This window comes from Antedon bifida, chromosome 3, assembly GCF_963402885.1.
Source record: "Antedon bifida chromosome 3, ecAntBifi1.1, whole genome shotgun sequence".
NCBI classification, from domain to species: Eukaryota; Metazoa; Echinodermata; class Crinoidea; order Comatulida; family Antedonidae; genus Antedon; species Antedon bifida.
The window spans coordinates 8,885,818-9,029,996 of record NC_136228.1 but is presented as its reverse complement, the minus strand read 5'-3'; the positions used below and the strand labels follow the sequence as shown (position 1 = coordinate 9,029,996).

Sequence of the window (144,179 nt, the reverse complement as noted above, 5' to 3'; positions counted from 1 at the left end):
ATACATTGTCTGAGTTCCAGACGGAGTTTTGACTTAATATTAGTAAAATGATAAATATTTTGGCACATATGGCGTTTCATACGTATACTACTTGAGCTTGTATTTCAGACAAACATCGAAAAGTCTCGAAATAACTACAGACTTAGGGCAAGTCTAACGTATACAGTACTACTGTATTATATACGTTAGTCCACGGGTAATGCTGCAGACTTACCATTTTCATCATCCAGTTTAACTGGCACTCTTACCATGATACATTGGTGACGCCCATGTTAAGTATTTTTATATTGTATTCAAACAGCATATTATTGTTGTAAATAAATATTGAAATGTGTAGTGAAATGTGCACGTGTCTTTGTCATGATTTTGATGATGTACTGTAAATTAGAGATCCTAATACACGGAAACAAACGAATCGCTACTCTTAAAAGAGTACAGGACAGTCATACATCTTTTAGATCAGTTGTTGTGACGTAATTAATAGTTATCATCAATCACTATATAACATACAAACGTTTTCAAGCTTATTCAAGAGTAAAATAAAGTTGCAGATTTGAAAAATAATATCCTTCGTAATTAACACAATTGTATAACATTTGACGGGTCATTTCTGTTCTACTTGTATCAAATAATGACTGTAATAGGCATAACAAGGACTATCGATTATGTTGAAACTTGACCTGTCAGACTCAGATCTATAGAAATTGATTGTCCTACCTTTAGCTCACATTAAAAAGAATCCTTTTTTTCAGTAAAATATCTCCAGTAATCTTCACCCTCCACAGCAGCGGTCGATAGATAGCTGTGTAAATACAACAATAATATATATATGATCTTACAGATATGTTGTAGAAAACTTCAAAAAAGACTTCATAGATATGTCTCTTTTCAGTATAATCCTAAATATCGAGAGATTTAATTGTGACACTGATCTCTATCTTGAGCCTCGGCGGTGATATAACCGTCTGAACGGATATAACAAACATCAAAGATTGAATTGATAACCTTTCAGTTTAGGTATGAAATGCGGGCACATTTCCGTATACACTAATGCAGCAGTCGTTGCTTAAACTCATTTCACCCGTGAATGGTTAATGTATCGTTGCACCATCGTGATATCGATTGGAATCGGCCGAGCGGGATGAGTAGCTTTATACTCGCAATGGTGGTCGATTCGACGGTAATTTGTGATAAATTGTCTCACTATAGCTAGCGTCAACATTTTGTAATACGAAGGTCGTGGGCAACAAATGAAATAAACGGTAACCTGTTTCAATAAATGTTTCATTAATAATGTATGTAGTTAATTATGAACTAATGTTAAAGCAATTGACTGGTATAGTATAACACGACAGGCCTATTGCGTTTACCTATTGCCATAATAATATTATATTAAACAGTATTTGTTACTTACATAATGATATCGTATGACGTAATTATGTAACTCATGATTCAGCTTAAACTTAAATTTCACCCTGAATGATCTTTAAAACTGAGATACACATTAGACTGACATACAAGCCTTGCTTCACAGACAAATTTGAAACTAATAATAAGGCAAAATAGCAATACAAATACTGCATCAATTTTCAAGCAGCGGTAATTAAATGACCTTAAAGAAATAAAACACATTTTAATCGTTCGTCTGCGGCGTCAAAGCTATTAATATTATACAAAATTAAGCATTGAAAGCATCTCCTGGACAGTTTTGTCTACGTGTAATAACATCAACAGAGTCGAGGCAAACGTAAATATACCTTTTAAAGTCACACTATATTGTATAAAGAACGGAAGAAAATTGACTTCGTCCTCGAAGGTTTTCTCTTCCACAGAAATGATAGGAAAGGGATCTATATTCGACTCCCATAATCTCACATACACGTTTACGCTGAAGTTTCAGTGTTCATTTTTTAAACCATTATAATACGATGGTCATGTGCTGTATGAATGGCCAAATAAACGAAACGAATACTACTAGTACTAAACTATTGGGGAAACAAAAACAAAGTAGGTACCGTATACAGAAACACTGAATCAAATAAAAATTTATAGGTAGGCCTATTGTATAGTAGCACGTGTAATCTCTCATCTAAATAATAATAGTTTCTATAACTATCACGTGTTAAAGACACGCCACACTGTCACATCTGCATACAACACCCAGTGTTTACAGAATACCGCACTGTAGTACTAATTTGAAGGAAAAGTTTTACAAACATTGAGGGCTCACTTTCTTGACCCTTGGATCCTTCAGAAACAAAACTATGGAATTGTTTTTGACATCTAACCATTTGATCGACATTTAAAAAGCATTTTACTGACAAGTACAATGAAATGCTTAAGGCACTTTTGATCATGTGAATTTGTCGTCATGGCTAACAAAACACAAATTCTTCTTATCCCCCTCCCCCTCCTCCTGAATATTTTTGGTTGATATTAACAATTTATCAGATGGTCAATGACTAGATTACTTGGACGTGATTGAGATTGGAAGCTCAAAAAATAACATTTATTCAATAATGGTAAGATAAATAAGTTGAGAATTCGATGCAAGGGCATCGTTTTATACTCGTAGTGTATTCAAACCAAATGCCTATTTACTACTTTAGCGCAGGGAAATGCCCTCCTAAGTACGAACATACGAACGTCCAAGATCGTTTAGTAAGTGTCAATTAGCTATAAAATGGAAAATTTGCTTGCAAGACTCGCACCACGTGACTAGCTGTTAAATTAAACAGTCATTCTACGCATGGTCATTTTTCTGAGGTTCGCTAAGAATAAGACCAAGACTTGAAACCAGGATCTCGGGACTACAGGCAAGAATTTAAGGAGCAACTGACTTGAGTTATAGTGTATATATATCTGTGTATTGGTCGAATAAATAAATGAAATGAAATTAAAGAATTGTCTATTGACACTTATATGGCAAGTTGTGTAAATGAAACGTTTTTGTGGTGTTGAATGTGGTAGCAGTTCACAACCACGTGTCATGGTTATAAATAAAATAAGTTCCCAACGATTTCTTGACTGTGCGCATAAAATATTCATACGAAAATTAATGACATGACCTGTTTAATTCTAAATGCGCTCGATCGTTGATTTACGAGGTATTCTCTAGGACCGCGACAAACCAATTTACATTAAATAATCAAATTAAATTATCTTTTGAAGTTACCGAACAGATTACTCAATTATTTAGGGATAATTAATATGATAAACTAGAAAAATGGGCCGAAAAAATTATATATTCTAAAATAAATTTGTAACGCTACCTGTCAATGCAAATATAACACATTATACAACATATCAACGCGGCATATTAGATTACTCGAGGTTAGACTGGCGATATGCTCCTTTGATTTTGAAAGGCAGATTTATGGGCTAGGAAGGTGTTTTGACGTGGCATAATGTTTGCCGATTTCAGCCTAGCTCGACAGTTAGATTGATTTAGGTTGATTAATAATATTCTGTTACAGAAATGATTCATATAGGTATTGATATTATATAGTAATGTTAGAGTAATACTTTTAACCCTGACCAGGGTAGAGCAAAATGTTTTTCCTTATTATAGTGAATGAAGAATATGATGAATAAAATATATCGGTATCCTAAGCACATTTTGTTATACAATGACACATATATCACATGTGACACATATATCACATGTGGCACATATATCACATGTGCCGTAGGCAATAAACACAATACAGGCACCACATGTGACACTGCATTACATAATTTACCTATGCTATTGGAGATACAGTACAGAGTATCGGGTGGAAATTTGTGTATAGGTAAAAGATTGAGTAGTTTGTTAGAAAATACAATCGCATTTATTTACATTTTCCTTTACAAATTATCTTTACATTCCGGATGTAATGGATAAATGGTGCATTTCACTTTCAGATTCTCATTACCATTCTACACAAATCTTTTCGTAAGAAAAATGTAGTATGCATAAATCAACTGACTGTTTTTAAAGACAATTAACACAAACACACTTATTTTGTTAACAGAATGTTAACACATGCGAAACGCACATACAGCTTAAATGTCACTAAGGATAATGACAGAAATACAATTGATGACACTCTCGGGATATTAATAATAATATTTGACTTTTATAATCAACCATAATAACAACTAGGCCTTAACATACCTACCTAGAAGTTATAGCTTTTATAGCTTAATCTTTGTTTCCACTAGGACGCGCGTAACGTATGTGCGCGCGATGCAAGTAAACAATCAAAAGCAGGTTGGATTAACGATATGCCTACGTTGGTCTTAAGCATGATTTACAAAAAAAAAAGCATTTGAACCGAGCTGTAAATCAAAATTACAGTTTATAAACATATTCATATATTCTGTTTTCTAATTATGCAAATTGCTGTAGCTTTTTCCTATGAAAAATAAAGAAAGAAGCACCGATAGAGCGCCCTCTATATCGTCACACAAATTTGGTTCAGACACAATTACTATACAGTTACAACATCGTTATTAAACCATCCATCATACGTAATGCTACGATTTCAATTTTTAACATAATAGCAACATATCAACCATTTATAAGCCAGTGTTCTGTGATTGGGTCAAATTAATGAAGCATACACGGCAGTGCATAATTGCTCTAGGCCCATTAGTGTTGGCGACGCTTGAAGTACTTTTTAGTCAAGTTAACAAACTGAGACCTAAATCAATTCCTCTGTGCATGTAATACAACCAAGAATTGCATTAAATATAATAATTTTGATATAACTGATTACCTGTAGGTGATGAAAGGTAAGGCACTTATTCTGATTAATTATCATTCGTATTATTAATGTTGATCATTAAATAATAATTATAGCACGGTGATATATCAATCAAATAATTCAAGACAGTCAGAGAGATTACTAATAATACACTACCCATGTACTCATAATAGTTTGTGATGGCGCTAGTTACACTCCGTTATGCGTGACTAAGCAATAGACTGACGTCATAAACGGCATAAATACTTTGCTACTTGAGGTTCATTGCGGGTACGGGAGTCCAGTGTACACTATGATGTTGCAACAAGCCAGACGTGTTGTAAATAAAGTACAAATGAATTTAGCTAATTGTAGTTATTCTGTACTTGTCGTCAAATGCTTATAACCCACATAACATGGTGGGGAACCCTGGTTTATTATTATTTTATTGCCGAGGAAATAACACGATGGCGAAGATCCCAACGACACTAAATTACTTTTCTTTTATAAAAAAACATGAAAACCACCGACATAACAACAGCCTTTTGCAAATGTATGAGTTGGAAATTGGAAATTATGGGTTGTAATCAGTGACCATCTGACCGATCGAGTAGTTCGTTCGTTGTCCCATGACGAGAGATAATATTCATCATGATACGACACTCAGGCATACGCCATATCTCCCAGCGGTGCCTATCTCCTCTCTGGGCTGGCGGCTGGATGGCCGTCGTTGGTTCCCCTTGAACCGACGCCCGTGTTGGTGTCCAAACACCCTCCAAACCATGCTCCTAAAGGAGTTGATATGGTTACCGGTTTGGTCGCCGGTGAGTGAGCCTCGAACCCTTGCCGATGTTATAACTACATAATTACGGTTCTACTCTCTTAACCGCTCGGCCACTCACTCACACAAGTAGTAAGCCAACTTAAATAATTACTTATTTCAAAATAAAATACTAAATAGCGAACTTGTATGAAAATAGTTAAAATGTCATGTTAACATCATAAACAAACAATAAAGATATATTAATAGCATCTCATACATGCCTCTCGTCACCTTTATTTTTAAGCACTTTATTATACTGTTAACAGAGTTTAATTTGATAAACAAATCCCGGAAATGTTTCCAAATTAATAGTATACCTGTACTTTTTAATTACCATATTGAAACATAAATCTTATGACTATACCTAATTAATTAACAAGTGAAAAGTACAACATACACTAAGTGACGTCATACGTATGGAATATAATAGTCACTATATGTGATTTGTAATAGATACAGATTTGTTTGGATAACGTTTGGAATCAATCGCTTTTATTTATTTTATTTATAACTATGTTTTATTGGGGTTAACATTGTCATTGTTGTAAAAAGTGAACCCACTATTAAATAAGGAGAGATTTTCGGGAAAAAATGTCCACTTAAAGGCCAGGTGCGGGCAAACAATTTCTATTGATCATACATTCCAACAATTATCGATCTATAGTTTCCTCTATGTTTCATAATTTTTGAGATTTTATTTGTGTTACACGAGCTTGTTGAAAATAAGCACTTTCTTATCAGTGGGGGGATAGTTCAAATTACACAGTAAAATCTCTATTCTTTTATATACACATTTTGTAAATAGAGAGGCATTTTAAAAAGCTATGAAAAATAAACGGTGTGGTAAAAAATGTTGTCAGATGAGTAAATATAGGTAATACAACTTGAATATTACATTTCTGATATTTTTATTCAACTTCAGATTTTTATTTTCATGCTATAGCAAAAATTATCCACCGTTTATCCACTATCTTTTCTCACCATCTAGACATGTTATTATATTAGGTTAACTACCTAACTACTGAAAAAAAGTCTTCCTGGTTTTTATGGAAGAATTTTGCTAAATTTTGTATTTGACCATATTATGGGAAATTCATGTTTTTTCGTCTTGATTTCTGTTACAGATATTTGATTTATGTACAATTAACCAAGTACTATATTTGAAATTCATGCCTGTACCTGAGCTTTAAAACGTATTGTTCTTCTTCTTCAGCAAAGTGTCTACTTAATGAGAGTTCATTTTGGATTGGGGTGTCAAAATGAAGGAAAAGGATTAAAACATGGACACTCTACTGATGAACAATTTGGGAAACGGTAATTTTCAACTAATACATTCCATTATTATTAGAATTGTCCCAAGTCTGTAGTTATTGTCTTTTTTATGTTAGTCCACCATATTTGTGTCTTCTCAACTTACGAGTATATGTATGAAACGTCATATGTGCCAAAATAGTTATTTTTTTACTAATATTAAGTCAAAACTCCACCTAGAACCTAGACTACATTATTATATTCATTAAACGGACATTTAAAACTAATGTATTGTGCCCAAATATGGTAGTGGTATGCCCAAATGTGGTAGTGATATGATATCATCATGTCCATATATGGGCACATCATATTTTTGATAAAGTTTGATAGTGTAGACAAGGCTTTAGCATATAAACAGACTAAAAATAACCTTAGTAAACTATAGTGATTATTGATTAACAGTGTTAGTTAAGTAAATCCGTCAGTTTAGCGATTACCACGGAAATATAGGATTTTTAATCAGTTTAAATGCATACAAGCGAAATATATGCAAAACCACAATGTTTGTAAAAAAAAATTCAAGTCGAATACATTTTCTTCTTATTTAAACTGACAGTTTAAAGTAAATTGCCCTAAAGTATATAAAAAAGCATTTCGTATATCAAGGTTGTTATCAGGCTGATCGTAATTAGTTATAGATTGATATTACCATCAATTCACTGTGCGTTTCATATATTAATTAATCAAGATGAATCGACGATTATGGAATGATAGTTTAGTGTATATATTCTTCTAATCTGTAATTTTAATCAATGCTATGGAAGAATATAACCGCAGACTCAACATGTTCGTAAAAACTTTATAACGATCCTAAACGTTATATTTACATACAAATATGAAGAATCAATTTAATTTACAAATTTACATCACAATACATTGCTTGTGATTGTTCAAGTTAAGCTTGGTTCCCACTAGGACGCAACGAAAGGACGTAAATGCAACGCAAGCGTGTTGACCAATGAGAAGTGACAGGTCGAATAATCCATCGCGTGTGATTAGTCAAATCACTTACGTTGCGTTACGTCCTTGCGTTGCTTCGCTAGTGGGAACCAAACTTTACGTTGCGTTACGTCCTTGCGTTGCTTCGCTAGTGGGAACCAAACTTTACGTTGCGCTTACGTCCTTGCGTTGTGTCCTAGTGGGAACCCAGCTTTACCGGGGTTCAAGAACAAGTTGAGTCTCGGGTCTTTTCAGGACTTGGCGTCTCCTATCCTGTATAATTGCAATTGTATCGAGTTAAACAACTGCAAATACACTTATATTGTTCATTTCACTGTCAAATGTGCATTGACACTCGAAACAATAACCAATTAGCTTGATAGTACAGGTGTACATTAACGCATCGGCTGAGACGAGTATTCTGGCTGTTAATACAAAATACAGAATTTATTCCAATTGCGCAAACGGATCAATTCGAATGTTGTAACTAATATAAAAAAAGCTTTTGCATCTGTTACCATGGTGGTGCGGATTTTATCTTCATATTAATTATAATTATTTCAATGACACTAAGTTTATGTTCTGTGAAATTAACGCGATGACGTCACTGAGGATTATGTTTTGGTTGAGCATTATTATGGCTTTGGTTTGTGATAACTATACTATAGTACATTATAATTATGACAATTTTCTTTTTATATTTGAAGATTAGTTTTGTCCGTGAAACATCTTTACATCAAATTACAAACACATTCTTGTTCTTAGGGCGTGGCTCGATTCTTTATCAATAGTTCAGATTAAATCATACAAAAATCAATAAAAAAACAACACACTTCAATTTTGTTTAATTTGATATAAATATATATAAATTCCTATTTATACACATTAGGTATAGATAAAAATATATATAAATTCCTATTTATACACATTAGGCATAGAACATTAATTCTAAACCGCCCGGTGATATACTGAAATTAATTCAGTCGCCCCAACCGAGATTCCTTTTCATAAGTAGATCCTGTCTTTTTATACAGAAAAACGAAGATGTTACGCAAGCCTTATTCATTTTTATGCTAAAAAGTTGCATATAGATTATGTGATTAGAAGTTTAAAATTAAAATATTCGCGGAAAATTAATTAATGTAATGCAATTTTGCTGTTATGAATAAACATAATACTGTATAGCCAAATCCCACTCTTCGTCTTCTCATAATTCCACTCTAGTATTGTAATTGGCCTACGCAGTATAGTGACATTGTTTTAATAAAAAAAAACACACAAACGTTAACAATTATTTGCATTACAAGACTATATAAGAAATTGATTGATACGGAGCGGTTGAGCTTTTATGCTATTAGTATCATTATTTATTATGTGTTTGTGTTTGTTATATTTTATATAATAATAATAATCTAAATTACTAATGTAGATGTGATATTGTCATTGATCATACTCTTTAAAAACAGGCCATGTTATTTTTCTTATATATATCGACGAGCTAACTTGGCCTACGCCTGAACAGGTGGTCGACTTATTATGCCCTACATACAATTTTCATTAAAATGTCAGAGTCGTTTCATGTTATGCATTTTATTGAATGCATGTACTAAAAAAAATAAGGAATGAAAATTGGTTATTTAATATATGAACATTTTACTGCACACTGCATGATAAAATACAAATTGCTACTTACGTGAATGTTGCAAGTTTAGGCAAAATTATTTATCAGATCCATGCAAATTTCATATAATTTGATCTGATTCCAAGAAATACGATTTTTGTTTTTTATTTATTGCTTGGGAAATTCTTGCAAAGTCCAAAGTCTGTCTTTATGCGTTTGCACGAATTTCCACAATTTTGAAGTTATTCTCCTGATTATGTTTTCACATAGCTATACAAACAGATCATGCCTATTGAGTTTCAGGAATATCGATATATTGGTGACGTCACAAAGACTTATTATATTAAAATCTCGAGTTATTTGTATCTTCAATGTGCAGAAAAATGTTGTATAGCACGCCCTCTGTCGGTATGTACTTTGCCAAGTATTTTAATTAGTTTCTGATAGCTTTATTTATTTATTAAAAATAGGGTTATTTTAGGTGGAAAATAAAGTCTATCTAAACGTGAATAAACTACTTAACTAAACTAAACTTAAAGATCATCTGCGCGAAGATGTTGATAGTCGATTGTAGCCTTAATCTTGGTACTACACCGAACCAACTTACCGCCATGTGAATGTCTAGTCCTTAATTTTGGTACGAACACCGAACCAACTTACTGCTATGTGAATGTCTAGTCCTTAATCTTGGTACAAACATCGAACCGACTTACCGCCATGTAAATGTCTAGTCCTTAATCTTGGTACAAACACTGAACCAACTTACTGTTATGTGAAATTCTAGTCCTTAATCTTCGTACAAACATCGAACCAACTTACATATATGTGAATGTCTAGTCCTTAATCTTGGTAGGCCTACAACACAGAACCAACTCGCTATGTGAATGTCTAGTGTTACTGTATGTGGAGAATGGTGGTGTCTTTCAATCCCATTCATTGTTTTAATTGCTGTTTTTTCTTATGCAAATGTACGTCTCGGCCAATCATACAAGTTCTATAATATGTATAATGTTTACTTCTTCTTATTGCTATTTATTGTACATCTATTGTCATTTAATGTCGGTTTGTTATCGGAAATTGTGTCGATTAATAGTATAATCAATTTTATCATTTATGTTTCTCAAGGTCTGTCTACACTATCAAACTGTATGTGTCAAAACAATTGGACGTCCCTATATATGGACATGATGATGTCATATCACTACCATATTTGGGCATAATTATTACTACCATATTTGAGCACATCATACTTATTAGGATGACTTTCAAAGTCACACCAAGCACTTTCCAAAAACAGTATTCTTTATTCGTCATGTTCATCCGCTATTATTTGTTAAACGTAGGTTGTCATTGACAGGTTGATATAGGCTTACTAGGCAAATTGTAGTAAACAAGTTTCGCTAACAGATAGCACTTCACACAACGTGAGATTTAGTCTAAACTTGACATTTTAATTTACTTTTTTTTTTTACGTGTTTTAACCAGCAGACTTGTTTGTTAAGAGTATATATTATTTATAGAGATGTAAAAATATATCTGTATTGTAAACTATATAGCGTAGTGATAATTATCTGTCTAAGATGCATTCTTTGACATGTTTCGTCATCTCAATCCTACTTGGTGTGACTACTTTGAACAACTTGAAATTGATCTTCACACCATTCTAGCAACTCTAGTTTCTAAAAGTAGTGTGTTTTTCCAGACGTATCGATTTTAACGATTACGTATGAAAACAATTACTTATCGTATATTGTGAAATGTGTTCCATACTTTTCTATACAGCATTCATTTAAAGATGTATTGTCCCCCAAAAACATGAAAAATGAAGATTAATTAAATCAGACTTTGAATATATTATTTTGTAGTTTTAGTTAAGTTAAGTTATCACTTCCGTAGAAAAAAAAACGAAAAAAATAATGTTTTTACTTATAAAATGACAAAATAAATGGTTAAATTTAACCAAAAACCCATTGGCTGGCAGCCAATTTGACCATTTTTGCTTTAAATTACAGTTTTTTCAGGTAAATATTTTTTTTTTCGATCTAATTTTTGGTCAAAGTGGATAACTATTATGTTACATTAAAATGGCATATTCAACAAACAAATTATTATTTTTCAGGAGACAATACATCTTTAATGTATACTGTGCAGTGATCATTTTCTATGTGTTTTGTTCCTTTGTGTTCCTTGAGCACAGGAATTTGTGGAAATGAAATAAAAAAAAATGTTGAAAGAAAAAAAAAAAATGTATAAGAGTATAGTATTGTGTAAAGCTATGTGTATAATTGAATGTCCTAACAACACAAAATAACTTTGTTCTTTCAGGCGATTTTGCTGTTTTAAAACATTCAATGCAGTGATTGTTTCCCGTCTCGTATTATGTCACGTAGGCAGCACATTTGTTTGTCTATGGGTTAAACTTGGCATGATTCAAGAAATTGTTTTTCCAGGCATCATAATGTTTTAAATGATTTAAATGAACTATTCCTTAATGTAACTTCTCAATAAAAAAAACCTACAACAATTCAGAAGCTATTTGGAAACCGTTGAAAAAAAACTATGGAACGCCATTAACGAATCAGCAAGGTTTTTTTTAGATATTGTTTGATGTTGATGTGACGCAATACAATGCATGCACCAGCTGATCACTTCTATATCCTTAAGTTAATGCAATTTATACACAGTGATGTTTGTATATGTGCTGGGTATTTCTATTTGCAGTGACAAAGTGTATTGACTTTATCTTTCAATCAAGTCATCAACATTCAGAACGGAAAATAATCACGAGTAAAAGATATCAAGTCGTTCATATCGTAGACACTTGATTCTCTGATTTTCAATGATACGCGTACACACGTGGCTCGTATAAAATTACGATTGAATAGCCGGAAACGGATGATAGTTGTTGTAAGGTAAAACAATAAGTTCATATACTTAGATCTAATGTTTCGCCCTTCTGTAACAAAAAGAAAGAAATTTAAACTTGTTCAAAATTTACATCGATGCCTCGGACGCGATATTTCTTTTCGTACATAAGTTGGGGACCTCTCATGAAACGACACAATACAAACATTAATATTCATTAGTTTTCTTGCAACTAAAACATATCTATTGTTTTGCATCAGCACATTAAAGGGTCCCAAAAAGGTGACTTTCTAAGAAACTGCTGTACGTTGTATTTGTATTATTAATCTAAAGATGCAAGCAAAACATTTGAGATTCGTACTAATTCCTCTCTGAACAAAGCAAATACTGTTACTCCAATTTTGAAAATCAGAATTAAATTAGATTTAATTAACGAAAAAATATTACGAGACAGCTAAATGTATTACTTTTGTGTGTATACATTCATGCATCTTTTTGTGATCAGGAAAGTTAATGTGGGGCCACAAGTATCGGTTCTCAATCGCACAGACATTGTACTGTTGAAGGTTTTAAATTTAGACACTGAATTAATAATATTAATGTTAATGACGTGGTTACGTTATTAAATTTGACAAAATCTCACAGGTGGGAACAAAATAACAACATGGATCGAAAGGTCACTCATGCCTCTTGGCTTAGATAACAACACTGGTTGAAATAAGTTACAATAATAATTATCTATCTAATTACAGTAGACCTTTGGAACACCCCCAATCAGGGGACACTTTCCAAAGAAGAGAAAATACAGTATGCTTTACCACTTGAGTCAAGTCCTTTCAGAGAACGCCCCAATTCAGGAGACACTTTGCTTGGTACCAGAGGTGTCCTCTTAATGGGGTTCTCTGTTCTAGTCAAGGCTTTTTTAAAAGAAATTTTATGAGTTATCTGTATAAAAGTACAATTTGTTGAAATAGAATTCTTTTATATAAATATTTATTTGTATTAAACAGGACTTTGGGGGTGTGGTCAGATAGAAATCTTTCGATTTAACCACAAATCAAATGAGAAGAGGTAGTATTCACAGATGTTGTTCATATTTGCTCTACCGCTATATGTATTGTACTAGACAAAGTTCAAACTTGCAATTTGCACATGATCTATAATGATTAAGAAATTGTCTCAAACAATAGACTTATCGTAAGAAAATTGTACTTTTACGATAGGAAACCCATGGCAATTTAATCAATTGCCTTGATAAGTAAAAAGTACAGTTTCCTACACTATAATAGGCGACTGATTATAATTATTACAAGTTTAATGAATACATTAAGCCTAACAACGATTAATTAATCAAATCGACTAGTTACGAATAGGATTATGATTTACCGTTACATTAAATTTATATTCGTATTATTCAACGACTTGTTTTATTATGATGATGAGTAGCATTTCATTGAGTGATGAACTTTATAATTAGACGGTAATTACGGCTTTTATCCGATGTATTGTGATAAAAACGGTGCGTGCGTAAAGAGATGTTTTTAACTTATTATTTGATCAGGCGTTAAACCACGAAGCAGAACATTAACATGATGATAATTGACATCCAAACAAATGATAAACATAATTGTGATAGTATAATGTTAGGCCATGGACCTATATTATGTCCATTGTTAGGCCATCTAAAGATGATAATAAACCCCTTTTTAGGGGGACATCATAATTCAGGAGACATTAGAATTCAGGGGACACCCTTATTATAAGGAGACACTATTCTGTGAAACGAACGAGGGAAAACATTTCTCAACCGCTATTGAAGGAACAATGTTGGACCCGTGTTGGGTCTCAAATGTTCCTTCTTAAAAAAGGGGTTGTACTGTTTAGGCCTATTAAAATAGTACATTATTAACTGGGAAGAATGAAATTATACTCTTCCCTGGTATTAATTACCACGACAATATAAGCCCAACAATAATTATACAAAATATATAAGGCAAAAAATAATTATGAAATATTAAAATATTCTGAGCTATAAACTTACGGTAATATGCTAATTACGGTATATGCTAATTAATCACCGGCTGAGTTAATTGTAAGGTAATTGGAATCCATGATTTGTTTACGTATGTTGGATGACCATACACATTATAACATACATACATAGATTCGATAACATACTAGTGTATAAAAAAAACATGGAATAAAAACACAAAAGCCGAAAATAATACAAAATCAGAATCTTCCCTTACCTTGATTTTAAGAATCATGCAAAGAAATCAAAATGCGACATATGTGGTAGGTAACGTCTTCATATTATAATACCTAGCGAAAGGTTCCAGACGAGGAGGAGACTGCACTCAACGAGAATCAATAACATAATGATCGTCTGCAGAAATCAAAAACTTATTAGAAACACAATGCGCATGCTCAAAAAATGTCGAATCGTCGCGCATTTCAATAATCCAACTCAAACCAATGTTGTGAAGAAATGTAGCGTATTCATAATTGCAGTGTGGCAGTCTATAGTGATATACATCGACGGACGTAAGCATTCTCCTTCTTCAACAAATTCGACTTACGTAAACAAAAAATAGCCGCAGGATAGCATAGGTCTAAATTATAAATACAAGTACAACAATAAGTTCATCGGTCAAACGTTTGCCCTACTACCTCCTAAGTAATCCTGTTGGAGCAGTACCATACCAGCTGCTACATTGGGCTCAAATCTAACCTTAGCCATCAGTACAGTCTCGGTAGTCTTAAACTTTATTCCACATTTATTTCGACTGATAAATGAAATACAAAGGTAAATTTGTTCATATATAAAAAAAATTGAAAAATATAAATTTCTTCATTATGGTGGAAGTGATTGATATTCCTTTCGAAATTCGTATATTACCGAAATTGTATTCTAATATCCTAGCTAAACTAAATTTGTTAAAGAAACTTTGCATATCGAACTTGATTTAATGATTGTGACGTTTACTTTTTGGCTCCCCTAAATATTGGTAATTACTATTATAACTACATTACTGAAAACTGAAAACCCATTTGCACACAGAAGCATTTCCTGTTTAACTTTGTCAAGCGCCTTTGAACATTATTCTTATGGATACCGGCGCTATATAAGTCTGATTGATTGATTGATTATTACGTAACAACTATACGCATTATTATTCCACTTGCAAAGTATGTTTTTCTATATTTAAGATGGGCTTCTAAAAGCATTGTTGACAAATATTGAAAAACACTATTATAACTCGACCGAGAAATCTAATCTCATGTATAACGTAAACAAATCCCTCTCTAACACCAACATTCTCCAAACCCGGTACTATAAGACTTAAAATAAGGTAAGTTAAACCTGACTTCACAGCTTATCAGACTTAAGTCATTTACCTTACAAATCACATAAAGGATATATCGTATCACATTAGAGATTTAAACATATAGACTCTTGACACAGTCACTTGTATCATATCCAGACGCGTAATTAATACGGGCAAACGCAATTAACGAGCCCGACCCTCTGGCTGATGGTCGGTTTGGCAATTCGTGTCGACAGTTAAATTGCTGCAGCATTATTTAGAAGAAGCTCTAAAAAGGAAATAAAAGGCTTTTTGGCAATGAAATGAAACTCGTGTGTCAAAAAAAGATGCCACTTCTTTAGGTCATTTTATCTAAATATAATTAAGTTAATCTATATGTTTTACTGAACATAGACTGGCCATTCACCTAAGATCTTCGGGATAGTAGAAAAATAATAATATGCGCATGCGTATACGCCGTTACGTTCGTTACCGGGACTGTATTTGGTCGTTAGTCCTTCTTCTACGGTCCTGAAACAAAAGTATCGACAACTTGGATACTGTATACATGATTATTGCATTTGTTTCTCAAAGATATTTAAACAGTGAACTTACTATATACTAATTACTCACGTCGCATTCTATAATTATATTTTGCATTTATAGCCAGCTAACAATATCTTTCCATTTTCATCAAAAACATTCCACGATAATCAATGCTGCCATTATATAAAATCTCGATTGGCTTTCTGTGTTTAACATAATACATTATCATCATTGTCATCATCATTATCATCATTGTTATCATCATCATCAACAACAAATTATACCTACCTCTCTCTAAAATTAAGAATAGTTTTGGAGTTTTTTTCAATTTTCTAAATTACTATTACAGTAATAAAAAAAAAACTAGTACGGTATAAGCAAAGGTTATGATTGCTGTAGTATCCCTCTAGCTATTAGAGAATTGGCGAAACAATTGAGGAGTTTTCACTGTCAAATTGATAGCAATTCCCTTGCTTATCTATATGAGATTTTTCCACAATTTTAGCACAATCATCATTCATTACATCGCGCCTGATATACTCTCGTATACTCTCTATTGCCATAGCTTTAAACATTTTACGTGTTCTATAAATATGACCATTTTCCCAAACCGAGGAGTAATAAAAAATGACCATAATGATAAATAAAACAGTTGAATTTATCGTAAAAATACAAATGGGGTTTTCTTTTCAATGTTTTACATGACATCCAAATCGCTAAATATTTTTAGCAAAAGCTGAATTTCTCTACAAATTTCCAAATTCGGAGAGAAAACGTTTACAGAATGTTATTTAATAGATCAAGTGAGGCCTATATCCAAATTCGAAGAACACGTTTACAGAATTGTATTTTTAAGGCGTGGGCCTACTTAACAAATAAAAACAAACTAGTTTATTTGAATTGAACAGACCCAACACATCAAATGTATATGCTAAACATGACATGATATCACGAAACATTTCAAAGTAACTCTGATGTGTACCATCTTTAATTCAATTTCAATGACTCGTTCTAATGTAAAGTTGATTTGAATGTCATGGCCGGCGGTAACGTCATGACTGTATAGGAACGTGCACAACGACCATCCAATGAAAGAATCATTCAGCGTGACTTCATAGAACATATAATAAAATGAAATTGTTCACCGTTGGCAGAGATGAATACTTTTAGAGAATACAAAAGAAAGCCGCGCCATAATTGAATGTAGATTCTGTCCCTTGTGCTTTAACTGTATTTATTATCTGTCTGATTTATTATATAATGTTATATTTCAAACCTGTTAATGTTGTATTTGTATTTTCTGTCTCTGTTTTTTTTTATTTCATCTCTGTTATTAACATATTTTCTTTTGCTGATTCTTATTATTGTATCTATAATTTCTCCAATAGATCATATGCAAATACAGTGTATCGCATTTTGACGCCTGCATCACAAGCTTTAGTGAAGCATAACATTACCAGCGTAACTAGTCACATGCGATATATGTGACACTGCTTATACAGAATTGACTTATGATATCGGACAAATTACACCAACATTTTTCTTATTATATTTATTAAACTAATTCTAATATATTGTTTTGTGAGGGTTTGATTGAGACAAGTTTATTACTTCTAAACTTCTTCTAAAATATGTACTATATTTTGGTTGAATAAATATTACCAAACGAAACGAAACAGAAATTCTTTTTTAGCGCAGATGCGAGGTTTTTTTAATCATCCCTAATTCAATTTAAGTGACACTTACTGGCAATGTATTTATGATGGAAAATCACTACTTCAAAATTGATGTATCACGCATGAGTTTAATGATGGATGATTTGTATCGTATCAGAACAGTAAAACTGTAAAATATGATCACAGTTTAAGTGTCAAATCTAAGCTATAACTGCATCCAGTGTAACATACACGAGGCTTCGCCAATATGAATGAACTGGGGTGCTTAACTTTTACATTTCTTATTGTACCGTAACCAATCACTAATGTCAAACCAATTTTAAAATTAAACATTCTGTCATTTTACATTTAAACTGATTATTATTATTATAATAAAGATAATACATTTTGATGTACCAAATACAATTATTAAAATGCTCTCAGTATATAAATATGGGCATTTAAATATGTATAGATACTTCACTATTTGATATAGGCCTTTTCATTCCTGATTGTTCAAAGTAGAGCGTCTTGCAGTTCAAAAGCAACAAAACACAAGATACATTTTTACCGAAAAACTGACAGTTGATTTTAATTTTATGATCCTTAACGGACTGAGCATGTTAATTAGTTATCTTTCATTAAACAATCCTCTACCACACATTTTCTATTTTACTATTTCCATCATTCTTACCCGATTCTGCTGTATTGAAAATAGTCCAACGCATAGACTTGTTATCTAACTGACCTGCAATAGTCAGTTAGATATTATCTAGTACCAGCTGCAGAATCGGATGTACTACTGTACAGTAAAATCTATCTATTATTAACGGATCCAAAACTTTAAACCCTTTTGTTTTAAGGAAAACAATAATATAGCACTGTGTGAAATAAGGCATATTGGGAATTTTCTAAATTATGCTAAACCTTGGAACATGATCGCTCGTAAAAGGGACATAGATTATTAACAAAGTTGTAATAATTTAATAATAAATTTGAACATTCAATCTAGTCATACAGGGTTAAACATCGTGCCAAATGATTGTATACACTGTATACTTTATACAAGTTTCATAATTTGCAATGACCGACCTCAATATCTTTAATTAAACTTCCTCAATCCTATATGCTCTACAAGTTCTATATCTGTCTCAGCTAATGTCAATTCCTCATACATGTGCCATTTGAAATCATTCTTAACCATTTCTAATCTAACATTTCTGTATATTCTTTCGTTGGTAATCCAAAATTGGTTCTGTTAAACGTAGCTCAAGCACTAATTACACAACATTGGACAATTCTGTTATATGCATCAATACGAGTAAAATGTATGCAATCTGATATGTTTTATTTTATGAATAAAGAAGAGTTATTTAAAACAGTAATAGATATGTAGATAATTTTCATATTATTTGAAATTTAAACCGTAGAACCTCTGATCTACTAAAGCAAATAAAAAAGACGGATTTATGAATCCAGTAGAGCAATTTTAGAAAATATATACATCGCAATAATTGTTACACCGCTTAAAGGGTGCCCCTGGAAAATTATTAAAGTCAAAAGTTATTACCGTCATATTAATCAGATTATATGTCAAAAAGTATTAATGTTATTCCACACAATCATCATATTATCGTAAGGTATCGTGTCTACTGACAACTCTCACCCGCTTGGGGAACTGTTTAAGCCTCAACACATCACATTTTAGACATGGAACTATGCTTGCGATTATCGGATGAAACAATAGCGGATATCTATATTTGATTTTTCTTTTATTGCGCATGCCCGACGTTCTAAATGTACTGAAAGACTAATAACTAGGATTTGATTACTGTTTATTATTGGTTTAATATCATACTGTACCTTTAACATTTCCATCATTGCAAATTAATGTTTTTAAGATCACCAACTTCATTCGATGTTTGATTATAGCTTTTTAATCAGCCTCAGCATCTATGAAACGGTACTTTACCTGCGTAATGCAAATTACGAAGGAATAACCAAACGGTCATAATGTATGTTTTCTTTGACTTTATCAGATATTAAATACGTCACTGAATGTGTATGACCTCGGGTTTCTCATCTATGGATATTCCGGGTACTATCATAATTAAAGTCTGTTAAGTAATACTTGCACTTTTTATTGTATACAGAATTTAGAAAATCTCTAAAAAAAATCGAGCGAGATTTGCATTTATTAAAAAAAAAACCATGAAAAACACTGCGCGATGACAAATTAATTTCTTCTCTAAGAATTTTGGATTACAGTCAATGTAGTCTATGTTATATATAGTATAGTATATGTTTTATAGTCCCCAATGTCACTTTCTATAAACAGGCTTATTCGATAATGTTTCTGAAGACTGTGACAGGTTTTTCAAATTTCGTGAAATTCCAATTTTGATTGAGTCACATTTTTACTGCTAATTGTAATGTCGATAATCATAAACCTAGTTTAAGGTAATAGAAGTTTATCTCTGAAATAAAAAAAAAACGTAAATTAAAACATAAAATTAAATCAACTGAGAATTTGAAGAAATCTGAACGAGAGCATATAAAAACACATCTGATTTATTGTGTTTTCTATAAATTGGCTGGACAATCACTGAATTTATTATCCAGTGTTTTATGTTGTACTGTAATTTAAATGATGACAATTCGGTCAATTCGTTTTCACCAGTCCATTACGGGCGTATGATGGATCGTCGGTTAATTCAAACATGTTATTGTTACTTTTCATTTTTTTTTCGACGTAAACCACATTAGCGGTAATGTTATTGTTCACAATCTATGAAATGTATGTATTTTTTTTTGTCATCAAAGGCAGAATATGAATTGGTTAAGGCAGTGGCGCAAAGCAGTGTAGACATAAAATCGGCAGAGTACGGTGGTTAGTAGTCGGTGTTTTGACTTAATATTAGTAAAAAAATAAATATTTTGGCACATATCGCGTTTCATACGTATACTACTACTACAGTACTACAAACATCGAAAAGCCTCGAAATAACTACAGACTTGGTGCAAGTCCAGTACAAGTCTTCTCGGATAAGGACTAAAGGTTCAGTGTACGTCTGGCCCGTATGAACCCAGTGTATCTCAGCCCTGCCGTTTATGGTAGGTGCTATGTGTAGGTCGATGTGGGTCCGTGGGGGGCCTAAACAGAATTTTCTCAATTGACATGATAGATAATAATGTAAAGCAAACAATGTCCAAGCTTAAACAAACAATGATTATATGTCATCTTTTTGATTAAAATTTAGATGAAAAACATGTTAACCTTTAAAAATACAGCGTTAAAAATCAACCTAGAAAAAACACGTTATCTCTTGACAATAGTGAACACAATAAGTGATTAAGGCATAGCACTAAACGTTCTTTGTTTATTACAAATTTCTAATTTTTCTTCAAATAACTGTGCCCTAGGGGTTAATTGATGTCTTTGAAATGTTAGGTTCAAGCTAATGTCACTATCGATATGGAAAACCTGACAAGAGCCATCTTATGGATGAGACATAAACATGGAGATAGGGTACCAGGTTTGGTGCATGATTGCAAATGAAACAACTTTAGAGTACTTAACAGTATTTGTGCTCCATCCATTAGGAAAATTGCAATTTTGTACAACAAGCATGACTTTGTTGTTAAAATGTAACAGCAGTTATGTGAGAACATTTTACAATATCGGAGACAGTATTCTGTACAAATGAATATTTATGAGTGCAATGGTACAAATAATTTCAATATGAATTTGATTGATATTTGATTGATTATTGATTTTCGAACGCGATCTGTCAACAACATTACGGATGTTGACTGAACCACATACTGTAAAAATCGCACTCGCATAGACCGAAATTGCATTCGCATATACCGAAATTGCACTCGCATATACCGAAATTGCACTAGCATATCTATTGCACTCTCGATATGGTCACCGGGTTTCGTTGATTATGATTATATACATGCTTTTCAAGTAACTAAATCTATTTATAGTTCTAATCAATAGTAGATTACCATGATTTCATAAAAAAAACGATAGGAAAGAGTAATGATAATTAGTAAAATGTATTCTTGACAGTGTTAATTAAAACTTTGAACTTGATTAATTTCATAGTAATTATTCCATAGCCAACGTAAAAAAAATAGAAGCCAACAACATAGTGGCGAGAAATCATCACAAGTATGATCTGAAATGTATTTACGTTAAATACGCGGAGTTACCACCCGCATTTGTTTACTATACGGGGAAAAAATAAATCTGCTGAAACTGCCCTAAGAAATGTTACATTTTTATGACTATATTTTATATTTTGTTGTGCGGGATTTGAGGAACGATTTAGATAATTTTAAATTGCACAAGAAATTGTTTGTATATTATACAGTCATTATAATAATAATGATTAAAATTAATAATTTTATTTATTCTTAATAATAAGTAATAAGTTATTACTTGGACACACCTTTATCATCAAAGTGTGCCACTGTTGTAAAAGTGAAGTTTCCAATACATTATTACTATTAGTAGAGCAGTTAATGACATGAGCTGTGCATTTTATTACCAAAGCATGAAACTTGGCAAAAAGTTTCTTTAATGTATATAGATTCAAAATATCGGGGGGTGCCAAGTGTCCAACGTCCGGTATGGCGGCCATCTTGATTTCAAAATGGCCACCGTATATATACCGTATAACCTCTTTTTCGTGCTTCTTTTTTATTAGGACTAGGAGAAATATTTCTTCGTGTCTTGAAATCGTTCTCGTGCGTGTAACCTATCGAACTGTTAACCAGATGTCTACAGTAGCCTAGTATCCTATCTGCGTGTTTCCTTTTTGGTATGTTATTATAGAAGAAATGGTATTTCAGAACTAACCTTATTTGAAAAACATAGACAAAGAATTGTGATTCCGACTTAATGTTTTATGAGTGTTGTGTCTAAAATAGGCTACTACCGATAGAGGCACATAATAAATAATAAAACCAATTTATGGGAACCAATTGTTATAAATATTCATTAGGCCTACGTGCTTGTTCGCGATTCTTTCTATGGTGTAGGTATTGTTGTTGGTATCATTCCGTTATCGATACTTTTTTTCGAATCATTTTGGCCTAAAAACAGAATGTATCCCCTTCCGTGCTTGTTATTCTTAGTATCTAAGTTCGGTAACAATGAAGCCGTTATGCGTATACACACATTGCATGGTAAACATACATCTATCACCCTCTGTGGAAGCTCGTTTAGTTTTTGTTTATTTATTATTATTCTAGAAACATACTCACTCACCTCTACTCTTTATTCCACCAAACGTGTTAATGTTATCGATATGTGCTGTTAACTTGTGTAACAATAACCGTAGAATGAACCCCATAATTGTTAGAAAATAAAGGATATCTTACAGCTAGTAGCATAAAGCTTGGTTCTCACTAGCGACGCAACGTAACGCAACGTAACGCAACCTACGCAACGTAAGAAAATGCCCTTCCAATAATTGTGTTTGCCCCTGCCTGCGTGAAATCAAACCTGTGATTTTTGCAGCATTGTTGCGTCGTCGGTTCCCACTTGTGATTACGCAATACAGCCCTTTGCGTCGATACGTCACTGCGTTACGTTGAGTTGCGTTCAAGTGGGAACCACGCTTAACCAGGGAATTGAGTGAGATTCTCGCGCTAAAAAGTGTGTGGGGAGCTGTAAGAAAGGGTTGGAAAAATATGTCACCGATTCGCGTGTCAATCTCGACATTGGCAAACACGCACATCGGCGCGACACCATTTTCTAAAACCTTCCTTTGTTTTATATCATTCATAGCTATGCCACCTTTGTCACTCCTTTTTTCGGAAACAAATTAAGATATTTTCAACAACATTTTAACTTTCAAAAGGTATTTCTGCTTTTCTAAAATCAAGTAAATTGTTCAAATATACATTTCGTGAGGTGTACAGTGGCCTATATTATACACATTATATGTATATGTATATATAAACATTAGACATGATGTAAATTCGCTATAGTTGGCCAAACAGTTTATAATAAATAATTGACGTACGTGATTGCGATCGAAAGTTTAACTTCATTTAAATTACATGCAATTTACCGAAGTTCGGTGATTAATTATAAGGATGATTTTGATTGCGTTTGTTAATCACGGTTATGTAAGTCGCATTTATACTGATATTATATTTTCATTTGACCTACATTTCATAATGAAACCAGTACATCAGAGATTAACGCGTCACAGCACTTTTTATTTGTTTGGAGGCATACGGAACTGCTTCTCTTGGAACATACGTATTGATTTTGAAAGTTTAATGAAATCTACGATTGACCGATTAATTAACGTGACGTGACAATGACGTTATGTTCAACCAATTCCGTCGTTAAGTTACAAAGACAAAGGACAACGTCTGTGCAGCCCTATGTATGTTTTTTCTGCGGTAATGTTTAACTAGAAAGAGTGGGTAAAGCTTGGTACGTAACGCAACCTACGCAACGTAAGAAAATGCCCTTTCAATCATTGTGTTTTCCCCCGCCTGCGTGAAATCAAACCTGCGATTTTTACAGCACTGTTGCGTCGTCGGTTCCCACTTGTGATTACGCAATACATCACTTTGCGTCAATACGTCACTTCGTTGCATTCTAGTGGGAACCACGCTTTAGAGGTGGTCTGCCCCAGTTAATGCAAGTTTATTTATCTAGGATTCAGCGAGGAGAGTCAGAATCGTTCTTTTGGGACCTAATTGATCAGTGCTGCTACAGTTCAACCTCGTTGTGAAATGTAAGTTCCTTTACGTACGTATGACACGCCATATGTGCCAACATATATTTTTACCAATAAGTCGAATCGCCGTCTAGAACGAAAACACTATATGAAAATCATTTCAGTAGGCCTATTTGTAATCACAGTAAATTATTATTTATCCAATATTTCTACGAAATCGCCACACTGCCATTGTACTTATCTATCGTCGTCTAGATTAGAACCTAGACTACGGAAGCACCGGAGGCGATTAAAAAACGTTATCATTTCATACTAGGTCTATTTGTAATAACTTAGTTAGCTTCCGCTAATGTTTCTACGAAATCACCTAAATGTATTTAGCTCATAAAAACATGGTTTAAATGCACGTACATTAAATTAATGTTGTAACAATATTTTTATTTTGTAATAAATGGGCAATAGTGAAATTACAATTTCCCTATTTTCTGTTAATAGGTCCATGTGCGAAATTATACTGCATTAACTAATTGCGCGGTACTAAACCAGTCTTTAGAAATCATTTAAAATAATACTAAATATTCGTAGGTTGTTATTAATACATAAAATGTAAGATTGGTAAACATATTTGATAACTATAATGTCAAGGGCTATTGATTACCGTGTTTCTATTATATGAACTAACTTGAGAACAAGTTATAAAACACTGAAATTGTTTTGAATTTGAATTGATTAGGGAATGCTGTAAAATTTGTTATTTGAGGCTAATGGTAGGGCTAATAAAGGTCAGAATTTAAATCATACTTCTTATAAAAAAAGTTATTTTATCTTTGACTTAATTTCATCATTAATGATAATATCTGTTTCGCAAATTACTTAGTGATATGACATCATCGTGTCCATAATATATGGGCACATCACATTTTTTTTATTATTGGTAGTCCAATGGAAATAGGCCTAGTTCTCCTTGCTTAACAACTTATTACTTAAAACTAGGTTTTACAGACTATATAGCTTCGAGGCGTATGGAATTATATACCATGCCATTTGACTATTACTAGGCCGACATTACCAGCTACTGCTGTCCACTCTAAGTAAATGTTTTTACTACTGACATTAATGATCTTTCACTGTTGAATAAATCCAATCATTAAAGTAATGATGAATGATAAAAATGTATTACGTCACCTGTTTGACTTTTTCAGAATTGATGTTGATCCATCGCAATGGTAATGACTGATGTGTTAGCAGTGCAGTTTACACATGGGAATTAAATTCGGGATCACGGTTTTTCAAGTGAAAATATCCGTTCTCGCAACGACGTATGCGCAGCGTAAAGCGTGGTTCCCACTATAGACGCAACGCAAGTATGTACGCGCAACGCAGAAGAGTTGACCACTGTTCGAATAATCCATCGCTTGTGATTGGTCAAATCATTTACGTTGCGTTACGTCCTTGCGTTGCGTCTTCTCTAGTGGAAACCAAACTTAAGCAGAAGTGTGAACAAGCTTTTGATATGAACGTGTTTCTCACTTTGAATACAACCGACGTACGTACGCAAACGACAGTTGCGGTCATTGCGTCGCGACACGTCAAGTGTGCATTTTTGATCGCCTCGCAATCTATGACGGATCTGTTGTTTTAATAGAAATGACATTTTCTCAAGTGCTATGATGTAACTTTTTTAACTAATCAGAAATTGAAAGCTATAATTGATTGAAGATATGCATTCTTGGTCGTTGCTGTATAATGGGAATTTGGTTTGATTGAAGTAGATCTTAAATACATCCGATAATAATAAACAATATATTATTCTTAGAAAGTGGACAACTTTGTGAGATGATGCACGTAATAGTAACCAATTAATGGAACGTAGTCAGGACTTAAGATTATCATTGCAATGGTGGTCGATGATACAAGTTAATTACACCAGTAGCCTATTTACTCTATTTTCTAGAGAAATGTCTATACTGTCTGTATGCCTATATCCAAATTGCTTACTGATACTGCTTCATAAATACGGTTTTTTAAAAAGCAAAACCGTGTAAAACTGTTTTTTAATCCCTATTTAGGCCATATCTATTTTTCTATGTATGTAATTACGTACTTGTGTATAGTACATCACTAAGGTGTAACTCAGGGAAGAGTAAAATTTTTTTTTTTAATGTTTCAAAGGTTAAACTGGGATGCCAAAAACTCCTTGTTGACATGCGCTTAAGCTCTGTCTACATTATCACACTTTATGTGACAAACAAATGTGATGTGCCCATATGGACATGATGATGATGTAATATCACTACCATATTTTAGTTTATCACTATACCATTTGGGCACATTACACTAGTTGTCAAACTAGTATGATAGTGTACACAGAGCTTAATACGTTAAAATATTCTATAACATGAGAATTTTTTCTCTGAATTTAATAATGTACGCGCCGCATGTGCGTTTTTGCGTAAGGAAATACACTGACTCCCATGGACTCTTAAGATCAATAGTCGGCATCTAGAGGAAATAAAAGTAATTCCCTCTGAAAACATTCTAGTATTAGTATTACTAGGAAGTTCAAAGGGGTGACCCTACATCATAATCAAACAGTATGGGTCATTTTGCTTCGAACTTTCGGGTGTTAAAACCTATCGATCAATAAACCAAATGTGAAAGTTCAGAAATTATGTTTGGCTTGATGTATAACATAAACATTATTTGTAGGTCCATAAGGCATAAAAAAAACATATGAACATCTGGGTAGAAATTATCGCAATACCGAATAAACATTGTTAATGCTAACCAATCTATATTCATTTGTAAAATGATTTATACGAGAAAGGAAAGATGTCTAACGTTGTACAATTAGAAAATCTGGTTTGTTTTTTTACTGTAGACTACGAGTTATTATGGTCGAAGAGGCCAATTTACACAGACGAGCGGTAATACAAATATAGAATCTATGTCATTTCTTATGACCATTTACACAAAACGCGGAGCGGACGGGCAGTTTCCTCTCAGGATAGATACAGATTCTACGTGGGACAACCTACGCGGTTTTTAGCTTACCGTTAGTCTGTGTAAATTGTCCTTAATGAGTCATTTCCCATGCCGAACTTTACCACCTACCCGTCCCAACTAGTTCCGCTCTACTCTAACTTAAATTAAGGTTGACACTAATCGTTGGAGTTATGACGTCATGAAATTATTTTGACAGAAAAACCATGTGATATAGAAATGTTAACGGAACAATGCACTACTAAAATCGGTGTTATTGAACAGAATTATTGTCACCCAACCATACGAAGAAACCATTCTTCCGTGACATCAAAACACTGTATTAACAGATTAGTAACAAATTATTAACATTCATAAATTTAATAATAATGGCGCATCTTATCTAAATCTTGACAACAAAACAAAATGAATAACGCACCTTTTTGATAAAGAATTAAAGATAGATCTTCGACAAGCTAACTTTTGCTTATAACTCCAGTTTCATCAAAATCACAGCAAATTCTAATTATCTATAAGTTAGGCCCAGAGTAGGTTGAAACTGCAAACGAACGGTCACCTAACGGCAAAAACACCATTATATAAACATCTTTAACCTTTAGTTAAAGTCTTGTGCTATATGTGCTGTCACGTCCAACAGGAATACCAGAACCATTACAAGAAACAGGCTGCTGGTAGTTATATTAAAACACAGTATAAATCGTAGACATAGCACAGATGGAATCTACGATTTTCCGGTCAGGTGAACGAAAAAACAAATCGACTGTTTATTGTAAAAATTGAAACAGTTATTCGTAGCATGTAGCCACTGGGTCGACAGCGAAGTGCTCACCTCAGTTATTTAAAGTGAATCTATTTATATCGTAGAAAAATAATGTTGTTTTAATGTCGATAATATCTTTTTAGTCGACATGCTCCATTGAGATCTCCTCTTCCTTGTCTACACAACACATTAACTAGAAAAAGTGTTTTAAATTAACATTTCGTTTAGGGTTCTGATTTGGATCCAGTGGTGTTCACATTGGCGTGCATTGCATCCTATATTTACGTTATGGTAAATATGTAAAGATACAAAATAGACATTAACTGACTGCATCATTATAACTCTGAATTATCAAAGATTAAACTGTATAGTAATAACATAACAATTTACAATATTCTTACTGAGATAAAGTTGGTTTTATTGCGTTGTTAATATTGTGCGACTCATTTCATAAACGGTAACATCCCTTCATGTTTAAGATTGATTCCCACTTGGACGCAACGCAACCATCGCGTTATTGCGCTTACGTCATGACTTTACGTCCTGTGTGAACGCAGCTTAAACCAAAGCAATGACAATAACTTTGATTTAACTCCACAGAGCAAAACAAATTCTCGATGTTATCACTGGCACGTGTTAGTTCACCTATTATTATTATTATTTTTTTTTATTTTCTTAATAAACCTGAGGGTGTTCTTATGTATACGTCATATCCTACGTAATAATACTACACGAGTATCCCGCCAATATGTATCAAAATTAAATAAAAATGGATATAATAACGATTAGAACAATAAAACTAAAAACTAAATTGAAACATATTAAAAACAAAATAAAAGTAATTCACCTTGGAATTTGACTAGATTCAATATTTCCATTGTTTATTAACAGAATTGTATGGAAAAATATGAATCATTTACGGGTGTTTTTCGACCAGAACTAATTTACCGACCACCCGAGTCATTATACGTTATATAAATGGAAAATCCACACAATGTGAATATAATCAGTGCAGTCAATGAGCCATCAATGGCTAAACCCAGGGGCGGGGCATTAAAATATGTCGGAAAAGGCTAAAAACGCCCGAGGCCTCCAACGTTGGGGGCCATTAAAGCTTGGTTTCCACTAGGACGCAACGTAAGGACGTAGACGCAACGCAAGCGAGTTGACCAATGACAAGCGACAGTTCGAATAATCCATCGGTTGTGATTGGTCAAATCCCTTACGTTGCGTTACGTCGTTGTGTTGCGTCTCTAGTGGGAACCACGCATCAGGATTCCTTAAGCGTGGTTCCCACTAGCGACGCAACGCAACCTACGCAACGTAAATGCCCTTCCAATAATTGTGTTTGCCCCCGCCTGCGTGAAATCAAACCTGCGATGTTTGCAGCATTATTGCGTCGTCGGTTCCCACTTGTGATTACGCAATACAGCACTTTGCGTCAATAGTCGCTGCGTTGCGTCCTAGTGGGAACCACGCTTAAACCAGGAGCCTTAGGTCATTACGCCACTGAATATAATAAAGTACTCTTGGCATTAAATAAAACATATTACCTACAATTATGATATGTATACAATGTATCTTAAAATTTATACAAAATGTTCATTTAACATGAATTGCAAATTTATATAAAAATACGAGAGAGGCCTAATATACTACTTTTACACCATTGCACCATTCGATATGTCATTCATATTCTATTATGTACATGATTTACAGCATTGGGTAAGTGTACGGTTAATAATCTAATCGATGATATAAAATGAACACTTTGTGTGTACTAAACGTCTATACAAAAAAAACATTTTCCATTTATTAGAGTCAACTTTGACTAGCACCAGATGGTTATGCAGACAATAATTTCTCAATTAGAAAATAAGTCTTTTGCTTTTTCGTATCAAATTATTATATCTACACAGGCTGTACGAAATTGTAAATCTATACTGTTATTTAATGCAATCTAACTTTGCCCCCATTTTTATAATACTATTTATTTAAGTCATATTGTTTGTATATATGTCCCTTTTTAAGTCGAAAAATTAACTATAATGAGAATTTAATCTACGAGGGTAGAATAAGTCACTCAAGCCATATTAATTAATGTAGTATACCTTAACTAAGATTATGTCTTTTGAAATAAAAGCTCTATACATTTTCAAATCATTGGTTGAAATGACAAAACACAATACAGTACTTTCCACATTTCAATGTGTATTAAACTAGATATTGTTTTACTTTAATTTGTATTAAAAAGTTGGATCAGTTGTCCAATGGCTGTAATCAATAATCATACTTAAGTGAAATATTTCCTTTTAACCATTTCACTTAATTCAATTCAGTTCATAAGCCTATCTAAGAAGCGTTAATGGTCAATAGGCCCACCACTCTCTACTATACAGTTAAAAAAAACAATCACATCTAAGTGAGATCAAGTATTTCATTTAAGTCAATTTTATATCCAAGAAGTGGTATTCATTTCGATTGGAGATTTTGTTTAGATTGTTACATGTACATGTACGTTCCTAGGTGTGCTATTGGTCAATGTGCCCACCACTTTCTACTACACAGTTTAAAAAAAACAATCACACTTAAGTGAGATCAAGTATTTCATTTAAGTTAATTTATATCTAAGAAGTGGTATTCATTTTGATTGGAGATTTTGTTTAGATTTTTACATGTACATGTACGTTCCTAAGTGTGTTATTGGTCAATACGCCCACCACTTTCTACTATACAGTTTTAAAAAAACAATCGCACTTAAGTGAGATCAATTTATTTATTAAGTTAATTTATATCTAAGAAGTGGTATTCATTTCAATTGGAGATTTTGTTTATATTTGTACATGTAAATGTTTCTCTTAGCCTAAGTGAGTTAATGGTAAATACGACCACTCTATATTTCTGTATAGTTTAAAAACAATTTTGGAGTTGTCTGTTTACTATGAACCTAATCTTTAACTAGGTTAATGGTTTGTAATCGCAGGTGAAACTAAGATTACTCTTACCTGGTAATAGTTATTTTAAGGGTTAAAGAAATATGTAATACCTATATAAGGTATCGTTCAACAAATAATAAAAAAGATATTATAATTAATTCAAAAAGATTGGAAGATGGTTATAGCATATTGCATATGTCAAAGTACTACACATTCATGTAGATTGCATTGATTGATATCCATATATCTAACAGAGTATTAAAAAAAAATATTAAAACCATTTAAAAAAGCACCAATTGGAAAAACCAAGGCGAACATTAAAGCGTCGAGTTAGAATTTTAAACTAAAGACGGTATTCATTTGCAGCATGCAATATTAAGGCCTACAAAAACAACAACAGCTGCTCTAAAAATGATTTACAGTATTAATGCTCTTTACATTAAAAAAAATTAATATTGTTTTTCACTTAAAAATGTGAGTAGTTGCACTACTTTTAAGAAAAACTAAATAAGGTTACAATATAACTATTGTTGATTTCTAATTTAGCTAAGCACTTTTGTTAAGTATTTCTTTATACATTGTATAGGCTTATAAACATTTGGTTGTTAAGAAACAGCTAAACATATGGTACTAACAGCCTTCTCAGAAAAGCATTTTTACACCACACAGTGATTTCATATTGCGTAAGCTCTGTCTAAAACACAATCAAACTTTATGTGACAAAAAAATGTTATGTGCCCATATATGGACATGATGATGTCATAACACTACCATATTTCTACATATCATTACTATATTTGGGCACAGCACACTTTTTTTGTCAAACTTAGTTTGATAGTGTAGATAGAGCTTAAGAGTACTTGATTGTCTTCGCAAGATAAAACTATTTAACATCCCTGCAGAAGTGGACTAAGTAACACTCTACAAATGGTTTACAGACATTTTTGTCAGTTTTACAAACACCGATAAATACTAAAATTCAAAATGTGTTGCACGATTTTCAAATTTGCAGCATTTTTCAGCATTGTATTAAAACTTATTAAAATAAAACATTTTCATTTCATACTTTATATAGCAATAAAACAGAACACTTAGTTCACACACTAATAAATGTGTTCCAAAAATGTTACTAAGTGCTATATTTCTTTTTATAATCTTCATAAAAAATCAATGTTTACACCAAAAAAAAGGTGAACAAATTGATATACTTTTAAGAATATAACCATATATTATTTACATTTCATAAAATTTTAAAAATATGAGTTTTTATGATTGCCCCTGAAAATGCTTAACCATATTGTAAATACTGACGATCAGTCCACTTAGGCCTCCAACTACTCCAAAGAGTATCAGAAATACATCTTTAGCAAAGACTAGATTTGACATCTTCTTTCTTAACAACTTTATACTAATTAAGGCAGGAAGGATGTATGCTAGTAGGGTGCTTCCTATTGAGCCTAAAATAAAGAAAACCAATTTAATATAAGTAAATTTATGAATATATGAGAATAACTTGTGACTCGCAGCCTACTGTGTGTGTGTTTGAAACAACAACTACAAGTGCACTTTGTCAATGCAACGCAAGGACCTGAGATAGACCAGAACACTCTCTCTTCTGTGTTCTTAAAAGTGTACACAAGCCAGTTTCTGAGAAACCTTCTCTGAGAATAATTGTTAATGTCGTAATATTATGTGTTAATAAATCACCAAAGCCACATTAAGGTTTTTACAGAACTACAAAATCAAATAATGTGAGTGATGGGACACATATAATGTGATAGACAACATGGTAAAATAAACTATTTTTTTTTAGAGGAAACCAACTTGGTTGGTGAATAAAACTACTTTTACTTTTTATTCAATAGAACTGAACACCTTTACAAATGGGTCAAAGGGAACACATTTAAACTATTTTCCATGTTAGATCTCTAGCAAAATATTTGTTTAGAGTACCTAAACAAGAAACGGATACAAGTGCATACTTTATACCCCACTTACCGGTATCTATTTAGACACTAAACGAACCTTAAGGGAGAAGAATCAACAATAGCTTGATGCTTTAAGTTTTAAGTAAATAGATACCTATATCATTGTTTGAAAAAAATAAACAAAACAATTGTTGAAAATTGTCTTTTATAATTTTCTATTGTTAATAATAAAGCTTGGTTCCCACTAGCGATGCAACGTAACGCAACCTACGAATCTTTGCGTCAATACGTCACTGCGTTGTGTTCTAGTGGGAATTACGCTTCAGAGGAAAACGAATTTACACTACCCTATCTGAAAACATCAGCAACATCCTATGTCTATGTCTCACCCAATGTTGTAAAGTTTAGTAAGAATAAATGCATAATTGTTGGCCACTTTTATGTGTTTTTTCGCTTGGAATTTTCAACCAGGGTTTACCACTATATGGGGGGGGGGGGTATGAATTTCTCAATGACACTGCAACAGCAGAAAAAGCATAGAATTCATGGTAAAAAAAATAGCCAAAGCGACAGGACAATTAAACTACATTACAACATAACATCCCTATTGCTAATCTGTAATTATCAAAACTTATAATAATATAATGTTTGTTGTTTTGCAGGTTGGTACAAGAAGTTTGTTGGTGTTTAGTTGGCTTATTGTTGATTGGTTTGTTAATTTGTTGATTGGTTGTTTACAGTCTGTTGATTGGTTTGTTAATTTGTTGCTTACAGTTTTTTTGATTGGTGTGTTAATTTGTTTGTTAGTTGTTTACAGGCTGTTGATTGGTTTGTTAATTTGTTGCTTACAGTTTTTTTGATTGGTGTGTTAATTTGTTTGTTAGTTGTTTACAGGCTGTTGACTGGTTTGTTAATTTGTTTCTTTGTTTGCAGTTTGTTGATTGGTTTGTTAATCTGTTTCTTTGTTGGCTGTTTGTTGATTAATTGTTTGGTCTGTACTGTTAATGTGTTTCTTTGTTGGCTGTTTGTTGATTAAATGATTGGTGTGTACTGTTAGTTTGTTGGCGGTTTGTTGATTGGTTTGCTAAATTGCTTGCTGTTCCTCATTGGTTTGATTGGTTTGTTAGTTTGTTAGCAGCATACTTACCATTAATTGCATTAATATAAATAAACTGATCTTTGAAAATAATTGCAAACCCAGTCTGTATTAATACCATAGAAATCCTAACAACATTCCTCTTCCATGTAGCAACCTATAATAAAAAGCAAGACATATTTTAGACAAATTTCTGTTGACTGTTATTTGAAGATATTTAAAACAAGGCAATCTAACAACAGGAAGCTGAGTTCTGGAGATCAAAGTGTTTATCTGTGTCTGCGACACGATCAGTTCCACGCCCCCTAACAGACACTGTATATCGCGGAGTATATGTACATAGTACAGTACTGTTGGTATTTGTCGCAGCCAGACATAAGATCAAAGGACTGTTACGAGTTCCTATCTTGGCAAGGCGAGCTCAGTGTCCTGTTGTTAAATTTCCCTGTATAAAAACAGATGAGATTAGTAGTGGCACAGTGGATTGGTGGTTGACATTCTTGCTTATCAATTCCAAGTTTCTTGGTTCAATTCACAATTCTAGGATTTTTCTGATTGCTTATTATCTTTTGTCAATGAAGATTGTTTATGTTTATGTTGTTTTTGTTGGCAATAAAGTAAAGTAAAGAAAACATGTGTTTCAAAATCCCCTATTTTGTATTTCTTCTCTATACTGGGGGTCCTCTTCATTCAAGTACTGCTCTCCCAGGGGCCCAGTATACAGACAAACAAACGAAATTAAAAATACAAAGGCAAAACACAAAAATAAAACAAGCCACCAACCATTATTAGCAACATGTATTTGATGTTGAATGGTAGGTATAGTTAGTAATGGTACTCACTGAATCTGGAACGGTTTTTGCTACAGGTATTAAATCTGAAACATCAATATCCTCGGCTGAAAAACTGTTTGATGACAACAATGGAGCACGCTCATTATCATTTTTGATATTGACAAGTAACTTTGTTACATTAGGTCCGAATATTCTACCTAAAAAAACATGAAAAGAAAGATAACCATGTTATAATTAATAATGATTTCTTTGATTCTTTCTTCATTGAACTGGGTGACCTCATCAGTATGAGACTGTTCTCCCAGAGGACCAAGTCTAAAAACATTATCGGTACATCATAAGACAATCCCTTGCTCATTTTTATGCTTTTTTTAAATTTTGTTTTTTATACTGGGCGACCTCTTCAGTCAAAGACTGGTCTCCCAGAGGGCCCCATTTCAAATAGTGTACCAATTTCTTTATCAGCATACAGGTATGTCCATTGTATGTTTACAGGACCTACAACTTTATTTCTCATCTGAAGTGCGAGACAATGAGAGTTAGTACTACAGTACATACAATATGAAGTCTCTTACATATGTAAATGTGTGCTAATCCATGGCAACACGTGACATTTAATGCCACGCATCGTCGAGCAAGGGTGTAACAGTGGGGATGTAACACAGGGCAATATACTAATCACTAACAACTTGAATACCTTTCTATAACCATACCTTCAGTAAACAGGATATTTTCTAGAATTTCAATAATTGGATAGACCGTAAGAGGATAAGTAAACGCCACACCAATACATATTGTCACATTCGCAATGTAGGAAAACACTGTGTTTGCTGGGAGATTCTGAATAAGGATCTGTTCAACATCATCTCCATACTTCAGGTATCCGAGAACACCAAGTGAGCCTAACATTACAAACAAAAGCATCAGGGATCCGTGCAGGAAAGATGGGTATTTTGGCCGATTTTCAGCCATACTGGATTCAATTGGTATTATCTGTATTAATAAAAATAATAAAAGATTTATTATCAACTTTCATCATGCTGATTGTATAAAGAATATCATTGTGATCTTTATTTTTAGCACATACATTATACAAGGCTCCGTTTGCTTGATAGTACTACTGTATTAAATGATGTTGTGTTATTGAAATCACAATGTATTGTATAGACATGATTGAGCCTTTGATGATTTCCTTCATTGGACCACACAGTAAATATACAGTATATTTACATACTGTACACAGTGTATATATCCAGTATACATACTGTACACAGTGTATATATGCAGTACAGTATACACAGTATATATGCAGTTAGTATACTGTGTAATGCTTTATATTTTGGGCATATTTAAATAATGTTTATTCTACTGAGGCTAAATGTTGATTCATTGGATACAGATTTAACAATGGTTCTCAATCTTTGCAACAATCTTTTGCTTAGTTTGTTTATTATTTTATGGTTGAATGACTTACAGTTCCGATTCCTTCATACATACAGGAAACCGCACCAAAGAACACAGGAAAGGTTGCAAACTTAAAATATTGTACACTGTCGTCTACTGCAAAACCTAAAAAGAAAAACATTTTGGTGGAGACCATTGGCATAGTAAACCGTTTTCACAGTTGACCATGCCGATAATATTTGGTGTGGTTGCTATTATCTTGGTCGATCGCAACATAAAACACATTGTTTCCTATCAACAAGGTCAACCATGCATTTTAAATAATGTTTTCTATTGACCACGCTTCTTAATTCTGTTATCTATCGGCAGAAATATGTGCACAGTAAATCACGCCGATAGACAACTTTACATTACATGGTCAACTGTGCTGATAGAAAAAAATATATTACGCACTTTGGTTAAATTTCAACATAATTATTTTTCAATATTAATTAATTTGACTAGCATCATTTTTATTTGGTTTCAAAATAATTACTGCATTGATTACCTTGAATTAGTGACGTCAATACAACTCCATATCCTAGAAAGATACTGACGTTTGCTACGACGCTGATTGGTCCCATACTCCTCACGTTCCGTAATAACACGAACAATAAAAACAACGGCAAAGGAAATAACACTAAAATAGGGAAAGCTGGAGCTGTAGTCACTCGCGCATACGGCTGGACATCAACGATTGTATTATTTTTCTTCTGACTTAGTAGTTCATTTAAAGATGTTTCCGAAGTTTGGTTCACAAATGGAAATAAATTTGTTTGTAAAGTATTTCCTAGAAAAATCATATATGCAATGCAGAAAAAAAATTGTGTGAAAAAAAGGGCAAAGTTGACGAGATAAAGCCCCCATATTCCCAGGGATTTTCGAGCTATGTCTCCATAAGTAAGATGCCGTTCCAATCGTTCACGTAGCTTTCCAATTTTCGGTGAGGCAACATCGTGTATTCCTTGCTTTGAGACAAATTCATTGATGATTTGGTCGACCACTAAATATTTACATTTGACGATAAGTTGACAACAATGATCTGTGATGATAGTAATTACAAGTAAACCAATGAGGCCAAGCTGAAAAATGTAATGCACAACAATAGATGAGCATTATAAATACAATTCACAATTTACAGATAATGAATGTACAGTAGTACAGATATATTCAATAAGTATACAGAACATTAGAATATCATTTAAAGATGTAAAATCATGAAAATAAAGATTTATAAAATCAGAATTTAATATCCCATTTTATTCACTTCCAATTCCATAGAAAAAAAACGAGAACAAAAAAATAATGATTTTACTTATAAAACGACAAAATGAACAGTTATATTTTACCAAAAACACATTGACTTCAAGTTATATGACTATTTTTAGCATTAAATTACAGTTTTTCAGGTAAATATTTTTTTTCTTCGATCCAATTTTTAGTCAAAGTGAATAACTTTTATGTGACATTAAAATGGCATATTCAACACAAAAAAACTGTAAAAATTATTTTTAGGTGGACAATATAAAGTTTCAATTTAATATCAAAGCTCTAAATTTTGGTTTGGGCAAGTATTGCAATTTACTTATAAATGTATTTTAAAAGAAACCAGCAAAAATAATAACTGCTGTAGTAAAATAGTCATAAACAACCCTAGAAATTATAATTTTGTTCAATGAATAAGTTAATTTGACAAACTTAGAAGCTATAGGGACTATGAAATTCTTTGAAGGCATTTTTTGTTTTGTTACATATTGTGTACTATAATTTAAACAGTAGGGTACAGTATGCTTTTATATTTGAGTACGGTATGTTAATTTTTTTCTTACTGAGGAGGTTATACTCACTATAAGGCCACTTTGCAAGAAGGCAAATGCAAGGGCTAAGTAGTTTGTTCCGATGAACGCTTTAAAGACATTAGCAAAATCTACTGTAGCTTGTACTAGTCTATTGCTATAGTATAAAAGAAATACAAAATAATAATAAATAGGGTAAAATATACAAATATAAGCTTGGATGGATCTATTCTTAGTAATTAGGCCTGTGTTGTGTGTCTGTTTACAATTATTTAGTTTAGGCTAGTAGTACTGTATACGTTCCTACAGGTTTAATAGACACAACACTGTTGTTAAAATTAAAATTATAATGAATGTATGTTGTCAACATAAATTATAATATTGATTTAATAAAAAAATAAACCTTTAAATACGGACTTCTCCACTTAGTTCTTAAGTTTGGTTATATACATCATTACTCTAGGCCCTACTTACTTATACCTTATGCTGGGGATGAAAAGTAAGCATAACAGACTTAGCTTAGAGCCTTAACCTGTTCAAAAAGGCCATTCATGCCATTAACATTATGGTCTAGAGTCTAGGCCTAAAGCTCCGACCAACCCCGTCCGTCGCCGTCACGACCATATTATATAATAGCCTACCATCAGTTGGTTGATATTTGATTAGGCTTCGCTAGGCTAGGGCCTAGTTTAGTAGGAGTATCATTATAAATATTCGAATCTAGGCCTAGGCTAGCTAGGCCTAGGGCTACGTTAAATTAACTTACTTCATTCGTTTTGCAATTTTCCCTGCCATTTTGAAATATCAAGGTTATTGTGTGGCAATAGATTTGACTTTCCATTACCATCCCGTGACCTAATAACATGATCGGAAACTTCCACTGCTCTCTAAATAGGCTATATAAGTCTGCACTTATTGTTTTGTCAACAAAGAACACCTTTAACCTATGACCTCTGTGTTTTTTAAATTCTCTAGAGGGCGACAGACAATGTCCACACATGTGTGTTTTTTGCTCTAAAACAAGTAGTTTTTGCGTTTAAATAAGGTACAAATAAAATATAAAATGAAGCTTAAAACTTATTTTCGTTAAATATACAACTGGCGAAGTTTATGACCTAGCATAATAGGCGCCTAATAATACATAATACTGTATGTTTAAGTTACTGTAGCTCGCTGGCTTCAGCTGCTAGGCCAGCAGGCAAGGCAGGAGAGGAGGAGTAGATAGGAGGCTGGATAGGCTTTTTATCGTGCGTAGTGTATGTGGTGTAGTAGTAGTAGGCCTAGTTACTTACAGGCCTAGCCTAGACTGACTTTTCTCAGTATGTCGGAACCAGACCTCAGTCTAGATTCGGCCTAGCCTACACAACATTAATTAGCCTAGCAAAAGGCTATCATCAGCATGGTCGACTGTGGCTGTGCAATTAACTATAGTATTTATATCATTTATGATCATTACTTATTATTTTTTGTAATGGGTAAAACGTAATTTTGTAATAATTAATATAATAATTAATAGTAAAGTCTTATTAATAATATGTTAAATAATAATAAATATACTTCTACTGTGCCAAGAAAACTTTATGACATTTTAAAATTTTGTTTTTGGCCAAGGCTAAACCAACAGTTGCAATTAACGCTATATAAATTAAAGTTATTCTATTCTCAAAGCTTTTTTAAAATATAACTCATACAGTACTTTTTTTTATTCTAAGAATGGGGAAGAAAAATCGAAAATCTACTTCTGACAAAGTTAGAAGAGATAAGAAATCAACCGAGAAGAAGATTAATCCATTTGAAATTCGAATAAACCGACAAAAACATAATATTCTCGGGAGGAAGTCCAAACATGACAAAGGATTTCCAGGGATTTCACGTTCTAAGGCAAATAAAAAGGTAGTGTCCATAATTTGTTTAACAATTTTAAAATACTGTATCATACCATAAACAAAAAAAAGAATATCTAAAAATGTGCCCCGTACATTATCAATCGTAACTAATAGAGTAATTGCTGGCATATTGTAAAATTAAACTAATGATTGTATATTAAGTCAGTACATGTAAAAAAAAATGTGATAATGCATAGTACATTAGTCAAAGAGTATAAAAAACATTGGGTGTTGGTAAATTATTTGCAAACCTCCACTGCCCTGCAATAACCTCCTCAAAACCACTTAACATAAACTTTCCCAATTCTGGACTCTCTGAAAACTGGAAACTCTCCCAATACCAATAAAACCAATAACACTAATTCATTTTTACCATTAAATACACATTCTGAAAACCAGACATATTAGGCTAGCCTAAAGGTGCCTGGTATTGGGAGAGTTGACTATATTCATTTTATCACACAACTCAAAACTATAAAAACAATTATTAACATTTTGCATTTTTGAGTGAAAATCATTTATTTCCTAAAATATAAGAAACATTTTATGATTAGTTTATGATTTGGAAGGTGAAGATACTTAAATCTGACTGGGTGTTCACATTTAATATCAGAGTGAAAAATGTCTGAATATAATTTATTTTATATTAACTGCTTGTTATCAAGTTAATTGTCAAATTATAAGAAAATTTAATGTCATTTACTGTATTTTTTCCTTTATTTTGTCAATAGAGAAAGGAGACCTTATTAAAGGAATATTTGAACAGAAAAAAATCAAACTTATTTGTAGACAAGAGACTTGGAGAAAATGACCCAAGCATGTCTGTGGAAGATAAGATGATGCAGAGGTTTGCATTTGAAAAACAGGTAAAGTTAATTGTAATATATAGAATCTGGACCAATTTTAGCAACATTCTGTACACTTGATGAAGGTTAAATTGATCGAACAAAATAAATATAGTTATTTTTTTGTACAGTATCTAGTTCTAGTCATTGAAGTTATTGGACTTGTACCATAAAACCATGGGCTTTTTTGTGCTTCTTTTCGAGATTACTTTTGCAAACTGAAGAGGGGTTTCTTTTCAAAATGAATGCTGTAAATTTTGTGAATTGCTACTACAACTATATGATTTTTTAAATATTGAAAAACAATAAACTGTAAAATAAATATATGAGGCATGATTTTTTAGATAATTAACTGTTGCAAGATAGTTAATATATTGATATAATATGATAAACCTGTAAAAATGTTGTTTATTACAGAAATCGCATGAAAAATCTGCAGCCTATAACTTGAACGAGGAAGAAGATCTGACGCATTACGGTCAGTCGATTGCGGACATCGAAAAATTTGATGACAAAGAAGACAGTGATCACGACGATGATGGCAAATTAAATGGTCAGTTTTGTACTCCTTATTTAGTTTTGTTGTAAAATAGATGTATAATTCATTTTAAAGATGTATTGTAACCCTGAAAAAATAGTTGTTAAAAATGTTAATAATACCACATAATAGTTATTCACTTTGACCAAAAAAAATATATTATCTTGTCAAGATATCTTTCATGTTAATTTTTCATTTCTATTGAATCAAAAGGGGAGCATACACCTTTTACTTTTATCATCTTCAATGTAAATACAATTATTAAAAATCCTTTGTGTACCGTATTTCAGTATTTTATTGGTACTCACTTTAGAATCAGTGGCACACACCTTTTGGTGGTGCGTCCATACAAATAAAAACAACAAAATAATAAAAAGTAAATGATGAAAAATTAAAATGGTTTTTTTTTAAATAATTTTTTTTTTAGCTGAATATGTTGAAAGTGAACATTTTGGAGGTCTGCTTACAAAAAAGAAACCAGAAGTACAGGTACTTTGGAAAAAATACAATTTATAAACTACAGTTCCCTATTAAGTGTGGCCACCTTTGTGGCCACACAGACTGTCCCCTTAATGGAGGTTTTATTCTGTAAGCTTTTAGTGTTTCTCCTTGGTCATTACAGGGTCTACTGTATACACATTTAAATAGAATTTATTGTTATTTAATTTAAAGTTTGTCATATAGAATATTTTCTTCTATCTTCTTTTTATTTGAATTTTGTTTGTATGTTTCTATAGGGAAATAAACCAAAAACAAGAGAAGAAATATTTGATGAGATTATAGCAAAATCAAAAAAGGAAAAGGTAAGTTGTATGTGAAAAATATATTAATGGGATGCTTTTATGAACTTAGGAACTGATATTAAATTTCAAGGCTGTTTTGAAAATAAAAAAACCAAAAACACTGTTTATCTACTCTATATTTCACCCCAAATTAGCACCAACATTGTTCGGAAAACAATGTTTATTTACTCAATATTTCACCCCAAATTATCACCAAATATGTTTTTACTAGATTTAATACTATATTTTATTATACAATTTCTAGTACGATCGAAAACAGGAGAAAGAAGAAGTGACAGACATGCGGGATAAATTGGATGATGATTGGAAAGCTGTTAGTCAGTTGCTTGCAAAAGCAAAGGTATGTTCAAGAATGTTTTTCTGTTTGAATACGAAACATGCATAAAGCCTTGTCTACACTATCAAACTTTATGTGATGTGCCCATATATGGACGTGATGATGTCATATCACTACCATATTGAGCATATCACAAACTTTATGTGACAAAAAACTGTGATGTGCCCATATATGGACATGATGATGTCATATTACTACCATATTTGGGCATATTACTACCATATTTGGGCATATCACACTTTTTTTGTCAAACTAATTTGATATTTTAGACAGAGCTTAAGAAATATTCATTTTATTCATTAAAATGATTTGCGAAATTTGGACATTGGAGATAAATAACATATATTAAGGACAGCATTCACACACACAGTTTCATCGTGAATGTCCATACGTTTTAACGTGATATTCAATAAATTTGTTACTCTCTATCTTTCTGGCTGTTTTACTTTATCGTTTTGATTTAGCTATTTGCTTAATATTTTATTTCCATTGACCACCCACAGCATTGTAATTTTCCCAGTAATTTGCCTTTGGATTTATAAATAAATAAATAATCATTTAAACATGTCAGCATCTCTATATACAATATAATTTATTAATTCTTCCATAAAGTGAGAAGATATACAAACATTTTATAATTTGTATTCCTTTTTTTTTAAATTTTGGTCCTTTAGAGAAAGCAAAAAAACACAGAAGTTATGAAATCGGATGATTATGATATTGCTGTTCGAAGTCTTCTATATGACATGAAAGCCAAAGTATGTTGTTTTTGTATATTTCATATAATTACTTTATAATAAGTTAAATGTAAATCTCATATGAGGCTGGTACTTGAGTCACAGGATTTGAACCAGAGATTAAAAGATTAATAAGCAAGCTTGCAAGCCACCGAGCTAAAGTACCACCATGTCAGTTTTGACATTAACAGTAAAGTAAATCTGGTTTGTCATTTTATACGCTATTTTACATTTATAGCACACCATTTGATTGGTTTATCTTGACATGCTGTTCGGTATTGGCTCTAACTAACAGAAATGTTATATCTATAATGATGATAATGGTACTAATGCACATTCAGCTTTTTCTAAACATTTTCTCTTGCATACAAAACAAAATTTGTAGAGTGGGTTTTTTCACATTGTAGAGACAATGAGATGGTCATAATCAGTCTATAGATAATTTTTTCTCATAATTTTTTTGTATCGCTATAAGGAATACAGACTCATTAAATAGAAAAGTGAATCTTTCAACTCATGAAATATTCTCACCATTCAACTCATAATCATTCATTATTTGTATGCTATTGTATGTACTGTGCAGGCTACAGATAGATTGAAAACTCCGGAAGAACTTGCAAAAGTGGAGAAGGAAAGGTTGGAAAAGTTGGAAGAAGATCGTCAGAGGAGAATGAAAGGAATCGTTGAGGAGGATGAGCAACGGAAACGAGCATCGCATATATCAGCCGATAGTTTATCTGATGGGTAAATTTAATATTTAAAGAGCAAAATCAAATAAGAATCATAATTATAGTATAAAATGTCTTAAAATAACAAATGAAGTAATTTCTTGAGTCGAGCAAGGCAGTGGCAAACCATAGTCATACAATTAGCACAGGTCCAAGGCTCTTCTCGACCATAGTTCTGGTGGTAGAACAAGTCTTCTCAGATAGAGACTTAAAACCAGTGGTCCAGTGTACAAATCTGACTTTTGTGCACCTTAAAGAACTCTTTCGGAAGAGTAGTGGTTATCCCAATGTACTAGTCCAGTCGTTGTGTACGGACGAATTAGCGCCGTTTGGTGGCAGCACTCGCCACAAAGAGATTCTTAGACGAGAAGAAGTTTCTTGCATGTGTCATCCACACCTGTGGGCAATTCAGCTCAGTTAGGCTACAAGATTTCCCTTATATTTACATTTACTTACATTGTAACACGCCACTTTGATCAATCTAATTGTTTTAAATGATTTCATTATAGTTATGTTTGACCCTAATTAATGTCTGTCTTTTAATTTGATTTCAGCTATGACTTGTCAAGCAGTAAAAAGTCTGCTGCAATGATAAGTTACAAAGATGGAAAATTGGTGGACCCTAGTTCACGTGGACAAGGTATTACATCATAGTTACCAACCTGAGAGATTTGAAATGCATGACAGACTACACCATTTTTGTGGAGTAGTTCGGACACAAAGTATTTGGGCGAGTTTCATTAAAAATAACTTTGAAATGCGGGACCGTCCTGCATGATACGAAACTATGTTATATTATACAAAATATTGAATGTTTATGAGTTGAATGGGGTGAATATTTTCATGAGTTGAAATATTGATGGCTCCACCTTGTTAATGTTCAACAAACTATTCATTAATTTTTTTTATATCGCCTATTTTTTTATTCATTTATTCTGCTGCTTTCATGTTGAACAAAAAGCTGAATGAGTAGAGTGATGATTGGTTTCAATATATATTTCACAAACTTACTTCTTTGAGAATTATTCTATATACAATTGGTGTAACTGTGGTATGTGCTTTCAAAATGTTGAGAGCTATGACACCACAAGTGGATAATTGCTAATAAACTGTAGGCTTTGTTGGGTCGTTATAATGAAAACTATTTTGTCTTATGTCTAGGAGAAAGTGAAAGTGAAGATGATGAAGATATGGAGGAAGAGGAGAATGATGAAGATGCCACTGAAGACAATGAAGCGGATGAGGATGAAGAAGATGAAACAGATGATGACATGGAGGATTTGGAAGAAGAGGATGAATCAGAAGATGAAGAAACAAAGGCAAAGAAAGTAGAAGAGATATTACAAAAAAGGAAAGAATTAGCAAAGGTAGCGTTAACACACTGGTTTTTCTGAATTACCATCCAACAGTATCAAACACATGTTTATCAAGTTTATAAAATCTGTATATTCTCTGTGTGTCTGTATTCAGTGTGTTGGCCTGTTGGCCATGCTTTCATAATTGTCATATTGGTGTTTTTTTTCTAGCAATACATAAATATGTATGATTAGACATGGCCTTTATTGCATGTTAAAATAAGGAACTTTTGATTGTCTGAATAAGTTTATTTGGTTTTTGTTTGGATTAAATTCAGTATTAGTTACCAATAATATTAATCATAGATTTAAAATTTATAGTATGTTTAATAAATGTTTTTAAGCAACAAGAGAGGTTGTTTTGTGACATATATCAACATAAGTATCTTTTTTTATGTTTTTTTTTGTTCAGAAACGTAAAGAAGTTATTGAAAAGGCAAAAAAAGAATTGCCATTTACTTTTAAAGGTGGGTCCAGTTTCACTTTCATTCACTACTATTGTCTTTATTGTTTAATGCACTTTCTTATAAGTTACCTATAAAAACAACTGGAGAACAAACCCATAGCTGTTGTGTCTTTGACGATAATTGTCCACTACTAAAAAGTAACTTGTGTCAGTTAACTAAGTCAGTTTATCAGATGTTTTGCCCTACTCTGAGGTAATACTCAGTACATTGAAAACAGTAATTTGTGAGTTAATTCGAACCATGGCATTCATACCAGGCCATATTCAGACCACCAGCTGATGCCTAGGGTTAGATTATTCAAGCCCAGGGAAGCAGCAGGTACTGCACCAACATGATGATGAAATTTCCAGGTATCTTTGCATAAGGGAGCTAAGTTAATTGCTCAATTTATGTTTTGCCCTGCTCTGACGTAATTGTACATGGAGAACACTAAAGGCCAACGGTAAGCGGAAAACCACGTAGATTGTCCCACGTAGAATCTGTATCTATTCTGAGTGGAAACCGACTGTCCACTTGCCGTTGTGTGTAAATGGTCATTAGGAATGATATAGATTATATATTTTTATTACTGTTACCGCTAGTCTGTGTAAATTGACCTATTTGTGGAAAAATTATGTATGAATCGGCAAAACTTTTGACCAATTAACTTGTATCTTTTACTTTACTCCTCCTGAATCCATTCTTTGCATATGTTGTTTCAAGCTCCTGACAGCTATGATGAATTTGAACAAATGGTTGAAGGACACACCACACCTGATATTGATACCATTATTCAGCGTATCAGAGCCACCAACCACCCTAGTCTTGGCGAGGGTAACAAGCAAAAACTTGAACAGCTTTTCGGCCATCTGCTGGTACACTTTTGTGAAGTTGCATGTGAGGAGCAGCTTGATTTTATTCTCATAGATATTTTAACCACGTAAGAACACTTGTATTTTATGAAACTTTGCACATACTACAGTCAAATCTTACATTTTTTTGGAAAACCAAATTTAAAAATTTCCTAAGGACCAAGAAATCCATAATTTATATTCATTTTGAAAAGCAGACTTTCTGTAAACAAGATATTTTTACTTAGCACAAGGTGTTTTTTTTAAATTTCACTTAAAAAGAAAACAATTGGTAGTGCAGTGGCAGGCACAAAAAGAACAAAAATAAAGAAAATGATTAACAACTTTCTGTAAGTTGTAAAATTCTTTTTTTTTTGTCTAGACATCTGTATGAACTTGCTCAAATGTCACCTGGTAACGCTGGTAGATGCGTTCATAGTCTTATTCAAAACAGACAAGAACAATTTAAGACCACAACAGAGAGCAAGGGGCGGGTACCATACCCCCCATCAGATGTGGTTAGTATCTTCTGTTAAAAGTCTTATATATTACAATGTACAGGGATCAATGCGACTTTGTTTTGTTTTGTCTTTTTATATTGTATCTCAGAGTCACATAATTGTCTATGTATATCTTTATAACACATCTGCAACATGATGCTAGGCTGTTGTTGACTGATCATGTTTATGTAGTGTGCACTGTCTATAATTGTTGTACTCTGCTTCCAAAATTTAAGCACTGTCTTTTCGATTAGTTTAGGCCTTGGTTTCGCATCTTGTTAAAGTAGATGTGTTATAAAACAAATAATGAATGTTTTATATTCGTGCAATGAAACCAATAATTTCATGTAGTGAAAGATGAAAATTTGTTCTATTTTCTTCTATACCTCATGAATTTATTTGTACCATTGCACTCATACACATTCATTATTTTTATAATATGATAATAATAAATGGAAATGAAATGTTGCCACTGATGAATAATGTGTAATTGTATTTCAGCTATTTTGTTTCAAGTTAATATCGGTAATATTCCCGACATCGGATTTTAAGCATCCTGTTGTCACGCCAACACTTTTATTTATGGGTCACATTTTGTCAAGGTGTTCTGTTCGTGACTGTCATGATGTGGTTGTTGGATTATTTATGTGCAATTTGTTTTTACAGGTGAGATTACAAAAACATTTCTTTGAAATTGTTCATATCACTTGTGATCATCTATAATACAGTAGAACCCCTTTTAAGAAAGAGGACCCAATAAAGTGTCCCCTTTATAGTTGGCTGTGTTTTAAGTTCTGTCTACACTATCAAACTAGTTTGACAAAAAAAAGTGTGATGTGCCCAAGTATGGTAGTGATATGCTTAAATATGGTAGTAATATGACATCATTATGTCCACATTTTTTGTCACATAAAGTTTGATAGTGTAGACAGAACTTTAGAACGTGTATTGCCTCTTGTGTCCCATTAATGGGAGTGTCCCATAGGAGATGTTTTTACTGTATTATATGAATTGTGTTTATTGCTTATGACTGGGTAAATAAACTCTGAAAGAAAACCCTTTTAACGCCACTAGACATAATACTAGGGGAGAATCACCTACACAGGTGCTCAATGCACCACTGTTCTGTCTACCCTTTTCTTGCCTTTATACGTTAGTTACCAAACAAGTGTTTTAAAATTTATTTCCCTTTATTTTTGCAGTATGTTTCTCTGTCCAAGCGCTTTATTCCAGAAGTGATCAATTATTTACATGGTATTTTATTCCTTGCCAAAAAGAAAGATCCTACTAAAATATGCCGCAATGTGGTTCCACCATTCAAACCTGTCGGAAAATTCACCGACTTGCTTCTTATCGATAAAAAGGCTAGTGGTAAAAAGTAAGTTTTGTTATATCATTTTAAGGATTAACCCATTTTACGTGTATCAATTGTCGAAATAATTTAGCCAATATAATTATGTTATTAATTAGAATATATAACAATCATATCAGTATTTGGACATATTTTTATACAGTAGAGTACCTTCTTTTACCTTTTTTAGTAGGGGTTGGTCGTAGTGCCAAATATATTAATTGCCCCTTCTTTTCACAGTGAAAAAATAATTTTTAAAACATTTTTGTTGAATATGCCATTTTAATATCTCACATAATAGGATCGAAAATTAAATTAATTACCTGTAATTTAAAGCAAAAAATAATCAAATTGGCTGCCAATGTGTTTTGGTTGAATTTAATCATTTATTTTGTCATTTTATAAGTGAAAATATTCTTTTTTGTTTTTTTTTTTCTAAGGAAGTAATTTATTAAAATTTCAAAATGGCAAAATGATCTGATTTAATTAATCTTCAATTTTCATGTTTTTGGCAGACAATACATCTTTATTAGAGATATCTCTTCCTTCTATTTCATCAAAATCTTCGGTTGTAGTTTTAAGTATTTATTTAGATTAATAAAATATGCAATTTTTACAATTGAATTATTGTATTGTTCCTGAAACCTAAAAAGTTACATTAATCTACAGTATAGACAATTAAATTAATCATACATTTATAATATATTTTTGTCTTTTCTACCTAAAGATCACTAGAGCCCTTCCGTCTGTCTGACGTACTGTCTTGTGATCAACCTGATGCACTAGAAACTGATACGTTTAAAGTCAGTGCTGTCGCTCTGTGTCTAGAGTTAATCCAAAGTTTTGCAGTTCTTTACGAACATCTGGAAAGTTACCGGGAAATATTTCAGACGATAAAAGAATCATGTTGTTCACAGGATATCCCATGGGGTTTATATCCTATAGAAATTAAGGTACATTTATGTTTAATATCTGTCTTTGTATTATTTATGGACATGGACGGCAGAACATCAAAATAAATATTGAAATGCACTTTTTATTGATAAACTATCATTAGGCCTAAAAGAAGTTGTTATGTAGTCAGACTATCCCAAACAGTGACACAACGCCTTCGAGCACTCACTAGCTAAAGGGGCCCCTTGAGCTCCGGGGCCCCTGAGCAGGCCAAGAGAAAAAAACGGACTATGTCGAAAAGGGCTAAAAACACCCAAGGCTTCCAGTGTTGGGGGCCGCTTAGGGTTCTGGCCTCTGCGTTACGCTGCTGATCCCAAAATTCTATCTAGGGTTGGCTTTTTATAATTAAGCTTAAGTTTTTAGTTGGTTCAATTGAGTGAATTTTCTATAGCTTAATTTTTTAGCATGACTACATAATTATTTATGTCAAAAAACACAAATCTAAAAAAGAAATTAAAAATCTGCAACATCGCAATTTTTTTAGGCATTTACTGAACATTGTATTTTCATTTTTTGTCATGTTTTCACATTAATTATTATATTATTAATATTATCAATATAATTATCAACTTCATTATCAACATCATCTTCACTAATCGATTTTATTTATTTTATATTTGTAGGAGTTAAGAGACCAAGTGATCAATCAGCTCTCAAAACAAGATGGTCAATTAAGGCGACCTTTGACCTCAGTAGAGAAAACTATTCCAATGTTGAAAATGTTTGAACCAAAGATTGACGAAAGGTTTGTGTATCAATAGTTGATTTAAAATGTTATAGATTTTGGTATCTAGCTTTACTACCTCTCCACAATGCTAATGTGGGCTACCTTTCTCCAGTCATCATTCCATCTGATTTGAGAGTTGTTTGTTGTAATGGTTAGGGATATATATATTCAGGTATATTTATTCATAAAAAAAGTATAATACAACGGCAGCCAAAAGGCTGAAAAGTAGTATTTTACAATTTTGATAAAAAGAATATATAAAATATGTATAAATAGTAAAACTAGTTTAAAAAAAAAAAATTAACACATTAAAATTTGTCCACCGGTAAGTTAAATAGTGCCAGCCTATTCAATATTCATTGAAACATCATCATTAATGAGTCGGGCTAAGAAAGGGACTGGTGACCAAACGACATTTCGAGTCTAGGCTTACACGCAGACCTGCGGGTTCTGCTAATGTCACGATCAGGGGGAAAAATGCTTCTAAATGTATCAAACTTTATTAATCCGTTACCAAATTTCAGTAAGAGTTGGACTCTTCTGTTAACTAGCGATGGAAGGTCTGACAATTTAAGAGCAGACTCATAGGATACATAGTTCATGCCATAAATGAAAGGCATGGGCTCAAGACCAGTCCGTAATATTGCTGTATCCTCTATCCAAGATACTCTCATTGCCCTTCAGATGGAATGTAGAGCCGTTGATCCTGTGTACATACATTTAACATTGTACATGGTAAAGGTGTTGATCCACTATTTTCATGATGTGCTGATGATGGTGTGTACTGGGCCCTCTGGAAAAAAAACCTGGTATTGAATAAATCATCCAGATATAAAGAAGAAATAGAAAAATTGTTTTCATATATTTTAATAATAATTATTGATTTTCATGGCTTTATCAACAGAATGTCCATGTTTTTTAGGATACTTGACTCATAATTTGTCATTGCAATTTGTTATTTTGTAGGTACGATCCAACTCGCAAATATAATGATTCTGATAATAAAGAAATGAATGAGAAAAAGAAACTGATGAACAAACACAAAAAGGAAATGAAATCTGCTATTAGAGAAGTCAGAAAAGATGCCCAGTTCCTCTCCCGTCAAAAACTCAAAGAACAGATGGAAAGGTGAGATTATTTATATATTATTATATTATTAATATACTCGCACTGATTTTCATTTTATTTAATCATTCCATCACTGTGTAATCCATCTATTTTATTTCATTTTGTAATTATTATTTAAGAGACATTTATTAACTTCATATTTTCTTATTATTTATTGTCTTTATGAACTAATTTCGTAAAAATGATTTCGATATACCATGACCTTTTTAAATACACTAAAATGTATTTATTTAAATGTGTGTTTAATCTTTAATATCATTTTATAATGTTATATTACTTTCTTTGTTACAGAGATGCAGAACGAAAACAGAAGGTAAAAGAAATTTACCATATGCTGTCAAGTCAAGAAGGAGAGTTCAATGAAATGCAAAGAAAGAAAAACAAGTAAACATTATTGATAATTTATTTAAGGATTTAAACAAAAAGTTATTTTAAAAATTAAACGCTTGTGTGTAGATATTTAATCTTTTAAACAAACACAAGTATTCACAATTGTTGGATAAAGAAGAGGAATGAAAACAGCATCCTACGAAGTGAGCAGAAAACCACATTTTTGTGTTCTCTTGAAGATGGTCTTGCTAGCAATATTTAAAGGTTAGGTGCGGGCAAAACATTTTTATTGATTGAGAATAATTATCGATCTATAGAAAAATAAATAAACTCAACATTTCCCAAGCTTATACCAGAAATTATATGACTGCTATACCATTTTTTTTCTTCAATTAATAATTCATAATATTTGCAACACTAAAGCCAACATTTAGCTGATGTCACAGCAATGTCAGGCTATGTTTAGCAGCCTTGCTTTAATTGTGTATGGCAATGCAATGTACATATGCATCGTTCAGGCTTCATTTAATCTTGGTCACACAGGTCACATATATGTCTGCCTGTGTCTGAGTCAAAATTAGGCTGTTATCTAATAACTGTATGCTTATATAATTTGATAAAGTGAGGTTATTTTGATAACAACTGAATATTAAATCAGCAACGCCCATGCTTAATTTAATTATGTGGTTAATTAATATGTATGTACAATAATTATTATTATTATTGTATTATAGGTAGTACGATACTATTCATAGATGAATTTAAACGTTAAAGATAGAAAATAAAGGTGCCCTTTTGTAGAACATGCTTCAGTTTATGAGTTTTATGAATAGCCTACTTCCACGTTGTAGCTCTTTTGATACCGTACGCTTAGGCCTAATTATATTATTCTCTCTTCATTCTCCTCTTTTTTTATATCAATTATGTTAAGTGTTCTAATATATTGATAACTATCGTACATCATTGCTTAACAATAAGCGAAATGCCAAAGCAGCTATTATACCGCTTCTTGGGTAACTGTTCCTTTGATCTTTAGCTAGAAAATGAACAACTGATGATATATAACATTAATGATAATTGATGAACGCTTTTGATATTGGCTATAAATAAACTTGAATGTTATAGAAAAATATCAGAAAATGTCGTTTAATGTTGAAATATCGAATCTTAGTAGACTTCATTTCTTGAAGTATACCGTTTTAATTTTTTTCCAAGATATTTTGCATTATTATTAAAGTGATAACAGAATCAATTTATATAGCAAAAAGTATAATAGAATAAACAATAATTAAATTTTAAGCTTTTCCGATTACGTGATCGATGAATAAATAATTTGACCGTCTTCTACCATTAAAGTGTTAATTATAAGCTATGAAATCTTCTCTCTTCAGCAATGGAATTGGAGAGATTGATCAATGCAAAACATAAACCATGGAGGTATGTATATACCTCCATGCATAAATTATGGTTTGATAAAGAAGCTGGTATTGCAAAAAAACAATTAGAAAAAATGCTGCACGAATTACGCACAGTACAACTACATTAAAAGAATAGATAATGCTACTTCAGAATTTCTATGGAATATTTATCTAGAAAAACGTGCCTATACTAAAGCTCTAATTAAACAAAAGATAAATAAGAAAAGAGTTGATAATTCAATTACAATTGCTAATGTTATTTTATTTATTTATTTTATTTCAACAATATTTTACGAGGGTGGTCCGTCCAGCCGAAGCTGATCATTAGGGACCCTCACAAAAATAGAACATGACGAGACATAAACATGTAACAATAAAATAAAATTAAAATAAATATGATTTATAAAGAAATAAAGGTGGAGCAAGATGGGTTCAACACATAAACAGAAAGTGGTCAGTTGTTTTAAATTGTGATATTATTACAGAAAAGGTTAAAATAAATCAAACAGTAAAATAATATTGGGAAACGTTGGTAAGAAAAATGCATATGAATATTTCTGATTGCATCTCACTTAAAGATATATTGTCCCCCTGAAAAAATAATTCTTAATTTTTGTTGTTGAATATGCCATGTTAATGTCACATAAAAAAAACAATTATTTACCTGAAAAAAAAAATGTAATTGGAAGCAAAAAATAGTCATAATTGCCTGCCAGCCAATGGGTTTTTGGTTGAATTTAACCATTTATTTAAGTAACAACATTTTTTTTGGTACGAAAGTGATTAACTTTATTTAACCTATTCATAGTCTGATTTACTTAATCTTCATTTTTCATGTTTTTGGGGGACAATACATCTTTAACACGTCATGTTTATGCCTAAGGTTCTCACCTAAAATTCCTACTAATACTATTATGATAATAATACATATAATAATGAACATTCGGAATCATTTCTGCATAATATTGAATTAAATATAAATACTGTCTCTGGTGCACATGCCAAAAATAATAAGGCGCCAGGGCAAGATGAAATTACAAACGAATTTATGACCGTGTTTCTTACAAAGTTCAGTGTACGCCGTCTGTTTACACTGTGTAATAATTAGATATTATTTTGTGAGAAACATTCAATATCGGGCGTATTTCAATTGAAATAGGCCTACTTTGTTTAAAATGCTTCGCTATCACTCAATTACGGTACTAAAAAATAATTGCGTGCATTACTGTATTTAAAAACAAATCGAACAATTTAGTATTGAAATGCATAATTAATTACTGTGAAGTAGAGCTGTGTGTGGTAGCATTCTTGTAATTGCTAATCAATTAAGTAATTTGGAACTTGGTAAATGCCGATGCCTCCATTACGCAAGAGAGAATATAGATAAAAGATTTGTTTGCGTTAATTACCATCATTTTCAATAAATATGTTTTCTGCTTCCGATCGAAACTCCTAGCTTTAAAGTTTGCCCCAACTAGGTCGCAACGCAAGGACGTACGCGCAACGCCCGTGATTTGTTCAATAAAGCGTGGTTCCCACTAGCGACGCAACGCAAGGACGTAACGCAACGCAAGTGAATTGACCAATCACAAGCGATGGCTTATTCGCTTGTGATTGCTGTCTATAACTCCGTTTGTCATTGGTTAAAACGCTTGCGTTGCGTTTACGTCCTTGCGTTACGTTCTAGTGGGAACAAAGCTTTAAGCTTGGTTTCCACTAGCGACGCAACGTAACGCAACCTACGCAACGTAAGAAAATACCCTTCCAATAATTGTGTTTGCCCCCGCCTGCGTGAAATCAAACCTGCGATGTTTGCAGCATTGTTGCGTCGTCGGTTCCCACTTGTGATTACGCAATACAGCACTTCGCGTCGATACGTCGCTGCGTTACGTTGCGTTGCGTTCTAGTGGGAACCACGCTTTAGTTACCAGGGTAAGTTGGTTTAACTTTGCTGGGTTGTAACCGACATACATGGGTAAATAACTAAGAGCCCGTTCGGACGTAACAATTTACACGTGTAATGGTCGCGTGTGGTATAAATTTTGAAATAAACTAGCTGTTTCAAAAACCCACCTTAAAGCTTGGTTCCCACTAGAACGTAACGCAAGGACGTAAACGCAACGCAAGCGTTTTAACCAATGACAAGCGAAGTTATAGACAGTTAGCAATCACAAGCGAATAAGCCATCGCGTGTGATTGGTCAATTCACTTGCGTTGCGTTACGTCCTTGCGTTGCGTCGCTAGTGGGAACCACGCTTAAGAGATGGATTTTTCAATGAGCCCGTTCGGACCTAACAATGTACACGTGTTTTGGTCGCGTGTGGTGTACCTTTTATTTCCTTGCTGGGTAAAATTGTTTAGTTTACGTGTAAATTTGTAATCGTCGAACGATCACTGATTTGCCTCTCGGGAGTATTCCACAATTACTGTGTAACTGATTTTACGTCCGAACACAGCCTAAAGCGTGGTTCCCACTAGCGACGCAACGCAAGGACGTAACGCAACGCAAGTGAACTGACCAATCACAAGCGATGGCTTAAAGCTTGGTTCCCACTAGAACGTAACGCAAGGACGTAAACGCAACGCAAGCGTTTTAACCAATGACAAGCGAAGTTATAGACAGTTAGCAATCACAAGCGAATAAGCCATCGCTTGTGATTGGTCAAATCACTTGCGTTGCGTTACGTCCTTGCGTTGCGTCGCTAGTGGGAACCACGCTTTAGTCTCGTGTGAATAAAATGCTACTACTTGACCAGGCAATTCCTGGTTCACTGATTGGATTTGAACCCAAATAACCATTGCTAATCACCAGTGCCATTATCGGGCTATCAACAAAAAGGTACCAAAAATATGATCAAACGCAGTGTGGTGACTTTAATCACATCTTAAAGGAGTTATTTAGGATCGGAATTTGTTTGTATCTGTTAAAAAATACTATAACACGTTGGCGTTTCATATTTTTCAATTTACTGAGCATTAGTACTGTATTACAATAACTATTAACTAAGTACTTTACTTTTTTAATTCCTGCGTACTGCAATTTATTATAATTAGGGACGTGAAGAACTATCGTTGAAATAACTCGAATGTAGACTAATCGAATGTAAAACTCCAGCACTGTTCTTATAATAATATTCGACATTGGCGTGACATAGTATTTTTTTTCGATCGAAATATAATATCAAAATTAATCAGTCGGAATAGTTTACAACGATTGGACAAAAATCATTAATACTTAGACATTGTTCACGTGAATGCGGTACTAACCGTTATTTTGTATCGTAGAAACCTTTTTGTTATGGCGTCGTATATTTTAACCGTGTTATTTTGTACATGTAAGTATATCAATGTTGTATTTGGTATTATTAAGTCCGTAGCTTTGATAAAAAGGAAAATGAAGACAATGTAGAATTAACCTGACTACTTAATTATCTTAGTATTTTTTAAAATGTTGCCTACTATAGGCCTAAATATATATACTTTTTCAGTTTATGTATCGTTTTAAACAGAATTGCAGATAAACTACATTTTCTTTGTATTTTTACGAAGACAAATACTTTCTTGTATAGGGTCTAGAGAATACGTTGAAATAAAATTATTATTAATAGTTATGAAGTAGGCCTACAGAAACTTAGGCCTATCTATATTTGGAACCGCACCCAAATTGCATCTAATTTAATGATAAAAAATGGATGTTAAGTTTGAAGTTCATTGAAGTTTGCGTTTTATTTTGTTTTATAACCAACCGTTTTAAGGCGTAATTCCGATGATGAAAGCCTCAGTCACAACAGAGGGGTCAGTCGTAACAGAGGACTCAGTCGTAACCGGGGGAACAGTCGGAACAGAGGGGTCAGTCGTAACAGAGGACTCAGTCGTACCAGGGGGAACAGTCGGAACAGAGGGGTCAATCATAACAGAGGGGTCAGTCGTAACAGGGGGAACAGTCGGAACAGAGGGGTCAATCATAACAGAGGGGTCAGTCGTAACTGAGGAACCAAACGTGACAGACGTAACAACGGCAAGTACTGTAAGTACCGAGGCCTAGTATTTGTAGGAAGATGTAGTTTAATTTGTGTAAAGCTCGATTCCCACTTGCGAGGTAACGTAACGCAACCTACGCAACATAAGCAAATGCCCTTCCAATAATTGTGTTTACCCCCGCCTGCGTGAAATCAAACCTGCGATTTTTGAAGCACTGTTGCGTCGTCGGTTCCCATTTGTGATTACGCAATACATCACTTTGCGTCAATACGTCACTGCGTTGCGTTCTAGTGGGAACCACACTTAAGTGTTTAAGGCCAGGTACATCTCAAATTATTGCTGTCTCCGCCTGTGATCTAAAGTATAGGCCTACTGGCGTATACACATGCATTTGGACAAATGGACATACATTGTAATTGAAATGGTACCGTAACTTGTAACATTTTGAACCACCGAAGTGGTGGAGCAGTGTGGTGGGGCTTAGTTAAGAGGTCTATGTTGGATATTTACTGTACGCTTGTAAATGTTAATGGAAAGACATACCATCATGATAGTAATCCTTCGTTCTATACTTACCAATATGTATGATACTACAGGTCATGGTATATCACCATAATATAACTATTTTATATTTTGTTTATTATTTACTATTATTGTATTATTTTACTGGTTTACTGCTCTAGGATCCAACTATTACTTTTACAAAAACTTACGGATCCCAATATATTGACGAACTTTACGTCGGTGGTGTTCTTCGAGGTAAAGTTAAGGTTACATTTCCCGCTGGACACACAAGTTCTTCGTTTAGCTTGTATATATTTGCTTCAACTGAAGAGGGGGTACAATTCGGAGCAGTTACTTCACCTGTCTATACAACCAAGAGTCTTGGAATTACAAGCCGTCATTACGGCGTTTCCGACGTAAGTATTCTTTATTAATTTATTGTGTTTGTATTTTAAAGGTGGTTCCCACTAGAACGCAACGTAACGCAATCTACGCAACGTAAGAAAATGCCTTTCCAATAATTGTGTTTACCCCCGTGCCTCCTGCGTGAAATCAAACCTGCGATGTTTGCAGCACTGTTTCGTCGTCGTTCCCACTTGTGATTACAGCTTGGTTCTCACTAGCGACGCAACGTAACGCAATCTACGCTAAAGCGTGGTTCCCACTAGCGACGCAACGCAAGGACGTAACGCAACGCAAGTGAATTGACCAATCACAAGCGATGGCTTATTCGCTTGTGATTGCTAACTGTCTATAACTTCGCTTGTCATTGGTTAAAACGCTTGCGTTGCGTTTACGTCCTTGCGTTACGTTCTAGTGGGAACCAAGCTTACGTAAGAAAATGCCCTTCCACTCATTGTGTCTTCCCCCGCCTGCGTGAAATCAAACCTCCCATGTTTGCAGCATGGTGTCACGAAAGCTAAGATCACGAAAGCTAAAGCGTGGTTCTCACTAGAACGCAACGCAGCGACGTATTGACGCAAAGTGCTGTATTGCGTAATAACAAGTGGGAACCGACGACGCAATAGTGCTGCAAATATCGCAGGTTTGATTTCACGCAGGCGGGGGCAAACACAATTATTAGAAGGGCATTTTCTTACGTTGCGTAAATTGCGTTACGTTGCGTCGCTAGTGGGAACCAAGCTTTAGATCCCCTAAGACCTAAGATCACGAAACCTAAGACCCAAGACCTAAGATTACCAATAGTTCTCTTTCGCACCTGCCTTGTATTTTAACTCTAAATTTGTTGACCAACTTTATCCTGAATACCACACCTTAGAATTAGATGAAGAAGAATCAATAAAATAACAATAACTTCTTTAAATAAATTGATGATTTTACAGACTGTTTTGTCATCGGTTCCCAGTTGTGAATACGCAATACAGCACTTTGCGTCGATACGTCGCTGCGCTGCGTTCTAGTGGGAACCACGCTTTACGTTGCGTAGGCTGCGTTACGTTGCGTCGCTAGTGGGAAGAACCAACCTGAAGTTGCAAAACAAGGTTTAGGCCTAAAAAGGGAAAATCCGAATTTTAGGTCATTTGTCAATTGGGACTGATACGGTTTATACGTCGACGCATGCGTAATGAACCTGTATACGTATGTGTACAAATCAGTTTTAGTTCAAGCCATTAAAAACAAAATCATTTATATAGAAAGTCACTAAATCCTCTATACTTAACGTATTATAGGCCTAAATTCAGTATTTTGTGGTATTATTGTGTAGTAGTTAACTGATTAGTATTTATGGTATTAGTCAGTGAGCGAGTGACAAAAGGAGAGATATTTGTTTATAATGTATAGGACAACATTTAATTTATAGTTTCATTATTATTATTATTTTAATTTTGTATTCAATCGTACTTTAAGGCAGGGCGCTGCAAAACCATGGCCATAGCATTGCGCAAGTTCAAGCATCTGTCGGATAAGGACTTTAAACTGGAGGTCCGGTGTAAATCTAGTTTGCATGCCGTCCGGTGTACTGGTCTATAATTAGCCCTTATCGTCGTGGGTAGTGGAATGAGCGCCGCCGCTTGAACACGAAGAGAGTCTTTGGTATAAAGCGCATTACAAATGCATCCAATACGTTCTTATGCTTCTAAATATCTATCTGTAATTTCAGATGGGTATTTATCATATGAGTGGATCGTCAGTTGAGGTTTATGTAGATTCAAAGATTGTAGTATCGTTTGCAATGGCTACGGTAGACGATATTTCAGAGCTCAATGACGGCCAAAACTACACTTGGTACGCTTCTTACACGTATAGCGGCAATGAAATTACAGATTCTATAACTTTGACTGCAAATTTTTCTGTAATAGTAAGTTATTTTATTATAAATAAATTGTAATCGTTTTAAAGGACAACTTGACCGAGGACCATATTTTTACAACGTATTAGGGATGTACATATGATTTCAGAACAATCGCGAGATTGAGGATATCGCGATGCACCTGTGACGTCACAGCAATTTACGGCGACTGTTGTACGGCGAGCGCGTGCGGCGATATCCTATTAATCTCGCGATGGTTCTGAAATTATGAACATCCCTAACACGTTGTTAAAATATGGTCTTCGGTCAAGTTGTCCTTTGTAATTTCTACTTGTCGGTTATCGAGAGTATGTTTTTGTATTATCCCCAACGTAAAACTGAATTGTTAGATAGCAGTGCCTATGGAGGCATGATCAAGCGAGTTGTGGTATATTTTGAAGCACCTTAGTAGAATTAATCAAGTAACAAAAAAAACAATACCATTGGTTCACCTTTGCCGTTAAAACATTATTAATAGAAATTGGCCTACAAATTCTTTTCTTTTCATTAAAAATGACAACTTTCTATAATACCACCTTTCAAAGGTTACTTCAAAGTCGAGTTTGTGTTTGAGCTAACTGTTCTGAAATTGACCGTTCTTTTGTGTTTAATTAGATAGATAATGATATTAAACTAGACTTGGAACGTACAGAGGGAGATCATGTGATGCATCCCGGTGATAAAATGTCTGTTTTAGTCACCGCCACCTTTCCTCAATATTTTTTCGGAAGTTTTCAACTAAAAGTGTCAACGGAGTATGAAACTGATCCCGAGCCACGAACATTTGGATATTTCACACAAGAGCCCCAACTACAGGAAAAAAGTGGTGCAGATATGCGGGGTACACACAGTTATATTGCGTCTACGGTAAGAATGTGTGAATTAAAACGCAACCTTACAAAATATATTTTGATTTTGAATGCGCATCCCACGGATGTATGCACACAATATGCACACAGAAAACATTTTTAAATAATTCCATGTTATTGTTTAAACTTGTTGCAAGGTAAAAGTTAAAAGCTTTTATTTTTGTTTTATGGTGTTTCCATCCCAACTGAAATTCCTTATCGCAGATCCAAGGAATCCCCATCATCACATTCGTTTCGCCTATATATTTGTCTTTTCTTCTAGCGATATAAATATACTGCTTATACTCGAGATGAAGCGGATTTTTCTGGAAGCCTCGCTGAAGAACGAATGGTTAAAATAGAGTTAACTTTCATTTTGACTAACATGGAAGATATACTTGACAATACGAATTATACTATGAATGCTACATTAACACAAGATGACGAAATTCTAACAATTGGTCAACTTAGCTTCATTACGAATCTTACTACTGAGGTATGAGATATTATGTTTATTTTTCTCTTACAAGGTATAGGCCTACTCTATATATCTTACCCTGGTATACTAATAACACTGTCATAAAAGGATTTCTTTTGTTGTAAAATTCTCATTCACTTCTCTAACCCTTTGTCAACATTCCATGACCGACATTTACTGGGAAGGTTTTAAACTACATTTGAAAACCAATATCCAATATTTTACTTCAGTGATATTAACATTATGCATTTAAAGATGTATTGTCCCCCAAAAACATGACAAATAAAATTTAATAAAATCAGATTTTGAATAGGCAATTTCACAGTTTTAATCAAGTTATTCACTTCTGTAGAAAAAAAATCATCAAAAATAAATATTTCACTTATAAAAAGACAAAAGAAATGGTTAATTTCAACCAAAAACCATTGTCTTCCAGACAATTTAGGTATATTTTGCTTTAAATTACATTTTTTTGGGGGAAAACGTTTTCTTTGGTCAAAGTGAATCACTATTATGTAATATTAAAATGGAATATTTAAAAAAAAAAATTAAACAATTATTTTTTTAGGGGGACAATACATCTTTAATATAAGTAATTATTAAAGTATGTATCATGTGTCTAATTGCTATTATTATTGCCTGAAGAATAGTACAATCATGGTTTTTGTTAGCAAGGAGTGTCTTTTTTGTTATGAATATTGGGGAAACTCCGTGCATAGTTTCTTAAAACGAATCAATTCTAGTTCTTAATTAGAACAATCAATAATTGTATACAAATAATGAATGTTTATGAGCCAAAGTCTACATTTGATTCACATTGATTAAAACAAAAACATTTGGTTTTAATAATTATATTAAATATTATTAACCCTGACCCATAATTTAAATTCCTTTTTGATCTAAATTATATCTCTCCAAACATGTACAACCATCGCGAAACCAGTCATAACAATAACATTCGCGGCGAAAGTATAAAATAGGTGGCGCTGTTGTATTTAAAAAGCAATAGTATAAAAAAACGAAAAAAAGTACTATTAAAAGATCGTTTAATAGTGCGTACTATTGCACGCTATGTGACCATAATTGACAGGAATTTATTTAGGTGTTATATAGTAAGTGTTTTTGAAGAGTCAACATTGTACCATAATGGGGTAAAATCATTAATAATTTCATATATATATATTTATTTTTTCTTGTGAATATATTATGTATCGAAGGTCTATTGATATTGCCTTGGAAGGTTAGTTCAAGCATAGTTTTTTTTTAGCAAGGAGTGTAATTATTTATGGATATTTATCTGAAATAAATAATAAATAAACGAATTTATATTATATTATTTTAATTTTTCATTTGCCTTTAGGAGCCTTTTATTAATGCTACAGTAGACTTCCCGTCTGTTCTCTACTTTAACCAACCTGAAGCGATGTTAATAAATATAAAGGTTAAAGGAAAGTCAGCGCACTGGATTACAGCCTATGTTGACTTTAATGGACTAAATGACATTGTTATATGCCAGAAAAAATTTTACAATATGGGAACCTTCTGTGCAGATTCTAGATATATAGATATTGATTCAACAGCGTCGGGCGGTAAGAAGTACGACTTCGGGGCATTAATAAACTGTGGTAAGTTTTAATTTTATTTCTTCTTTATTGCTATTCAAACTTAATTTAATTCATCTCGTTTGAATTTTAAACTATGTCCCAATAATATTATAAGCCTGCAAGGAAGAAGGTGAGGTCAATCATTGGAACGCATTGCCATATGATTTGTTTAGTAAACGCAACAATAAAGTATCCCTGAACAAGTGAGTGAGTGGCCGAGCGGTTAAGACAGTGGAACCGTAATTACGCAGCCAAGGATTCGAGGCTCACTCACTCCATGGTCTATGAGTCTTCTCGGATAAGTACTATAAACCGTAGGTCCAGTGTACACATTTAGCTCGTGTGCACTTTAAAGAACCTAGTACATCTTTCGAGACGAGTAAGGGGTTACCCCGGTGTATTAGTACATCACAGCCATTGATCATAACTGGGCCCTCTGAGAGACCAGTCTTTGACCGAAGAGGTCGCCCAGTATAAATAAAATATTTCATTCATACTTCAACATCTGTGTGAGTGTTTGAAACAAAATTGAACAAGTATTGGTCAAATAAGGACTTTAATATCATTCTGGGCTATCAGGGGGAAAATTAGCCTATATTACCAAAAAGTTTAAAGTTTCAATATTTCTTTAGTGTATTGTTAATTTGCTCTTTACGGTTTAAACTGTAATACAATCAACTCTACAAACACTAACTCTCTGAAAACTGTAAAATCTTCCAATACAGACTTTTCTAGAGGTCCAAAGACTCAAACACTAATTTGTTACTATTAACAAGGCCAACAGCCATTAAGTCGCGTGCTACAATGCATAGTGATACCGGACCGACAGACAGACCGACCGACCGACCGACCGACATAGTGAACTATAGAGTCGCGTCCACGCGACTAAAAACACATTTCAAATACCAGAATTTCCAGAAAACCAGACATATTAGGTCAACCCAGTATTGCTATAATATTGGGAGATTTGACTATTGGTATTCTATCTTGTTTTAGTAGAAAATGTTTGTGTAATTCAGTAGAATTAAAGGGATAATATCTGAGCCCACTAAAGTATCCCTGAACATGTGTTAGCCGTTAGTGTTCCCCTCCCCTAAATAAGGGTGTCAACAAACAGGGATTCTTGTATAAGGCATTGATAGTTATGTGTTTTTAGATCTGAGTTTATTTTTATATTTCAGAAACTGATTCTGATGAAACGGAACTGGTTCTCTTTCTTGGACTTGCATTACAAAATAGAGTGACCAACGTAACAAACATCAACGTTAGTATACATATAAACGGAGAGCCATTAGCATCGGACCGAGTAGACAGAGAAATACTAGTCGTCAGCTTGGAAGAAGAAAATGCTTACCAATTGGAATCTGTAAGATAAGCTTGGTTTCCACTAGCGACGCAACGTAACGCAAGCTACGCAACAAAAGCAAATGCCCTTCCAATAATGGTGTGTGCTTGTTGCGCGTCAACGTTAGCGTGCCAGCGTACGTAGACTTTGACCTGGTTCACCCCGCGTACGCGTAAATAAAAAATTTAGAAAAATATATTAATAAATAAAGAAATCATATACTTAATCATCTACAGTATGTGGTTGCTAGCGCCTTCAGCACTTTTAGTGGATATGTGCGCTATATAAATTATAATTATTATTATTACTTCTATCAACAGTATGGCCCTGACATTGAAGAACCAGTCGTGTCTTCCGTGTCACCAAGCTCGATATCTGGTGATCGGAGAACTGTTCATTTCTCTCTCTCTATACCTGCATATCAAAACCGCTCATACACACTAGTTCCGGAATGGAATTCACCCGATCTTGACAGCAGTAACTTAAGAATAACATCAATAAGTAAACATAGTAACTATGGACAAAATATCCCATGTGTAGATAGGGAAATAACTGAAGGAATTCCAGGCAGAAGCGTAATGATGGGTAGAATGATCAACTCTGGTAAGTTTTTTTTTATCATTTTGTGTTTTTCTTTTCGCTTGGGGCCATTTATTTATTTTTTTAAAATTTATTTCATACTCATCCAACAGCAATTACAGGATAAGATAAACTATTCTGTAGTTTATCATGCTTATGAAGTCTCATTTGAGGCTTAGGGAGTGGAGTTGAAAGAGTCGTGAGTTACAACCCTGGCACTAGGTCAGGATTGGACCCTGGGATTGGAAGGCAAGAACGTAAACCATCAAGCTACAGCTCCACTACTACTATTTATTTATTCTGTCTTTATACTGAATGAAACTTTCAGTGCTGAAGCAATGATTTCCAAAGTGGTTCAGTAGAGAACATTAACAATATATTATTATATTACTATATTACTGCCTTTCCGCTGAAAAGTCTGCCGACATTTCCGCTTGGGCTGCTCCGTAAATCTCTTTTACCAGTTTCTTCCAGTCTGATCTTTCATTGGCTAGTTCTTTAAGTTGTTTCATGTCTTTCTTTGTTTTCAATTGTCTGGGATACATAATGTCTGTGTTATGCTTATAAAGGGTGAGTAGGTCGTTGCTGAGAGCTATTGGTAGGGTGGTTCTCGGTCTTCCTCGAAATGTTATACAAATAATTCAAAGACAACTAAAACACAATAATTTAGATTTATTCGTTCACATAGGCCTACGAATAAAAGTAAATGTAATGTAGATTTTTTTTATATAATTGACATTAATTACATTTGTTTCAAAACTGTAGGTCATATGAAAGAAAGTTAAACTGTTTCAATTAGATACTGCATAGGCCTATATAAATAAGCAATATTGTTGTAAAATCGCGTTGTAACATTTCTAATAAAAACATACAAAAGTGTTTTAGAACATTTTGCTTATCAGAATAATTCGGTTTATTAATTTGAAAAAATCAATCAATTCTATTCCTTTCGCCAATATAACTCATGCCCCATAAATGTGTCATGTATCGAACATTCTATACTATTTCACATTTATATGTTTATTTAATAGGATATGTTACCAACAATGAGAATTATAACAGAATAAGAATTAGCGTGACTGTAACGCATAATATGTGCAATCTGCATCCGTCGGGCTCAAATGCATTCTATATATACGCCCATTATTCACCCACTCAGTCTGTAAACGCTCAGTCATCTTTTACTTATGTTCCGGACCCATCACCCGAGGTAAGCTTAATTTTGTTTTGATAACCTGTATGCACATTTGTGGCGTCCATGTAGAGAACGACCGGGGACCGATTTTTGAATACGTTCAATACGTTGGGGACTAACTAAACCTAACAACCCTCTAAATAATCTATAAACAAATGTATAAATACAAATTGGACGCAACACAACGACGTTAAACGCGCCGCAAGTGGTTTGACCAATTACGACGCGTGGATCACCAAAACTGTCGCTTGTGATTGGTCAACTCACTTGCGTCTAAGCCTACCTCGTCGTGTTGCATCCAATGAAATGCAAACTTAACATGTTAACAATAATTATTATAAATTTACCTTTTCTCCTTGATATACTTGCTGATCTTACTCCATTTTTCAGATCCCCGAAATACCTACACCGGATCCATACCCTTTGGAATGTTCACCGACTCCAGACGTTTTAATGTTTTCAAACGTCACATGCCGAATCATTTTATTGTTACGGGAATCACGAACGTCTGTATCAGTCGAAGTTCGTCTTAGAGAGTCCGCTTCAGAACCTATTCTATTCCATTTTGTACAAGAAACGTTCGATGTCCATACAATTGGTGACGGTTTAGATATAAATAACACCATTTCATTTAACGTCGATCCCGATGAAGAAGGGTCTGCTAACAAAAAACTTGTTGTCGAAATTGGCCCAGTCAACAAACTTGAATGTACGTAACTTTAAAATCACGTTAACTATTGCATTGTTTATTGTATATTCATTTTTCATCCTGGATACATCTGGTCGAATGAGGACGCCCACATTATTTATGTTAACCTATATTAGTATTGCCAACTTCCGTCCAGTATCATCACGCGAAGTTAAAGTGACAACATCGTGTGTTTACTGTTAATTTTTTCCCGCATAGATCGTAATTTTGAAGATTAAACAATAATATTATTAGTCTGTCTGTTTGCTTGTTTTATAGTTACACCAACATGTCCAGAGAATTGGCTACTCGGCGGCAGCAAATGTTACGCTTACGTGGGCGAGAGCAGTGTATATTCTGATGCCGTTGGCATGTGTGAGCAATATAGCAGCACGTTGGTAATTGTTGAATCGTATGAAGAAAACGTGTTTGTTCAGTTAGTGAATGGAACTGAACAGTTAGTGAATGAAACTGAACAGTTAGTGAATGGAACTGAACAGTTAGTGAATGGAACTGACAATGTATTTTACATTGAGTTTGTAGGCCTATGGCTGGGGTTGTCTGATTCATCGGTAGAAGGAGAATGGCGTTGGATTTCCGCAAAAGATGATTCTATATATTCAAGTAAGACCATTAAAGATGTATTGTCTCCCTGAAAAAATTATTATTACAATTTTTTTGTTGAATATGCCATTTTAATGTCATATAATAGTTATCCACTTTGACCAAAAATTAGATTAAAAAAATGTGTTTAGGCCTACCTGAAAAAACTGTAATTTAAAGCAAAATGGCTTTCAGCCAATGGATTTTTTGTTGAATTTAACCATTTGTTTTGTTATTTTATAAGGGAAAACATTATTTTTTCCGTTTTTTTTCTATGGAAATGGTTAACTTTATTAAAACTACAAAATAACCTATTCAAAGTATGATTAAATTAATCTTCATCTTTAATATTAGAACGATATGTTGTTTATAATTCTTACATTGAATGCCGTGTTTCCGCAGCCATACAAACATTATCGGTTAATTTGTTAACTAATCAGATAATTATTTAAAAAATAAAATGCTCATCTGCAGACATTACCGACCAATCAAGTAGCCAATCACACCGCAAAGAATTTTCCTTCAGGTCAAAGGTTAAAATTATCGCATTTATCCGATAATTATCTGATTTGAATAAGATAATTAATTGGTAGGCCTATAACATGTTTAAATTGTTTAAATTCACTATTCCATATTACCTCCTTTTTTCTTATATTTTTTCAACATTATTAACATTCTAATAATCTTATCAAATTTAGACTGGAAATCAATTAAGACATGTGATTCTACAAAGAACTGCGCGTTTATGGATATAAATGGAACATGGATATCCAGATCCTGTGATGAAGGTTCAACTATGAATGTTGTGTGTGAACAAGGTATATGATGGTTAAAAGAACACGTGTCAACTTACTTACGTGGACCAATCAATTTTCATGAATCTTGAATTTTGTTCACAACTGGGCAATCATCATAGACCACTTTTCGAAAATCATGTTTACAATCCTGATAACGGGCCATAATTATCATAACCAAAATATATCTCGGTATCTTTATTTAAAAAAACAATGACATATAAAAAACAAAGGCAGCACATGTGCCGAATTGATGTGTTCTTTACACAAAAAAGACAATCAAAAATTCCAAAGGTTCCAATTGGTAAACCCGAATATTTAGTTGTTTACTTACTACTATTTTCTAATAATTTCATTAAGAAGAGGACAGGACTATTATAAGACACTAAAGAATACCACCTAAGAATTAGGCATATTACGTAATAACAAATTCATTTCTTATGTAGGAGCAATGCTTGCAAGCAGTGAGCGGTTTCAAATGAGCTTAAACTTCTCATTTACGCCTTATTCAATCGGAGACTTCATTGTAGAAGCTACGGTGGACCAAGACGGTATTCTTGAAAATACCGATGCAGCAGAAATCACCGTATTCCGCCCAGAAGCAGCTAGGGCTGAATTAATGCTAACCTATGACTTAGATTCTTCCCTATCATATACTGTAGAGTAAGTATAACCCTGGTATAACATTAATGTATATATATCTTTATTATTATCACACAGTCATGCAGTATTCCTTTCTTGATCGAGTGCAGTGTTACCGGTATAGCTCGATTTTCCCAAGGCCTAATAAACACCAGGTTTTAAATTAATCTTTGCTGTCGAATAAACATAACAAAGATGTAAACAAACGTTATAGTGAGGGTTCTCTTTTATGTGTGAACATAAAATATTTATATGTACAACTTTATAAATTGTAGATATCATAATACATTACTATCGTATGTATATTTTTGCTGGGAAACACTGCTCAAATTAGTATAATAATAATATTATAATAACATAAACCGTGTCTACCTATTATCTAGAAGATAATTGCAATTAACTACAACCTCTAGACCTAGACCACTGAGCGAATTGCTTGTGAGCAAAATTACTGCGAATTTGTTTTATTATAATTGTCAATATCTTTTGCAGATCTTTGATTGAAATACACTTTACTCTGAAACCAACCATGCAATCGGCTATTACGGCCGCCAACGTCTACATAATGTTTTATCTTCCGAAGTTATTTAATTATGTGTCCGCTAACTGCTCAGAAACTGTCATCCCAACAAACTATGGTGTTAAAATATTGGTGAGTTTTTTAATAGAATGCGACATTTACTGATTGGATTGCTTCATTAAACAATAAAATATCCCCTTAAATTAACGTAATATAATGGACCAACACAATGAATGAACGAATACACGAATGAATAGACGAACAAACGAATAAATGGACGAACACACGAATGAATGAAAAAACACACGAATGAATGGACGAACACGAATGAGTGAACGAACACCGAATGATGAATAGATGAACACTCGAATAAATGGACGAACACGAATGAATGGACGAACACGAATGAGTGAACGAACACTGAATGATGAATAGATGAACACTCGAATAAATGGACGAACACGAATGAATGGACGAACACGGATGAATAAACGAACACTCGATTTTTTTTCGTACACGAAACATTTGTGAAAGTACTATTGAACGACCGTTCAATATACTGCGTACTATTGCACGCCATGTGACCCACAATCGTCTAATCAAATGACAAGAATTTATTTAGGTGTTATATAATATGTATAACTTACAAAGTTGTGAGACCATACCAACTATGTATGCAACACTATTATAGCAAACAAAATTGAAGTTTGCGTTTCAGTATTTATTTATTTTTTTGCTAAAGTATACCTAATGTGAACTGTATCCACTTCTAATAATAATTATGTGAGCTGTCCTTTCCTTTTCTAGACGTCCAATATACGTCCAGGAGAAGAACCTCTTCAGTTTAAAGTAAAGTTTTCTGTTTCATCGGACGTAAGCCTATTTAAAGAGAAAAATATATGCAAAGGAACAATATTTGTCAGTACTGTTTACAACCAAACGTATTTTGAAGGAAGTGACTACGCAGAGAATCATTTATTTGAAATCAAAAATTTGATCACGATTGACGTTACTCATCCTGACTTAGGTACGTAGGTTTGATATACTGTGTGTAAGTAACAGTATTAACACACAATGCTTTTGTTTTAATGATGATGATCTGATGGACGTTAAGCCGTTGGTACCATGAATATAAAACAATCAATGTGTGTGATAAATAACATGGATGCACATTATTCGAACAGAGTGGCATGGGATAATCTTCCGGTACTGGCTACTCCAATTTTCCTCAGTTTCCAGTTACTAACGAGGAATATTTACCATTTTAGTGATGACGATGCTTTTGATGAGAATATATTAAATTATAATATCTCTTAAATATATTTTGTTTGCTAATGAATATTCATAATAAAACATTGCCTTCTAACTCGAAAAGGTTTTATAGTTTTATATATTGATTATTATACTGTATTGTCTTATTTTTAGTATAATACTGTACATTGATTTCTAACCATACAGGATTGGTTCCGCGCTGTACGTCACCTGTGGCACTTGGTATGGAAAGTGGCCGCATAAAAGACTGCCAGATTACGTCATCAGAAGCCCCAGATGAAGACGCGCCTGCGCATAATGCCAGGTTGAACATGACAAATACGGGTACTTTGTGCATCTGTTGAACTTGATTATAGATGCTATTTTATTATAATCTTTTGGCAGGGTTTTTAAACACAACTGCTGCAAAAGCCTCCCCCATACCCCCACGACCCCACCCAGCCCAATGACATATGAAAGGTCTTCAATATCCTATTGTCCTATGCAATATACAGTAGAACCCATCCGTTGGTACCAGAGACATATTACCAGAGAATCCAGAATCCAGTAACATGTCCCTTGCCGAAAGTTTTGATGTCCTGTAACTCTTTGTTATGTAAATAAGGTCCCCCCTTAATAGAAGTTTTACTGTATATAATACTTCATCTATACATTTACAGCCTGGAAAATATACCGAAAACATGAGCTGGATAACCACGATAGTTGGCTAGCGATTGATCTACTCTATAAAGCAACTATAACGAGCATAGCTACACAAGGCGGCTTGCGGGTTGGAACGTTGCATGATTTTCAGGGTTCGATTGGAAGTTTTCAGTTACTTTATGGTACAAAGAAAGGTGTCTACAAGGTGGCTTTACCCAGAATACAGGTAAATGTGATATCTACTGTAGACCTATGAGTCCGTTACCGGTACTTAGTTATCGACACGGTTAAGTTGGTTTTTATACCGACACCGATGGCGATAAATGTACCTACGTAACCAGCTTACCCATGTAAATAAATAAGCCTGAACGGATCCTATTAGCCTACGTGGTCAGTTCAGTTCAGTCTCCTAACCCTGATAGGGTTGTTGAAGCACCACTGCTGACTTTTGGACAATGCTCCTCCATCGATCTCTGTCCTCTGTAGTTCGTTGTGAGTTAACAAAGGTCAAACCTGTCCATTCATTGATGTTGTCTCCCCACCTCTTTCTCTGTCTGCGTGTCCTTCTCCCTCCTGGTAGGGTACCCTGTAGGATAATTTTTTGTCAAAAACTCTTTGTCAATGCACCCTGGTGCTTCAAACTCATAATTTACCTCCGCCAAGGATAGTCGATCGCTTGTGTCTGTTTGTCTATTTTTACTAAAGTATTGTTGAAGATTGTAATTGTTTTCTGCATTTTTAAATAATTTCTAGAGTGATCCAAACAACAAAACTTATTTTGAACATGGTATACTTGACCCGAGTATTGTAAAGCACCACAGCCTTTTACCAGCCGTCGATGCTCGGTATGTTATGTTCAAGTTAGAACGTTACTGTCTGCATCATTTTGCAAGCATGAGAGTGGAGTTGTTCGGTTGTTATTACGACAACTTCAATGATACAGGTAAATCAAAGCACCGTTGTTTTTTTCGGGGGTTTTTTCAAGCAAGAAATATTAAACGTGTAAAAATCAAGAACATCATTTTTTAATGAATACAACATATTCCAACATGTCATCTAGAAGGCCATCACAACCACTGCCGTAACGCTGATAACGATCCCTCTGCCTCTGGTGATAGATTTTAATTATGTGATCTGGAGAAAACTGCCATGGTAATTTTCCGTTCATTTCACCAAACAAGTGTGTACTTCTTCGCTATGAACACGCCATTATTAACTACCAGTAGCGGATCCAGGATTTTGAAATAGGGGGAGGAGGCAGGGCCTAAAAGTAGTGAAATGAATTGCTGAACATATTTTGATGTCCTATCTTTTGCATTACAATTTGTGAAATGTTTGGGCCCCGCATTGAATCCGCCCCTCACTACCTGCCAACGCAATAACATATTATGTGGCCGTATTTCCAGAATGCTATAGAATGACAGATGCTGTTGATTATCGAGGCTCAGTCAATATCACCGTAACTGGGAAAACGTGCCAACTTTGGACATCACAGTCACCCCATAGGCATACGAGAACTCCTAACAATTATCCTGATACGGGTTTAGGCAGTCACAACCACTGCCGTAACCCCGATAACGAACCATCCGCCTGGTGTTATACAACAGATCCGACCTCTAGGTTTGAATTATGTGATATTGGCAGCCCTGGAGAAAATTGTTACGGTATAAGTATAGTTCTTCAACGTAGCAAAATAGTCTACCTCACTAGCATGCCATTATAGTTATCACCACACAAGGCAATATTGGTCTGTTTATTTGTCTTTATGTATGTCTGCCTGATACCTGTTCTTTTACAGACGACAGTGTTTTATGTACGTTTTATATTTTGAGAGATACATAAGCTAACAGCAATACATTCACAGTGCAGTGCTTTTATGTAATGAGTAAACTCGTCTCTGTCCCGCCAAGTGGCAATGCCGTTCGTTTCGCAGGCAAAAGAATAGATGATTCGGATCTGGCGGCTTAGCATTCTATCAGATTTATGTTTTATCGCACTATAATAGTTTTAACACCACATTTGTATTGTATAATAACATAGATTTTGGTTTATATGTAGTATTTAGACTGTTGATATTATAACGTTTGCACATGATACGTACGAAGTTCTGAAAACAACAGCTTCTCAGCGCTGTGATCAATAAGCTTCGACGTACGCAAGAATATAATGTACAGTATAATACTAGAACCCTGTTAAGGGAACACAACGTGTCCCCTTGATGATTGGTTCCCACTTAAGCGCGCCGCAAGCAATTTGACCAATGATAACGCGATGGATCATCCGAACTGCCCCTTGTGATTGGTCAACACACTTGCGTTGAGCTTACGTCCTTGTTGTCGGAACCAAGCTTTATGTAGGAGTTAGCCGTAGTGCTAAAATAACTATTTCCTCTGGCTCGTTTTAGGGAAAAGTCTCCTATTAACAGGGACGTATTATAAATTGTGTCTTTATTAATGTATGCTATATTGGTGAGATCACCTTTCCATAATTAATACGATATATTTATTCATATTATTTTCAGCTTGTACTGTGTCCAATTCATTCCGGTCAGGCCTGGGTGAACAATCACGAGGATTCATGGTAGTTGATGATCAACTATTTGTTTGCGATTCTTTACCGTCTACATTAGAATACAGTGACGATGCATTCGGAAATAGACTTTATTATAACTTTACACGGTGCGTGGTTATTAACGTTTTTATTGTGGAGTGGAGTTGTGGCTTGGTGGTTATGATGCTTGGCTACCAATCCAAGGGTCCTGGGTTCAAGTCCTGTCATATGTCAGAATAATAGTGAATGAATTCATTTGTGGTTATCCTTGGCAATTTGAATAAAATCAGAATAAATAAATAAAAAATAAATTGTTAAATAACAAAATTAAAATGTAGTTTTAAACCTTCCTAGTACTATTCTGGTCAATTTTTTACCTATATTAATGACTACAAACCTACAGGTAGTGACAAAAGTTGTATAACAAACAAAAACATCGAATTCTCTCTCTCCCTCTGAAACGAAATAGGCACAATAAGTTTTAATACGAGTATCAACCCCTTATTATTCAGTGGACACTTTTATGAAAGGGAATTTTTTGGGTCTGTACCGAACGTGTCCCCTTAGTAGGGGTTCTCGAAATACAATGTATATTATTATATATTATTGTTCTTCCCGTAGAAATAATATGTTGGGATCATATTGTATGAAGAAACGATTTGACGAACAAACTTGGTCACGTAAGTATTATTTACGTCTACGTTAAAGGCACCTATAAAAACAATTGCTGAGGAAATGCGTTTGTAAGAATCTCTTATAAATAAAACTTCGTCAGGAATTACGCCGCCATTTGGATGTGTAACAGACGTTTGTTGTTTTTTGCAACACCCGGGTGTCACCAGGTTATTGTAAAGTGTGGATGGATGGTACGATTCCTTAATAGACCTAATTATCTTGATTGAAATCCGATTTAACCTTTCCACAAGATATAATATTTAAAATAAAGTGTGATGGCGCTAGTTACAAGTCGTTATGCGTGATTGATTGATTAATGGATGACGTAATGCATAAACGTCATAAATAGGGAGAAGGATTTGTAATCTGGCGTCACTGGGAGTATGGTATGCGTTATGCTATTGTAACAAGTCAGATATGTTGCAAATAAATGTAGTATACATTCTCTTTCCTGAGCTGATCGATCAATTCAGAAAACTGACCAGAATTGCACTTTTCCACTTTTGAAGGCCTGCCATCAGACGTCAGCATGCTTCTAGGTTACGATTCGGAGTCGTTCCATTTATACGGCACAAAGATCTCTGATACAATTGCCACGGCAGTGCGCAGCATTGATAATGGACGTAGCTGGCATGTGATAATGTCATGGATGTATGCCGAAATAAGGGACTCTTCTACGTTTGTATCCATAACAAACGTGCCAGTAAAGGCAGAAGATGATTTTAATTGGTTGAATCAGTCAAATATTCTTAATAATTATATCATTGGAAATATAGGAGGTGAGACGGTGTTTATTTATTATCGTATTTGTGTTTTCTAAGGTTGCATATTAGCTTAAATAATATCTTTTTTTTCTTTCTTTTTTTATTTTTATACGCATCCAACAGCGAGTGACTCGCCAATTACAGGATGGATAAACTATTTAATATTTTATCGTGCTTATAAACTAAGTCTTAGTGGAGTTGAAAGAGTCGTGAGTTATAACCCTGGCACTAGGTCAGGATTGAACCCCGGACCTTAGGATTGGAAGAAGGCAAGCACGTTAACCGCCAAGTTGCTCTACTTTGATCTGCATGTTCTACATTTACGTTTATACATAAACATATTTTTCTATTTTCACTCTATAGCATCCTATGACGGGATATATACAAATGTGAACGGCGACTGGCAAAGATTACTAAATTGGAAACAATGTTGTTTGCAATCGACTACCAACTATACACAACCATGTGTATAAGTATTTATTAGATTAACGATTATGCAGCTTTCTTGTTTTAGTTGTTTTAAGTTCAGGAGAAACAGTCTGGTTTTGAATGCGACGACGATGATGTTATCATTCAAGAATATTATCTTTACATAAGTCTTACAGTTTTGACAATTAGAAACCACTTAATACACCTCTAAAGCTTGGTTCCCACTAGCGACGCAACGTAACGCAATCTACGCAACGTAAGAAAATGCCCTTCCAATCAATGTGTTTTCCCCCGCCTGCGTGAAATCAAACCTACGATGTTTGCAGCACTATTGCGTCGTCGGGTCCCACTTGTGATTACGCAATACATCACATACGTCGCTGCGTTGCGTTCTAGTGGGAACCAAGCTTAAAGGATGGGTATGATTAAAGTTGACAGTTTATTTCATCTTTCATTCATTAATTTGGTTTTTTTTTGTCTGAAGAAGTGAATAACTATATAAACTACAAAATGGCCTATTTAAAGTTTTTATTTTTCATGTTCAAAGATACAATAAATAAATATAATAGTGTGTAAAGTTGATGATTTTTTCTGGTTTTTTTTCTCACTATGTTAATCCACGTGACTAATAAGTACAACTGTCTATGTCTGCATTATACCCATATAAGAACGATAGGTGGAAATGTTCAAAATAAATGTCCTAAAACATGTTTGGTTTCCCTTTTTAGAATAAATATGAACTTTTTGCAGTTTTCATCTGATAAAATATTAACGGTACAGTCGCTCTTAGATGTCTCATTGTACACCCCTGCTAAACATGTAGATATACAGTAAAACATCTGTATCATTTAATCTGAATTCGCCAGTTATCTCGTGTGAATTTTAAAAGGCCTATTTATTTTGCATAAAAAACTCCCTCTATTGATGGTTATGTTACACTTTTATTATAGAGGGAAGCAGAATAAAATGTTTGCTTTCTGAGAATTTATTTATTTAAAAATAATTATACAGTATCATACTGTACGACACCCATACACACTACAAAAACATTATTACTATTGCTTGTTATGCGGCTAAAATCTCATTTCCTTCTTTCAAAGGAAACTTAATTTTCAAAAAGCAATGAGGAAAAATGAGAACGTATGGTATTATCTCTTACGAGCTTATCCTCCGATGAATTTGATCAGAATAATAAAGTAGCATAATTATTAAATTAAATGCCTAAATTCGGTAATTTCATTGCATTTAGTTACCACCGTATTATTATTTGTATTTATTCATGTACCACGCCCTGTTTTAGTTGTTTGGTGGTAATGGTAACATGTTATAATAAAATTTATCTTAGGCCTAGATGACAAAATACAACACAATTAAGCGTGGTTTCCACTAGCGACGCAACGTAACGCAATCTACGCAACGTAAGAAAATGCCCTTCCAATAACTGTGTTTGCCCCCGCCTGCGTGAAATCAAACCTGCGATTTTTGCAGCACTGTTCTAGTGGGAACCACGCTTTAAGCGTGGTTCCCACTAGCGACGCAACGCAACGACGTATTGACGCAAAGTGCTGTATTGCGTAATCACAAGTGGGAACCGACGACGCAACAGTGCTGCAAACATCGCAGGTTTGATTTCACGCAGGCAGGGGCAAATACAATTATTGGAAGGGCATTTTCTTACGTTGCGTAGGTTGCGTTACGTTGCGTCGCTAGTGGGAACCAAGCTTTAGCAAGAAGTAGAATACAGTAAACCTAAAAAGTATTGTATCAAAATGCTTTGTGAATTGTAAATCATGGCAGACGGTCAATGTATTCTACTACGTTTTTCGAGGTGGAGGGCCTTTAATTCAAACATGTGTATAGTACAATAATTGGCACCAGTAACTCCCTCCTTCCTCGCGTTTCTTGAACGGAAGTGACGATTTTTTAATCAGGTGCATGACGGCTGGATCGAACCAAAGGAATACCGCGAACAGTTCAATTATTCAAAAAATACATAGCAAGGAAGGAGAGCGAAGCAACCACCTACAAAACTGGCTTTTGTAAGTAGAAAAATGCGTTATTTACACATTTTAAATCTGTTTGTGTTCATTATATTCTATTTAAAAGTCCAGACTGATTTTTAGGAATGGAAACCACAAAGTCACATGAGAAATACACGTAGCAGAATCACAATCGATTCAGATGGTTTCTTAACATGTAAACTTGCATTAAGCCCGTGTGACGTCACACATACTTTGCGTTATCACAGTTATGTAATCGTTAATGTACAGTTACATCAGGGAAGAACGAAATTCACACTCTTCCCTGGTTATAAAAGTATTTAAAATAAAAAATAAACAATTTTTAATTAAACCCGACTACCATGTGTAAATAAAACACTATACCATTGATCAGTCGACGCTGATGTATATAATTATACTTATTAATAATTATAAGTATTAATAATAATATTTTAATAATTTTCAATCTACTAAGCAAGGTTATATTGTATATCATTTTTAGATCACCTTGTGGAATTATTATTGTACATTGTTGTAATCTATATCTACCGGTTGTTAATGACGGCGCTGGTTCAGTAGTCCCGCTAGTGTTTATAAGACATCCTTTGGGACTGAAGATTAATGTCTGGAGCACAACAGATAATCTACTTGCCACAAACGTGTTTATCTCCTCGTATTTATTATCGAATATTTATTAAAACTATGATAAATCATGTATTATATGATTCCTCCGGAGGAATAAGTAGATTTTAAGAATGAATAATTTAAATGTTAATACACTTACTGACATCATAACGTCAGTGTACCATATGTTAACGGCCGTGATGTCAACTGGAAGAAGATGTTTATTAATTTGTTTATATGAAATTCTAGGGTAATTAAAAAAGCGTTACAATGGAATTTAATTAAAAATGCGTTTTACGGTGCATAATTTTTACAATATTATATAATATTTGCACATGCGTAGAACCACTATTTAGTCGACGACCATGCGGACACCTTCCCGTGAAACTAAGGAGAGGTTCTTCAGCTCTGTCTACACTATCAAATGTATGTGACAACAACATGTGATGTGCCCATATATGGACACGATGACATCATATCACTACCATATTTGGGCATATTACTACCACATTTGGGTACATCATTGCGGTGTTTTTCTTAGAATATGTTTTACTCTTTTATCTCTTAATTATGTCTAAATATATAACATCAATAGTATATAATCAACAAGAGAACAATGTGTTGTTTTAGGTGGGCGAATTATAGGTTACATAGGAGTTAAGTCGGCAGTAAGAGTAGGCTAATGATTGCTAACAACTAGACCTAATAAAGTTATTATTTTCAAAAAATGTTAAAAGACCTAACAGTAAGCTTATTGTAATTTTGAACGAACTGAAGAAAGTAGTATCACAGTCACCATTAATGTTGCCTTGATCTATATTAATTATCATCCTCGTCGTTGTCGACATCATCATCTCAACGTCATTATCATTTATCATCGTCGTCATCATCATCATACAATAATGTTCAACAATATGTGCAGCATTGAGGCAAAGGTAAGGTGTAGGTGGAAGAAGGGGGTGCAAAGAAGAGCTCCAGTTCCAGAGTTCCTCTAAAAATACAAAAAGTACTGCAGTTTGTTGTGTTTCCAACAGCAGGATAACATAAGAGCATATCGACATCTCGTTTAGCAGTCCATACACCATTCACGTCGCCTAAATTGGCATTTTGTACAGCTTTGTGCCAACTCCAGATTTGCTATACGCATTCACATCGCTTAGAAATGCTCACACGTACTAGCGTCACTTTTGTACAGCAGATTTTTCCAGGCGTGATGTGAAAGGGGTAGTTTAGTGTATTAATGTTGCTTTGATCTATAAAATAATATCAATATCTCGTTTAGCAGTCATACACCATTCACATCGCATATAGACATGCTCACCCTGGCGTTTTGTACGGCTTGTGCCAACTCCACAGACTTTTGCTAGGCGTGATGTGAAAGGGGTATTTCAGTATGTCGTAGGCCTACAATATCTGTTCCGGTTTTTGTAAAACGTTAGTTCCACCTCTTTAAGCCAGTCTATGCCTTGTACAACATCCTTGTCCTTGTCACTGATTTTATTTTTGTCATATTACGCTGCTAATGATTGGGTTATGTTTCGGTCCCAATTCCAAAACAACTCATACTTTAATAAGCCCATGATGTTAAATTCACAAGAGTGGAAAGTGTTTTCTCAAGTCATCTTTAAATATCACGAATTACTATTTTTTTTAAATTACAGAACTATAATCACACATTATATATATTTTTTCATTTATTTTATTAAAAAAAGCAGTGTTAAAATATTTGACATAGAAATTTTTTTTTTTTTTAGTTTTTTGCCTTTTTTATTACGAAATGGCTGAGACAAAAACAATAAGCGTTTTGAAATAATCAGCACTGCTAGCCATTGCAGAACTTAATATATATATTTAACAAGGTATAAATAACTTATATAATAAAAGAAGAATAACATATTGCACTATATCATCTTGTATGCGATCTTAACCTTACGTGTAAACAACACACATTTAAGATATACTTAATTTACCGCCTGAAAGTGGCTTTATGAATTATAGGTGGGCGTCCATAACAACGCTTAACATATCTAAATAATAAATAAGCTCGAATTTCTACTAATAGCACCTTTATAATATAGGCCAAGCTAAAGACAATAAACTACTATATTTCATTCATTAAAGCTAATATTTTCTATATTTTGCCAAAATAAAGCGAACATTTGGTCTTATTGGAATAATTACTGGCATGACGTCATAAATTATGCATTTTAAATGAGATACATTTTCGGAATTAATTATTCAGGATATGGCAAAAATAGACAAGATTTACATACATGTGGACATTTAAATGTATGCTGTATAATGCGATATTCGCTCTTTTCATTTATATCTTGTTTTTGTAAATTATCACCATTGATAATAACATTGAAATCTATAGTTCAAATACTATAACATTTCAAGCATTAACCATACACAGGCACAAAGCGTCCACTAATAAAAAATAAAATTACATTATAAATTACATAATAAATATTATAAGATGCATTAAGATATCAAGCGCTTCCCATACTGGAAAAACAACATTATATAACCTGGATTAGACGAATGTAGCTTGATATAAAAAAACATAAATTATAACAATAAAAAATCATAAATATGGAAGTCTTGCCTGATTATTTCCGTTTACCACGTAAATATAACTATATATATTATAATGTTATAAATCAATGAATGTCTGGAGATTATACTGTCAAACGATATCCGATATGACTGGCGTGCGTACAACAATATTACTGTTCATCAAGGTACAAATATTGTATTATACGCTTATAGTCTAATACGAGGTAGCGACGGTGGTAATGTTAATGCTATAATTATAGATACTGACCGTGTACGAACACTTTCGCGCTATATCATAACTCGTCAGTGTCACATCCAGGATTTTTGTAAATAAGGTGGTGGGGGCAGAGGGCCTAATAATTGTAAAGTGTTAAACCTAACTTTTTAATCTTTTGCATTGCGAACTGTTAAGATAATTCTTAATTATTATTTTGCATTTTGTTTTTATACGAGTTATTAAACTTGGCCTCCTAATCCGAAATAAACGCGTATACCTGCGTAAATTTGGATATTGTTTTTTTTTTTTGTGTATCTCAAAAGTAATTATTTTCTAACCGGCTACGCAATAATTTGCGAATTAGAAATAGGTGATTGTCATTGGTTGCTGTGGCTTTGCGCGCACTAAATCAAAGACGATAAATATCAAAGGCCTGACCCTGTCTTGAACACTAAAACCCTGTTTGAGCTCGCTTAGCGCTACAACCGACTTGTATTTACCCTGCAAAAAATCGAGTGCGTGCTTTTTGGAATGAATAATATGTTCACAACTTGAATATAACAGGCAGAACAATAAATATCTTAAAATAAATAATATAAATATGATAAATACATTCAAAAACATTTGGATGGACTAATATTTAGAATAAAATTTGTTCTCATGACGTCATTGCCTCTGACCACTTAAGGCAAGCTTATGAATCCAATAATAAATAGTTAATAAATTACCATAAATATTAAATAACATTTTAAATAGATCTTTGGTATTCAGCTGAGATGAATTAAACAATATTGTTCTTTTTAACTTTTTTCATTCGTTCTAAAGTTTCAAACTTTACCCCTTTCCTCATAGATCATTTCTATTGCAATAGCGCCGAACTGTAGAGGGGGCCTACCGTTCACAGGATGTGACGTTAACCACTGCGTGCGCGTGAGAGCCTGTTGATATCGCTTGATAGAACGGGAGAGTAATGCGCAAGCTCCCGTAAAACAATAAGGTCTCGTCTGTTGATTTCCTCGTCATCAGCATTCGGGCTAAATATCAGAGTTGACGTCACTGGTGTTTGGTTGATGCCGACCAAATTTTCTATATCCATCTGAAAAATATGATGTAAGTGACAAATAAGATAATATAATAATGATAATTTCTTTAATTAAATAATGAATACAATATAAATCAACAAGTATACATCATACATTTTGATAATTACTTGTGTAAATATGCAAATTCAATGCGAATGAACTCATTTTACCCGCACCTGACTATTGTTAAATGCACTATTTAAAAAAAAAATCTATTTTATTAAGTACTGCACCGGAAATAATTATGACCTACCTAATGATGTAATTCAATATTACTAACAGTCATATTGGGAAAAAACTAATAACATAAAATCCGGGTTATTGAAATTAAGGTATACTTTAACAATATGAATAATGCATACTCATTAAAATGAGGTGTTAATGAAGCTTAATAATATTAAAAGTAATCCTCTCGGTCGTTATTCCTTCACGCGATAAATAGATTTAAAGATGAAATTTAATAAAGCGAGGGCTTTGTGCAGATACAGTTTCCATACAGGCGTCAAGAATCGTATCTCATCATCATGTATATTGATTACATCATCTTGTAACTGGGTTTAAACAATTAGGCTCTAATTATTTTGGGACACCCCTTGTTCAGAGGATACCCCTGATCAGTGGACACGCCTATTTAGAGGGCACTCCTATTTAAGAGGACACTGAGTTTTTCGTGAAACGACTAAGGAGCAATGTATTTTATTTTAACACGTTCAACCCATATTCACGGGAGAAGGTACCATTGTTTTGTGCAAATGAATGAATCAAATTATGAATCATTAATTAACATTCATTTTAATTCGCGCTTTAAAATGTTAAAAGTTGTCATTATTTATATATTTATTTTAATATAGGCCTATTGTTATTATTATTAATATTTGTTATTGACAATCTTTCGTTTAAAGTGAGTGACGAGACCATGGGGCCAATGAATAAATGAAAAGGGTTGCGATTTATCTGTAGGACGTCCCCTATAGTATCGAAACTATGTCAGCATTCCAGTTTTTATCCATCCATGTTCGGTACATAACCTGCGGTTTATTTACCGTAATCTGTTTGTTTTTTAAACGCTTCTTCTTCAACCACATGTATTACCAACAATTAGGCCTAATTATAGATATCTACGTCTACCACAAAAGGAAATAGTGGCTTATTGCATAAGCGTAGGTTATCATTTGTAATCGCCATCCCTGATGTTTTCCTGGAGTGGGAATTTTATCACATTCTAAGGCCTGCTAATTTGTGCGTTACTATGTATACAATTTAATGCAATTTCAAAATGTTTTTAATAGGTGAAAATCAAAGCCATCCCGTTCATTTAGCCTAGAGCAACTCTTGCATCTTTTCATGGAGGAATATATAGTCAATGTCAGATATTGCTTAATCGGAAATGCCATGGCAGGGTGGGAACCCTCGTTGACAAACAAAATTCCGTCAAAATGACGACAGATCCGCATTCCACTAATTTGCCCAAGAAACACGACACTGCTTATAATACTTGGCTAATCCGACTCAAATACCACCATCAGAATAATTACCTTTGAGTCAGTGTTATTTAATAAGGTATAATTTATAAAGACATTTTGCAATCATTGTTTTCTATAATCTAGGATTTTTAGATAATTTTTTTGTTTTTGAACGGTTGGTGGGTTGATCTATTAGTCAACCGAGAGAGCACGTGTGAAAAGCAAATTATTATTACGTTGAAGATGGACCTTGTTATCCCACGTATATTGCATAACGAACATAACCTTTAATAAACGCTATAGATAACAATAATATATACATGTATGAAAATATTAAAATTATTAGTTTAATAAACTAACGGATAATTGATCTAGTATAAGCCCAGTGACCAGTGACATAGACCTAATACTCTCTAGGCCGGTGTGGCAGAAACGTTACGTGATTATAACAAGAACTCGGCGCTGGGCTCGGCGTTCCACTTCCGTTTACTGAGTGATGTGGGGTTCTATTTAGAGGCCTGGTGTTTTTTGCGATGATGTCATTGTAGCTAATTCGACGACCGATGCTGCAAACTGACAGAGTTGTCGTAATCGGCTTGAATTCTATTTCACAATTGCTGACTCATTATACTAACATTTTTATTGTTTTGATTTTATATGGATGACCTCTTCCAGAGACTAGTTAATATACTTGTTGTTACTAGTTTTATGGAATTTATTATTACGCTGAGTGCATATTTTAAATTGCTAAAATTGTAGGGGTAGAACGGAAATGTTTGTATTGTGTTGTATTTTTGTTATTAATTAGGCGTTATAGAAAGTTTTTATATACCCTGCATGGGGTGTCAAAAGTGGAAGTAAAACGTTACACCCTTTGATGGAAAGAAAGGAATGAAAAGCGTGGGCAAAATTATTTATATAAATCATGTTTATGTTTTATTATAGCAATTTATTATATGAATTTAACGGAAAATAACAACCTCTAAACCACCCGGTGAATTGCCCCGTGTGGGATGATTAAAGAATTTTTAATTGAATTGAATTGAATGTCGAGTATTGTATTTTGGAGGAAAATCTCCATGGGTTTTTAATTCAATCAATCATTTATGTATCTTTATTATTTAAAAAAAAAATGATTTGGTTTACATTACAGAAATGTTGATATAAAAAGTGTGGCTGCTACAATCGACGTTTATATTGGCTTCTTTTTTTATTATTTATGTTCGACAATATTAAACATCACCGAACTATACAAGTATTTTATTGCGTTTTACTGAGCGACAGTGCATACAATACAACTATTGTTATTAGAACTAGAATAAACGAACTATTGAGTTCATCCTGAATTGCATGATAGGTGGTCAGTGATATTATGAATTTTGGTTGTTTGACGTCGCGTACTAATCGTGATACGGATCTGGATGAGAAATTCAATCCGAATTTACTGTAGTAGTTTCATTTGGACGATTTAATCAAATACCACTTAAGATATTTCTATAATTAAGCCATGATACATCTAAGACATTAAGATTACGCACGGATCTTTACTCCATTAATTTGATATCCTTTTCGTACTATAAATACAAAAACTGGACTAAATCACGGCTTTGTGACGACGTGTTGACTAGTTAGCGCCCGTGTGTATTCATAGAGTGGGATATGCTAACGCTAAGATACTACGATTTGTTTTAAAGATGGGGACTAATTAATTATTGACCATAGAGTGAAATATTTCACTCTTTTCTCTATTTTTATTGGACGTTTAATTGTTCAGTCTATGATTATTAGTCGTAATACTTCAACCTGTTAGGCAGTGCCGCAGTAGTGGATTTAACCAATCGGTGTTGAGGAAGGTTATGAAGTCATACGTCAGATTATAAATAATCATACGTCAGAGACTATCAACGCGCGCGTTCAAATTGTGATATTGATGCATATTAATAATATAGTCATATGATGATACTGTAGAACCCTTAAGAAGACGCATTTGAGACCAAAAGTGTCCCCTTAATAGGACGTGTCTCTTGATAGGGGTTGGTCGTATATTGTTAAACATCTTTGCTCCTCGTTCGGTTCATGGTAAGTGTCCCCTTAATAGGATTATTCCAAATTAGGAAGAGAAATTTTCAAATTTTCATGGAGAAATAAGTTAACTTATTTCTCCATGGTTTAACTAATTATACATTAAAATGAAATGATTGTGTACTCACTATATGTTGCAATCCTGCTATCAAGGTGTTTAGTTTTGATCGAATTGCTCGAAAGTTTGTTCTAAAACTATGTGAACCAGAGTACGTTTGTTCATCGGCTTCCATATATCTTAATGCACGTTCAAATATTAATAGATTTGAAACATGAGTTTCAAGGACATCTGCTTCCTGGTAACAAAGCAAGAAAAACAAATTCATTATAAATGGAGCGGTGTATAAAAAACAATTATTTTAAGCTTCTTTATTATGTCATCGGATGCGTTCCATAGTCAATTAACTATAAGTGACGTAAGTTATTTTGCAGCAAATGGTACCAGAAATAGGTAAAAAGTTATTTTAGAAAATTCGTAAGTCTTTTTTTAGAATTTGGGATAAGATTTAATACCCTGTTTTCATGCAAGTGTAGTAAACACTGCATGTGAAGATGAAATAACTTGCCGTTCTGGAAATTCTAAACAGGCCTAAAAAGTCTTTTTTTTTAAGGAGTAATTTTGACAGATTAATACTTAATAGTATTTATTCAAGAATTAATTACTTGTTGTTTAATAACACAATATAATTTAGGGAACATGACAAATTTATTATTTTCCCTTCTTGGTATAAGACCTGTAATTTAAATAATTGTTAATGATAATCAACCAAAATCATAACAATCTTGTCAAGTAGTATACTGATATATTTTTAACAAAAGTACCGGATTGAAAAACTGTTAGGTCGTGGGAAAACCATTAAAAGGAATAGTGCAATAATATGCCTCTAATTTGAACTGCTGAACAGAAATTTACTGTTTGTAAAGATTAAAGATATGTTACATTGTTTGATGTTTACTTCTACTCGTCAGTAATTTGGTAATTCCCAAATGTATTTAATAACAATACATAAATGATTTCACATTAGTGCAGAGACAGTGGACATGCTCGTACTGAAATCATTTCCCTTGTAATAAGACATGGCTCGTACATTACGTCATTTCTATATGTATTGTCTTGTTTGTCTGCATTCAATGACTGAAAGTTGTGCTATATAGTTAAGAATTAATCTATATAATAAGTCCGTAATTACTATTAGACCTATCATTACATTATGTATTAAAAAAAATATAAGCATTATATTCTCAATAACTGGTGAATATATTTTGCCGCAAATAGGATCCCCACCTTCCCTAATTTCCCTTCTCCTTACCTCCCTCACTTCTCTACTCCTTCATCCTCCCTCCCTTTCCCTCCTTTCTCTCTCACCTTCCCTCCTTCATCCTCCTTCCCCTTCCCTTTTTCATCCTCCCTCCCCTTCCCTTTTTATCCTCTCTCACCTACCCTCCTTCATCCTCCCTGCCCTTTCCTTCTTCTTCTCCTCTTCCCTCATTCTTCTCCCTTTCTCACCTTCTTCTCTCCTCTTCCCTCCTTCATCCCTTTACAGTAATGACCAATTACTAAATACTATGGCGACTTAGTACTAGCGTATATCTAGACAGATTTAAAGTATCATAATATCGATTTGTCTACTTACACTTGCAGCGTGCCTTTGTGCGTATGTCCAACTTAAATGATTCGGAAGACCAGTCAAATACCAATTGGAACTCATGGTATGGCCAACCCGTAACGTTTCCTATAAATAAAATATAACACTGTTATCGAGTGCTTAATACAATTATTCCATAAAATATATAATATTTGTTGCACTGTTAAGGTCAACGGATAGATAAAACAGACCAGTTAGCCGTCTGATGGGAAAGTCTAGGTCATAAATGATTAGGCTGTTGAAAATTCGAATCAGACAACAGCTTATTAAGTACTATCTGTTAAAATAACATAAAACGTGTTGAATTAATGTCGAGCATCCGACAGCCTAACGCACCGGTGCGCCTTCAACCTAGCCCAGTGGAGAAGAACCGCGGGAGAGTCCCGACCTGTCTACTATCATAAGCGTGGTCTTCGTACATTTTTACCCGCAATTCTGGAAACAAGCCAAGAAACTTGACGAGTATATATGACACATACATACAAAAAAATCACTTTGATTACGGGAAATAATTGCTTGAATACTAACAATGATGATATTTCTATTATCCGGACTGATCTTTTTTTTTCTAAACTTGTCGGTTGGATAGGAAAGGACATCCGGCAATACAAAATGATAATACTGCCAAATACAAGATTACAATGAAATCTAGTTAACATTTAAAGCCAGTCATTCATGTGTCCCAAATTTTTATTACTACGGATAACTAGTGAACAATCAATTGAATGAATTTCTGCTACCCGTTGAATAGTTTGCAAAGGTAATTCGGGTTCACACATAATCCATTGGATTTTATAACAATTTTATGGGTATGAAGTAATCAAAACAAAAATAACCCCTTTTAAAATTTCTACTGTTTACAAACATCAACCTTGGAATTATTTTTAACATATACTTATAGTATAGATATATGCATAATAGTATGTAGTAAATAATATTACCAGGCCTACAACTTTACTATCAGATGAGCCTGGACTACAGTAGTTTTGCTTCGATCTTTTACAAAATTCTCGTGTACCTCATTTCTGACACTCCCTAGCCTTCATTCTAAGATTAATTTTAAAGCCCAACCATAAGGACACCAATTTGTTTTTACAAGTTGAATAATTCAATAATTGCAGTGCCTTTCTTTCCCAAATTCTATGTCTGTTGAATTTGGCTACCAAACTTCCAAACTTTTAAGTAGTTGCAATATTAACGTTAGACCTCCTGGTAAATATACGCTCATTATGTGTTACGTTATGCATGCAAAATTTGACAATGACAACAATATTTTATGCAACAAAACAGATACATTTACATATAGATACATGGATTTGAAGATACATGGATTTGAACTTACAAACTGACTATATGTCGAAAATGTCTCCCGAAACATGTGCATTGTCTCTTCCCGCATCGCCGAATATAAATGGGACACAGTTAACGTTGGAGCAGACTTTGCCAATTGTATAACTATACTAAACAATATCATAACTATATAGACAAAGAAAAAGAAAATAGAAAGATAAAAGTAAAAATGCGCTATAATATATACAAAAATGCAAAGAAAATTAGAAATGTTAGTGAATCTTGGGAAAAAAGTTAATTTCTTGTATAAAAGGAGAAAAGTTATATATGGCACAATTCACAGCATGCGCTGTTAAATTTAGTCTGTGAGATTACGAGATCAACCAGGTACTTAACCTAACATATCAAAGATGTCATAAGAAAATAAATAAGCAAACAATAATACGAAACAATGTTATATTGCTACTTACAAATAAAACGTCGAATACTACTTAATATCAGAGCCATAACCAGTAATTTCAAGTGTTTCCGACTGTCGTATATTCCTTGTCCTTAATTACTCTTTTATTTGCCGAAAATGATATCCGTATGATATACACGCTTCTGATTCTGCTTGTATGAGTTAACTCAGCAGCTATGGTTTTAAAACCATTTATATACGTCGGCAAAAATCATTGGTCAACGATCCGAGCGTCGTGATTGGCCAGTTCCCTGTAAACGTCACCTCCTCCAGAAACTTCATTGCTGTGATCGAACGTTTTGATTGACTGGCAAGACAGAAAGATACATATTCAATCAATTATGAATTTCATTTACAAATGTGTTTGAAAAACAATAAGCGGTTATTCTGGTTAGTTAAGAATATGCAATACAAAATAATTTCTAACATTAAAGGTCAATAAAACACGTTTATTAAATAATAATGATAATGGTTAAGGCCTGATTTCTACTGACGCTTATGGTGTATCTCTGGATAATCCCTCCGCCCACTAATCGCTCTGATAGGTTATTGCAATTAGTACCACATCATACAAGAAAAGGTGTGAACATGAAATTTATAGCCATTTCATTAGAATATGTCCTCTGTTCATTTGTTTCTAAGCACAGGAAGTCTTTGAAAATAAAGTATTCGGATTATTGATGTTAATTTTACATCGTAATGTCATTCATCTATGTTAATTATAATGTCTTTATAATTAGTACGTGTTTGGGGTTTTTACGCTGAAGATAGGAGAAAATGGAAATTGCTATGTTTTATGTGGGTTTATGTTACGAATAGTTGACTGGCTCAGTGATTATATAAAAAATATAACAGTTTCAATTAAAAAATAGTGTTTACTGAAAGCCCTTATTCCAATGCACTAGCAGTCGGGAATAATTAATTTAATTAATTAGATCATGTGAGAATTATTATTGGTATAGTTTATTTATTTATATCTTTTAGTCTGTCTGTTAGTGTGACCTGTCTGTTAAGTGACTTCTGTTTGTTAGTGTGACTTCTGTCTCTTAGTGTGAATTATGCTTGTTAGTATGACTTCTGTTTGTTAGTATGACTTCTGTTTGTTAGTGTGACTTCTGTTAGTGTGACTTCTGTTTGCTAGTGTGACTTATGTCTGTTAGTGTGACTTCTGTCTCTCAGTGTGACTTCTGTCTCTTGGTGTGACTTCTGTCTCTTGGTGTTAATTATGCTTGTTAATATGACTTATGTTTGTTAGTGTGACTTATGCTTATTAGTGTGACTTCTGGTCCATCATAGAATATGTTGGAAATTCATTTTTCAAACGGCGTACTTACAAAATACATAGGCCTATGGTTAGTTTGTGTGACTGTTATTGTTATTATAACATAATATTTAGGCCAATAAGATACATAAATAAAATAAAACAAACAATATGGCCGTATGGTTTTCCATTGGAATCAAGTTTTTTGTCCTATTGATATAACATTAACGAGGTCACGGAGCAAGATAGTTAGAGCACCTTATAATTTGATTTGATGTTCTCGTTCCATTTAATTCCCATGTATGAAACACAACGCCAAGTTCCAAGTTAAACGAATCAGGTTTTATTGCAATACTAGTCCTAAGTTATTAGTACGATTATAGCTTGAGTCGATAGATTACTTTTACGACGCACTAGGGCAGGACCAGAAATACGCTCGTTACATATTTCTATAAATTATCAAACCAATAACAAAAATGGATACCTGAAATTTGTTCTAAGGCATACCAACCTACTTGAGGTAATATTCTATAATTCTTCAGTGACATAACGACGATCAAATTATGAAAATTGGTTAATGAATGTCATTACATTGAAGGCGTTTAATTAGATCACGCATTAAGCCTATGTCGTATTTTTATTACCCTTTCGATGAAACCATTTAAAAAATTAGATTTTAAACTCAAAGGTTAATTTTGTTTCTTAATATGGATGGATAATTATTAGGCCTATCAATAATTTACATTTTCATGAATTATTTGAACAACAGAGGTCTTACCTTAAAAAAAACAGATACGAATGTCTTGTAAATTAAATCCGCACGTCTTTTAAGCTACAAGCTGTAAGTTGTTGGTTCCCTAGGCCTATGTTCGTAGTGTGTTAAGTTACGTTTGCCCTATTCCATTGTATGTACTTGTGTTGTAATTTGTCTGGACTAGTCTAAATGGGTTTTGTTGTTGCGTGCGGTAGCCTAAATTATTGATTTGTTTATTAGGAAGCAGTTTGTTAAAATAAAGGCTGAATTATATGATTGAAAGAGTTATTGAATTATAAAAATAGTGTGACCAATATTAATTCCAGTAATCCCCATTTATATAATGTAATAATACTACATATGTTTTAAACGTGTTAAAAATATAATCTCCGCTGTAAATCTTGAGATAACTGTGAATTATTAAACCTATAGTTACCGGTAACCACATGTTAAAAAATGCTAATAATAAATACAAATTAATGTATAAATCGATCAGTACAAATAAACTATGCTATCAACACCCGATGAAAATAAATATGTGACGTCACAAACCAACATAAAATGATAATTCTCTGGCATTTCATAGAAAAAATGTTGTCCATTATAAAAATACATCACATCATTATAGGGGCCTATAAACCAAATATGTTAAATGTGTTAATAGGGTGTATTATTAAGCAATGTGACGTATTATATTTAAATAATACAATCAGAAATGTAAATTTATGAGGGATGCAACTTAAGTACTCAATTATATTGTGATTATCATAATTAAGCTTATCAGGATTGTCTTTACTCGGAACTTAAGTGGTAAATATTCAAAATCGTTGAAATTCATTCATTTGCTATTAGGCCTATATATAAAATCGTATAGTTATAAGATGTGCTCCTAAAATCCGATAATTTGAATTTTAAATACTATTTGACACTTGCAACACAACGTAGATTATCAACAGCAAAAAATGAATTAAATACACGGGGATGTCGAAATATATCCGTTTTTAGTACTCCAAAATCAAAGATTTACTTATAATACGATCTTTTTGACAGAATAACAATTATTATTATTTTGTATTTTCTTGAGAAATAATTTTTTTAATTTAATTTTGGTGATTTTATTTTTTTTCAATTTTTCTGTTACATTACCAAAACAATCTGGTTTCCATTTTCTTTTAACGTTAAATAACCATATTTTGAATAGTTGGCAGTCAACTTTTACAAAGGCCTATAACCGTAAAAAGAGATGTATCTTTAAATTACTTTAATCGTGTTTTTCAGTATTCATGATATGCAGTAGACGTTATTTTCGTTAAAATTGCCTATTTATATTGATGATACATTACTAAATGTGTGAATATTTAAAAACGATTATTTAGACTCATTAATAGGCCTATTATAAAAATCCCAGCTATGTGAGCTGAACTAGAATTACATTGTTTGATTGTCAGACACAGAATGTTAGAATTGATAATATCGCCCAAACATCACGACTGATTTACAGGCATACAAACATAGTATGTTGATATGTATAGTGTTTTGTTAATTTAATATAAGAACGTAATACCCTATACATCAACTGTATAACATAAGTTTCAAGTAGCTAGGCCTATTATTTTGTCGATGCCGAAAAAGGAACCGAAATCCGTCCGACCAAAAGGGTTTTACCGCATGGTATAAACACTGTTGTGTATACATTTTATGTCAATCCTATTGCGGGCCCTTTGAAAAACAATTGCATTTATTTTACCAAAGACAAAAAAGTTTAAGTAGAGACTTAACTTTAAGTAATTAGAACTAAAGTTTTTGTTTAGTCCATCGTAATTATCAGAGTTTACGGAATTTCAAGAAATACCGTTAAATAGGCTTAAACTAAATCGATGATCTTTTAATTTATACATTGTAGAATTCTGTTGCGCAATCGGAATTCCATAGGGATAATGACCTTGTCGGAAAACTCTAATTAAACCTAAAGGACAATTAGTAAGATAATTATAGTTATGTAGAATTGTCAAGCAAGTCTACCGATTGTGTGAGTGTATTAGTCATGGGGGTTTAATCGTAGCGAAAGGTAGTTCCCATCCTACTTAACAATGCAGGTGTGATTCGGTCTTTCTGTAGCTTCTTATCTAATACTTCCGATCTACTTGTCATACTTTAGGCCCGGCATGTTGGTCTTTTATGCGGCCTAGAGGTTATTACGCTCTACCATGTTTTCACCAAGTTATTAATCTCCCAAGAAAACTTCTAAATTAACAACTTCCTTTAAAAACCGTTAGTTTTATTGGTTGATTTTAGGCACGTATATGTAAGCCAGTCGAGATGATGGTGTCTAATTGCATGTTTCTGCCATACCCTGTCTGATGAGATAGAAGATTTGCGGCTCCATAGACCAATCCCTATTTTCTAAACAGAAAACACGTTCGTGTTTTATTCAGTAGGCGACGGTAATGACGGGATTTGTAAAGTGGCATTTAAAAATGAATTTACTACAACAAAGATGTCTGTTCTTTGAAAAATAAAGATAATTGGACAATTATAAATTCAATAGCTTTATTTATGATAAATAGTAAAATGTTTATTAATGCTGAGATTTCTTTATGAATTTTGAAAAAATTGGGGTTTTTTTCAAATATTTGTTATTTTAATTTATACATTATATCACCAATAAATAAAAGAACAAAATTTACAAAAAAAGAGGTTTGCAACAGATTCAGATTTTAAAAACAAAAACAAACAAACCCGTTTTATTATTTAATTAGCTTCAATTATTTTCACATGGTAACGGTTATTTGTTTATGATTGAAAAAGCATAACAATAATTATAAGAAACTTAATATTTATATTTATCATAAAACATAAGGATCCTTTCACACTTATAGTATGATCCTGACATCAATGTTCATATGTTAATGTATCGTGTTTTTTTTATCAGTATGAAATAGGCCTAAATGTGTTATGAAAATATAGGAATTATCAAAATCCGAGGAAGAAAAATTTGCTGTTGTTTATAACGAAAAGTGTACGATTTTAATTTTAGTCACGGTTCTTGTTACCCACATTCAGAATGCGCATAATATTGTTGTGCACCGGTCATTAACTTTTTGTTACCCAAAAATAATTTAATCATAGCATTTTATGATTTTTTTTTCAGTAATAATACAAGGCCTATTGATGGTGACTTGATGGTGACTGTGCTGAACTTTCATCCCCAGTAAATTATGTAACGAAAGAAAGACAAAAGAGACGGTTCAGACAAAAAGGTAAAATACTTTTAATTAATCATTATTTTTGTTTCATATGATTCATCATTATCTACCTTGACCTGGTAATTTAAGTCTTGTCAAGAACTAAGGGGGCGTGATAAGGAAGGACATACAACCACACCACCATCTGAAAACAAAATCACTTCCGGTCGGAATAAAAATTATGATTTACCTATTACATAAAAATAAAATGTATTATAAATGTTTAATCACCAACGAAGAGTCTAGCCAGAAAAAAGATTTGTCGGGACAGGTGGGTTGATTCGGTTATCTTCGTTATCGAGCTCGGGTAATCCTCGGAAGTATAGCTCGGTTGACGTTTCATCGGGCTTTCGGCGAAACTACACAACTCGACTCTTCTTACAATGAATACAAATTATTGCCAAGGGCAATGTAACCACCAAATATGGTAAATGTATATTCACCTCTGAACTTCTCAAGTAACTATTAAGCTCCCAAAGTGCTTAGGTTCAACTACAACACACGTGTTACCAATCAGGTTGTAAATCAAACCATAGCTCACAACAATAATAAAACAAACTCACTCTTTACAGCTATTTGGTGACTCTTGTCTGCCTAATTTGTTTTTGTTTATTGTGATATTTTATCAATGGTGCAACGGATACTTAAACACAGCGTAGTAAATATTAACTGTGACGTATTCTTTCAACAAGTTATGTTTCAGGCTCAACGTATTTTCTCTTAAAAATTAAGATTGAAAATAAATGGCACCCCTCTGTCCTATAAAAAAACACGTAAGCCTCTCAACAGGCCTACATTGTGTGTATGTATTTGTGGTCGGATAATACATAAATAAATGTTGCAATTACCTCTGTCTAGTATTGAGTAAAATAAACAAATAGGCCTATAATAATTTGACAGCACTGCTAATAAATAAAATTGCACCTCTCTTTTTAATGAGCATAGACTTAATAAGTGAATTTAATTATATTATGATTTTAATATTATGAATTAATAAACACATTTGAAATTATCATAGTATAATGTTTATGATTAATAACTGCAATGACAGCTTTCACAGCAATAATATGTTCTCGCAGAAAGAAATTATATTAACAAAAATAATGTAATTTGTAACCTGAGAATGTGTGCAATTAAGCAATGTTCGTTAGACTTAATTGCTAATTCTTTTTCTTTTTTGGGTTAAGTTATTTTCTCTTTTGTAAATACAAATGAAACGTTTTGTTCGACTGTACTTTAAACGTCATCATTACAGAACATCAATAAAGTTCCAATATTGAAAACATAAGTTTCTAATAATAAAGTAGAACGGAAGACCAATGTGGTAAATTCACCGACAATAGTAGGTATATTTAGAACGGTAAAGTATAGGCCAAACGTAGGACGTATTTGCAATGATCCGTGACTTTTGGTAAAACTGTAGTACAAGAGTTCTGTACTGCATGTCTGTATAATTGGTCCACTGCGAATCAAAATAGTGCTACGAATTAACGAATTGTGTTTGCTCAGTGGTAACAATGTTTTGCTCCCTTAGATTTTAATTTTAGATTCGTTGATCAGTTTACAAATGTCCCATGGGATTATGATTGAAAATAAACAGGTAATTGATTTCGGAAGACTTAAGCCTAAAAATATTAGTTTTGATAGTAAATTTGAAAGCTAAAATTGGTAATTTAATAGTAATAGACCTAAATACTTTTGTAATCTGTTTTGCATAGTCTGATACCATTAATAATTTGGTTACATCTAAATTATGTTATAATTGGAAAGCTAGTCTGATAATTTTAAACTCAATACATAAAAATACTAGTAGACTATGTAAAACATAATATTAATTTATAATAATAATAATAATAATAATTAATAACTTCTACGGTACCGACAGTAGGCTACAAATTCATTGATTTATTGTATGACCTAGTTTTAAAAATCAAATTTAATATTGATAATGTACCTGTTCAAATGTCTTTTGAACTGTATATTGATTTTTAATTTTATGTATAGTTAAGTTCTTCTGAGACCACAGACATTTCATGTTATGGTGACTCTGTTGCTTTTGGGGTCCCAGGCCATGATGTCGAATAAATAAAAAAATGAAATGAAATGATATTAATAATAAAAGTAGTAATAATTATAAGCCTGAGTTTTAGATACTATGCAATAGGATGGATAGACCCTGTGTGGTACGGGTATTTGTTTGTTTGTTGATTAGGTTACTGGTAATATAACTACTTGTTCTTTATTGTTAGTTCTGTTTGTTATTTCATAAAATTGAAAGGGAAATAATAATCTTATTTTATAATTTCCCATTCGTTTCCAGCTATTCGCTCCATTTCGCCAGCGGGCCAATTAACTGTTTTGAGCTTCCGTAATAACCACTCTGTTTGTGTGGACACATTTATAAATACATCGTATTACCGAAAATAAGTCTAGGCACCGTAAGCTACCAGATAGATTACTAAAAATAAAATACATATTATTCGGAGAGTTCAAATTGAAATATTATCCAAGAATATCGCTCATGTGTATTTTGGTCTTCGACTATTGTTGTGTTAAGCAACATGCTTTGGGAATTCGAGGGTGGCAGTTTATAAGAGATATCAGAATCGAAATTCGACCGTTTCCCTAATTTACACTGTTTCTTCAGCACTATTTTGTAGAAACTGTCTACCAAATTTAATCATGTAAGTTGGTTATATTTTATTTTCATCTCTGTAATTTGGTATAGACTGAAAAAACACAAATTTAAGTACTATTTATAATGATGTCTTCTAATTAGCTTGAATAATAAGTGTATAGCTCAAAATGTTGCGATTGGACAAGGATTGCGAAATTCCCAAAACACAAATTTAAGAATTTAAAATGATGTCATTTAATTGGCTTGAGTGTATAGCTCAAAATGTTGCGATTGGACAAGGATTGTGAACGATGTTAGTCTATATTTTAGTATTTAATTCAGGTCAATACAACAATGTATTAATGGAATTTTCATATTCATAATCATTTAGCTTTTATGTCACCGTTCACCCATATATTGCATGAACCTCGACAAAATTAATTCATAAACAACAATTGTAATCTAAGAAAATGATATTTTCGACTTTGCAGGATAATTAATGACTATTTGTTAATAAACGGTAGTAGGTTGTTAATGGATTGAAAACAGATAAATCCGTGTCTCAATAATTGACGGTGAAAGAGAGTTCAAGGGGTTGTTTAGAGAGCAGACGATCTTGATGCAGACTATAACAACTGGGCGCTAACAATCAATTAATATAGTTCGCATTATTTAGTAGTCAATGCGCAATACACGTAATTCATCCGTAATTATATAACAGTATCAATTTTTTAAACTCTGAAACTTTTTTCTTGACGACATTTAATATTAAGTTACCAAAGTAGGCGATATTATTAAAGTACCGTACGTAGGCCTATAACTGTTGAGGTTTGTTTAGGCATGGAAAAATATGTTAACTAATTTTTTTCCATGATTTAGGAGACTGTAAAACAACTTGGCGCTAACAATCAATTAATATAGTTTATTTATTATTTAGTCAATGCGCAATACACGTAATTCATCCATAACTATATAATAGTATTAATTGTTTAAACTCTGAAACTTTTTTTCTTGAGGACATTTGATATTACTATACTTGTTGAATAGGTTTGTTTAGTGGACTGTAAACGACTGGGCGGTAACAAGCAATCATTGGTTCGCATTATCTTAGTTGTATCATGGAGAAATAACTTATTTCTCCATTATTGCGCAATTCAGAATGTGCAAATGTAGTAATGTGCAGTTCTTCCATAATTATAACATGATTAACGGTGGCAAGTTAAAACTGTTTTATTTTTAGGACACTTATATACTATTTACCAAATTAGGCATGTAATCGATGTTATTAAAGTACACTTGTTGAATATAGTTTTTTTTAGCAGACATTCCTGGCTTTGTGGGCTGATAATTGTACAATGCAACTACTAATGAAAAGGTTGAAATTTCTTTTGATCATTCTCTTTGATTAGCACAATCCTAGCATTTTATCACTGCATTGGAAGAATTGTCATTGAGTGTTCCAACAGATTATACCTTCTGTATTTACGTAAGTCTATTATGTACGACATTGATTACCACTGATCGTATGAATACTGAATCGGTTACTACTTGTTTCCGGTAATTACTTTGCTTTGTGTCGTTTGTTATGTTTTCCACCACCACACTTCAGTTGTCAGTCAGAACAACGCTTTTAAATAGATGGAATATCTATCCTTTCTTGTTTTGTGAATAGAGGTGCTATTGATAGTTTTGTTAGACCAATTTTGTTCCAAAACCTTTGACGATACCGGTGATGTTTGTGTTGTCATACATCCGCTGTAGTCAATTGTACATGTAGTGTTAACATAACTTAACAATCAATGTTTGAGAACAATTAACATCCCATTAAACAATTTTCACTTCCTAATGACCCGAGGGGGTTCGACGCTGACCGAAGTTTGTTAAGCGATGAACTTTCTCTAGATTCTTTGACAAGTTAGGCCGTCGAGTTCGTTCACATTAGCCCATCCGTAATCATCTCCCCACGCGGGTGGATCGGCGGTTTATGATGTCGATTACCGACCAGTAACCTACCCTCTCCATCTAGTGTTTTTCTTGCAATTTGAATCACAGCTTGATTTTCTGTTGGTAATTTATCGGTACAAAGGCCACTAACAGTTAGTAGTCAGCTCAAAATATCGCATTTCATTTATGATATGACATGTTATACCAGAATCTACCTTATTCTGTGCACTATTCATGCAAACTATAATAAATTACACAAATTGTTCCGTCTGGGCTATTTATTGGCACTTGTGTAAACCCTCAGGCGTTGAAATGAATTGATTTTCTCATACATCCAGATTGTCTACGAGATGTAACTCCTGCCGATGTTTTGTGGCACCGTTATCAATTTGAACCGCGATAGACCTAATTAGGTGCAACTTCTTCTATCGTCAAAGCAGCCGCATGACAAGGTACCATTTTCACATCGGTATTTCGTCACATTTGGCGCACCATCGACAATATTTCGGTAATTCGGTTTTCGTTTTAAGTGTTCCAACAATAATATTAGCATTAATCTAATTATAACTGAATTTCCAAGGGGCTCTTTATTTTCAATATCAACATAGACACTCTGTCCGTTTTTGCAAGGGCAGAAATAATAATACCGCAGAAATTAATAAATTAAATTAACCAAGAACAAATACCACATTATTAATTATAATATAACGATCCGGTGGAACAAATAATTATATAGACATTTATTATATCGTTTAATGCATGTTCAACAATTACATAGTGTCCTTCCTCATGTCATAATTTATGTTGGAAAATAAATATGAACAAAAATATAATATTAGGCTGCAGGATATGTTATAAGGGTTGGTCTTTTAAAAATCATTATTAGGCATAAATTCCAATTAGGCATTGAAATGTTACGTTGTCGTAACCCTGTTTACAATAAAATAAAGGGCGATCATGTGCACGGTGTTATTTATTCAGAGGGAAACACCTATGATGGACCTGGCACGGCAAAATATCAGGCATTAGGTTTTACCAACATGCCTTAAAACGTATATTATTATAACAAAGTAAACTCTCATACTTTACTAACTTTTGTTTACCATGTGTATTAATTTGTTCTATCGACGTAAAGTTTGCCAAAATTAGGACCATAGCTTCATTATACCTAAATCATTGTTAGTATAAGTCGGAATAAAAACCCATTGTTTTTATTATTTACAGCCTTTAGTCTTATATAAACACTGCTCGTAGAGATTCATGACGGAGGTAACACTGATTATATAGATTACAAAGTCAATATTTAAAAAATATATACTTTTTAATAAAATCATAATACAAACCGTTGGCCTATATTATTATTCTGTTTTGCACTGAATTAAAAACAATTTGCCAAAATAAGACATCACCCTAAATCATCATTATCTTGAGTTTTACTATCCACAGCCTAATAAATACGTCTTATATAAACACTGCTCGCAGAGTTGCATGACGTAGGTAGCACTAAACATTATATAAAGAAATCGATTAGTACGGAAAGAAAAATATGCAGTTTGAAATATTAATTTTTTTTATTACGTGATGTAAAAACGCGTTTCGCTTCTTTTTCTTCAAAGATAGTCAATATCTGAAGAGAATGTATATAGACCAGTGACGTCACTATAAGTATAAACAAACACAATTAGTAATTACAATATCATTAGACCAACTTCTAGATTGCTGGTTTTCATTTTTAGCTGAATATTTTCTGCAAAAAAAGATGAAATCAGGAAATGGTGATAAACATTTTTTGTATAGTGAAGACGGTTATCGTATATGATTATTAATTTTAATGAGAGGCATAAGTATTAATTATTGATAAATTATCATTTATGATTTAAGAGTGATTATTAATGAGTAATTAATAACAGCATTGTGTTGGTGTAAACTAAATTGTTGAAATTCTTATAAAATGAGCTTTTTTGTTATTTTTTGTTTTCGATAAACGGTATTTATTTATATATTTTTTATTCTTTTTTCTTTATTATTGTTTGGCGATGGGCAAACCTTTTTTTTTTGGATAATTATGTTTGTGTTTATTTATTTTTTTATTTTATTTTTATTTGTTATCATTATTTATGTTTTGGTAACTGCGCCTTGAGCACTCTATCTTGTAAAATGACAATTTACGATTATAGTAATTTAGTCCATCCTGTTCTATCCCATTTATTTTTTTTGGAATACGTAACACAGTTCCAGTGCTATTATCATAACATTGGGCACAACGGAAATATAGACATTTGGAAAAATGCTTTTTTCAAGGCTATTGAAACGGCAATCTAGATAAACGGAAACACCACTACAACGTTTGATTATTGATAGTGTTAATTGACGTCATAGAACGTAATATGTTGCAAATAATAATATGGAAACGCCAATATGAAAACAAAATATGTGATTATTTTTAAAACAAAATAATTGTATTTGTTTCATTTAACATACATTTATCAAAACGTATTATTTTTCATTATAAACGTGTAACCTTCTGTATATACTATATTCTAAAAATGTTTAAAAAAGACTGTTATTTAAATTAACATAGTAAATGACTGAAGGTTATGAATTATTGTTACTATTTTAGTTATATTATTTTGTATGCTCATTTTCTAAATTTAGAGAAAAAAGTTTTACACATTACCTATGCGTATCGACATTGTTTAACAGTTATATCGTATTTTTATTAGTATTCATTTATTTTAATAGCGATTCTCTAAGAAAACACAGTAGGAGCAATAAAAATAAAATATATCCGAGTGTCAACATTTGGGAAGGTTCGGGCCGTTACCACCAGGCTTTTACCGACCACTTTGCTTGGAAGTTTCTAAGGCTGACATTACCCGAAAACATAATTAAAAAAAACCAGAAAGAAACATTAATAATTCTAATTTATTCTTATATTAATAATAATGGAAATGCTAAATAGGTACATAATGAGCTCGTTTATATTATCATTAAAGTTTTTCAAACAATTTAGCGCCACAAATTAAGTCATTATGACTCATTTGGCGGATATTAGCGATGTACTTTTTGTTCGTCTGCTGAGAACAACAGTGCCACTCATTCAAGTATTCGACCAATCAGAAACGTTGACAGTGCGCACAATGACAGGAAACACCACCCAGTTGATCAGACGATATAACTGCACAGGCTAGCCATGTAATTTACATCCACGCATTAGGCCTAGCCTCACACCCCCACAAAATGTATTTTTAGAAAATATATAGATTTAATTGAAAGAGATATTAAATTACATATCTACCGGGTATCTATAATAACCGGATCAAAATAATATTCTAATCTGTGGTGGGCCTACAACTTTGATAATATTAATAATGTTATTGTACTTAATATTTTTTGGGAAGATTCCCTTTTATTGCCTCCTGATATGTTGTGTCACTACCGCACCATGATATTATTACTAATAATGTACCGTAATAGGCCTAGATATATTTATGTGGTCACAAGAAGTAAAATAGGCTAAACAGATTCTGTTCCATATTATGGGCAAAAAAAACATTTAGATTAAAAATACAGCATATATAGAAATAAACTGTCAGAGCATCTGTAAGCTCTGTCTGTACTATCAAACTTTATGTCACAAAAAATGTGATGTGGCCATATGGACATGATAACATCATCACTACTATATTGGAGCATATCACTACCATATTTGGGCACATCACATTTGTTTGTTGTCAAACTAGTTAGATAGTGTAGACAGAGCTTTAGACCTGAATATTTTTGATGAAATGTGTATGTTCATATCTGTTCCCATATCAAGGGAAGACTGAAGAACAATGCCTTTTATCTCTTTACAAACTTAAGCGTCTGTTTACACTTAAACTTATTGAAGAAGAATATCTTTTAAAATATTACGAGTATCCAATGTTTGACATCTCACTCTTTACCAATTTGCCCAATTTGATAAATGTCAATTATTGAAAATACAACTAGATGCTTTACCTATTTTAACACAATGAAAGCACTGTTATGATAATGGTTTTAAAACATTGTGTTTTATTATGCAATTACAATTACATTAAAAATAATTATTGAGTATAAATAATACTCGAGTGTCAATCAGTTAATTGATCAATAATTCAAGTTTGATATTGGACCGGTTTTTGTTGGTTTATTACGGTTTAACAATGGAAGGCATCGGTACTGGTTATTTCGCAATAACACAAATCCAGGGTGTTCGGACCTTGTAAATGATAACGTCATCTTCGGGATGTTGACTATGACGTCATTCATTAATTGGTGACTGTCCCACGTGTCACTAATCGATGTTAGTGGTCAGATAGGAAACCAATAATCTACATATCTATCGTTCTATTTTACACCTGACAAAAGACGAATTTATGGAGTAGGATGGGGAGAGGGGTTTTCAACCATGTTAACTCCTCCAATCCAATACATTTTTTTTTTGTATGTATGTATATGTTTCATATGGACAGTTTGTCTGAAATAAAGTTGAATCGGATTACCGGTAAATCACAGAATTGCTAAATGTTAAAAGTAGCAACATTGTAAGACCAAACGATAGGACCTAATGATATTATGCCTGTATAATTCTTAAGCGTAAACCTCTTGGATGTGCTATATTTTAATAGGTCATCGGTATTGATCTATGCTATACCGTTTTAAAATAAACTGACACCAATTCTTTAAAAGATGAACAAATGAATCCTTAGTTTTCATAAAAAACTTTATTGCAAAAATGTTTTTTCTGTACGCTTGCAATAATCGAATGTTATGATTTTATCGGATATTTTAGTTTTAATTAAAAAAAAAAATAAATAAAAATCAGAGGCGAAATTGTATATATATGTTTTGTCTAATTGGTGACATAGATATGATCATTTAAGCTAAAACATTACTGTCAACAACCGCCCACATCCCGTCCCTCTATTTTTTTCCTACTATTTATAACCAATAATTGCAATGTACTACTTTGAAGACATGATTATGAATCCATAACCTTCCCCTTAATTTAAAAATGTCCTAATTAATTACAACTTCATATAAATAAACATTGTTATAGGCCTTAATGACAGTGATACTGATCTAAAACTCTGTCTACAGTATCAAACTAGTTTGTGATGTGCCCAAATATGGTGGTGATATGACATCATCATGTGTCATCAAATTTTGTTGTCACATAAAGTTTGATAGTATAAGACAGAGCTTTAGTCACATTTCATTCGTCTGTTGTGATAGGCATATTCATTAATTAATTATTAAAACATTATCCATTTAATGCGTGTGTGTAATTAATTGTTTTATAGTCGTTTTATTCAGAATGGCCTTGTATGTAGGCCTACATCATTTACGAGTCTATCTGGTTTTGTTTTAGGGTTTTATATTCTCTTCTCTCACCGGTTGTTTTGAAAACCCCTGTTGTTTTAATTTCAAATACAACTTGTATATTTTGTTGACATGTGCATATTCACTTGTCAAAAATTGTACAATATGAGTTTGTGATTGTGACTGTATACCAACAGGGCCTATTTACCTCCAGTCGTCTCTGACCCACTTTGTTTGTAAACCTACCTGAAGCAAAAGCAACATTCTGGGTTAGGTAACCCGGTTCCCATATGTCTGCCGCACCTGCATGGACAGGCAATTGAACCCTCCCTACCAGGCTAAGCCGTACGATTTCAGCATCAGTTTGACAAGCGGACAATAGTTTTCACAGGTTGCCAATTTATAGCAACTTTTGATACAACGATGAAGTTATGATCGAATCAGCATGCTATTTATTGATTACACATGATGAATTAATGTCAGGCATCAATGCCTCGTTTAAAATCATTCGTTTAGTCAACAAAACGAAGCTGTTTTTAGGAGAATAAAGAACTGACTGTTACGATAGACTGGTTCTAGTGTATGGATACATTTTATCCTCATCAGCCTCCTCAAATGTCTTGGTATAAAGGTACTGAATTATGACTGCTGGATATGGGAGCTGACAGCGGGGTGGTTCCACACCTCACCGTAAAATTAACAGTAATTTACACAAATTACTACCACAATTCGTGTAATCTTATACAAAATGATTTATGTTAGGTTTCCTGTTTTACACAGTTGATTTTTATTCATGTCCCAATTAAACTGTATTTATTTAACACAGTTTAAATATTGTGTGTGATGGTATCGTAAACTCGTGTGCATTTAGCGTGCCTAAAGCGTGTTTTCCACGAGAACGCAACGCAGAGACATATCGACGCAAAGTGCTGTATTACGTAATCACAAGTGGGAACCGACGACGCAATAGTGCTGCAAACATCGCAGGTTTGATTTCACGCAGGCGGGGGCAAACTCAATTATTATAAGGGCATTTTCTTACGTTGCGTAGGTTGCGTTACGTTGCGTCGCTAGTGGGAACCAAGCTTAAGGCTCGGTTCCCACTTTAGACGCAACGCAAGGACGTAACGGAAGGGAAGTGATTTAACCAATCACAAGTGATGGAGTATTAGTGTTGCTTGTTATTGGTCAACTTGTTTGCGTTGCGTTTACGTCCTTGCGTCTCTAGTGGGAACCACGCTGTTTTTATCTTGTTATTGTGACTAGACGAGTTCTCCATGCATTCAATGTTGTGGTATATGGTTAAACTGTTTTAAAAATCGTTACTTTTTCTTATCGTACATTGAATGTTACATTTAACATTATCTTTATCATCGTCACCGTATAACATTAAACAGTGATGATTTGAAATGATGTTGATTTTCAAGCCAAGATAAATCAGCAGACTGTCACCGGCATTCTCCTACCACCCACCTCTAATTAATTAGTTTAATTGAATATTTGCAGTTGACACTATTGATAATACAGTATCAACTGACCACACCGTCATCATTACCGTCAGAATTGATTATAAATACATTTAAGAAGTGTTAAGTGTACGATGTTTGTGAAAATCTCTATTTACCCTTATTTATCCTATACGACAGTGCGCTTTTAACTATTAAAAACGTATAGATTGTCTTCTGGGTTATTATTTTTAGACAATCAATTAAATACGAATTGTTTGTCGCAATTGCGGTTAAAAATGCTTCTGCGTCCGGGTAAATTACGTCATCGAGTTAAGTGTTTTTAGTCGTATTCGTTTTAATTAAATGAGATACCATACTATCAGAATATAATCTATGAAACATGATCTAAATTACAGATGTTCAGAATGCGTCAAAAACTATATTTCATTCAACAACAAAAATTGATATGTTATTAATAGAATGATAGTAAACATACGTTTGTAAACATAGAGTACCACAGCAGTCTGTTATTTTGTGTTTTGGTTTCTGTCAGATTATGTCATTCAATTAATTTGACCAATCAAGCGATGAATTGTTCGAACTGTATCGCTTGCCATTGTCAACTCGCTTGCGTTGCACTGACGTTTGCGTTGCGTCTTTTGCTCTCAAGTCCGGGAAAACACTTTGAATCCTTATTTGCTTAAATATAGTTTTTGTACAACATTCATTAGTTGTAATTAAAATAGTTATATTCGGATTGTTTCAGAGTATTGAGGTATTTTGTGGCGATTTTTGTGACGGGTTTTATAAAGTCGATAAGCTTTTACGTTTAATTCCGGATTTTCAACTGCAGGAATCCCTACTATTACAAAACAAGCAAGGACGTGATTGACCAATGACAAGTAACATTTCGAATAATCCATCACTTGTGATTGGTCAAATCACTTACGTTGCCTTTACGTGGCTTGCGTTGCGTCCTATTGGGAAACAAGCTTTAGTGGTCCCAATTCCGATTTTGAGGAGTGTATCAGTTACTAGCAACTCCCCACGTGCCGTAACATCCACCCTCGCAATGTCAGTGTTTTTTTCTATCTGTCTTTCTATACACTATCAAACTTTATGTGACCAAAAAATGTGATGTGCCCATATATGGACATATATGTCATATCACTAACCGTATCTGGGTATATCACTACCATATTTGGTCACATCACACTTGTTTTGTCAAACCAGTTTGGTAGACAGAGCTTTATACAATGTAAATACAACTGGAATCATTTTCATAAGCAAAAACAATACATCCAGTTGTATCCAGATATATTGACAAAACCTTGACAGGCAATTATTAATAAAAGTCTGTAATATCGTACTTTTAAAATAGGCCTATATACATCGGCATTTGACGTCAAACTGTTGTAAATTGTTATTGTACAGTGTTGGTTATGTAATCAATTTTGTTGTATTAAGTCATGATTGTTTTTCTTTCCAAACCTTTGTATTGATTTAGTGTTCTACTGCATATCGATATTAGAATAATTTATAGTACCCTAAAACATACTCCTAACAAACGTGGGTGTCATAGCGTTAAATGATAATTAAAGAACAGATGGTATCAAGTAAATATGTATTTATTATTTATTAGCCTATTTCTGGGTGGTTTTGTGTTTTTCTCTATACAAGTATTATACCTATACTGCATTAGACTCATTATACACATTCGGCTTGCCCAACCACATTTGGGTTAGTTTGAAGTAAATATATATATATGTATTGTGTATTATCACTATGGGTGGAGTTTTTCTCTACATCAATGCCAAACGCAATAGACTACGGATAAATAGGCCCATAAGGGAGATGGATACAGGCGCAAAAGGGAGATGGATACAGGCGCAAAAGGGAGATGGATACAGGCGCAAAAGGGAGATGGATACAGGCGCAAAAGGGAGATGGATACAGGCGCAAAAGGGAGATGGATACAGGCGCAAAAGGGAGATGGATACAGGCGCAAAAGGGAGATGGATACAGGCGCAAAAGGGAGATGGATACAGGCGCAAAAGGGAGATGGATACAGGCGCAAAAGGGAGATGGATACAGGCGCAAAAGGGAGATGGATACAGGCGCAAAAGGGAGATGGATACAGGCGCAAAAGGGAGATGGATACAGGCGCAAAAGGGAGATGGATACAGGCGCAAAAGGGAGATGGATACAGGCGCAAAAGGGAGATGGATACAGGCGCAAAAGGGAGATGGATACAGGCGCAAAAGGGAGATGGATACAGGCGCAAAAGGGAGATGGATACAGGCGCAAAAGGGAGATGGATACAGGCGCAAAAGGGAGATGGATACAAGAGCAAAAGGGAGATAGGATGAGACAACAGGGAGAAAAGCCCTAAAGGGAGATAGGATGAGCCCAACAGGGAGATAGGATGGGTCCAAAGGGAGATAGGATGAGCCCAAGAAGGAGATAGGATAGGCCCAACAGGGAGATAGGATAAGCCCAAGAGGGAGAAGCCAAAGAAGGAGATAGGATAGGCCCAACAGGGAGATTGAATAGGCCCAACAGGGAGATTGAATAGGCCCAACAGGGAGATTGAATAGACCCAACAGGGAGATAGGATGAGCCCAACAGGGAGAGGATAATGTACGTTTAACAAAAGCATCTTTCACTCTAAATTAAAAAAAAAATTAAATAAAAGAAAGAGAGGGAAGAAAAACAAATGAAAATATATATGTAGAATTAAGCCATCTATGCATATGGAATCCTTTTTTTTGTTGGCAAAGAAAATAACCGTGTTCTGTGGTCAGAAAAGTGAAGAAGAAGCAGAAGAAAAAAGGACATTACAAACAATGAATGAATGATGCTTTTGTTGTAGCCACGATGATATTATTTATATTCTGATAGATATTTATGCAATTGTCTGTATGTAAATATAAATTGAGAAATAAATTGGGGTTTTTTTTCTGTTAGGAAAAAAAAGTTGAGTCCCAACATTGAAACAGAATCAGTACCTCGTTCAAAAAGTGTTTTGCTTCGTTGTGATGTTCACTTCGCAGCACAGTTCAAAGCCAATATGTAGGCTGGGGGTACATTACTGCAGTATCCCATTTGGGCCTACGTAGCATAAAGATCAATACCCAGTAAATTTTACTTATGAATCTCTATCTTTTTTAAATATTAAAATGCTTTAAAGGATTTTAAAACCCACTCTCCATCTCACATTTGTTATCAAACTGAACGCGTTTTTCGTTAAAGAAAATACACCTTTGTTTATTTTCTTTCAAGAATTGATTATAATTTCTGCAGTCTTATTTTCTTACGCCAACTCAAATGGAGAGCCATTTTTCTTAATGTTAAACGAATCAATTAAGTCGTATATTCGTCGAACACAATTTACGATGAACGCGATGAATTTGGTAAAATTGAACATTTTAGCAGGCAAAGATAATACTAGAAATATAAATATGGATAGCTTGATTGCTTCTATTTGTAAAGATAACGTGTTAGTTGGTTTGGCTGTTGAAGAATTACCAAGTTTTGTTTGGAAAATTCAGGTCGAAAAAGAGAGATGGTCTCTAAAAAAAAGACGGTCGGTGCTAAATGAAAAGGCAACTCGTTTATTATTGTGTGCCTTTGTATTGTGACAACAAGTAAACATTATATACTATTGATACTGTCATAAACCTTCCGCATACCACCAGTAGGTGATTTTAATTATCATAATGCCATAGTAGTATTGTAATGAGAAATATTTAGGCCTAGAGATAATGGTTATAATAACAAAACAAGTAGTAGAGATAGCTTGGTAGTTAACGTGCTTGCCTTCCAATCCCAATGTCCTGGGTTCAATCTTGACCTAGTGCCAGGGTTGTAACTCACGACTCTTTCAACTCCACTCCCTGAGACGTAATACATACATTAATGCACAATAAATGATAAAATAGTTTATCCATCCTGTAATTGCCGAGTCTGTGTTCGCTGTTGGATGCGTATGAAATAAAAAAAAAAAGTACCACCTATTACAAACAATTACGACGTGTAAAAATAACATTTATAATTTATATTTCCCTTTGTCGTCTGCTTATACAATTACGGCAAAATAAGGGCCGTGTACTTTTGACACCATGTGAATTGTAACACAAATTCTGTAAGGACCAACCATATTTATCTAATCAGTAGTATTTAAGCCTAAGCGAAATTTAATTTGATTTTCAATTAAAACGCTTAGTCATAATCAACGCATTGTTTACAAAATATAATGTACTATTCGCTAAATGTGTCTGGTTCGTTTTACCAGTTCCTATCCTCAAAGTAATGTTTAACGTACCAATTAAATAACAGTGACGCTTTATATACATGTATTAAGAAGCAGTTTAAAAACACGTAAATCATATACCGGTATGAAAAATGGGCTTGGTGTTGTTATCAAGCATAAATTAAGCATGAGAGATCTCTTTATGTGTGTATATTATTTTAATAATGATATAGATTTTTACCCGTCAAATTATCCCTGTTGCCGCCTTTTTAAAGTTACTTGACGCCGATCGTCTTCCCTTGGTGCCGATGGTGAATCGCGGAAACCGCAACTATTTTTGTAAAATATGGTTACTATTGTCGGCAAGCGTATACTCCTCGTGGTAACTTCCGGTTTTGTTTAGGACTGCATATTGGGCCTCTAGCTATAGGCCATTAGCATTTGATCGATAAAGATATACCGTAAAACCTCGAAACGAAGCCCATGGGACTCTTTTCGAAAAGAAAACGCAGCATTGTGAAAACATTATAAATGACCAAAAAAAATGAGAAAAAGAAATTGTGTATTGCTTGAAATGACTAGTATAATACTGTATAATGTAACAAAGTCTATACTAAACCCATGTCGTAAGGCCATAATGAATTACCAACGATTGATAGATTTTACGCTACGCTAAAGTATGGCTGGAGTGGGTTACGTAAGCGCACCACAAGCAATTTGAACAGCCACGATGCGATGGATCACACCCGAACTGTCGTTTGTGATTGCGTCTACGTCGTTGCGTTGCGTCTACTTATAATATAATTAACACTTGTTAACAAAGTATATATTTTGTAGAAAATGTCGCCAAGTGTACACTAATTATTTTGATGACTCATAATAAGTAGAGTATTAACCCTACGCTACTTTCAGTTTGCGACTCTTTGTTTGGAGATCGACTTAATACCAAAATGTGTCTATATTCTGCTTTATTTGACAAGCGAATTGTAAAGTAGCGTTTGAACTTTATTTATCCCTTATCAATTTGAAGTGAGAACGGACAACAACGAACTTTACAAGTGGTGCTAAATGACGCGTGTTGTTACAATGAAATTTGCTTGTAATTACCTGGTTAGTAATAAGATATATATTTACTGGTCAACAATAGCATAACATAAGTGCTGTTTTGACTTTTGAGATATGTCATATGTCGAGACGCTAATCCGTTAACCATACCCTTATTACAGTATCTATCATCGAACTAACACATTTATAATAAATTATTTTAACAACTTAATCGCTACAATATTATTTCACAAGAACGTCTGTAACTGTGCTCAATCACTTGAAATATTATTTAAACCGTGACAATCCATAATATACTGATGATCTATATATCTATTCACCAAGTACGTGTCAATAGGTCAGGCATCCAATAAGAAAACACAAAACGTATTTTAAATTAAGTTTACTTTATGGAAAAGTTTTCGTGTCATACATGAAGAACAAATTGTTAAAACAATTATCACTGTAACAGTTACATCTTTAGATAGGAATGCCACTGACGGATTTATATACAAGTTGAAATTCCTTATATAGAATACTTCTATTAAAACACCAAGGTTAAATTAGATAAGGACGGAAGAAATAAAATTACCGCATGTGTAAATGTTTTGACTGGCCTTTCTCTTGACCACAAACAGTATCAATTAATTAATTCATCACCTAAGTACTCAATTAATCAAGAATTTTGTTGCATGTCTATTAAAAACGTTGCGACAAAACCAGATTGCCACCCAGAATAGTGTGTCAAATACAATTGGATAGACTTTGGGCCTAATTGTTTTAGAAGAAAATTTAATGCCCGGATATGTGTATGGTATCACGTACGTTTAAATCCATGGTCTACATGGCCATTTAGGCTCCCAACGCCGCCTACGTAGAAATAAACTCCTCTTTGCTGATTTTACACGTTCAGGTACGTGTGCGCACGTTTTATTTGGTAGAGGTCTAGATCTATTGTCGTTTTTACATGTTGTATGCTATGTTTGCGAACGTAAAATTGGATAACTCCAGCTGGCCTGAACGTACGTTGTGCTTGGTCCTATATCGCGCCAATGATGATCCACTTGGCCCTGACCAAAAATACTGAAACATCCATTGACGTGTTTTGACATAATATATACAAATCCGCTTTGGTCAAGTGTCGTATTGTAGCAAAAAATATTGTAGTTTGACCGTTTCGTTTCAATATTTTGTGTTACAATTTTTGTTTTACAATAAAGAACTCTATAAACCAGATACAAATTAGGCCTATAACAATATATGGGTTTATGTAGTACGTGCAGCTCATAATGTTCTCGTTATCGAACACAATGTAACTGAATGCATGTCAATGTATAGTATAACTATAATTATTGCACTAATAATATATGTATTAGTAACCTAATAGTAATAATAAAACGCTGCTAATAACATTGTTAATGATGTAGGTTCGAATAACAACTATTATAGATTATATCATTATTCTAAGGTGATAATAAGTAACAATACATGCTCTTAAGTATATCAATTATACGGATAAAACGGGAATAAGAAACAAAGGAGGTAGAAGTGAGGCTAGGCCGTTTAGATTACTATGCCTTTCAACAGCTTATTTGATTTAGATGCCGACAAACCGCAAGGCATCACAATATTGAATGCCTTTACACGGTCAGGATGACCGCGTCTTGGCTTGACCATCCGTTGAGTAGCCGCAGACGTAATTTGCAGGTCTGTGTATTTATTATACACCCTTCAATGTAGGTCGACGCCGGATTCGCTATCATCCAAACTTACTGAGAGACATTTTACTCTAATGATATTGATATTGTTCCGTTTGTGGGTGATTTGGCGCCTATTACCAAAAGAAAAACTACCATCTCCTAAAATATCCACAAAACATAATAACTGCCTGTCTCTCTTCGTTTCTCCTAAAGCCATACCTTTCAATTTCGAGGCGAAACCGAAAAGATGGAATTTTCTGCCTTTTTTGTCTACTACACTCCCAATAGGGGACACGCGCGCACCCGGGCCTAGACTTTCCTCAATCTGTATTCATTGTCTTTTTTTAGGCGATCATTTAGAATAAAATGATCACCTATTGTTATTGTTATTATTTATTTGTTTTTATTTCGATTTTTGTCTGAAAACAAGCTCAAGTAGTATACGTATGAAAGGCCATATGTGCCAACATATTTATCTTTTTACTAAAATTAGGACAAAACTCCGCCTGGAACCCAGACTAACCCGGGCCTGGAAAGTTTAATAGTGGTGCCTTAACAGCGTTTGACCGTGTGTTACAACGTATATTTCTCCTCATTCCTTTCACATGGGTCCTTTGAATATATACCGGTATATAGTTTCGTTAAGAAGGGATTCTCTGCTTTTAAATATTTCTGGTTCAAAATTTCCATTATTTATCAAACAAACAGCAAGTATTCATACCGTTTTCTGCAGAAATCCGTGAGTCTAAATATGGTTTTAAAACAGATTTAAAATTGTGATTATATTTGATGACTTGCTATTACTGTTTTTAAAAAATAATAACCTTTAGGCCTACTTGACCATTTCTTTGTTTTATATCGTGTTTTTTTTCTGTGAAAATACCTCAAATTACCCATATATACATATTACCCATATATAATTAGTACCGACAATGAACAAAACTTAATGATTTTACGAGAATTTGTTTTGTTATATATAATTTTATATATATATATATGTTGTGAGGGTAAATATGTTATGTGTATGTCTTAGGTCTTACCCTTTAAAGTGTGTTCAACTTTATGATCTAGTATGTATCGTTGCTTAATACTATAGTCATACTACAATATATACATACTGTTATGTTTTTATATGTTTCAAGGTGAAGTTCGAATTTTGATAAATGTCCATTTGTGACTTATCGTCGTTTAATATTTAAAAAAGAAATCATCATCATCAAAATTATGTTTTTATAAATTGTAACAATATTGTTGCTTATATATTGAGGTCATCTATAAAACAACAAGAGCACATTTTAATTTCACCGTCATCTTTAATTATTCGTTCAACCAGATAACATTCAATACGGTATTTATTATCAAGGCAATCATCCCAATTCAACAACATCGACAAGTTTTACTGTAATACAAAGCATGACTATGATTAGCTAAACATGTCTTAGTTGAACATGTTCTTAGCTGAACATGTTCTTAACTGAACATGTCTTTAGCTAAACATGTCTTTAGCTAAATATGTTCTTAGCTGAACATGTTCTTAGCTGAACATGTTCTTAGCTAAATACGTTCTTAGCTGAACATGTTCTTAGCTGAACATGTTCTTAGCTTAACATGTTCTTAGCTTAACATGTTCTTAGCTTAACATGTTCGTAGCTTAACATGTTCTTAGCTGAACATGTTCTTAGCTGAACATGTTCTTAGCTGAACATGTTCTTAGCTTAACATGTTCTTAGCTAAACATGTTCTTAGCTGAACATGTTCTTAGCTGAACATGTTCTTAGCTGAACATGTTCTTAGCTAAACATGTTCTTAGCTAAACATGTTCTTAGCTAAACATGTTCTTAGCTATGTTCTTAGCTGAACATGTTCTTAGCTGAACATGTTCTTAGCTGAACATGTTCTTAGCTGAACATGTTCTTAGCTGAACATGTTCTTAGCTAAACATGTTCTTAGCTAAACGTTAGATAAAAATGTGTGGTAAAAGTACTAATGTTTAGGTCTAAACACCTCGTATGGCTGGACATAAATACACGTCGAAAGAGGGTATTTCCAGGTGTATAATCCAATCGCCGGTAATCACGATAAATGTATGAACAATATGTTGGACATAGAGTAGGTCTAGAGACAAAATGATTGAATATGCACACCCAGCGAAGATGCATTATGAGTTGAATTATAATAACAGTGGCAGTATTTCTAAAATTAAGGTCATTTGAGGTCATCTTATGAACTAATCAAGAAACTTATTAGATAAGTAGGCTATCAAGCATGTTCGTGTTATTCTTGTGTGTGGGAGTGCTGCCGATGTTACACTTTTAGTTATCTTTCGTATGCGTAGGAAGACATCAACAGCCTCATTTTCACCCAATGAGAGACAATAATCATTATAAATATTGCTTTAAATCAATCACTGTAATAAGGTATATTTTTTAAAAATACACTTTTTAAGCAGTCAATTTTCCTGGTTTTACCTATATTCTTGTTTCCTTCGTTATTGTATTGGTATGCACCTTAAATGAGTTCCTAAGATCTTTACGTTAGGTTGAATAAGGTAGCTTTATTCTTATAATATTATTCTTTTTGTTAAATACACCTTTTAAGCAGTAAATTATCCTGGTTTTACCTATAGTCTTGTTTCCTCCGTTTGTATTGGTATGCACCTTAAATAAGTAAGTAAACGAAGATCTTGTACGTTAGGTTGAATAAGGTGGCTTTATTCTTATAACAATTGATATATTAAAACCTTTTCAACAAAACTGATAATATTATTTCGACGAAACTCGTGAAATAATCCCTGCAGATACGGGACCTTTTTGTAATAATTATAAGGGCTTTTAGTCGCGTGAACGCGACTCTATAGTTCACTATGTCGGTCGGTCGGTCGGTCGGTCTGTCTGTCTGTCTGTCGGTCTGTCGGTCTGTCGGTCTGTCTGTCGGTCCGGTATCACTATGCATTGTAGCACGCGACTTAATGGCTGTTGGCCTTGTTTAGAAACAATAGAGATTCCACCCCCGGAGCCACCCTTTAAGTTTTATTTAAATTAGGTATTGTCATAGTAATAGATTGTGTTCTCATTTTTTTACTTAATTTATCATTTGTTTCATATAATTAATTTATAAATCGTATAAATCGAACTTGTTAAAATTATATCACAGTACAGTTAATGCTGTTTATTTATAGGTCTCAATTATATATGTTTAAAGAGGTACGACGAATACTATAACTTGTGGTTTGTACAGAATTAAAAAGATGAGTTTTCAAATTCTCACTAAAAAATAAAATTGGTTAAAGCTGTTACACGGGCTAAGAGCGGCAACTGCAAAGACCTTAAATTATCCAATAGAGATATATTCTGTCATTAAATGTTAGTTATCTTGTGGGCTTATAATTAGTTCATCTTAAATTTCTTTTTATAGACAAAATAAAATGATCCCAGTGATTTAAATGCCATATACAATAGGCCTACTAATGTGTTGTAAATAATAAAAGATTGTACCGTACTTTCTGACGGGTATAAATACAATCGCAATGTAGGCCTAATAAAATATTAAGTGCTAGTTTTATTTATCTATAATAATATGATATTACAAGAATGTACACTTAACCTGTTGTAATAGACATGAATGATTTGTTTGTTTAAAATTACATCGTACTTTCAAATTGCGCTGACAGCTAATAATACTATCGCGATGCCTAGGATTATTCCCAACGGTAATCAAAATAATAAAACAATAAGTGTTCCTTTTAAATTTATATTAATAATAATTATAATAATAAGCATGTACACTGTGCTCAACTTATTTGCTATTGTTCATAAACCCGGCTATAAGTACATTATGTAATCATATACTCACTGTTATTATGTTATACGACTAAAATACGTACAGTATATCATAGGCCTAATTAGGCCATGTTGTATAGACCAGACTTATTATGTGGATTCGTACAGGTACTGTCCGTACTAAAGCTTCGTTCCCACAGGACGCAACGCAATGACGTAAGCGTGGTTCCCACTAGAGACGCAACGCAAGGACGAACTCGCAACGCAAGCGAGTTGACCAATGACAAGCCACAGTTTGATAATCCATCCCTTGGTTGGGTGCGTTACGTCCTTGCGTTGCGTCGCTAGAGGGAACCAAGCTGTAAACGCAGCTTTCGTACTTGCGTTGCGTTCTATGTGAGTTCTTCCTTCAGGAATACTGTAAACACTGTAAGTTTAATGATGATTAGTAATAGAAACTAAGTACTATAATATTAGCAAGTACTATATATCCGTAGATATATGCCGATTTCAGAGAATCAATTATCTATTAGAAAATCCATATAAATCCCAGTAAATCCCCGTAAATCCCTAGGATATGAAGGTTCAAATCCTCGATTGAAAGGGCAAATCCTCTGATCAATAAACTGCCATTATATATGTAATTGTACGCAAAGTTATATAAACGGAACCAATATTATTCTTAATGTGGCAGACAAAAGCTACTGTTGAGTACTATAAAACTGACAAAGTGAAATATTTAAAATCCGTCTTAGATTACCACATTAGACAGTGGTGCTTTGTACAAGTGCTTACTTATTTACCTTTCATTCAGATAACTTTGTTTACATGTTTATAATTTGACATCTATATGGATAGAATTAGGTGTGTAGGAAAGGTAAATAGCAAATTAAGTTGACAAGAAAATTGAAAAGGTGTTCGTATCATTGCTTGAGGGTGATGTGATATCGTATTGCAACCAATAATTAAAATCATCGAAAACAATCATGTTGTTTGTAGTTAGTTGAAGATTGATATTGGGTTAAAGGCAATTTTCTCTGTTTGAAAACCCAAAACAATTATTTCTTTGATCCTATCTATGTTTGTATTCGTACTTTGACATTAAGTAACGGCACTTTTAGATGTCGTCATCTCCCATGTTTTTGTTTGCTTTGTGTTTAGGGTATTGAGTTTCACAGGCTGTATGACGCCCTCAGTGTTCTAACTTTAGAAAACTTTTGTAGTATTGAATATCCTACTGCACAATATGTACAAACATATTGTACGTTTTTTATTGTTGTATTCAATGATGATGTTGTTACAAAAATTGAAAGAAAACTTTTACAATAACAATACGCCTAACATTCTGACTGACTAAACTATTATTATTAATTCACTTTGTACAATATGTCAAGTATCAGATAACATAGTGGTTTTTCTATATAATCCTTTTTCATTATTTCTACCGGTCTTCCTGATATATGACATTTTGTGACCCATTATCCAACGTCTACTGATAAAAGGCCTATAGTTACTCAAATTAACTATAAATAATACCAAGAAACTAGTTTTATTGAAGAGTACTTTCTTTCAAATATGAACCTAAAAGAAAATTAAAATGTAGTTATAAACGCATTGCATCAGATGTATATGTGGGGAGAAGCAGGTCGCAGTTTCATTGGATTTGTACGATGTGGTTTAAAGTAATGTTATTAGATGGTCTGAAAAGGTGAATTCGTTGTCAATGTCAACAAGTAAATAGGCCTATATTAGCGACCGGAGAACCACCTCGAAGTCTTGGTGCATTGGTGTACCGCATCATAAAAATATATGTATACTATTGTAGAATGTCTTAACCAAACGATTTTCACATTTGCACATACTGAATATGTTAACACGTTTACATTCATCCGTTATCCGGGTAGACACATGGTGATCCTTTGATGACAGTTACAACATTTCCGACATAAGAATTGACATATTTGTGGGTATCAAGAACACTGGTAAATCCGGGTTTTTTTGTTGATGTAGCGGTACGGTAACTTTTTAGACGTTGTCGTTTACTAGTATCAAAGTTTGCATAACGGCAACCGTTGTTTAGGAAGTTTCAATTCATTTGAATTATACTTTTACCGGAATAATGTTAAAAACTTGAATTTGTGTCGTATTTGAGAAATTTCCAAGTCGGTGTGAAAATCGAGACCTATGCATATATGAGCTGTAGCTTGGTGGTTAAGTACGTGCTTTTCTTCTACTCTCAAGGACCAGGGTTCAATCCTGACCTAGTGTCAGGGTTGTAACTCCCGAGTCTTTCAACTCCACTCCTCAAATAAGACTTAGTTTATAAGCACGATAAATTATATAATAGTTTATCCATCCTGTAATTGGCAAGTTTGTGCTCGCTGTTGGATGCGTATGAAGTAAATAAAAATATATAAATATATAAAATATATAAAAACAGCAGGCACAGAACATGAATTCTAAACCGCCCGGTGATATACTGAAACTTAATTAATTAATTTGAAACGATACAGATGAGGAAATCTGTGAGAAAGAGAAGATTCGAACCCGGAACCTTCTGCTTGCTATGCAGATGTCCTAACCATTAGACCAATATATATAGTGTGTGTGTTGACTCGTGAAATCACAGGAAATTAATGTATATTATTTCAGATTTGTTTTCTACGCCATCATAAATTCATTGTCGTATATTTTAGTTTCAATAATAGAAGATAATATCTTTTCTTGTATGACAATTAATCGTCAATTGTTTGTACTTAACTGTTAATTTACCTCTTTTTTTTGCTTTCCAATTTAAATTTAACTTTTGCTCAGAATGACTTCGTCACTTTATTGAAAAGATGGTCTTTAATATGAACAATAAATATCCGTTTGAAATATTAGTAACGCGTACGCTGTCATTAAATTTACTTTTATACGACAGACTTGATCTTGAGAAACCACAACCCCACCAGGGAACTTGGTTTTCTTGTTTTATGATACTTCCGAAACCAAGTATTACTAGATATCTGGATGGAGTTATATCAAAAGTTAACATTTAACTTCCGGTTCATAGAAAATCTTATTTTTATTACATATTATAAAATCAATTACTTATATATTACTGATATATTGTCACATTTTTTGTTGAATATTCCATTTTAATGTCACATAATAGTCATTCACTTTGAGCAAAAACTAGAGCGAAAATAAAATTATTTATCTGGAAAAAAAATGTAATTTAAAGCAAAAAATACTTAAATTGTCAAACAACGGATTTTGGTTAAAATTAAACATTTCTTTGTATTTTTGTGAAGTGAAATAACTATTTTTTGTTAGTTTTTTTTTACAGAAGTAAATAACTTTATTAAAACTGCAAAATGGCTTATTTAATCTTCATTTTTCATATTTCTGGGGACAATACATCTTTAATTATTTCGATTTTATCTAATTTGTGTTGACTTCTAAAACACGAGCCACGTTGTCGACAATTTCTCATCAACCATAAATATCACCAATAATCATTATCACTTGAAATGACAATAGTATCCATCTTGATATAGCCATATTTACTACTTAACCAGAAATACATGATTAATTTAATTGGAAATACTAATTTGTTAAGTAATTTATTACATGTTTAATAAATTAGAAAGACGGACGTTAACTCTATAGGCCATTAATGAGAAAAGATATTAAACTAGTTTGACAAAAAAAGTGTGATGTGCTCAAATATAGTAGTGATATGACATCATCATGTCCATATATTGCCACATCACTTTTTTTTCACATAAAGTTTGATAGTGTAGACAGAGCTTAAGACTATAGTATCGCTAGAGAACGTTGTTAGAACAGTGAAGCTAAGTTCGCACTGCTAGGACGTAGACGCAACGCAAGCAAGTTGACTAATGACAAGCGACAGTTCGAATAATTCATCGCTTGTGATTGGTCAAATCCCTTGTGTTGCGCTTACTTACCTTCTTGCGTTGCGTCCTTTAGAACTAAGCTTAATCTTAGTTCCCACCAGGACGCAATGCGTAGACGTATACGCAACTCTAGACGCAATGCGTAGACGTATACGCAACTCTAGTAATTTGAACAATCACGAAGCGATGATCATCCGAACCTTCGCTTGTGGTAAACTCACTTGTGACGCAATTCGTGTGCATATTATGCAATTATTGATTATTAAATTATTTTAAATGTATCAATATTTAATTCAGGACACTAAAGCTATTGTTGGAAATAAGAATCATTTCTTAATCACATCATCTTTTATTCCTGAAATCATTTATTCAATGTGATAGCTTCTCGTGTCAGTATTAATTGATCGTGTCCGCCTTCCTTTCCGCAGACACGGGGTCACCCGGATGTCAACGGAGGCGATCCCTCTGTCCCTGACACAAATACAAAATTAATTTCATTTTAATTCCTATATTACTCATTACTCGTCTACACCAATAACATGTGGAGTAAATATTAATCATAGTACTACTATGAGGATGTTTTCATAATTATATTTAGAAAGAAAATTTGGTCTATTTGTTTTATATCTTCCGGTATGGATCGATCGATCGATTACATATTGATATATATGATTTTCTCTTCCGATATGGATCAATTTTGGTATTGATCTGAATTGGTTTTGATCCGACTGCATTTTATCTTCCAATATGGATTAATCGATACATTTAGATAATAATCTGAATGATTTTTATCTCTCGGTATCGATCGCTCAACTTGATCTGAATATTCTGTGTCTTCCGATTTAAATTAGTTGCAAAGGTTTATCATCTGTCCTTGTTTGCAACTAGAACTTGAAAATAAAAATCAATGCCATGAATGAGTTTAGAAAGACAATAAATGAAAAAATTAAAAAATAACATAACGTATTTAAGTCAGTTTTAATTCCACAATTTATTAACATCACCTCATCACAATATGTCGTCACATATCAAACGTTTTCTATATACAGCGCGATCCAATTATTTTGGGGTATTAAACAGTTATGTCCCACCCTACTATACCATCAAGCCAAATATTAATTCTTAATTCATGGAAGTAATATTATAAAACAGTATTATCGTAAAACTATTTAGCATTTATCAGGATGCTTTATATCCGATAACCGGAAAATTATTATATTGCTAAATTCACCGCAACAGGAGATACATTGACTTTTATTTAAAATCCTGGCTCCGGACATTAATGTCTTTAACATGTCCTCTTTTATGAATTTTTTATTAAGTGTGTATTTATTTATGTATTCCTGTAAATTAATTTTTAATGTCATGTTTATCTTTGGAGATGGATATGTAACTTTGTTTTCCTTTCGCCAATTCAGTCACGACATAGAGAATTTGATTAAAACGATGTTTGTCCAAACAAAAAATGTTAAGGCCTAGATTCAGAGATTGTTTTGTATGAATTGAGCCTTCTTGTGCCTTTTACAGTTATTTGTTCGTAATTATATTAACATAAACTGTAGGGCCTAGCTGAGTAAAGATTTGGTTTGTACCTCGTTGTTAAAATGATAATAAATAATATCGTATCGTATGTAAAGAAATGTAGGCTACAATAGAACAGATCACCCACCTCTAGAATATCACCCACCTCTTTGACTATCTGAGTATCACCCACCTCGTAGACTATTACCCATATCGTAGACTATTACCCATCTCTTAGACTATCACCCATCTCTTAGACTATCACCCACCTCTTAGACTATCACCCACCTCGTAGACTATTATCATTGCAGTATTCCAGTCGTCATTTAACACGACTTATGAAGCAATAGCATTTTGTAATACCAGATCACGCTGAGGAACACTTTCAACGTTTATCTTTTCAATCAGAATGTATCTAGCCTGATTTCATTTCATTTTTCTGTAACTCACCCCTCGTCAGATAGTCTGACATATTCTTATTGGTTGCTTTACCCATGTGTTTCAAACTGCTATAAATACATATTTCAATTGTTTGCTTACACACCTGTCGCAGAATAGGATGCCTTGTATAATAGAATAATTTGTTAGGCGACATAACCATTTTGCTCCTAGCCAGGGTCCTGCTTTCTACCCATCTCCAAAGGAAGATATCCATATATATTACCGTGTTATTAGATAAATTTCTCATTGATTGATTAAGTTACAAAACAATGTTAGAATATTATTTGACGTAAAGACCGCTTTACAAAGTCTTAAGCACGGGGGTCGAGTAGATATTAATTTTCTCATGAAGACGATATGCCTAATCATCGTAAGCTGATTTTATAGAGAATTGGGTGTTGGGTTTCGCTCCTCACCAGTGGTCGACTTTCACCTCAAAATTCACTCCACATGGCTTAGCCAATAGGCTAATTGTCATCCTTATATATTCGGCTAATTTCTGTCGCTCCTTATTCTAAATTTGTTCGCTACCCAGCCGTGAATTCATTATAGTTAAAGACTATGTTACAGGTGTGCGCTATTTCTGTCGACCGAAAAGTAAACTTTATGTACTGTGTGTGATCCATGTATTTTGTTGTTCTTGTTTTCTTTCCTATGTCGTTTTACACAATGATGACTCAACGGCTGACAGAGAAGCGTATGGTTTTAATTCACCACGCAGTTGATCTATCGAGGAACATGTACATAGACACGATTTATATTGTTTCTACATTGGAACCCTAATGTGTGTCGGAAAATCACAAGAACACAACAAAATATCAAATTATTTTTAGTAAAACCATGAGTTAAAATTATTTTGTTCATTCGAGAAAGAAATTTCGAAAACATTGCTATTTTGTTCATTATTTATTTATATATCATTAATTCATGCACGTTGTTGTCTGTTAATGATTAAGCCAGGCAATCAAACAATTACTGATTGCCTTCTTGGTTTAAGAGGGAAGATGAATATGTTGTTGCGATATGGTGGCGCTAGAGTTTCATGTCTTTTTCAACGCCCACCTGTTTTTGTAGGCATAGATTATGAGGATGGGTGATGTCCCCCTACTTTTGTTATGGTGGGGGGGGGGGGGTGTCTCTCTCATATTTTGACTGCAATCACCTCAAATGTGTATAAAGTAGCAATTTTCTATATGACTCGAGGAATACATGATAGGCCTCGGAAACCCTGTTGTTGGAGGCTCTGCTCTCGTTGCTTTTCGCGCGCAAATCCCGTGCAACACCAAAATATCGTCTGATAAACAAGTGTCAAGTTTTATTGTTTTCTAAATTATTTTTTGCGGTTTTCTGTTCTGTTTTTTTTTTTTTTTTTTGTATTTCATCAACAAAGACTATTATAGGATATGGTAACTGCGCCTCTCATACAATTTAGCCATTATCAGTGACATACCGGTACTGGTGGCGCTATTCAAATTACAGTTAAAAATTGCAATATAATTATCATCCCTAGTTAGAGATACACAATGCATCTACAAACAAAGTGACCTTTCTTTTATAATTTCAAAGGTTATAAATATCACTGTCATTTATAATTGATAGTATTGTAATTAAATACTACCGTCTGAATGAGGATTATTACAAAATAATCATGATATATGAATGGTTATACTAATTTGCACTATGATGATGAGGCAACGTTGTTTTTACATTAAGTTTTCGCCTTCAGAGACATATAATAATTACGCTTGGTTATAATGAGAATTAATCATTAATTTGATATTTCACCGTCGACACGAACTTGTATCTCTCTCTGGCGAGTACTTGTCCAGTTATGTCGCGCGTCGCTATCGCATGTCGCGTCTCCTTCAGGCCTATATAATATTCATATTCGCCAATAAAGCTTGGTCACCATAAAGCTTGGTTCCCACTAGCGACGCAACGTAACGCAACCTACGCAACGTAAGAACATTCCCTTCCTATAATTGTGTTTGCCTGTGTGAAATCAAACCTGCGATGTTTGCATTATTAATGTATCGTCGGTTCCCACTTGTGATTACGCAATACAGCACGTCGATACGTGGCTGCGTTACTTTGCGTTGCGTTCAAGTGGGAAGCACGCTTTAGGACGCAACGCAAGGACGTCAGCGCAACGCAACGTAATTTGACCAATCACGACGCGATGGCATAGATCATCCAAACTGTCGCTTGTAATTGGTCAACTCACTTGCATTGCGTCCTAGAATGAGAACTAGGCTTTACACGAAAAGCTTGCGTACAGCAAATAGAATATGAGCATATATAACATAATTTTAATTTCAATTATGTTGTATATAATTGTTATAATGTAATAGCAAGTGAGATAACCATTAAAATTATCTCCCTGAAAAACAATTTTGTTTAATGTTTTTGTTGAATATGCCATTTTAATGTCACTTTGGCCAAAAATTTGATCGACAAAAATAATTATTTACCTGAAAAAACTGTAGGCCTAAATTAAAGCATAAAATAGTCAAATTGACTGGAAGTCGATGGGTTTGGTGGAATTTACCCGTTTATTTTGTCTTTTTACAAGTGAAAACATTATTTTTAAAATTTGTTTATTAACTGATTAACTCAAAACTGTGTGAAATGGCCCATCCGAAGTCTTTAATACATCTTTAATTAAGTTGATATTTCTCTGTAGACATATCATGAACATCTTTCTGTTAAATACAAATCTATATATTCATTGACGTCTGTAGTTCACTTCATTCTTCAACATTAGATCTATATGATTATGAAAGGCGGTCGTTTATTTTTTATGCCGTCACCGTCAAAATGCTTTTACTATTGAATGTAGACATACGAATCGTCCAGCTCATCTCAGTTATTTGTTTTTATTTATTCATACTTAATGCACACATCTACAGCAGTCTTAATTTTCGAGTACCTACTTTTAAATCAGTTGCTCATAATACGTTTATATATTCAGCAATTAAGAATTGGAATGCCCTGCCCATAATAATAAAACAAAGCAATTCTATTGAAAATTTTAAAATAAAAGTTAAGGAATATCTTAGAATTAGAGCCCGTGACAGTGAATCAACGGTATAGTAAAGTAATATTTTATATGTGCCAATATTAAGTATGTTTTATGTATTCTAATTTTTTTTTTTTATGTTTTTTCTAAATTTGTTATTGAGGACCCCATTGGAAATAAGTCCCACATCGGGACTTTCATGGGCTATCCTGCATCTCTGTATCTGTCTTTTTAACATTTTTGAATTGTATATATCTTTCTGTATCAAAAAAATGTGTATGTATTTTTAATGAGATGCAAATAAATCAAATCAAATAAAAATCAAACGATCAAATAACAGTTTTCTAATCGCAATTTATGTAGAAAGTAATTTTAAAACTACATAAATTTTCAATAAACATATACATCGTACATTTCTATCCTAAAAACTATTCCAAACTTTCTATTATTTAAAGATCGAAGAAAGTCATGTCTCGGGTCCATTCTATAGTCGCCACAGATTGACTTTTTCATCAGTACTTCTATGAATGGATGATTAGTTGGGAACATGAATGCTAGTTGATCATACCCAGTACCGTTTTGATCGTACGATCATTCGGGAAAACACCTCACGACGATATGAGATAGTCAGACGTCTTTTTTACTCAAGTTCCTGTGAGTTCTGTTCCGACGAACTATTATTTAAGGAGTATTTTTTTTAGTGTTTTGGAGAACAGAGCAGTGAACTACTGAATCTTTCTTCTGCGTAATCTTAAATTTGATTATGTTTAGGATATTTTTTTTTTAATGTGTAAAATAATACGCTTAGGAGGTTGTTATTAGGCGTTATTATTATTATTAAATTTTGATCGAATCCGAGTTTAATAAACTATAGAGGGCGACGTTGACATTATTAACAATCGTCAAAATAGAAACTCATAAGTTCCTTTGATTATATTACAACCATTTATTTTCTTACTTTACTATTTGCGAAAAGAAGTTTAAATTTATGGAATAAAGAAAATAATTAAAAAGGGGAACAAATTTAACCTATAACGAAAAAAAAAATTAACCAAAAAACTATAAAAACAATCATTAAAAAAAATTAGGAATTACTGTGGTCCATCATTAATCGTATTAAAAATTGTTCTTCACTTTTATTAAAAATAGATTTTCTAGAGAGAAGACCTTTGTGCTCTACATTAATGTTAATACAAAGAATTAAATTAACTCAACTTTATCGATTTTGTTTTGAGGATACCAATCCTTCCAAAAAATGTTAGTCTTGTATTTAACCTGGGATTCCTATATGTATCCCAGTAAAATGAATTTTATTCAATTAATTTAATCTTTAATTTCGGAATCTCTGGTCCATAGAAAGTAAAATGAAGTATAAATTAATATATTTAAAAAAAGAACACTGTACTAATTAGTACTAATCATCTTAGGATGGCATTCCACACGGAGAGCATCTTTTACTTATATAAGACGTTGTCTATAATCGTTGAGACTAAAACATGTTTACTTGAATTAAGCCTGGGTAAGTAGGCTTATGGAAGACACCATTACGAACCATTGTGTATGTGAAAGTGGTGTGGTGTGCTTGCACAATGTCTAGTGCAGTTGTTTCTCGCTTTCAGTTGCATTCACCATTTAGCTCCTTAAAGATGTATTGTCCCCCAAAATCATGAAAAATAAAGATTTTTAAAATCGGACTTTGAATAGGCCATTTTGCAGTTTTATTGAAGTTGTTCACTTCTATAAGAAAAAAAACGGGGGAAAAAAATTATTTCACCTATAAAAAGACAAAATAAACAGTTAAATTACCCAAAAACTCATTGTCTTCCAGACAATTTGACCATTTTTTGCTTTAAATTACATTTTTCTCAGGTAAATACATTTTTTCAGACCCAATTTTTTGTGAGAGTGAATAACTATTATGTGACATTAAAATAACATATTCAACAAAAAAATTAAAAAAAATATTTTTTTAGGGGGACAATATATCTTTAAGTGCCTGAGTGGGTAAATCTTTCCTGAGACTTTCTGCTAAGTCAAGATTCGCATGTGGTCTCCTCGTGGCATACCTGAACAAACTAGGGAACGCGGCCTCCCTAGGCTAAATTACGAGAAGTCTCGGAGCAGGTTGACCATCAGTTGCAGTCGCTGAAATTATGCTAATTGAGGTCACATAAAGTAAATGCATGGCCAAGATTGTTAGCACTGGCCAATACATTTCTGTTTCATACAGTACCACCTACTTAATCGTCGTTATTTTTATCACCAAAATACAAAGTTAGTGAAAATGGTTATTAATAAAGTATCACCATCGCCCTCTATGGCCAACCGAAGTCGCGTTACTTATTAGTCGTCTGGTTCCCGTACTGCGTGTCATCGCCTTATTGTTTACTAACTTTGTTTACACCATTGTTTACATGTTACTATCACCATTTATTGTGACTATCGTAATGTATATTTTGCCGTTTTTCCTTAGCAGACAAATAAAATGTTTACTAGCAGTGGGAAAACAGCTCCTTTATAAGGTTCCATATTATTATTAGAGGGCGCTTTATGGCCAGAATGCAAGGTGCGATATATCTATATTATTAGGAAGGGTCAGATAGGCTCAATAATGATCTAGGTTATAAACTTAGCCATTAGTACATCTTTGAAAGAACAGATAAAAGAAGAAAGAACAAATAAATGACAGATTAATTAATTATTTCTGTAATTTCAGTTATATCTCATAGAATGAGCTCTGAAAGAGTATGTCCTAAATGTTTCCCTCTCCCTATACATTTCTGACGCTACTAATTGATTTTACTCTTTAAAACTAATAACCACGAGTTTTCCATTTGTGACGACATGGAGCATATGCATCCCGTCATTTTCCAAGTCGTCGTATCTGTTAATCTATTTCGATTTTTTACGACAACCCTATACACAAAAATTTATGAACTTAGAGTCGACACAATTGGGTCAATACCAAATACTAATAATACCTCCACATGACGTCATACAGTAAGTTCTATGTCCTAGATCGTTGCAAAATCGAAAGCTCACAATTGCCGTGATATGCGCGCTGTATTAAAGTAGTGAGTTGGGTCGTTTAGCAATAATTCAAACTAAGATTAATATTATGAATATTTGTACAAGATGTAATCGTTGTACCCATCACTGATCCGATTCTCGGACGCATGCCTCCTGAAAAAAGTGTTTGACTGGATGCTTGTGCTTTAGTTTTTAAATCGGAAGACAAAAAGTTTGAAATCAGTAGATTTCGTGTATTTATTTTATAGTGAGGTAGATTATTTAAAGAGTTAAAGTAAAGAGGGTAAGAGAGTTAAAGTTAATATTTAGGTTTTAGATGTTGGGTTTGGATGGACCAGTTACGATCGCTTAAAAAAATCGCTGTTTATTGTTATTAGACATGGCGACACTGTATGAGAACTTATTTTATCTTTATACAGGATTAATACACAATCAGGTATAAAAACAAATCTGTTTTGCATTGTGGTCCTGTCTTAAATACAAAATAAATCGGGGAAAAATGTTTTTTCTTTTGAACTTTGAATCACAAGTGGTACAGCTTTTCATTTCGGTGTATTATTTGTACTGTACTTTCGTGTTGATTTGAACTATATTGCCCTTAACATTAAAGGATAAGCAGAACATGTATTATAACTTAATTTTAAATAACATCGGATTAAGGTCCGGAAACGAATTAGTTCAATTATATAGAATAGACCTATATTTATATGTCCGTGCTTAGAGTAAAGGTTAGCGTTCTTTTGAGGCCTATTGGGCTAATGACGCCCCGCCGATTGTCGATTGTAGTGTATATGCAAAACCATTGTTGGAACATGTGCACATCTGATCTAAACAAAACCCTTCCAAACAATGTCCATACTATAATTGGGCGCGCGTGTGTGTGTATTGACCTATAAGATCAAGGCATAGATACTTAGTAAAATGAAACTGGTCGATAAACAATATTATTGAACAAAAAATCCAAAATTAGACGTTTTCTCCATTAAAACGTTGAATAGTTGTCTCTGTTGTATTATTATATTCTTTTCCGTATTTGTCTAGTTATAGTTTGATAATTAAATATAGAATTCTGATAGAATAGGTAACCACAACAATACACCAAATAACGTCACGGTACCTATAATTTTAGACTACTCAATCTATTTATAGACAGTTTCCCTATATCCGGTTGTAACATACATGACCCTTAAAGTCAATGTCTATGCTAACTAACAACAAACGACGTAATTGTGGTTGATAGTAGATTAAATGATATATAATTAATTACTGTACTTTCTGCTATCGCGTATTATGGTTAAATTCTACCGTCGAAACACGTGGTTTCTTTTCTGGAAACATAAATAAATATGTTTTTTACATATACTGAATGTCAATTTCCAGCTGTGTTCCAAGTATTGTTGACGATCATCAAGACCACTCTAATGGTAATAAAATTGTAAACAGGGTATAATGGTCTTTAGATACCATTTGAGACATTTGTTGTGATGTTGATTATTTTTTATACAGTGCAAATGGGAATAAAATAAACGTTTTTAACCACTTCTTCGGCGAATTAATGAAATTTCCCTCGATCACCCCCGCTACATCGCTCGACCATCCCGTCTACATCCCTCGACCACCCCGTCTACATCGCTCGACCATCCCGTCTACATCGATCGACCACTTCGTCTTCATCGCTCGGCCACCCCGTCTACATCGCTCGGCCACCCCGTCTACATCGCTCGGGCACCCCGTCTACATCGATCGACCACCCCGTCTACATCGCTCGACCACCCCGTCTACACCGCTCGACCACCCCGTCTACATCGCTCGACCACCCCGTCTACATCGCTCGACCACCCCGTCTACATCGCTCGACCATCCCGTCTACATCGCTCGACCACCCCGTCTACACCGCTCGACCACCCGTCTACATCGCTTCCACTTCACCAAAATTGATATAAAACACCAATGTCAATTATAATGCTCTGGCTTTATTTCATCACAATGAAACTTTTTTCAGTATTATATCCATGTCCATGCTTAAAATAGCAATACATGGCGGTAACATGGTAATTACAGAAAAAAAACGTTAAACATAATTATAAGCAAAATTACATTCTAAGCCACACGTGCAACACAATTAGGCCTACACTACAATGATAAGCGCATTTGTAAAATACAATGCTAAATATAATATTTATTTATCATAATTATGATTACCATTCTGTAATCGATCAAGTCCGGTCAAATGACGTCGTGATCAGTAATAACAATAATATCATTAATTCGTAACGATAGATAACGTAACGAGAAATAAGCAATGGCATGAAGTTGAAAAGATACTGGGATACTTTGAAAATATGTCAAATTTGTTCCAAACCTGTGAGCACACGAGTGCTGATGTGGCTGGCATGTAAACAAGAGAAATACATGTTATGGAACGCTAGCCGTGCTAAAAACCGATTTAGCTTTCAGTAGATAGTCATTATAACTGTCCAAAACATTGATTGTTGCTTGATATAAAACCATTTTTCCATCAGTTGTCTTATATGTGAATGGTTTGTGTATCTAATATAAAACAAAAACAATCATAGTATATAGTAATAAGGGTGTCGTGTTATGGTTATGATTTGCCAAAATGAATTAGCAGCTATAATTTCGATTTAGGTAATAATGATTGCATCCATTATTATTATTATTGGTGATCACGAATACTACATACTCAACATTCATTTATTACAAAAATAATAGGCAAGATGAATTAACAAAGTAACATCACAAACAACATTTCGAATGACGAAACATTTTGACTTGTCGGTGCCGTCTAAGTTGAATCCCGAGATAGCGTCGGGCGTAGTTTTTTGGTCGTCGCGAGAACGTTAAACATGTTTAATTTTCCTCGTCGTACATGCATGTCTGAGTTGGCCTCAACGTGCGTTGCGCGTATTGTCCTTGAGTTGCGTCCTAGTGGTATGGACCTATTTAGAGTGCATACTTACTTCATTCTGTATCTTGGCAATAATAACGTCTGTAGACATAATGACGTTTTCAAAATCTGTTTTGTCGTTGGGGCCCAGGTGAGTTAGCGCTTCCTTATTTAGTTCCTTAAGTTGTTCTATGATTTGCTTGTAAACGTTCAAGTGATTCATGAAAGTTTTTAGCAAATGTCTGTTTTCCACATCCTTTAATGAAAGCACACACATTATATACATAATAATGAAAAAAAAGTAACATGAAAATCACGTGGCCCGTTTATACTATACGGACGATAACGGATGACGATAACAAATAATGTAGAACCACAATAATTTACGCGCACGCGCACGTGCCTCGAAAATTGCTAACGAAATAAATACCAGGTTTCTATTCGGAAGTTTGCTTGGTTTTGGTAGTCCATTTATTTCATTCGTTTGGTCAGCAGAGAATGTAATGACCGTACCATCACTGTTCGTATCCCGTCGCTTTATAGTCTACAATCAAAATAATATGAAATTCAATGGGGAAAAAATGACATCAAATAGAAAAGATCTATAGTCCATTTCTTTTAAGAAACAATTTAAATATTTGTTAGATATTGTAATAAAGTTATCGATTATGATTTTACACAGAATCATCATTGATTTCTTGATATATATTTGTTTGTTTTATTAAATTTTCCACACACATCAAATAGTTGTGCATTCTAATAAAACATAGATTAATTATAAATTAGATTAAAAGAATTGAGTGTGGATGGAGGTTAAGGCTGACCCCCATTTCAAACATTATACATACATTATTATAATTATAATTTTGCTATAAAAAAAGATAATAAAGAAGTAGAAAAAAACATGAGTTAAAAAAATAATAAATAAATATTCGGATTGGCCTATGGCATTTTTAGCTGTACTGTACTTACACTCTTTTTCAGTGTTTCGGCATTCCCAATTAATATTTCTGTTGCTGCTACAATCTCTGCAAAGTTCTGTATAGTGTAGGTATAAAGCAAAGGAGCAGTATAAGCAATTATAACGTTATATATTAATATAGCAACATTAACAACTCATTTTGATATTTGAATTTTTACTGCATTTATCACTTTTTGATATTAATTGTGTTGTAATTTTTTCATTTTTAGGGAGAATTTATTTTATTATACATGTTACCATATCTCAAATAAACGTCTCTCTCAAATAAACGCCCCTCTAAAAACCCTCTCAAATGAATAAATACGGTAATTAATAACAGCCGGACCCGCGTGAAAATTGAAAAAGTTTGAGGTTTTGAGTCTTGAACCCAGCCTAGGACATGTTTTCACTGATATCTTAATGTAATTGCTTACCTACACTAAAGACAAACATTAAATTAAATGATTTTGTATTATTATTTAGTTTAACTTGTTATTTTGAAATATCAGACTAAAAGTGTAGAAAAAAAGTTGTAAAAATTCAAGAATTGTCAGCGCATACGTATTTTTTCACAAAATATTATGACGTAATTTTTTATTGAAAACTGCAATTAAAAAACCATTTGATTGGTCAGTTATAATGTTATAATGTTATAATGTTGTCGAGATGTTTCCTAATACTACCAACTTGCGAATTCTGCTTGAGCTGCAAAACATATTTTAAACCCATACAAGAGTCTGACATGAAGCCCAAGCTCTTAACTTGACCATCTTGGAACAATTGCCAAAATGTCTTTGGTTGGAGGAGGTTTAGAAAATTTTGATTGAGAATGAATAATATCAATTTTGGATGTGTTAGATAGTTTTAAGATGCCCATTCACGAATTTCGTCAATGCATCATGATATCTTTTCAATTGCTATAACTTTGTCTACACTTCTAAATGTATAATAGAACTAAACATCATCTGCATACAACAGGCCACTACATCCATGTGATTGTATAATATCTTCAAGATGAGTGTACAGCATGCACATACAATAATGGTCCAAGTACAAAACCTTTGGGAACAGCCGAAAGAAAAAGCCTATACTGAGACGATGTATCATGAATTGTTACGGAGAACTGACGATCACATAAGTACGATCTAAACCAATCTAATACAGCGCCACTAACTCCGAACAGAGACCGGTCAAACGTATGCAGTGGTCAACAGTATCAAATGCGCTAGAAAAATCAAGTACCAGCAGGACTTCCTATTGATTATCATGAGCTTGCATGATGTCATTGTGCAATCGAATGAGTGCAGTTTCAACACTGTGACCCTTACAGTATGCTGACTGTGAAACTGGAAACAGTTTTGAGACTTTGAGAGAAAAGATAGGGTTGATATAGGTCTGCAATTGGAAAAGACCAGACTTTTCCAGGAGTGGTATTAGTCATGTTTAAATAAGCTTGAACAACTTGTAACGTTGTTTGATAAGATGAATATGTTGCTTGATGAGCTTTGTTGGGATTGGATAAAGCCAACAGGATGATATGTATCTATAATTTTCAATCAAAACCTAAAACATTGGGGGAAGAGCAGAAGAACAGATGGCAAAATAACGAACGCAATGGAGAAACTTCAGCCTTATGCCCGAATGAAGAGAATAACTATAGGACTGATGAGAGAAATAATAACGATATAGTATGTGTATTTGTCGGAAGTTAATAGACACAACAAAACAATCGTCTATGCAGAGGAAGTAAAGGCGGAAGGAAGTAAAGGCGGAAGTAAGAAAAAACTAACAATGCCGCAATTTAGAGTAGATTTTTGATTCTATAAAAAACGTAAACACCGGATGAATAGGGTAAATGTGAGCGAAGCGCAGGTACGTGTTGCTTGGCTGCCTAGGCCTAGCGTAACATCAAAGCGAGTGAAGACTTTAAAAACTGCTATTTATCAAAATTGGCATTTTAGTAAATTACTTTAGTCAATTACTTTCAATAAATCTATAATTATATTATAATCATGAATCATTCATTATTCAAATGCAAAATGTGCAAAATAGATCAAAAACTATACTCATTTTGTAGTTACGAATATGACTGGTGATATTCGTCAACACAAATACGCTTTACGAATATGAAATGGGGATCAGCTCAAAAGTTTCACAAATGTGTGACGTATCCGTTTTCGTTATCGTATTCGTAAGGTTGCGAAACCTCCCTAATATTTTCTTGGAAATTATGGATAGAATTAAAGTACCGAAAGAATCGAAAATGATTATGTTAAGAAATTAATATGTTTAAGAAAATGAATACGCTAAGAAATTAATACGCTGAGTGAATGTGTTAAGAACTTAACATTTAAAGAGATGTACTGTATACGCCTATGTTAAGTTTTTAATATTATTAAATAAATATATTGTTAGTAATAAAAGAAAAAAAAAAGGAAGAATCGACTTGGGTAAACCGGCTCAGCTACAGTGATTAAGTTCACTTAGGTTGACCCTGGTCTCCCCAATTTCAGTTTTTTTTATGTATATACTGAAATAGACCGAATAAATAATGAAATGAAATGACTGTTATAGTGTATGTATCGTGTGTTGGGTGTGGTGCAACTATAATCAGGGTACCTTGTGATCTCTCCTATGCTACAATAATGGTTTGAGAATGTTGTTGCAAAGGCAACATTGTAGTGCCAGCCAAGTTTACGGAATGTAGAATTCCTTCTTTTTATGAATTTTTGAGAAAATCGATATATGGCCTGCCTTAATATATAGACTTAATTCAAGTGAAAATGTTTTGGTCTCAACGATTATAGACATCTTATATAAGTCAAAGATGCTCTCCAGGTGAAATGCCATCCTGTGAATAGTAATAATTAGTACAATGTTTTTTTTTATAAATGTATACGTACTTTTACTTTCTATGGGCCAGATATTCCAAAATAAAAGAGTGAATAATTGAATAGTCAATAACAGATAAATGTAATGCATGTTAAATAAAATATTAATTTTGTAAGACCTATAATTTGATTAATGCCTTAATTTAATGAGATACTGTGTTTCTTCTCTTTCCCTTTCTTTTCTTGTTAAATATGCTATTGTAATTTCACAGTTAACAAAATCTCGATCGGAAAATATAGTCAATGGGTTTTAAATTAAATTTTTGTTTGTATTTTTTATAACCCAAATCCTTATTTTTATTTATTTTGGTTTTTTTTCAACCGTGACTAAAGTATGGCCTATTAAAAGTTTAGATATATAAGGTATATTAGGTATATAAAGTTCAAAAAGCATCTTTTAGCAAAATTAAACAACTAATTTGTTTCCAACATATCGAGGTGAAACACGACCAGTGATAAAGTATAGTAAGATGGACAAATATTCAGGTATTTTGTATTCGTAAAATTCCGACAGAGTGAAAATTGACAATAACACATGTAGGTAAGAAAATGTAAAAACAACTTACATTGCCATTAGATGCCACCGAATCCTCACCACTCGACATCTTTAATTTCTTTACGTATCCTGATACTCTCAGTAATTTAGATAAGAACTGCAAATATACCTATACGCTTCTCTTCTCAATGCGAATCACGAAACAAACGTCAACTTTATATATACTGTATATACTTTACTGACATATTACTAGCCAATCGTAATTCGTTTCCTTATTCGATGCATGATATTTATTGATTACAAAGTGAACAATTATGTCTTTATTTTTGCTAGAAAATTAACATGTTTAATAACGAAAAAAATATATTGTATTATTTAATCTTAAATTACAAATGAGTTTGTTATTTGAAAATTAGTTTCGTTTTGAATTCTTTGACTATTTTTGTATATAATGTTAATATTGTTTTGCGATCAAATATGCAGATAATACTGCATTGGTTGATCTAATTTCTGATAACGCCCCTCTTAATGATTATTATTGTGAAGTTTTGCATCTTACTGAATGGTGTAAAAACAATTATTTAATTCTAAATACTAAAAAAACATGTGAAATGATAGATAAAACCCATAACGTAGTTAAGATCGGTGATGATAGGATCAATATAGTTCACAGTGTAAATATGTAGGTACTGTATTGGACGATAAACTTAATTGGACTCCCAATACACTATATCTTTTTAAAAAAGGACAAAAACGATTGTACATAATGCACCAATTACGTAAATTTAATATTGATCCAAAAATTAAATTATATTATAATTCGATGATATCCAGTGTGATTTATTTTTGTTTTATAGTCTGGAGCGGCAGCCTTACAGCTAATGACACATTGGTCTCCTAGAGAGAATTCGTAAAAAATCTAATAAAATAGCTAAAGTTAAACGTAGGTTTAAGAGACTTTAAGTCTAAATATATTGTTGCGACCCTTAAAATGGTAGAGCGTATACTCGCACAACCGTCTCATCCCTTATTTTTAGAATACGATTTCTCCCATTAGTCCGTATTAGATCTCTTCACACTAGAACTGGCAGATATAGATAGTCATTTATTCCGAACTCCATAACTATTTATAACAGTAAAACATCTAGATAAGATTAGTATAAATGTGTCTCACCGTATTGTAAGCATCATGACAATTAGTTATTGGAATCTCTCTGTATGCTCTTTGCATCTTTTGATGTGTTTTTTCAGTATCGTGTTTTTGATGTTTTTTTATAAATTTAAGAGCCTTGTCTGTGTACAAACTTCACATTTTAAATATTTTATATATTTGACAATAAATTCTGTGCAAGCAGCGCATTCATTCATTCATTCATTCATACATGACAGTATATAGATACAGAACCGAGAGTCTTCTATCTGAATGCATGCCTATGTATGTCTAAATATTTGAGCTTTTCTGATATTTTATTATAAAACAATAAGGTTATTGTTCTTTCTCTTTTCAAAGAAATGTATCAATTTAAATGTTCCGTCAAATTCCGACGTAATAGGCGCGTATGATTTTCCAGGTGCCCGTAACTTTGTTTCATTTTCACTTTGAGCTCAAAGTACAAAAAAGAAACAAATATTATTGAAAATGCAGGTTTCAAAAAACAAAGGATACTTGACGGTTATTGCCCTTTAAGCGTGGTTCCCACTAGAACGCAAAGCAACGTAACGCAGCTACGTATCGACGCAAAGTGCTGTATTGCGTAATCACAAGTGGGAACCGACGATGCAACAGTGATGCAAACATCGAAGGTTTGATTTCATGCAGGCGGGGGCAAACACAATGATTGGAAGGGCATTTTCTTACGTTGCGTAGATTGCGTTACGTTGCGTCGCTAGTGGGAACCACGCTTTACCTCCATCAAAGACTTTTTTTTTTGTCGGTTTGTCTGTTTTATATAAAACATATCTGTTCCAATCGTTGGGATATTTTCTGGACATGTATGTTCCGTAACACAGGACAATCGACGTGTATTATCCGAAATTATAAATGATTGTTGTGGATTTCTCCTTTAAAAATGGATTTAAAATGTAGCATAGTATATAAAATGTGAACTATAGGCCTAACTACAAACTGCATCATTAAAATATATATTATATGGCACTAGCGATGCCCTCATATATCGCCAAGCAAAACCTTGGAGTTGGGTTGTGACCTTTCCCCTTCAAATTCATCATTACCCTTCAAAATTGAACTCTGGTGATATTTTGTGGATATCATTGTGGTCAAGGTTGGTGAGATTCGAATAAAAACGGTAGAATACCGCACAAACACTACACAGACGAGCGTTAACGATAACAATATAGAATCTTATGTTATTATTTATGAACATTTACACAAAACGCGGAACGGACGGGCGGTTTCCTCTCAGGATAGATACAGATTCTACGTGAGACAAGATACGCGTTATATAAATTGGCCTTTATTTGTTATAGACGGAGGTAATAACCTTAAAGGTGTGTTCCCATTAGAACGCACCGCAAGGTCGTAAGCGCATACAACGCAAACAATTTAAAGCGTGATTCCCACTAGAGCGCAACGCAGCGACGTATTGACGCAAAGTGGCGGGGGCAAACACAATTATTTTCTTACGCTGCGTAGGTTGCGTTACGTTGCGTCGCTAGTGGGAACCAAGCTTAACCAATCATGACGCGATTAATCATTGCGATTGTACAATTACTTGGGTGAAAAATATATCGAATATGTCCGTTTCATGTATATAAACAAAACAAAATATAAGGAAATAGAGTGTATTTTTTTATTGCATAAAAATATAAATACTATAATTTAATATATTACTTATACTTGGTTAAAAGCTAGCAAACGTTAAATATTGAGTACTTGCAAGACACTTGCAGAATAATGATTAAATATTAATCTTAAACTTAATTAAATTAAACTTTTTCTTTTACAAAAAATACTTCTATTTCTTGACGTCATGAAACATTAATTAACTAATATTTCTTATTAGTCTTTACCTTAAAAAATATCCTTGTATATAATACAATGTTACTCATGCAATGTTTAACCTATTGCAATAGTCTAAACTTTAGAATTTCTTAACATTTAAAACATTAGATTTTATTTGTATTAGTTGCAAACTGCATTGGAGCGCGGTAACCTTAACTCGTGTACTTTATATGAAACATTTGTGGTACACATGTATTGCACAGGTACTAGTAATTCTATTTACGTTTTACAAAAATCATTTTTTATATCAAGAGCTTAAATAAGATGGAGCTAAGTTATGAATATCTTTTGAATAAGAATTATTAAATAGAACTTAATTTCATATTTCACTTATAATATTTTGTTACTTCTTAGGCCTATATATATATTATTGACTTATCTGAAACAACCAAATATTGGCATACTATATTTTATTTTGTAATTCAGATATCACAAATAGTTTGAAGCTATGTCGACTATCAAACTAGTTTGTCAAAAAATGGTAGTGATATGACGTCATCGTGTCAATATATGGGCACATTTTTTTGGTCACAAAGTTTGATAGTGTATACAGAGCTTAAGGATTGAATCAAATGTTGTGCGTAATACTCTAAAAGCGAGGACACCTCATAAGCACTTTTAAATATACATCTCAAAGTCTTTTACAGCTTTTTGGAGATACATTTCATATTTCTTTAAAACTATAAGAGTTTCGCAATCCAAAGTCAATTTTTCTGATGACATGTTATAATCGCATGAGTTGCTTGTCAGCGATGTTCCCGTCAAGTTGTTCTCTTGTAACTACAAAACAACAATATTATCATAAATCTGTCATAAAGCAATATTATTTGGTATGTTAGGATTTGAAATATTTGGTTATTATAATAAGCAGACTGTGGTTCTACATTTTTATTATTAGCCAATCAAATTCTTTTTAAAAATGTTAGGGTTATATTACTGTAAATTATTTATATAAATTTATATATTTTATTTCACTAATGTGTAAAATGATACGCAACACAGATTTAAAAATTCAACCAATCGCAAGCACACAAAGAAAGGATAGTGTGGTGTGTGTTAAGTTATGTCTACTAGACTTAAGCTAGTTTGACAAAAAAAGTGTGATGTGCTCAAATATGGTAGTGATATGACATCATCATGTCCATATATGGGCACATCACATTTTGTTGTCACATAAAGTGTGATAGTGTAGATACATAAATACAGCTGCAGTTCATTCTTTACTTACTATAGTGTTTATCTTGCTAATAACACTATCTGTAGATGTAAGAATGCTCTGAAATTCGTCGACGTAGTCAATAGGATAATCTTTGTATACAGTGGCTTCAGCAGATTTAATTTCTGTCATGAATTCCTTGTAAACTGTTATGTCATTCATGTAAGTTGCTAGCATATCTCCCTCCTGCCAAATAATATTAAATATACAATTCACTGACCTAAACTTTACTGCTTCTTTCAGAAAAGTATTACTTAGATGTAAAACAATAAAAAGTTTGCAAACTTCAAAGAGCAAACATTAGAAAATTGCTGATTAAATTGTATAAACTTGACTAAAAATGAAAGTTCATCATACAAATATTATACATTTTGTTTATGTCAATTAATTATCATTAGTATCATACAGTATTAAGTAAACTCCCTGCCCATGAATATGATGCTTCATCAAGGAAGGTTAGGTTAAAAGTTGAACGTCGAACGACGATACAACTACTAAAAAAATCGAAAACGTTTTCATCTTGGAATTATATAGGATAACCATTTATGCTGTCTTGATAACCAAAAAAATAAAGTTTTCAAAATTCCAATCAAATGACATCATGACTACACTATTAAGAGCAATAATATTGTGACGATACATCGATTATGTTGTTCTTATTGATCATGACGTCATTTGATTAGATTGTAAACAATATTATTATCAGACAACATAAATGTTATTCTATAATTCTAAAATGAAAAACTTTTCTAATTTTGTTATCGTCCTTAGGTTATGGTCTATACCACAGGCAACGCATATGAAATAATATTCCGTATAATATATGTTTTCTATGATCGGAACCAAAGTAATCTTCTTAAATTACTTAGAATCGGCTAAATAAACAGCGTATCACCAAATAGTAACTAAATTCGTTTTACAACTTACTGTTATAGAAAGGGTATTAAATACGCTTGGTGGCTGAAGTTCCTCTTCCAGAGTAATGTCAGCAGAATTAATCTACAATCGAAATATGAAACTCATTATAAAAACATTGAACAGTATAAGAGAAAAGAGAAACAAATCTCGGCCCACTGAACATCCCCGATAACTGAACATCACGCTGTTTCAGACACATTACTTAGAATCGGCTAAAAAGCAGCGTATCACCAAATAGTAACTAAATTCGTTTTACAACTTACTGTTATATTATTGCAATTATGAAGTTCCAGAATAATGTCAGGAGAATTAAATCGGTCCACTATCTACAATCGAAATATGAAAATCATTACAAAAATATTGAACTTTTGAAGTTTAAAAAAAAATCCCCGGTTCACTTAACATCTCCGATAACTGAACATCACGCTGTTATCAATTTCCATTAAACTGTATGTTTTAGAGAATATAAAAACCAAAGGCACAGGAAAATGGGATGCTTTTCCCTCACCGTCCCATGACCCCGGGAGCAGAAGTTGCACTTTAATAATCTGGAAAATTAAGCTTTAAAATCAAAAAGACAGGAAATGAAATGATATAGAATGACTTTGTAGTCGCCTCGGTTCTATTTATTATATATTTTTGTATTTATTTATTTATAACATATTTTATTTAGCTGTTTCATGATACTTACATAACTTTCAAGAATATTTTTTTCAAGTGTTATTAATTCGGCCGTTGCTCTTACAAGAACACCATATTTCTGTTTGTAGAAAGCAAAATATGCAATTATGTTATAGCTGAGATAGAAATTATCAATCATTATGGAATATACCTGATGTAATAGCGTATAAAACGTTATTCGTTAAAATGTTGCTTAGGATGTTCACGGATTTAACGAAGATATTCAAAACCACAAATTCTAAAAAAAAAACAGTTTTTGTGGCGGAAATATTTGTAGATAGAATTATACAAATTAAGAAAATTGAAAGCCACTCTTAGGTTATAATAGTGGTAAAACGTTTGTATTACTTCCTTTTTCGATGAAAACCGCTCAAAGAAGATTGAAATGTACGTTTTAGTCGGAAAACATAGAAGAAAAAGACAGTCAAGAACTAAGCATAACGTTGTGACCATTATAACAACGGAGTTTCTAAAGTGACTTTTAATTTTTATCTTAAAGGCTGAAAAAAAAAAACCTTTAAAGATAGTGGAAAGGCATGCCAATTAGAAATGATTACAGTTATTTTTAAAAATTGCACATAGAGTTTTAAATGTGAGTGTGACAAAGTCATTATTGGTTATTCTAAGACTATACAATGCCGTTTCTTGTCTTCTGACTGCAACCTTTCTTCCACTAAGAAAATTTTCCTATTTTCAAATGTTTTCGTTGTTTTAACGCTTTTCGACAAGCCAGTTGTTTGGATGAATGTTTAGGTTTTAACGTTATATCCAGTGAAAGAGAGGTTATCTGTAGAGATTCAGGGTGTTATGGATTGGCGAGTTACCGTCGCTTGACATGAATAGCCCCACAATTTGTTGTTTTTAGACATAGTACCGTTCAAGACTCGCCAGAATTAGACAACCCTTCCACACCTGAAAAATCGTGTATTGACCCTGGTACCTATAATATTTAACGTGTAGCCAGTCTATAGTTTCTTGAGGGTGCTAATATGAATATAACCATGAGTAATGTAATGTACGTAACGGCTAATTAAGATTAGCCTAAGTGTTGTATTATTAGTATTTGTATTTGTATGTTTACTTGTATAATGTAAAGAGGAACTACAGCGACAGGCCCATCGGGCCTTTTGTAGTCTTTCGACTATATATATTATATGCTAACCATTGTTAATGTTATGCTAAAATATGGTCAATAAATGTTTCTTGAATTGAATTGAAAAGTACTTACACGGCCTTTGGTCTCTTGTATTGGAGTTGGCGATGCGGACTGCACAATAACAATTACTAGAATGATAGAGAAATAAGATAATTGTGAATAAAACATTAAAATACGATTTGATTGTGATAGAATATTAAGTTAACTGGTTTATAGGTTTGTATTATTGCTGCTTAGTCGTAAATTTAAAGTGGAGTAAATAAATAATTCTAAACATTAATGAAATATATAGTTATTTTTTTATACTGTTTATAATTGTACCTCTTTTACTTTAAATTTGTATATTGATTGTAAACAAACGTTATCAGCAAATGGCTGCTGTTTTGTATATGTGTTTTATACCTGAATAAGTAAATAAAAAAAAAATTTCCAATTAAGTATTTTGAGGCTTAAAAGTATCAAATAGGCCTACAAATTACAAACTATAGTTAGTATTCTAACATTGAGAGTTGTGTACAAAACTTACTAATCAAACAGCAGATAGTAGCTATTTTTGTTGCATCCATCTTAATTCTATATTCGTTAGGTTAGGTCTGGTAGCCAGTAGTCTTCCTCTCTTATTGTCGATGCGATTTGGCTGATTAAATGATGATCCTAAAACAGTCTTTAAATATCTTCTATGTGATTATTCGATGAGTTAGGTAGTTAGTACTTTCTTAAACATGAGTTTGACTTTATATAGGATACTAAAGCCATATTGATACCCGACGTCATGAATAAAAAATAAATAAAACGGGAATATCGTAAATAAACATGGATTTACGGATGTGTAATTTACAATAAATAGCATTTTAATTTTTTATTTTTTTATTTTATAATCTAAAAACTTTTCCGGTAACTTTATCCGATATATTTTCGAAATAGTGCAATCAAGGTCCGTTTTGTGTTTATCTATCTTTATATAGTATTTGTTGTTGTTGTGTGGTATGTTATTTAGGTAACTGTTTCGTTCTTTTTAAAATGTATCTTTCTACAATGTAACATTTTAACATAATTTTTGTTTTGAATGAATATTGGCATACTGTGTAAATGTAGGTAGGTCTACCGTTCTTTATTGAAACTTTCTTCTTATCATTTTTTTGGTTCATTGTTTTGCGTTGACTACTAAAGAAACTCGATACCTTTCACAACTGACTGATCTCTCAAGTTTTATATATACAGTTATGTAATTTTTGGTATTAATTGCTCTTAGGCAGATTTAATGGTACTTACTTTTGTTAAATTTCAATTAAATAGAGAAATACCATAAAAATAGTTGAGTTTCCCCACCAACATTATAGGCATAAATATGGACCATCCGCCCAATATGATGTGGTTGTGGTTATGCGGTCTTCGGCGCGTCCTATTTAAATATACCGTAGAGTAGAAATTGTGGATTTCTTTCTCAAAAGTGCAATAGGCCTTCATTGAAATAATCTTTCACCCAAGGTTATTTGGTATTCCGCATAGATCTTCCCCTTTTTTAAAGTTTCATATTTGGGTTTTCAAAATCCGACTACTGTATAAGGCTTAGTGA

At 33.3% G+C, this 144,179-nt stretch overlaps 6 protein-coding genes across 9 annotated transcripts; 3 read left to right on the top strand and 3 right to left on the bottom strand.

Annotated features, from left to right (window-relative positions):
- Positions 1-29,382: 29,382 nt before the first annotated feature.
- LOC144836791 (uncharacterized) lies at positions 29,383-39,172 on the bottom strand. Of its 2 annotated transcripts, XR_013611373.1 has the most exons (9): positions 39,034-39,172; positions 38,319-38,424; positions 36,980-37,553; positions 36,503-36,597; positions 35,742-36,021; positions 35,077-35,225; positions 34,286-34,391; positions 30,863-32,667; positions 29,383-30,692 (listed from the first exon to the last, which is right to left on the bottom strand). XR_013611373.1 is itself a non-coding variant. In XM_078691647.1 (8 exons), exons 1-8 carry the CDS (start codon positions 39,060-39,062, stop codon positions 32,477-32,479), a joined length of 1,530 nt encoding a protein of 509 aa, XP_078547773.1. In that variant the 5' UTR covers positions 39,063-39,172; the 3' UTR covers positions 29,383-32,476. The 2 variants fall into 2 exon arrangements, 1 of the variants encoding a protein (XP_078547773.1); XM_078691647.1 differs by having other exon boundaries at positions 29,383-32,667.
- Positions 39,173-39,243: 71 nt separating this feature from the next.
- Positions 39,244-52,590, top strand: LOC144837626 (nucleolar protein 14-like). Of its 2 annotated transcripts, none has more exons than XM_078692822.1 (20): positions 39,244-39,312; positions 39,980-40,160; positions 40,885-41,019; positions 41,416-41,551; positions 41,964-42,025; positions 42,274-42,339; positions 42,584-42,679; positions 43,351-43,434; positions 43,997-44,157; positions 44,696-44,781; positions 45,303-45,508; positions 45,909-45,963; positions 46,666-46,882; positions 47,176-47,311; positions 47,795-47,959; positions 48,496-48,671; positions 49,372-49,597; positions 50,222-50,343; positions 51,292-51,453; positions 51,745-52,590. In XM_078692822.1, the coding sequence occupies exons 2-20, from the start codon at positions 39,981-39,983 to the stop codon at positions 51,839-51,841; spliced, it is 2,568 nt and encodes an 855-aa protein (XP_078548948.1). In that variant the 5' UTR covers positions 39,244-39,312; position 39,980; the 3' UTR covers positions 51,842-52,590. The 2 variants fall into 2 exon arrangements, with proteins under 2 accessions (XP_078548948.1, XP_078548947.1); XM_078692821.1 differs by having other exon boundaries at positions 44,696-44,794; positions 45,310-45,508.
- Positions 52,591-59,771: 7,181 nt separating this feature from the next.
- On the top strand, positions 59,772-64,302 carry LOC144838119 (uncharacterized). Its single transcript, XM_078693477.1, has 5 exons — positions 59,772-60,006; positions 60,613-60,864; positions 61,129-61,341; positions 62,684-62,948; positions 64,109-64,302. The coding sequence occupies exons 1-5, from the start codon at positions 59,809-59,811 to the stop codon at positions 64,300-64,302; spliced, it is 1,122 nt and encodes a 373-aa protein (XP_078549603.1). The 5' UTR covers positions 59,772-59,808.
- Positions 64,303-64,654: 352 nt separating this feature from the next.
- LOC144837429 (uncharacterized) lies at positions 64,655-76,048 on the top strand. Of its 2 annotated transcripts, XM_078692527.1 has the most exons (15): positions 64,655-64,875; positions 65,883-66,061; positions 66,437-66,755; positions 67,014-67,358; positions 68,036-68,155; positions 68,578-68,794; positions 69,266-69,425; positions 70,101-70,320; positions 70,752-70,889; positions 71,225-71,433; positions 71,961-72,150; positions 73,729-73,885; positions 74,379-74,437; positions 74,942-75,211; positions 75,560-76,048. In XM_078692527.1, exons 1-15 carry the CDS (start codon positions 64,851-64,853, stop codon positions 75,667-75,669), a joined length of 2,718 nt encoding a protein of 905 aa, XP_078548653.1. In that variant the 5' UTR covers positions 64,655-64,850; the 3' UTR covers positions 75,670-76,048. The 2 variants fall into 2 exon arrangements, with proteins under 2 accessions (XP_078548653.1, XP_078548654.1); XM_078692528.1 differs by lacking the exons at positions 73,729-73,885; positions 74,379-74,437; positions 74,942-75,211; positions 75,560-76,048 and adding an exon at positions 72,614-73,064.
- A 5,387-nt stretch (positions 76,049-81,435) lies between these two features.
- Positions 81,436-89,201, bottom strand: LOC144836806 (uncharacterized). The gene is made up of 5 exons (XM_078691672.1): positions 89,059-89,201; positions 88,641-88,774; positions 87,287-87,385; positions 85,781-85,948; positions 81,436-82,121 (listed from the first exon to the last, which is right to left on the bottom strand). The coding sequence occupies exons 1-5, from the start codon at positions 89,093-89,095 to the stop codon at positions 81,939-81,941; spliced, it is 621 nt and encodes a 206-aa protein (XP_078547798.1). The 5' UTR covers positions 89,096-89,201; the 3' UTR covers positions 81,436-81,938.
- A 41,116-nt stretch (positions 89,202-130,317) lies between these two features.
- On the bottom strand, positions 130,318-135,793 carry LOC144838582 (uncharacterized). The gene is made up of 5 exons (XM_078694001.1): positions 135,681-135,793; positions 132,235-132,300; positions 131,693-131,806; positions 131,336-131,518; positions 130,318-130,904 (listed from the first exon to the last, which is right to left on the bottom strand). The coding sequence occupies exons 1-5, from the start codon at positions 135,717-135,719 to the stop codon at positions 130,770-130,772; spliced, it is 537 nt and encodes a 178-aa protein (XP_078550127.1). The 5' UTR covers positions 135,720-135,793; the 3' UTR covers positions 130,318-130,769.
- Between the last annotated feature and the right edge of the window lie 8,386 nt (positions 135,794-144,179).

Coding starts and splice junctions, on each gene's coding strand:
- LOC144836791 (XM_078691647.1), bottom strand. CDS start 39,062: ATGGCAGGGAAAATTGCAAAACGAATGAA. Junction 37,554..38,318: donor TCTTGCAAAGTGGCCTTATA/GTGAGTATAACC, acceptor TACATTTTTCAG/CTTGGCCTCATTGGTTTACT. Junction 36,598..36,979: donor ATTGACGTCACTAATTCAAG/GTAATCAATGCA, acceptor TTTTCTTTTTAG/GTTTTGCAGTAGACGACAGT.
- LOC144837626 (XM_078692821.1), top strand. CDS start 39,981: ATGGGGAAGAAAAATCGAAAATCTACTTCTGACAAAGTTAGAAGAGAT. Junction 42,680..43,350: donor AGTTGCTTGCAAAAGCAAAG/GTATGTTCAAGA, acceptor TTGGTCCTTTAG/AGAAAGCAAAAAAACACAGA. Junction 49,598..50,221: donor TATATCCTATAGAAATTAAG/GTACATTTATGT, acceptor TTATATTTGTAG/GAGTTAAGAGACCAAGTGAT.
- LOC144838119 (XM_078693477.1), top strand. CDS start 59,809: ATGGGTATTTATCATATGAGTGGATCGTCAGTTGAGGTTTATGTAGAT. Junction 60,865..61,128: donor ACAGTTATATTGCGTCTACG/GTAAGAATGTGT, acceptor CTTTTCTTCTAG/CGATATAAATATACTGCTTA. Junction 61,342..62,683: donor TTACGAATCTTACTACTGAG/GTATGAGATATT, acceptor ATTTGCCTTTAG/GAGCCTTTTATTAATGCTAC.
- LOC144837429 (XM_078692527.1), top strand. CDS start 64,851: ATGATGGGTAGAATGATCAACTCTG. Junction 70,321..70,751: donor CGTTACTCATCCTGACTTAG/GTACGTAGGTTT, acceptor CTAACCATACAG/GATTGGTTCCGCGCTGTACG. Junction 72,151..73,728: donor CGACAACTTCAATGATACAG/GTAAATCAAAGC, acceptor TATTATTTTCAG/CTTGTACTGTGTCCAATTCA.
- LOC144836806 (XM_078691672.1), bottom strand. CDS start 89,095: ATGGCTCTGATATTAAGTAGTATTCGACGTTTTATTT. Junction 88,775..89,058: donor TAGTATTCGACGTTTTATTT/GTAAGTAGCAAT, acceptor TTGTCTATATAG/TTATGATATTGTTTAGTATA. Junction 87,386..88,640: donor TTTCGACATATAGTCAGTTT/GTAAGTTCAAAT, acceptor TTTTATTTATAG/GAAACGTTACGGGTTGGCCA.
- LOC144838582 (XM_078694001.1), bottom strand. CDS start 135,719: ATGTCGAGTGGTGAGGATTCGGTGGCATCTAATGGCAAT. Junction 132,301..135,680: donor CGGTGGCATCTAATGGCAAT/GTAAGTTGTTTT, acceptor TACACTATACAG/AACTTTGCAGAGATTGTAGC. Junction 131,519..131,692: donor AACTTCCGAATAGAAACCTG/GTATTTATTTCG, acceptor CTTTCATTAAAG/GATGTGGAAAACAGACATTT.